We start from the raw sequence: 117,392 nt of genomic DNA, 5'->3' as shown, positions 1-117,392 counted from the left end.
AGGCCCAAATGAAAGAGCCTAGTCCAGAGGGTGCTGCTGCGAGGCGGACGCTGTGGCTGCATCAGCCGCGGAATCCGCCTATAGAAAGGGCAGCTCGCTTCTTTTTTCCGCTAGCGGAAACAAGAACCTTAGCGGTCTGCATAGACCTCTATTGTGAGGGGGGCAGATTTTGAGGAGGATTCAGCGTCAAAATCCACCCCCTCTTGCCACGTGTGAACGAGCCCTAACTGGGAACACTCCTCCTGACAGTACTGTGTGTAGCGCTATATTGTGAAAGGGCGGACATGACACTGTGGGGACAATCTAGGGGGGGACAAAACACTATGGGGTAACCTGTGGGGTGGTGGGACATGATATTGTGGTAGCTACCTGGGGGGAAAATGACACTGTGGGTACAATCTCAGGGTTACATGAAACTGCGGGGGCAACCTGAGGAGGACATGAGAACATGTCAGGGTGCGGGGGACATGATACTGGGGGGGCAATCTGGGGAATGGGGGGACATAATACTGTGGGATCAACTTGAGGGGACACATGACACTATGGGGGCAACCAGGGGAGTATAGAGGACATGAATATGAGGGAGTAACCTGAAGGGGGGCAAGAAAATGTTGAGGAAACCTGGAAGGGGACATTATGAGAGGCATTATATTGTATGGGGCCACTAGGGAGGCATTATACTGTGTGAGAGCCACTAAGGGGCATTATACTATGTGGGGCCCATTGAGGGGGCATTATATTTGTGCAGGTCAAGTATTTCTAAGTGGTGTTGATGAGCATTTATGAAACCTTCGCACAAAGCCCACCAATGTGTTAAAATGGCCCTACGTATCAGTGTTTTCGGATATCGGGCAGAATCGCCGAAGAGAACATAGAGCCGTGCTGGAGTCCAGGAAAGGTGAGTAACAAAGATTTTTGTCCTCATAACTTACATTATAAAGTTTCTAACATTTGTTTGTACTATACATTCATTAAAAAACCCAAAGTACTAAACTGGCCTTTTAAGACACAATCCTAGATAGAAACTGGAAGAACTACAACTATTACTGTTTTTCAGGACATAGCAGTGATGGGCTATTCCTTGTGTTACAGCATAAACTCATATAGGTGTAGAATGAGTGTAGTGTTAATTCAAGCTAGTGTTCACATACAGCTCAGACACAAAAAAATAAGATTTAAACAGTTTTATTTGAGAATGCATCAACTTTTAAACAAGCGTTCCTCCTCGCTCACACTGTACAGCGCTATAGGCGCTGCTGGGCAGAAGGACGTTCCTTTTAGACTGTCTGAAATGCCCTTCTGACTGTGAAGAGCTACGGTACCGGCACCGATAGCTCTTCACCCGGGGCACAGATTGGGAAAGCCGAAAGTGTGCTGAATTCAGCGCACTGTCGGCTTTCCAGCGGCATATAACACCTCATGTGCCCAAATCCATGAAAGGTCCTCTTTAAGAGGGACAGTGTCCGGAATCTTGCACATATACACTCCTTCCTTCTTCTTGGGACATACACAGTGAAGCCAGGTGTACTAGTGTGAGATTTTTGATGCTGTTCCTCTGAAGTGAGACTGGGCCATGTCAGTCATACAACAATGGATATGATTAATTCTCTGACACATGACTTTTTAATGCTGTGGACTCGCCGTAGTGGTTGGATGGGTAATAAATATCTTGAATAAAAGTGTCTTTAATGTGAATTATATTGATTTTTACAATAGCATTACTAGGAAGCTGTTATGGGGAAAGTGTCACCAAAATTATTTTATTAAAGGGATTCTACCATTAAAACTTTTTTTTTTGTGGATAAGACGTCGGAATAGCTTTTAGAAAAGCTATTCGTCTCTTACCTTTAGTCGTGGTCTCCGCTGTGCCGTTCCTCAGAAATACCGTTTTTTACTGGTATGCAAATGAGTTCTCTCGCAGCGATGAGGGCGTCCCCACCGCTACCAGAGAATTATCTCCAAGCGCCGCCTCCTTCTTCATCCACCGCGTCAGGTTCAATGTCTTCTTCCCGCGCAGGCTCGTAACCTAGCAAAGCAGACTGCGCAGGCACACAGGCCACGGGAAAATGGTCGCTAACAATACTGTGCAAGCGGCCATTTTCCCGTGACCTGTGCACCTGCGCAGTCTGCTCTGCTCTGCTAGAAGTTACGAGCCTGCGCCGGAACACATTGAATTGGCGCAGCGGAGGAAGAAGGAGGCGGCACTTGGAGACACTTCTCTGGCAGCGGTGGGGACGCCCTCATCGCTGTTTGAGCGCTGGGGCCCGCCCCCATCGCTGCGGGAGAACACATTTGCATACCGGTAAAAAACGGTATTTCTAAGGAACGGCGCGGCGGAGACCACGTCTAAAGCTAAGAGACGAATAGCCTTTCTAAAGGCTATTCCGATGTCTTATCCACAAAAAAAAATGTTTCAATGGTAGAATCTCTGTAATGTAAATTGTAGTTTATGATTTTTTTATTTTTTAATTTTCCGTATTTTTGGAAATTATAATTCAGGAAATTGTGATTGAAAATCATAACATAAATTTGAATATTTCTCATTGTTGTCCAGTAGAGGAATCATCATGTGTGTACTATGTCAATGCAGCAGACAGTACACGGATGATTTCTAATTGTAATATGGCCTTGATTACAGCAAGAATCCTTGTCTAACAGACACAGCACAACTACATGTATATTACACACACAGCTCAACTACATACAGTTCATGCATTCAGCTAGTTACACACGAACCTCAACTACATTCATATCACACACACAGATGAACTTCACGCACATCAGTCAACTACATGTACATCACCAACACGGCACAACTACATGCGCATCACATACACTACTTAAAGAAATTCATTAGAATCCCTTTTTAACTAAGTACACATCACAATAGCCTTAAGAAAGGCTATTCTTACTTTTCTTTTTCTGATCCATGGCGCCGTTCCGGAGAAATTTCTTATTTCTTCCATATGTAAATGAGCTTTCACACAGCACAGGGCGGATTCCCCTTTGCTCAAACAGCACAGGGGGCGTCCCCTGTGCTGTCCAAAAACTCTCCAGCAACGCCTCTGTCTTCTTCTCCTGACCGCTTCTTCGCCGTATCTTCAGCCCAAAAGTGCCAACTGCACATGTTCGTCTGGCATTTTCCTGTAGCCTCTTACACAAGCGCCCATTCAGCCACAGTAAAATGGCCAATGGACATGCGCACTTAGCACATTTGGCTGAAGATGCGGCCGATTACGTGGAGAAGAAGCAGTCGAGAGAAGAAGACAGAGGCATTACTGGAGAGTTTTCAGACAGCACAGGGAACACCTCTTGTGCTGTCTGAAAGCTCATTTACATATGGAAGAAATACATTTCTTAGGACCGGTGGCGCTGATCAGGAAAAGAAAGGTGAGAGAAGAATAGCCTTTGTTAAGGCTATTCCGACTTGTTCTTAGTTAAAAAAGGGATTCTAATGATAGAATCCCTTTAACTGTGCCTGCAAATCACACAGCCTATGTGCATATCATACACAACTAGATGCACAACACATACACAACACAACTGCATGTAAATCACACAACAGCTTAACTACATACACAACATATTGTAAGCCGATGGCTGGTCAGGTAATGGAGGGGGTGTGCATCTCACCCAGACTACTCAGGTGGGTGGGATGAGAAAACTCCAGAAAGAACATTTCTCAGCAGATGACTATTGTTGCTGAGGGTTATTTCAGAGTTCCGGTTACTCGGCTGGATTTTTAGGAATGGCAGGTAGGTTGGTTGGTAGGTTGGACCTGTCATTCCACCCCCCTCCAGTCTACACTTTGGGGATGTTCCGGCAGCGACTCAGCTGCAGAGAGTCTCCTTGTCAAGGAGGCTTAAGAAGTCAGCTCCAGCAGTAGACTTTGTCAGAGTTTGGCTGCAGAGCAAACAGAGAGATCATATTTTTGGAGCTGTGTCCTGAGTGATTCTACTGGCTTTTGGATTACTGTTAGTCTAGGTGAGGTAACCTATTCTATGTTTAGTTAGAGCCTAGCCAGGCAGGTATTTATTTTTGTATTGTTTCCTTTTGTTGCTGCACTACCTTTTTGAGTGAAAATAAACTCTACCTTTGTTTTGGACTAAAGAATCTGGACTTTTGTGTCTATGCCACCCCACCTAGCAACCCCAGACCCTGACAATATACACAGCTCACTCATCTAAGGGCTAGTTCACACAGGGCAAGAAAGGACGGATTTTGATGCGGAATTTGCTTCAAAATCCGCCCCCTCACAATAAAGGTCTATGTAGAACGTTAGCGTTCTTTTTTCTGCTATCAGTTTGTTCCCGCTTGTGGAAAAAAGAAGTGAGCTGCCCTTTCTTCAGGCGGATTCCGCAGCTGATTCATCCGCGGCGTCCACCTCGCGATAGCATCCTCCGGACTAGGCCCATTCATTTGGGCCTAATCCGGAGCACAAATCTACGACGGAATGTGCACATGCGCAACCCCCGTGTCATCTAGCCCCAATGCACATCTGATCATATAACTATAACACTGGGGAACTACATCTCTGCTGCTATTCTCTTGAATACTAGGAATTCTAGGAGAGATATTTCTAGCTCTATACCATGTATACAACCTCTGGAAGGTAGAGGCTGCCAGGTCACTGATTAGTCCAGGAGTCTTACCCCCATGATCAGATACTGATGACCTATCCGATGGATAGGTCATCAGCATCCCATATACATGGGATAACTCCTTCAATACAGAATATAGGTAATGCTCCCTCTAGTGGCCAACAATGGGAAATATTAAATATTATTTAATTACTTTTAAACTTTTGTCATATCTGTAAAAAGAATATAAATCAGCAAACATTAATAAGCAGAAATTTCCATTAATAATAGTGGTGAGGATTTCCAACATAAAATACAGGTGACAGGTATTACCAGTTACTAGTAAACAGCTAGAAACGCTGACACGTCTTCTTCTGGTCCTTTGTCTGCTTGTGGCTGAAGATGTAAGTTCTAGTAGATCATCGCTGAGGATCACGGCTCTGGATTTGGTGAAATGGAGATCTTCTCAGTCTAATAGCATCAGGTCCTCCTCTGCAGGTCTCTATGAGCAGCTCTCAATAGTACATTTGGATCTCCATGGTACACATACAGCTTTCTTCACCACGATCCAGGTATTGTTTCTTTCACACTTTGCTATCTGAAAATTAATCAAAAAGAAAAACCGCCTTCAATCTATTGACATTAATACATTTGGCCCTGGTCTAGGATCAGGGGAAAAAAGGTTTAGATTTAGGCACAATCTTGACCCAATTCCCTTTGCGGACATTTCACTAGAGGAGATTCCTCTATTCTCAGAGCTGTATTCAATATTGTAGCGCCATGTGTCAGAATACTGTTATTCTCAAACACTGAGGGTATGGCAGTGACCTCTTCACATGGTCACTGTCATAACTCTGTAGTGCATTAGTTGCCTTGAGTTTGCAATAGGCCATAAAGGGGTTTTTCAATGAACTGAAGTCTGTCATACAATGTACAACACTGTACTATATGTTGTCCCTATACTGTTGAAGGATAATAATAATAATTGTATACTTAACATTTAGATCAAGTATCTGTTTACTGACTCTCCCTCTGACTCTTTCAAAATGGCTACCGCTACCAAGGCAACCGCAGTTACCAAATTCCAAATACTCCCTAACTTGCCTCTATAACTATCCTGTTGGATGTACACTATTTGAGAACATGCCAGCATTATTTATGTGTATATTTCGGCCCCTTGACCCCTCTTGTCTCTTTGACCCTCTTGTGACCCGCTCACCCACCTCACAGTTATTATTAATGACTTTCATTCATCTTGTAGGAAACTTTCCATCCCAAATCTGACTTTACCTGCATGTTCTCAAGGTCTTGCACTTCATGTATATGCTGGTCTAGAGGGTTCTTCATGGTGGCAGCCATGTTGGTATTTCCTATGACAGCAATGTACAGTCATGGCCAAAAGATTTGAGAATGAAACAAATATAAATTTTTACAAAGTCTACTGCTTCAGTTTTCCTAATGGCAATTTGCATATACTCCAGAATGTTATAAAGAGTGATCAGCTTAACAGCAATTACTTGCAAAGTCAATATTTGCCTAGAAAATTAACTTTATCCCCCAAAACACATTTCAACATCATTGCAGCCCTGCCTTAAAAGGACCAGCTAACATCGTTTCAGTGATTGCTCCATTAACACAGGTGTGGGTGTTGATGAGGACAGGGCTGGAGATCAATCTGTCATGATTAAGTAAGAATGACACCACTGGACACTTTAAAACGAGGCTGGTGCTTGGCATCATTGTTTCTCTTCTGTTAACCATGGTTATCTCTAAAGAAACATGTGCAGTCATCATTGCATTGTACAAAAATGGCCTAACAGGGAAGAGTATCGCAGCTAGAAAGATTGCACATCAGTCAACAATCTATCGCATCATCAAGAACTTCAAGGAGAGAGGTTCCATTGTTGGCAAAAAGGCTCCAGGGCACCCAAGAAAGACCAGCAAGTGCCAGGACCGTCTCTTAAAAGTGTTTCAGCTGTGGGATCGGGCTACCAGCAGTGCAGAGCTTGCTCAGGAATGGCAGCAGGCAGGTGTGAGTGCATCTGCACGCACTGTAAGGCGGAGACTCTTGGAGCAAGGCCTGGTCTCAAGGAGGGCAGCAAAGGAGCCACTTCTCTCCAGAAAAAACATCAGGGACAGACTGATATTCTGCAAAAGGTACAGGGAGTGGACTGCTGAGGACTGGGGTAAAGTCATTTTCTCTGATGAATCCCCTTTTCGATTGTTTGGGATATCTGGAAAACAGCTTATACAGAGAAGACGAGGTGAGCGCTACCATCAGTCTTGTCTCATGCCAACTGTAAAGCATCCTGAAACCATTCATGTGTGGGGTTGCTTCTCAGCCAAGGGAATCGGCTCTCTCACAGTCTTAGGGTCAGTTCACACGTGAAAACCGCCTAGCTTATTTGTGCGAGGTAAAAAACCTCGAGGAGTTTTTTTGACGCTGTTTTTTGCATTCCACGCGGTTTTTGACAAGGTTTTTGACGCGGTTTTCGCTAGCGGTTTTCGCTAGGGTTTTTTTTTCCTATATGTGCTATAGAAACTGCAGGCGAAAACCGCGCGGTTTTTTGCAAAAAACCGCGCGGTTTTGTGTGTAAAAAAACGCGCGGTTTTTTACTGCGCGGTTTTCGCCTCCCATTCACTTCTATGCAATTCTTCAGGCGTTTTCCGCCTGAAGAAAGGTCATGTCGCTTCTTCAGGCGGAAAACGCTAGGAGGAAAAAAAAAGCTAGTGGTCTACATAGACCACCATGTTAAAGGAGAGGTTTTTGAAGCGAATTCCGCTGTCAAAAACCTCCCCTTTGCCCACGTGTGAACTAGCCCTTAATGTGCTATAGAAACTGCAGGCGAAAACCGCGCGGTTTTTTGCAAAAAACCACGCGGTTTTGTGTGTAAAAAACCGCGCGGTTTTTTACTGCGCGGTTTTCGCCTCCCATTCACTTCTATGCAATTCTTCAGGCGTTTTCCGCCTGAAGAAAGGTCATGTCGCTTCTTCAGGCGGAAAACGCTAGGAGAAAAAAAAAAAGCTAGTGGTCTACATAGACCACCATGTTAAAGGAGAGGTTTTTGAAGCGAATTCCGCTGTCAAAAACCTCCCCTTTGCCCACGTGTGAACTAGCCCTTATAATTCCAAAAAGGGGGCACCCCCACTAAGTAGGATAAAACGTAACCTTTATTTGTAATTTTTTTTTTTTTTTTTTTTAATTAAAATACCCCAACACAGTATTCGGCCCCTATAATTCTTGCAAAGGGCATATGTATAAGTGTGTCTATCCACTCTATAGATTGAATAAGAGTGAATTAAATTCCTCCCAGACTCACAGGGTGTGTTTCTAACAAATGCTTCACACGTCTCCCTGTGACTGAGATTACACTTGCTGCACACTATATACTATATACCTCTCATCCAGAAAACCAGAGGACAGTCTATAGAGTTTTAACACTGATTACAATGTGTCGTTTGTATTAACCCCACAATACTACTTGAAGCTGTACGCTGGTGAATAAGGATTTGAGTGTGATAGCTGCAGCTTGATATTAAATAAACTAGACTTCCCTATTGTCTGTAGATATTTACAACGTGGAGTAAATTCCATTAATACTTGATCCAGTGTGTTCTAATATAGGGTTTTCCCCCCTTGATCCAGTGTGTTCTCTCACAGTCTTGTCTAAAAACACAGCCATGAATAAAGAATGGTACTAGAATGTCCTCCAAGATCAACTTCTCCCAACCGTCCAAGAGCAGTTTGGCGATCAACAATGCCTTTTCCAGCATGATGGAGCACCTTGCCATAAAGCAAAGGTGATAACTAAATGGCTCAGGGAACAAAACATAGAGATTTTGGGTCCATGGCCTGGAAACTCCCCAGATCTTCATCCCATTGAGAACTTGTGGTCAATCATCAAGAGACGGGTGGACAAACAAAAACCTACAAATTCTGACAAAATGCAAGCATTGATTGTGCAAGAATGGACTGCTATCAGTCAGGATTTGGTCCAGAAGTTGATTGAGAGCATGCCAGGGAGAATTGCAGAGGTCCTGAAGAAGAAGGGTCAACACTGCAAATATTGCAACGCTGCATTAACTCATTCTAACTGTCAATATAAGCTTTTATTACTCATAATATGATTGCAATTATATTTCTGTATGTGATAAAAACATCTGAGAAACACACATAAAAACCAGAGGGCAGCAGATCATGTGAAAATATAAGATTTGTGTCATTCTCAAAACTTTTGGCCATGACTGTATGGCAACCTGTTCTCCATTCAGGCAGTGCTTGTCCAATGTTCTTGTCATGTGGATTTAAGCCCCGTCCAGGCTGGAAAAGACCAGTAGGAGTTATAAAATAATTCTTTATGGGATGTAACAACTATTATTATACATGTGGGCAGGGCAGTATTGGTTGTTATTACCAGTTATTATGGCTAGCACTGATACTTGTTGTATAGGGACTGGCTGTGCAGCTGTGTTGGGGGAGAAGATGGCTAGACGGTTAGAGGAGTGTTTAGACTAGGTACTGGGGGGGAGGGTAACAGATGTAGAGGGCAAGATAGTGTAGAAATGGAAAGAGGGCTAGATACTGTAACTGGGGGTGGGGTTAGAGCAGTCAGTAGGCAGTGGAAGAGTAGGGAAGATAAATCTATGAAATGTATGTATACGAATGCCCGAAGTCTTACTAACAAGATGGAGGAACTAGAAGTGATGATGTTGGAAAACAATTATGACATGGTGGGGGTAAGTGAGACATGGCTGGACTCTAGCTATGACTGGGCTGTAAATATACAAGGGTACAGTATGTTTAGAAAGGAGCGTACAAATAAGAAAGGGGGAGGGGTTTGCATCTGGGAGGAAAATTATTATGTGGAGTCCTTATGGGTGGAGATTACGGGAGGAGCAAAAAATAATAAAATACTGATAGGGGTTTGTTATAAATCTCCAAATATAATGGAAGAAGCTGAAAATATACTAATAAAACAAATAGATGAGGCCGCAAAGCATAATAAAGTCATTATTATGGGGGATTTCAACTACCCTGATATCAACTGGGAGGCAGAAACCTGCAGATCCAACAAAGGGAACAGGTTCTTGTCAGTAATAAAAGACAATTACCTATCGCAACTAGTGCAGGACCCAACAAGAGGAGAGGCACTTTTAGACCTAATTTTAACAAATGAACCTTACACACTATCAAAAGTGGAGGTTGGGGGACATCTGGGTAATAGTGACCATAACATAATAAGTTTTCTTGTACACATTAAGAAGACGTTCATTAGAGGGGGTACAAAAACACTAAACTTCAGGAAGGCAAATTTTAACCAGCTGAGAGAGGAGCTTAGCAGCATAAACTGGGACAATGTCCTCAACGTGACGGGAACACAAACTAAATGGGATATCTTCAAAAATATACTAAATAAGACCACTAGAAAACACATACCCTATGGGAATAAGCGGGCCAGAAATCATAGAAAACCAATATGGCTAACTAAAACAGTACAGAATGCAATGAGGGATAAAAAGGAAGCATTTAAAGTACTAAAACAAGAGAGTAGCGACACAGCATTAAAAAACTATAAGGAGAAAAATAAATTGTGCAAAAAACAAATAAAGGAGGCGAAGATTGAGGCTAAGAGAAAAATTGTAACACATAAACTGGTACTCCTGGAACAAAAATGTACTAAAACATAACTTAATAGTCTGACTAAAAATAGGAACTCGTTCCCTTTAGACATACAATAAAAAACAAACAAAGGGTGGGGGTAGGGATAAACACTCACCCATGCTCCCACCCTAAATCACACATAGGTTATTAAATAGGAGGGGATGGTACGGGTTTCTTTAATTGGTCCTATGTTATTGCCACACTAGCAATCTCTAAACATTAGAACTCATAGAAAACCCTCACTCCATTACCCCACTGACACTCGGTTCTGCCCCACCCGAAACTACACTCCTAGCTTGTATTGATTTGGTCGGTCAGTATGAGGTGATACTAACATGGATAGTTTTTAACCCTGGTATTGTTTCTTGGGCTGTAACAATGTATCCCATCACACCTCATATACTAAGCCCCTGAGAGCTCTCTGATAAACCCCTACCTTAGTAGGTGCTCTCTCTTTTGGGGAAAATTGCTAGTAGATTTCATGGGTAGGGAAGCCCCCTGGCACTACACACCACTAGGGGTTAACTAAATATAACAATATATAACAATGTATCCCTCTCTACGCGTTTCGTTATGTACTCCTCAGGAGAGTAATATCAAGATAGTAAATAGAGCGTCAAAGAAAAATAATGAATTGCGGTTAAAACCACATTTCCTGCAGCCCTGATGGTGGGCTGCAGTATAGAAGCGAGTCGGTTTTGTAATACTAGTCATTTTCAGGAGACCCCATATGGACTCGCCTCTACCAGCAAATCAATGACTTGCTTTACTGATCAACCATATCATGCTTTTTTGTATTGCTGTAAGCAAATTTTCTGATGGTGAAAGCGAGTCGGACTCGCTTCTATACTGCAGCCCACCATCAGGGCTGCAGGAAATGTGGTTTTAACCGCAATTCATTATTTTTCTTTGACGCTCTATTTACTATCTTGATATTACTCTCCTGAGGAGTACATAACGAAACGCGTAGAGAGGGATACATTGTTATATATTGTTATATTTAGTTAACCCCTAGTGGTGTGTAGTGCCAGGGGGCTTCCCTACCCATGAAATCTACTAGCAATTTTCCCCAAAAGAGAGAGCACCTACTAAGGTAGGGGTTTATCAGAGAGCTCTCAGGGGCTTAGTATATGAGGTGTGATGGGATACATTGTTACAGCCCAAGAAACAATACCAGGGTTAAAAACTATCCATGTTAGTATCACCTCATACTGACCGACCAAATCAATACAAGCTAGGAGTGTAGTTTCAGGTGGGGCAGAACCGAGTGTCAGTGGGGTAATGGAGTGAGGGTTTTCTATGAGTTCTAATGTTTAGAGATCGCTAGTGTGGCAATAACATAGGACCAATTAAAGAAACCCGTACCATCCCCTCCTATTTAATAACCTATGTGTGATTTAGGGTGGGAGCATGGGTGAGTGTTTATCCCTACCCCCACCCTTTGTTTGTTTTTTATTGTATGTCTAAAGGGAACGAGTTCCTATTTTTAGTCAGACTATTAAAAGTTATGTTTTAGTACATTTTTGTTCCAGGAGTACCAGTTTATGTGTTACAAATCAATTTAGTTTGGTGCTACCAACCCAGTGTGTACAGTAAGAGAAAAATTGCCAAGGAAAGTAAAAGTAATCCAAAATTATTCTTCAATTACATAAATAATAAGAGAATAAAAACTGACAATGTGGGCACTCTCAAAAATAATCTGGGTGTAATGGTGGAGGAGGATGAGGAAAAAGCACAAGTATTAAATGCCTTCTTCTCCACAGTGTTTACACAAGAAAATCCATTGGCCAACAACATGATTAGGGGTAATGTTAACTCTCAATTAAATGTCACCTGCTTAACCCAGGAAGAAGTGCAGCGCCGCCTGCAAGACACTAAAATAGAGAAATCGCCCGGTCCAGATGGAATACACCCCCGAGTTCTGAGGGAATTAAGCATGGTCATAGATAGACCCTTGTATCTAATATTTAAGGATTCAGTAATGACTGGGTCTGTTCCATAGGATTGGCGAATAGTAAATGTGGTGCCAATTTTCAAAAAGGGGTGTAAAAGGGAACCTGGAAACTATAGGCCAGTAAGTTTAACTTCTGTGGTGGGAAAGATATTTGAGGGCTTTCTAAGAGATGCTATCCTGGAGTATCTCAATGTAAATAATATTATAACACCAAATCAGCATGCGTTTATGAGGAATCGGTCCTGTCAGACTAATCTGATCAGCTTCTATGAGGAGGTAAGTTCAAGACTGGACATGGGTAATGCAGTAGACGTGGTGTCTATATAGAATGGGGTATAAATCAGTTGGGATTTGTCTAGTAAGATACGCTATGACTAAGGGGTTAGTACACTCCGAAACGCGTTAGCGTTTTTTATGGCTGCACTTTTTCAGTTTTTTCGTTGCACTTTTTTCTATGTGTATACTCTATATTTTAATGGAATGAATTAAAAGGTTGAATTTTACAAGAGTGTTGCAAGCCGTCATCTCTCTTTATCACAGTAGACGTGGTGTACCTGGACTTTTCAAAGGCTTTTGATACTGTTCCACATAAACGGTTGGTATGCAAAATGAGATTGTTGGGACTGGGGGAAAACATATGCATTTGGGTTGGCAACTGGCTCACTGATAGGACACAGAGGGTACTTGTTAATGGTAAATATTCAGACTGGGTCACAGTCACCAGTGGGGTGCCGCAAGGGTCAGTATTAGGTCCTCTCTTGTTTAATATCTTTATTAATGACCTGGTAGAGGGTTTACAAAGCAGGGTGTCTATATTTGCAGATGATACTAAACTTTGTAGGGTAATCAATAATGAGGAGGATAGTAGAATATTACAAGGGGATCTAAGGAAACTGGAAGCATGGGCGGAGACTTGGCAAATGAAGTTTAATGTTGACAAATGTAAAGTAATGCACTTTGGGCGATGTAATAAAATGTATGACTATGTACTTAATAGTAAATTACTGGGTAACACTGCCAATGAAAAAGACTTAGGGATTTTGGTGGACAGCAAGTTTACCTTTACTGACCAGTGTCAGGCAGCTGCTGCCAAGGCAAATAAAATTATGGGATGCATCAAAAGAGGTCTAGATTCTCATGACAAGGACATAGTTATGCCTCTATACAAATCACTGGTACGGCCACACTTAGAATATTGTGCGCAATTTTGGGCCCCGATATACAAGAAAGACATAAGTGAACTTGAAAAAGTGCAAAGACGGGCAACCAAAATGATTAGGGGAATGGGTGGACTGGAGTACAACGATAGATTAACAAACTTGGGGTTATTCAGTTTAGAGAAAAGACATCTACGGGGAGATCTAATAACAATGTACAAATACATGAAGGGACAATACAAAGAACTTTCTAAGGATATTTTTACTCCTAGGCCAGTGACAGTGACGAGAGGACATCCTCTATGTCTGGAGGAGAGAAGGTTTCACCAGAAACATAGAAGGGGATTCTTCACAGTAAGAACAACGAGGCTCTGGAACTCTCTGCCCCAGGAAGTGGTGATGGCGGATTCACTGAACAAGTTCAAAGTGGGCCTGGATGCCTTTCTTGAAGAGAAAAATATAACGGGTTATGGTCTCTAGATTTTAAGGACACATTGATCCAGGGTTTTATACTGACTGCCAGATTTGGAGTCGGGAAGGAATTTTTTCCCCTGAAATAGGGCAATTGGCATGAGCCTCATGGGTTTTTTTTGCCTTCCCCTGGATCAACACTGTAGGGATTGTAGGGTTATAGGTTGGACTTGATGGACTCTCTTTATCCAACCTCATCTACTATGTAACTATGTATATAATCAATATGGCTGCCGTTACCATGGCAACCGATGCAACAATGGCCACACAGTTTCAAATTCTTACTAAATGGCCCCTATGACTGCCCTGTTGGCTCCAGAACATTTAGGATCATAACCAGCTTTTGGTTTATTCTTATCCTTAGGCCAGGGCATAGTTATGGGTCTTGCTGGGCATGTACCCCAGGGGTGGGTACCCACAAGCCTTGGCAATGGTATTTGGAAGATGTAGCTCTAATCACATTAACCCCTCATCTCTTCACCCTCCTAGCTCCACCCACTGGTGCACCTCATCAGCTTTTAGCCCCTCCTCTTACATATTTTTTCTGACCTTACCTTCATGTTGTCAGAGCTTTGTGCTGCAGTTGTTCTCTGCTCCAGGCCCGACTCTGTCTCTGATGTTTCTCTTTCACCATACAAGCGGCAGTTACAAGATTTGGCAGCTGGAAATGATACATTGTGGGCAGTGGCGTAACTAGGAATGGCGGGGCCCCGTGGCGAACTTTTGACATGGACCCCCCCACCAACCGACACCCTCCTACGCATCCCTGCACGCTCTATTATGCCCCATAGTGGCCCCTTCACACAGTATTATCCCCCATAGTGGCCCCTGCACACAGTATTATCCCACATAGTGACCCCTCCACACAGTATTATCCCCCATAGTGGCCCCTGCACACAGTATTATGTCCCACTGTGAACACCCATAAATAATTGCACTCTGGGGTCTTTTCAGACCCCAGAGTATAATAATCGGAGACCCAGGGGGAGAAAAACATTAAAAAAGCTCTGTTACTCACCTATCTCCCGTCTCCTATGCTGTCGGCCTCCGAAGTAGTCGATCTTCAATGACATCAGGCGTCACATGACCCGGGACGCAGGCCGGCGTCATGAGACGTCAGACGACTAGGCCGAAGTCTGCATGGATCGTGGAGAGGTAAGTAACAGTGTTTTTTATGTTTCTTACCTCTCCCGGTCCGCCAATCATCATACTCTGGGATCCGAAAAGACCCCCAGAGTATAATGATAGCAGCAATAGCAGCTGTCACCGGGCCCCTAATGTCCCGGGCCCTGTGGCAGGTTCCTCTGCTGCTATGGCGGTAGTTACGCCACTGATTGTGGGATATAACAGCTAATCTATAACATGGGGGCAGGCCCCAGCGCTCAAACAGCACTGGGGGCGTCCCCAATGCTGCGAGAGAACTCTCTCCATCTTTGTCAGCAGCGTCTTCTTCATCCTCTTCTTCCGGCGGTGGCTTGTAACTTCTAGGCCTTGGGCAGAGCAGACTGCGCATACCCACAGGCCATGAGAAAATGGCCGCTTGCACAGTATTGTAAGCGTTCACAGGAATTTTTAGGACCTGGAAGGGGTTACAAGAGGTTTTCTATTCTATCCTCTGGAAAATACAAAGTACTCTTTCCTGTCCTAAGGAGTTGGAGCCTCCACTTATGGATGTCGTCAGAGGAGATAAGGAAAACTGTCTTGATGAAAGATGTGACCACCAGACCCCATATTGATCACCCGTAAGAGTCAACCTTCAGTGCCAGAGGATATAAACAGCAGATGGAGCTAGAAGGAGAAGATTCATTTCATTGGATAGAGGCAGCACTGAAGGACTGCAGCTCTACTACTACTCAGGTGAACAGAAGCAGAGCTGCAGTTCTCCAGCACTGCTGATATACAGGAGACAGCATCTTTTACTTTTGTCCAGTCCGCTGTATATTTTACAGAGGTTGGTGGTCACAGCTGATTGGTGTGGGGTCCAGGTGTCAGACCCATACAGATCTGATATGGATGTAATATCCTGTGGCGTCGTCACCAGTAGTAAGTGTGATTAAGCATGGAATACTTAATCACACTAAGTTACACCTCTGATCACCTAAAACTACGTCATACATAAAAAGAAAAAGTCATAATGTAAATGGGAACCAGGTTGAACTACTTTATTGAAGTGTGACTGAAAATAAAATATGTATTGTTATTTTAAACACGTTTCTGCCAACACACTAAAAATATATATTACTATGAAAATTTTATATGAAAACAGCACTAAACACAAACTTTCAACAGCCTAATAAAAAAAAAAAAAACAGGGCTGCTAAACGACGATGTGTGCAAAACTGCTATAAAAAAAATTATATATATTTTCCTTGTATTTTTTCTGTATGAATTCACCACATTTTTAAGATTTGCCGTCATTCAGTAAGAACCCTTACCTAGACACAAGTATATTTGTCCTGGTCATGTGACATACAGAGCTGTCCAATGGTAGTAAACCAGGAAAGACTGCAGAATTATTGAAAAAATTTGAATAATTTATACAGAAAAAAAACACATTGTATAATTCAAAGTTATACAGTCTTCCATAGAATATAGTCTTTATTACTCAAAACCAAAATACTACATAATGAAGTCTGTGAGCCCTCTTCCATGGTAAACTTACATAAAGTAGATAATAAGCTTCTTACATCTCCAAATTTAATTTAGAAATATTACTAAAAATTAAAGAGCAGTTTTTATTTTTTATTTTAATGTTTCACCATCAGAAAATTTGCTTACAGCAATACAAAAAAGCATGATATGGTTGATCAGTAAAGCAAGTCATTGATTTGCTGGTAGAGGCGAGTCCATATGGGGTCTCCTGAAAATGACTAGTATTACAAAACTGCCAGGATCCATTTTCATCTTAGCCTGCATAAAACAGCACCAGGCTACACTGTGTGAACATGGCCGATTAAAAACTGGCCTCCAGCAAGTTATCAGGTAGGTCACACTAAGGTAAATTAACTTATCTTTGCAAATAACAGAAAAATCACAATATTGGTAACTAAAATCTCAGGTGACAAATCTAAATCCTCTTATAACAGGCATGACCATTATGGGACAGCACGTTAATGAATCTGGATGGTAAGTTAACAGAAATGTGTCTTTAAAATATTCACATTTTCATATTAAACATTGTTTAATTTTTAGTTATGCCATTTTTAATTTTCCATGTTACTATCTATATTTAAAAAGATCCAATTCTAATTCTTGCCACGAAACCTAAAATTACCTGTCACCAGTGGCATAACTTCCGCTGTAGCAGACATAGCAGCAGGAGAGGGGAATCGGTGAGTAAGGCCACAACAAGAGTATTTGTTGGGCAAATCCCATAAGATACATATTGCAAGATTAGCCTAGCGGTTTCGTTCACACCGAAAACTGCTTTTATACTCGTATAATGATTGGACGACCAGGGGAGGTGAGTGAACTCCTTGCTGTCTTTGGCCTTCTTAGGGATCGTTCCCACAATGTAACACAGCGCTCATTCTGACACGTAAACACGTGTCAGAGTCAGCGCTTCAAAACAGAATCCCATTGACTCCAATGGGTTCCGCTTAACGTGTGTAACGTGTTAAATGGGTTCCGTGTAACGTGTTAAAAAGCCTCCCATTGATTTCAATGTGTAGCGTGCGTAACACGGAACCCATTGAAATCAATGGGATTCTGTTTTGAAGCGCTGACTAACACGTGTTTACGTGTCAGAATGAGCGCCACGTTACATTGTGGGAACAAGCCCTTATAGGACATCACAAATATAATGTGGGTTAGGCCGGCGTCAGCACGCATTATGACAATGGTGTAATCCACGTCTGTGACATCATTGAGGAGGAATCATGATGGAGCCCAGGAGAGGTGAGTAACTATATTTATCACCTCCCCTGGTCCTCCAATCATCATACTCTGGGATCTGAAAAGACACCAGAGTATAATAGGGTGTTGGTGGTTTACCTCCAAAAATGTCAGTGTCTGACAACTTGCAATATCTGTAAGAAACACCGTAGGGGCCAGCTGTGGGACAATTTAGTATGTGTAAAGCTGGGTTCACACGGGGTTTTTGGGATTGGATTTTGACAAAATCAGCTCAAAAAAAAAAAAAAAAAAAAAAAAAAAAAACCTCGCCCGCAGCTAGCCGTGACTGGATGCCGGAGTTTTCCAGCATCCATTCACGGCACACCGCTCTAGATTAGGCTCAAATGATTGGGCCTAGTTGGGAGGGAGTGTCGCGCCGCGGATTCCACGGCTGAATCAGCCGTAGAATCTGCATCAAGAAAGGGCATGTCGGTTCTTCAATGGGAAGCGGTTTTATGAGCTGGATTCCGCATCAAAATCCAGACCAAAAATCACCGTGTAAACCTGGCTTAAAAGAAGCGTTTTACCATGTGTGTGCCAAGAAAGGAGGAGCAATGTTTAGTGGGGGTAAAAAAAAAAAAATTCCTATGGGGTCAAGTCTTTGCTAGTTATGCCCCTGCCTGTCACCTCTGTTTCCTGGAGATGAGCCATAGACACGATGGTCAAGTGCAGACCCTATTGATTTCTAGTGAAGAGGGTTTTTTTTTTTCTTTTTTTTAAACTTACACATGCTCTGTCACCTGTGCACCTTGATCAGATAAGTTGTGAAATCGCCTATTGTGATGGGTGGTTTCTGTGGGGAATTCATGCCAGAAACAGGTCATATAATAGTTACAACTAATATTTTAGTCATAAATGGCAGTAAATAAATATAGTCTTATGATGAATGAGACATCAAGACCAGCATGCAATATGTTAGTCTTCATGAATTGTGTCATATATATATATATATATATATATATATATATATATATACACACACACACACATATATATATATATCTATATATGATATCTATGTTCATCAGGGTGCGGATAAGTGATACGGCTAATTCAAAGACACCTCGTTGAGGCTGAGGCCCCACTTTGCAAAATGGCAGCCTATTTTGTTGCAGATTGTTGCATTTTTTTTTTTTTTTTTTTTTAGCCAAAGCCAAGAATGACTACAAAAGGAATGGGAAATATATAGAAAGCTCTTATACTTCTTCCTTCTGATCAATCCCACTCCTGCCTTTGGCTCAAAATAACGCAACAAAATATGCAAAAAAAAAAAAAAAAAAGCGCATTTCTGCAACGTGGGGCTTCAGCCTAACACAACAACATATACATCATATATTTGGCTTAATGGCCCAATGCCTAGAGAATTCTTCCATGGCAGTAAATAGGGTCTGCTCCAGACCACTGCCCCTATGACCGTCTCCAGAATTGCAAGATCTTTGGGATTAGTCTTTTTTTTATAATACAGATAACAACATGGAATTAAAACTCACCAAAACCTTGTTTAACACAATCTTGGTTATTTTCTGGTGACAAATTCCCTTCTAAAGTGTAAACTAGGATATTTGTCCTATCAATGCAGCCATTAGCAGTCATTTCAAAAGGGAAATGAACGGAGTAAGGCTAAATTCACACCACGTTAGATAAACTTATGTTTATGTAGTTAAAAAAAAAAAAAAAAAAAAAAAAAAAAAAAACATACCCAAAACCATGCCTTCCTTGGGGTTTGCAATCTCAGCAATCTTGGAACCTTTTTTTTTTTTTGGCATACAGTTCACATTTAATGTTGTGGGCACATCAGTATCTACTTGGTTATTTCCCTGGTGTACATTTCTACAGTACAGCATTATTTGGTGTGAACTGAACCTTACTCACTTTTACAACTGTATTGAGTAAACGTTGGTTAAGTTTTCTCAGCATCACATTAAGGCTACATTCACATCTGCAATTCAGTGTCCGCCTAAATCACCAGATGAAAGAGTCCCGGGTGCCCGATTTTCACCTGGTGCTTCAGGTAAACAACAGACACCACTATAATCAATGGGTTCCATCGGTCTTCAGACGTGTTTGGTATTTTAGCAGTCTGTATGTTTATTGTTCTGGTTCTCCGACGATCCAGAAAGAAAAACACGTCAGCACAGATATGAATGTAGTGTAAAAGAAATTTAAAATGGTAACTAAGCACCAAGAGTATTTAACAAAATTAAAATCTGCTAAAATATACCTCAAAGTCAGTCCAGGTTTAAAATTAAACAAAAAAACTGTACTTGCTGGCATTTTGCATCAACCTAACAAGTTTCTAAATCTGCAAACTTGTTGCAATTGGTGACCCAAAAGCATACTGTAAATATAAAAAAAAACAAAAACCAAACACTTAAAGGCTGTGGTCAATCACCTTAAAACGTAAAATATGAAAATAAGCTCTAAATAAGGGATGGGCTACCCAGGTGACCTTCAGAAAAAAAAAAAAACACGTCACCTGCAGTCAGAAGGCTACATTGTAGAAAATGACTTCTGCCGGTGAATAAAGATGAGGTTTGTGTGCAGAACAATCCCCTTGCTATATTTCCAGAGAGGTACTGTCACTTGGATTACATCCAGCAACGTCTGTGTGAAGCCCTAATCTCAGATGTAAAATGCATAGATGTTTAGTGAATGATCTCCAAGGAACCTACTGCAGGCTAAACCAAAGCAATGTAAGATATCTATATCCACCACTTGGCACCTCTTTGCCCTCTGAAGGCTTTATTCAGAATATTCCGTCCTTGGGCTGAGTGGTTTCCCCACCTGAGCATTCTTGGGTGTCACAGCATAATGCTTCAACCACCCCAGTGCAAAACAAAAATGATCGGCATCTCCTCCTCTCCTGCTGGGTCTGGGCAAGGCACAGCCTGAATGAACGAGAAGCTGCTTAATGAACACATCCTTGCAAAATAAGCTGTCAGGCAGTCACATTCACATCCCTGAGAGAGGAGGAACCTTGTGTACAGAGCTCAGTAGACAGAACTGGTAAGGAAGTGTCTGACTGCACTGCAGAACCTCCCTGAGCCAAGATCTGTTGGATAGTTTTACGGAGATTCGGATGTAAACGTCCATGTGTCTGACAGAAGATCTCTAGGGCACAGTTTTTCAGTGGTCCAGCACTGAGGTCTTCATAAAGAGGGATGGTATACATCCTAGATGTCTAGATGGAAATGTGAGAAACAGAGAATGTGTACTTTAAAGGATTAAACTCTACACAGAAAAAAAATTACCCATAATCAAGATATACAAACATATGTGGTATGATAGAATGGTAAATGGAGAACAACTGAAAACATAGGCATTCATAAACTACTGAAATAGGCATCAAAATGTGCAATCTAAACGGAATCTCAAAGTAAGCAGAACATGCAATGTTCAATATTAGCTACAACTTCCCGCCATGTTTAGGGTTGCACAATGCATCAAATTTTCAGTACTGCCAATTCAATACTAAGCTGGTCTTAGCAGTAGGTACCACTATCCTGGCTGCTACAGACTCATACACCATACTGCTTCCATGGAAATAGAATTTACTGCATAATAAGTTATAATCAATAGTATGTAACCTCATCACATACAGAGGGAGTCCGTCAGCAGTAACTTGGTTATAAGGCTGAGTTTACACAGTTTTTTGGTCAGGAATCCGCCTTAAAATCAGCCTCCAAAAAAAAACCTCCCAATAAAGTTCTATTGTGAGTTTTTTTTCTTAAGGATCATTTGGAGGCGGATTCCTGACCAAAAAACTCCATGTGAACTCAGCCTAAGGGTAAGTTCACATGGGGTTTCATGGAGCGGAACCTGAGGCGAAAGCCACCTCAGATTCCGGTCCAAAAAACGGGTAGCCGCCACTGAATGCCAGTGCACTGCACCAGCATCCAGTCGCACACTCTGCTCCGGATTAGGCCCAATGAATGAGCCTAGTCGGGAGGATGGAGTTTCTTCAGGCCGAATCCCGAGGCGAAACGGCCTGAAGAATGAGCATCTCTCTTCTTTTCCTGGGAGCCGGAACAAACTGGCAACCAGAAAAAAAGAACTAACCGGCTCCCTTTGATTTCAATGGAAGCAGTCTTTTTAGTCAGGATTTCGAGTCAGATACAGCTTCAAAATCCTGACCAGAAAACCCCGTGTGAACTTACCCTAAAACTACTCATTTGTAGAGTTTCCAAATAATCAAACGAAATGAAATGTACTTTGAGGGAGCATCTAGAGCAGAAACCAAAGCCCAGGCACGAGAAGACCCCTCCAAAGCACTATTCTTTTCATCTACATATTAAGAAAACAGCAAATTACATGAAAATGAGGCTCCAAAGCTGAAGAAAAAGGCATAATGAAATGATGCGGAGAGATTCTCTTTAACCTGAACATCACACAATAGTATTTCTGTGTCTTCTGGCAACATTTTGTTAATGAGAATTGCGATACTACACTAAGTATTGGTATTGACGCCCAAATTCTGGTACTATGACAACTCTGCATTATATTTCCCTTTATATCATCGGTGGTATTTACTTTGCTAAATGTTATACATCTGCACCTCAATGCTGTTATTTTTCCATATCAACTCATGTAAGGCTTTTTTTTTGCAGTATCAGATGAATTTGTTTAAAATATTCTGGGAAACTCTAAGAGAACCTCAGTACACGTTACAGCGAGAGCCACTAAAACCTTCCTCTGCCCTGCCAAGGATGAACACTCATGGCATGGCCAAGGGCACCATCCTTAAGGCGTATATTAAATATTTTACCATTTTTTGCTTCAATTTTTTTTTCTCTATTTTCTTCCTCTAAAACCTAGGTGCGTCTTATATTCCAATGCGTCTTTTGTCAGATTCAAGTTATTTCTGTGACCATTGTGGGTATTTCTTTCATTAAACAAGTGGTATCAACGATTTTGTCCGTGTGTATGCTAAGTTTCTGCTGTATAAAACATTTGAAGGTCTGGGTTGTGTTTGGTGACAAAGTTTTAAGTTATAAAAGGCAAAGAAGACACTTACTTGGCATAGAAGAAAGTGGCGCACCCTGGGCATGTCTGCCTGGAAGTTGTTCCGCACTACAATTTGCAGCCAGCGGATGCGTATTTCTGTATTCATAGTAGCTAGATCAGCAGAATAGCAAAGTGACAACTGAAGCATGACTTCTGGAAAAAAAGAATTCAACAAGAGGTTTTCAAACACTTGAACAAAACTTCAAAACTGTTTATTTAAAAGGAGCCAACACAAAAACAGCATTAAGCGAATTGCAGTACCTTGCTGACTTCTTATGCACTTTCTAAATAGGATTCTATTATGGTGGATCACTGCTCTCTTGCTTAGAATTCAGGGTTTAATTATTATGCAAATTAAGTGAAAAAGGCTTTCATTCAACTTCAGGGGATCATGGCTGTCAGCAGTTATGGGCAGTAATCTGTAGCATTTAGAGAAGCCCAAACGGCAGAGTAAACACCTGAAAGCACATTTCACTTGATTTGCGTAACTATAATGTGCTGAAATACTCAGTTCACATCTTCACCATGTTTGACAAGTGGTAAATTGCAGCTTACAGTACCAATCTTCCTATCCCATATCACATTACACATCAGGGAACTACACAGATGTCTATTGTGTGACTCACAGTTTTGATGGTAAGAACAGTACTGTATGCTATGAACATGCATTGTCTATCAGATCTGTCACTGCAAGGTGGTTTGTTATGAAAGGAGCCATGTTGCAGAAGTGACAAAGCCACACTACCCTGTTTCCCCGAAAATAAGACATCCCCCAAAAGTAAGGCATGGGGGGGGGAGGTTTTGTTAAATTGTCTAATATAAGGCACCCCCCGAAATTAAGACATCCCCCAAAACACTGCAGCTGGCAGAACACTGTGCACGATGTTCCGTGTGCACAGGTATGCCGGCTGCTGCCCCTGCTGTGATACCACTGTTCCTGCTGCTGTAACATGAGCTGGGAAAGCATCGTATGGTGCGGGGAGTCCACTCTCCCAGCTCATCCCACAGCAGATGGAACAGTGGTATCACAGCAGAGGAGGCAGCCAGCTTTCCTATGCACACGGAGCACAGCGTTCAGCCGGCTGCAATGCCCACTAAGTGAGGCTCTCTGGCACAACCGCCGGAAGCCTCGCTAATCTCTGCTAAGCCCCGCCAACCACTTCCACCACCGTGACCAACAGCAGCACCAGCGCTGCTATGAAGATGCGGAAGGTAACTAGCATACCTCCCCACCACCACCTCTTGCACCACCTACAACCGGCAGTCATGCCGGCACTCCGTTAAGGAAGCGCCGACATGACTGCCGATTGTCCCCCGCTCCAGCCGCTCCATAAGACATTCCCCGAAAATAAGACAGGTCATATATTTCGGAAGAGAATTTAATATAAGACACTGTCTTATTTTCGGGGAAACAGGGTATGTTCACATCTACATCAGAACCAGGAGCCTCCTTTGCAAGTTTTGTTTTTGATGTGGTTTTGTTTTCCTCCCATATAATGTCATGACTGAACTCAGGAGACCCCCATTATAAAATGAAGGGAGGCCACTAGAAACCGCCAGTGTCAGTCATTGTCTCTTATTATACCAGAAATCACAACGCAGATCTTAAGAAAAAAAAAAATTACAAAGTAAAGAAATGTATATAAAGTAATATTCTTCATTTTTTTTTCTAACATCAGCTTACAGTATTCATTAATAACTAAAAAAAATAAAAATATATCTAGTAGCTAGTTTCAATTATTACTTCACTTGTCCCAAATATACCTTGGACAGGTTTATGAGTAATGGCGTTAAGTGTATCCTAGTGCAAGCATGTACCCATTTGTCCAAATGTATAGTGATTGGTAAATATACTAAAGTTTGCAATATATCTCTAAGACTAACCAATGAAGTCCCTTCCCCCAGCAAGATATTCAAATAAGACACATAAGAGTTGCAGTCACCTGGCCGCAATGGGGATTGATCTAAAAGCTTGTCCAAAAACAGCACAGTCTGGAAGGTTTGCCAGTCTGCGATATTGGCAAAATTGGCTGCAGCTTCAATGTCCAAAGGTTCAGCCATCCATAGTTCACTTAAAGTTTCCACGGGCGAAGTGAAAATGGATCCCTGAGAAAGATCTGGTTGGGTCAGAGGAGGCCCTGGGGCATTCAGCCAGCGGTCAAACTCCAGACCTGTGGTGAAAAAGATCATGGTGATTTGGTAATGATAACTTGGTTGGTTTGGTAATGCATGCGTCATATTAAGTGAATCACCTACAGTTTTCTATGAACCGCAAAGTTAAGTGAGGTACATCAACAAACTACCAAAGGACCCCTATATATATATATATATATATATATATATATATATATATATATATATATATATATATATCTCCTCACAAAAACATATAAAGACAAAATGTATAAAAAAAATAAATCATCAATTTTAATACTACAAAAGACTGACCAACATATATCAATTACATATAAAAACATATAGGGTGTTGAAGGTCATGTCAAAAACCACGACACCTAAATTCATATATTAGGAAACTGAATCAATAGTCCCAATAGTGTGCATGATGTTAATAAAAGAAAAACTGTTCCAATAATCAAATAAGAAAACATTTTCCTAAATAAATTCATAATTAAATGAAAACCAAATTACAAAATACATGATTAATATACACATAATAATCAATGTCCATCCAAAAATGTGCATGTACACAATAAAGTTCCCAATTCATAAACAATGGCACAAATGTCCAAAAAAAACAAACAAATAAATAACCTAAATAACCATGTGTACCTAAAAAAAACCACTGAAACCTCCAGCACTAAGTGACTTACCCTCACTGCATGCTGTACTTTCCTCCTTCAGATGAGGGAAGAAGCTGAGATAAGACTCCAGCAGATCATGAGCTACAACACTGCGGAACTTAAATTTCTCAATATAATCCTGTAGATGAGAAGATGATAAGAATTACTGTGAAAAAAGAACTATTATTGTAGACATAAAACATGTTAAATTACAATACCCTGAGGAAGGCGTCAAAGTTGTCTTGGTCCCCGCACAATTGGGACAGATAGTGCACAAAGCAGAAGCCCTTCTCATATGTGAATAAATTCATGAGGTTACTAGGGTTCACACCTGTGGAAAGACAAATGGCCTTTATATGTACCTGAAAAGGAAATCCTGCAGTCACGTTCAGCATTTGGTACGGTCAGTCTCAGAGGTTAAATGCAGAAGAAGCCTACAAGCACAACCATCATGTCTTACAAGAAACCCCTGCTCTTGTGAAAAGTCTCAACTTGAGAAAAACTGCTAAGTATTATGGGATAATCATTATATTATTATTATTAATAATAATAGCAACAACAGCATTTTGTGCATTTTCTCATTTTAGAAGAAAAAAAACTTTTTTTTTTTATGCCTAGGGGTTCTATTAGCACGGCATTTAGGAAGCATCAGCCAAGATAGATAGTGCAGCAAGACCACAACAACCGTGGATATATCATCATGTCCTGTGAAGAGGACAGCGCCTCCTGGCAGTCAGTGACTATAAATACAAGTAAACAGACAACACTAGGATGACTCCTGACTACACAACATGCAAGTTCAGAGCAGCCAAAATTAATATTTATTATTAGCAAAAACAAAAGGACCTTAGTCAGATTTGACAGGGAGAAGATCACTGCAGGCAGAGCTATTTTTTATGTCAATACAATGACCACCCCGTTGTCATCCACTATAAGGCTGTCCACACAGCCCATCCTGTGGCAGAAGATTTCCTACTGCCACTCACTTCAATGGAGGTTTGGGCAGAACCCATCTGAAGATCTAGTAAGACATTTTTTTCCACTAGCGGAGTTCATGTGGACTCTTACCTGAATCCAGTTTAGCCTGCAGTCGACTGAAAGGTGTATCCTGACCCAGTATTCGAATCTGTCTGTGCAAAGCCTCCAGGCGGAAGGTGGTCTCTAGGCATGTGAACGACCCACCTAGACAATAGAAAATATGGGACATAGTGGGAGGAATTTTTCCTGAAGGGAATTTAAGCTCAGTTGTGCTAGCACACACAATGTAAATTTGTGACAAATGTATCAACTGTCACATGGGGTTTGGTAAATTTAGCGCATTTAACACTTCAGTCCTAAGTTGTAACTCTACTTTCTGCACACCCTTTGCTAGACTGTGCGCCTGGAGTGAACGCTATGGCAGTAAATAGCTGGAGTAGAATTCAATCAAACAATCTGTCCCGCTCCCATCATGCTCTTGCTATGCCTCCTTTCACCAGAAATCTGGCATAAAGTAATAAATCTCCGCCAGTGCGTATCACAAGTATGTACAGCTGTAGCAGTTGTCAAAAGGGGGTGGAGGGGCAGTGAGGCATCACTTCAAATAGCTGTATCTCAGATTTATACCACCTACAACAGGATACTGGTGACATATGAAACAGAATCGCATCTCAACTTTCACATGATACCAAGACAGTCAAAAACAAAAGTTAGGATTGTTATTTTTATATGCAGCATGAACTGCATATAACTGGAGATTCAGCTATTCCAAGTGACCCCTTCCCCCTTGGCAATGGCTACAGCTGTACGCACTTGTGTTACAAATATGTATGGGCTTAACAGGTAACAGCTCAGTTAGAGGGTTGCCAGGGAGAACTTTAGAGGCTGTTTCCTATGAAAAGTTAGAAAGGCTTTTGTAATATACTTTATTAACCTTTCACCAAATGTACCACTGAAATTGCAAAACAAAGTAGAGACAGACATACGAAAGCTTACTCACCATAAACCAGAGTGGTGATGCGGCGCTGGGCATATGTTGCCAAACCTTCACTCAGCCACATTTCCTCCCAGCTGGCGTTTGTCACTGCGTTGCCAAACCAGCCATGTGCAATTTCGTGAATAACATCAATAAGGAGGAAATCCTCACTGTCCAGGATGGAGCAGATGACGAATGTCAGACAGGGATTTTCCATGGCAACTATGGGGAAGGATGGGGGCAGGAAGACTATATCGTACCTGGAATGAAGGAAGGGAAGGATGATTGTTGAGAGGTCTAACGGGGATGGCACTGAGGAACAACAATGAAATATGGTTCTACAAGGAAAATTCATGGAGACATAACAGGAAAGATTGTAAAGTGCAGAAACAAGTAGTACACAAAGCCATTGGTAGAGATAAAGCAAACCCATAGGTACTTGTGCCAATAACTCTGTAGTTCTAAAGATTGTCCACCTATGTTCAAGTCTTCAACTGAGACCATAGAAACAATACTCTAACAATGAATAAGAACACCTACCATTAAAAGGGGTTATTTGATTTATAAGATGGATCCTTAGAATAGGCCATCAATATTAGACCTGCAGGATCCTGGGTGTTGGACTCCAAAAGATCTAATATTGAGGCTTATTTTAAGAATAGGCCATCAATCTTTAATGTAAATAGCTTGTGGTCGCTATTCCTAAACTCTCCCACTCGCACACCACCTCCTCACCTCGCCCTCTCTCTGTAGGTGTCCCCCAGGGCTCCGTCCTAGGACCCCTCCTGTTCTCCATCTACACCCTTGGCCTGGGCCAACTCATAGAATCTCATGGCTTTCAGTACCACTGTTATGCCGATGACACCCAAATCTACATCTCTGGACCGGACATTACCTCTCTACTGGCCAGAGTTCCAGATTGTTTAGCAGCTGTAACCTCCTTCCTCTCCTCCCGCTTTCTCAAACTCAACATGGAGAAAACAGAGTTCATCATCTTCACCCCACCCCAACCTATCCTTCAAGCCATATATTCAAGCCCTCAACACCTCCTGCCGCCTTCAGCTCAAGAACATCCACCGAATTCGCCCCTTCCTCACCCAGGAAACTACCAAGATGCTTGTCCAGGCCCTCATAATCTCCCGCCTAGACTACTGCAACACCCTTCTCCATGGACTCCCAGCAAACACCCTCGCCCCCCTCCAGTCCACCTTAAACTGTACTGCTCGTTTAATTCACCTCACACCCCGATCGTCATCGGCTGCTCCCCTCTGCCAGTCCCTCCACTGGCTACCTATAGCCCAGCGAATTGAGTTCAAGCTACTAACGCTAACATACAAAGCCATCCACACCCTGTCCTCTCCATATATCTCTGACCTAATCTCCCGCTACCTGCCCACACGTAACCTCAGATCCTCCAATGACCTCCTACTCCGCTCTGCTCTCATCCGCTACTCACACAACCGTCTCCAAGACTTCTCCCGTGCATCCCCCATACTCTGGAACTCCTTACCACGACACATAAGACTGATCCCCACAATCACAGGATTCAAGAAAGCGCTGAAGACTCACCTATTCAGGAAGGCCTACAACCTCCAATAACACTATCACCGCACCGCCATCTGTACAGTCTCCCCCTCTCCTTCTGTCTCTCCCCCTTCCCTCATAGATTGTAAGCCCTCGCGGGCAGGGCCCTCTACCCCACCGTGCCAGTCAGTCATTGTTAGTATTATATCTACCTGTATATTCTGTGTATTGTATGTAACCCCCAAATTGTATGTAACCCCCAAATGTAAAGCACCATGGAATTAATGGTGCTATATAAATAAAAAATAATAATAACTTCAATGGGGCAGCGCTGCAGTACCTACACTTGCCAATAGCGTTTGTAGCCACCTCGGTATCAGTGATCTGTGGTGTTTTGACACCCAGGACCTAAGGATAGGCCATCAATCTTAGAAACCGGAAAAGTCCGAAAAGTCCTTTAATAGGGGGCCCGTCAGCAGTAAATAGATTATAAACCCAATTACAATACCTTATAGATGAGATCGAACACTTTCCTATTATGCCTGTTATTCAGGTTTGAGCCCAATTTTCACATAAATTAACATTTTATTCATTTACAAGTGAGGGGAAACGTACTTTGTGAAGAGGGTATGCCTTAGCTCAGGGGTGGGCAATTAATTTTCCCATGGGGCCACATGAGAAATTGTAACTGTTCTAGAGGGCCATGTGCGCTGCGGCAAATTTAGCTCCACCCACTTCTGCGCTGACTTCCCCCCATTCTCAATCATCTTTCTATGTGTCCTACAAAGTAAAATCCTCCTACAGTCACCCTAAAATTATACCCCCCCACATTATAACATTTCCCTCCAAATGTCCCACAGTATTAAGTCCCTCTCCTGGTGCTCCAGTATAAACTGGTGGAAACTAGAGGAGGACATTAAACAGTGGGGATAGTTGGAGGGGGACATTAAACTGGGGGCAACTAGAGGCAGACATGTCCCCCTCTAGGTACCCCCCATGGTTTAATTATTAAACTTTAATATCCTCCTCCAGCTACCCCAGGTTAATGTCACCCTCCATCTGCCCCCTAGTTTAATGTCCCCCCTCCATGTGCATTCAGTTTAACTGCCCCCTACATCTGCCCCTAGTTCCCCCCTCTTGCTCACATGCTGTCTCTTCTCTCTTCTTTATCATCCAGCAGCCCCCATTGCAGGCAGCTTGCAGATAGCACACAGTCCCGTGTGGCTCCGCCCACTAACAAGTCATAGCCTATCCTGGTGATAGGCTGTGATGACATCATCACAGGTCCTTGAACAAACCTCCAAAAGATATGCGGGCCGGACAGAAGCAGTAAGAGGGCCGGATATGGCCCGTGGGCCGTATATTGCCCAGGTCTGCGTTAGCTTGTCTGGCATTTCAGATCTAGATTCCGAAAGCATAGAAGCATATTAGGAGTCCGTAGAATCACCTCTACAAGGTCCTGGGATTAGGTTCATACTCAGTTTACTGCTCACCGTGGTTTTCCGAGGAAAAATAAAAGCTTACTACATGACTCACCCCACTCTAAAGATTTTCAATGGGAGTGCAGAGTTAGTGATGTCACATACACCACTGTGAACTTCTGGCACCCTTTACTTGTGTGTATGTAAGATGTTTTTTTTTTTTGTTTTTTTTTAAAAAAAGGTCTGTTAGTGTTATTAATAGGGTAATAAATGCACCTAAATACCTTTAGCAGTGCTTTGAGTGATTTCTGGGTGTCTCAGGGAGATCATGGTATCTTCTGCATTTGTTTACATGATTTAGCTTCCTGCTATGTAACTCTCTCTCACCTCACTCTGCCCATATAAAAGCTCCCTGACTCTCTAGCTATCCCGCCCATTACTAACCCTTCCCAACTAACTCAGCCCTCTAGTAGAGGTGGATTACCACAATGATCAACTTCCACAATCACCAGACCCTGTGATGACTCTCTGTGGATCTACATCAACCACTCTGTATCTGTACAACCGCAGTATCTAAATAACCTGAGGTAACGCATCACTGAAACAATAGAGCACAAAGCTGAAGATATGCAGGCAAACTTGAATATAGCGAGTCTTTTCAAGTTAATAAATTTGCGTTGTATTCTCTGAGCTATGAATACCGAGGATATGAATTTGTACCATTCTTTAAGAATTTCAGTGAATTTTAGAAATGTAAGTCATTCTGATAAAAAGAAAAAGGAGTTTAAGTGTCCACAACAAATGGCCCTATTTTTTTATGTTATATTTGTATGCAATTCGGCATTCCCAATTATAATAATGCAAGAACAAGATAAATCTAGATCTTAAAAAAAAATATAAAAAATATATATATATATATATATATATATATATATATATATATATATATATATATGAAGAGCTCAACGGAAAAATGGCCTAAGTCCAAAAATCAATATTGTGAGAAAAACGAAATTTAAAGTTTTAGCCTAAAGCAAACGGGCATTATTGTGGAATATATCTATCCAATGTAATCAGCTAATGAACACCGTTAATCCTAATCATAAATTGTATTATTTATTAAAAAAATTCGGCTTAAGTGCAATCTTATGCTAATATCGTCAAATATACTGTAAAAATTATTAAACGATGAAGAATAATAATTACCTGCCTCCCTTTTCGGCGCTAAATATGTGCAAAAGTCGATTTAGAGCCTTTTAAACAATAAGACAAAGTTTTTACACTAATATAAACAACAGACCGGAAGTCACGATTTCAATGAAAAAATGACCAACGAGAGTGAAGTAAGTAAGTTTGTATTGGACTTAGGCCATTATTCCATTGAATGTAAATTCTTCTGCATTGAAATATATGGACTTAGGTCATTAATCCTAGGTACCTTGTAAACCCAATGCATAGAACGAGGTACAAAGAAGCTTTCTAGGTAAGAATTTGAAATATGACAAAATGTGGACTTAGGCCATTTTTCCGTTGAGCTCTTCATATATATATTTGTTTATATTGATCTTCTCACATTTTAGACTAAGGAATACTATACGATTTGACAGCAGTCAGTTGCACAGCTTATAAATATTAGTGTGCATGTTGACTTACCTTCCCCAGATGTAGGGGCCATACAAACTTTCAGCAGCTTGAAGCCATTGTTCTACCCGACCTGTCAGTTTACCCACAGCCAAAGGCAGCACGCAAGGTTCAGCCCAAACTCTACTTCTGTGATACAAATTGAAATAAGGGTTAATACGATGAATAATAGTCTGTATAATTCTGCTGGTTATCAATTGTAATTTTTTTTTTTTTAATTATTTTAACTGTTACAAAAATTGTTCATGCAGCATCATCCAGCTGATCAATTCCTTCTAACCTGTAGCCACCCACAGTAGCAGCATTGTGAGATTTAAATAACCCCTGTTCACACACAGACCAAAACCCACAACACACAAGTGACCTGCGTTGTTGCGGTCAAACCCACAGCATGTCAATTATTGCTGTGAGTCTTACTTGTGGCTTTCAATCTTTACAACACAAAGGCTGAAAGCTATGGAAACCTGCAGCTATGATACTGAAAAGGCCACTTGATTTTGAGTATCTTATTGTCACAACAACCTTCCCCGACAGAAATTCAACAGCATGTTCACAGTGTGTCTCCAACCTAAAGTAGATTTCTACCATATTTCTATTACAACTCTACCATAACAGAGAATGACTCTTACCTGGGACCTATATCTGCTGGAAGAAGATGACCTGCAGTCAGGGCCACTAAATAAGCAGGAATAGGGTGTTCCATATAGAAGTGAAAAATGCCCATCTCTTCTACATAGTAACTGTGGGTGCAGCTCATGAGGACACGAATTCCAGCAGGTGCCTAGAAAACAGATAGAAGTATGTGACCACAATGCAGAGACCTAAGTCAGTTCTGTGTGTAAGGCAGGCCTAGGCAGAATATATTGAAAGAAGAACTACCACCAAGGACTGGTACTCTCAGACTGCTGACTGTAATAGTGTCCATTAGCTTTTAGAGATATTACCAAATAAAATAATGTTACAATGACAAGTGACACGACTTTGTGGTTGGTTTTTTTTGTATTGTTTTTTTTACTGAATCTGCAACAGAAGCTCCTAGAAAGACACTCCAACGCAAATATGAACATGATATTAAATAAGACTAGACAATACAAATACTTTCCTCTCTTGTACTGCTCATTATGTTCTTCAAATGTGAAATGTATTTCTGGTTCAGCGGGGTCCTCTTCCTTTCACTTTAACCTCCTATAACTATTTTTAATAAGAAATACTAAAGTGCTGCAATCTTAGATCAGCCATACGGACTTCAATGGGAGCCATTCACTTCTTTTTTCCGCTAGCGGTTTTGTGCCACTCATGGAAAAAAGAAGCGACCTGCCTTTTCTTGCCGCGGATTCCGCGGCAGGAACACTCTCTTCCGACTAGGCCCATTCATTCAGACCTAATCCAGAGTGGAATGCCGCGACTGGATGCCGGTGCACTGCACCAGCATCCAGTCGCAGCTAGCCGTTTTTTTGGACCAGATTCTGAGGTCCCACCGCCTCAAAATATGGTCCAAAAAACCCTGTGTGAACTTACCCTTAGGAAGGACATTCCACATTATTAAGCAGGTCACAGGTTTCAAGCAATATGGGGAAAAAAAAAAAAAAATTATATCTATGCTGCCAAAAAGTGTCAAATAGTGCAATGCCTTGGTGGATTAAGAGAGTAGCCGTTAAAATACCATTACAAAGTAGCAAATGTATATTTGAAGTTGCTGGTGCTTGTAAAATCCCACGAACCTCAAAGTGTATGATCCTCCAGATGCTTGCAGTTGTGCATATACCTACTAATAAGACCACCCCTAAACCAGCCTCACAAGCAGAAATGGTTGCAGTGGGCCCAAAAACTTATGAAGACTAATTGAGAAACTGTTTTATTTGCTGATGAGTGCCGTGGAAACCTGGATGGTCCAAATGGATGGTGTAGTGGCTGGCCACCATGTCCCAACAAGGCTGTGGAGTCATATTTTGGGCTGGAGTCATGGTGAGAGAGCTGGGAAGCCCCTTTAGGGTCCTTGAAAGTAAGAGAATGACTACTGCAGAGTATATAAAGTTTATGACTGACCACTTTTTTCCATGATACAAAAAGAAGAGCTGTGCCTTCTGTCGCAAAATCACTTTCATGCATGACAAAGCACAAGCTCATGCAGAAAAGAATTCCTCCAAAATATTGGCTGCTATGGGCATTAAAAGAAAGAAACTCATGGTATGGCCGCCGTCCTCCCCAAAGTATTGTAGTTGAATTTGAGACCATTTTTCTCACACTTTGAAGCTAGGGCTACACACAGATTAATTGTGGTGCAACAACTTTGATGGCAATTGTCATAAGTGCATACACAGTAGTACATTGGAACACATAGACCTAAATAAGGCTATTGCCAAACACAAAGAAACAAATCGAGTTAACCCCCCCCCCAAAAAAAAAAAACCTATCTATCTATACGTAGGTATGTAGACAAGCCATGTGAAAGTAGAAAATCAGTTAATATTGAAGCTACTATTCACAAGCAATAGCTTAAACTGAAGCTCTTGCAGTCCAAAAGTCTGCATATTCATCCTCAATCTCCTCTGCATACATAACGGACTGTAAACAAGGTGCCCAGATGTCAGAAAGACACGTCATATAGCAGCTGCAGAAAAGGCGATAGATAGAAGCTAATGCAACCGCCCAGATAGAAGACAACAGGCCAGCTGGACTCACACCATGTAACATATCAGATATCAGTTCAAGCACATGGTCGCACAACCTTTTCTGGTCTGAAAGACACGCTGTCATAGTGAACCAATCCCCAGTGCTGCAATCGGACATAAACCCTTTAGAAGGTTGTATAATCTAAGATATTTATGTCATATAAACCAATAGGTGTGCTGCTTCCACTTTCAGGAGAGCAGGGGTCTTCTCCTACGCATGCACAGTAACTTCTCTTTATTTGTCAAAACGCAGGGTTCCCAAAAAATGGCCATACTTTGCACCATTGGTCATTTCCATCCCTGCTCCCACACTATTCGCCATTTCTCGTCTGTCTGACATGGGAAAAGACACACAAGGAATCAACACAGACAAGAATGACAGAAAGCAGAAGGTTGAGGTGTCCCTAAAGTGATATTTTAGAAAAAAGTGGGGGCAACCATGGAGAGGGTTACTCAGGTACCTAAATGTATAATTTTTTTTTCCCTTGGCACTTCTACCCCTTTCTCTGGCATTTGTGCCAATTTGGATTGTATGCATGCAAAAATAATCTGCAATTCCTCTAGGGGTTTTTGGAACTTCCTCTTTTAAGCAAAGAACCTGATAACTTGAAAATAGCAATAACTAGGAAAAAGTCTTGAATAAATAACCAGAAATGCTCTTTAAGGGTGCATTCACACTTCGGATATGCTCAGCTCATTCTGAGGGTAAAACACGTTCAGAATGAGCGCGTACAAAGTAGATCCCATTCATTTCTATGGGAGCCGGCATACGTGCGCTCCCCATAGAAATTAATGGGCTGCTTTTTTTCCCTATTGGTTTCAATGTGATACGCGCGAGTTTTGGGTGCTGTTCCCCTTTAACCATTGTATATCACTTCTAGTAACATTCTGTAATGCAGCGCCATCAGTCTGAGCTGCTTGAAGCCAAAGTAGTACTGATGTCATGAAGCCCAGGTGTGTAATATAAGGAATAAGATTCTGTGCCCTACATAAATATACTCATCTTGTGGCTTTGTGCTTTCATATGGTGACAGAAGTGGATATTCTTTAAGTTTACAGTAGGATGGACATTATATGTACTTTACAAGAACAATACTTAAAGTAGAAAAGTAAACTCTCTCAACATGACACCAGTGCTCCAACTTACTTTGACAGAGGCAGAGTAAGTACACTTTACAGCTGGTGTATCAAAGCAGGGGAAGAAGGAACGGTTGCAAACAGAGTGTCCTTGGGTGAACACAAACAACTCTGAGCTTCCATAGGAGAGTTCAGGATCCAGCCACCATACCTGAAAATAAGGAGATAAAATGGTTAACAGCGTAACGAATAGAATAAAATAAGCTTCCATAGTGTAAAGTTGCCAAACTGGACGAAAATATTTCCCATAGTTAACTATATATTTGTTTTTACTCTCAAATCATCAGACACACCTGGTTGAGAATTTAACATATATTAGCATTTTATTAGACGAAGGCCTCATGCACACAAACAAGTGTGCAGGCCGAGACCCGTCCTATGGGATCATCCATTCTGATGATTATACAGCAGATTCTGTGACATTGGAACAGAACATCACAGAATCCCCCACTGAAGTCAATGTAGGACAGAAGGCACTTGGATACTATCTGAGTGCATTCCACAATAAATGGGTCCCCTACTCAGATATGTACATGAGGACATACAGCCTCTACCACCATTAATGGAGTTGTATTACTGATGACCTATCCTCAGTACTGAGACACAGTTCACACTGCATACTGTTTGGTAGTGACCTTGTCCTTTTCACGTCTATGACCCAAGGATATTATTACACCGTACGGCCGCTATGAAACCAATAACGTGTGATGTAAACAGTGAAGGGGTCAGGGCACTGGCATCAGCACAACATCAGTACTATGCCTTCTGAGGTTTCTATATTTCTGCATAAATATGATTTAATAATACATAGGACTTCAAGTTGCTATAGAGAACCAAAAATCAATCTAATGAGTTGAAAATTAAACGGCCATTTATAGAAGAAAATTGTCCAAAATCACTTATCTCTAAGTGGTAGAAGTATGTGAACCCTCAGGAATAGAAGATAACTTGAAAGAGAAATTAAAGAGTTGGTCCCTAAGGTGTGAGTAGGAAACCTATTTTAAGAACCCTTATCTATCAAAGTCTAATCTTCCCATGTTTGTACAAGTGTATCACAGCACCAACAGAAGAGATTCTGAGGCCTTCAGAAGAAGAGCTCTGGATGCTTATCAGGCTGGAAAAGGAAAACCATCTCTAAATAAACATCATGCTAAGATCAAGGCACATAAAAGTCAAGGAAGTAACAAATAAACCAAAGGCAACCCTTTCTAAGCAACTAAAGGTCTCTGTCATATTGACTAACGTTAAAGGGGTTGTCCCATCACAAGGATCCTATCTATACTGCTATTAATGTGGATGTAAGACTTTTCCTAAATACATTGCTTCAGCAAAACTGCTTTGTTTGTCCACTATCTTACTTTATTCAATTCTTTGTGGCCACAGCCCTGACTTAGGGCTCGTTCACATCAGCAATGTGAACTCCGTTATGCAGGTTTCCGTTTCCTGCCTAAAACAGAGGCAGGAGACGGAAACCTGCAGGAGTCTCTCTCACCCATTCATTTGAATGGGTGAGAGAGATGTCCAGCCGTGAGCGAAACAGGGTTTTATAATCCGGACACAGAGTCGGACATGCAGTACTCTGTAAGTACAAGCGTCCATGAATTGAAAAAATCCAGCATCTATTCCTTTGTATAAAACGTAACTTTTATTATGAAAAAGTTTTCCGGAGCATGAGCCGCTCCATAAAATCAAATACAAGTATGCATGATGGCAGAGATGAAATGACGTCTGACTGACGCGTTTCGGGGCGTTATTGTAGCCCCTTAATCATAGTCTACAATGCATACTTGTATTTGATTTTATGGAGCGGCTCATGCTCCGGAAAACTTTTTCATAATAAAAGTTACGTTTTATACAAAGGAATAGATGCTGGATTTTTTCAATTCATGGACGCTTGTACTTACACCTTGGGCTGAGAGGCCGAATTTTCCGAGCACCTTCCTTTCTTCATAAGGTAATGGACATTTTTTTCTTTTTAAATCAGAAGATCTGTGGGTGAGCTGACATATGTTATTTATTTAGTCAGTACTCTGTGTCCGGATAAAAAAAATCCGGTTTCGCGGCGGAGAGCATAAAACGCTCACCGCCGCACCCGGTCTGTGCTTTACGTCTTCTGGCATGCAGAAGACGGAAAGCACAGAACGGAAAGAAGAACGCAGGTGTGAACCTAGCGTCAGTTGCTCATGAGTCAAGTGATGTATCTGTTGCTCTCAGGGAGGAGGGGCTAAGTGCAGGGAGCGAGCCTGTGTATCTAGCTAATCCTGTGTCTGCACCACCTGACCTTCCTGCTCTCAGATAGGGGAGAGGAGCTGCTTTCATTTCTTCTGTTCTCCCAGTTATCAGGCTAGCTAATTCAGTTGTGTTCATTATGGCAGAGACAAGCAGTCTCTGTATGTAACACAGAATGGAGTTGCTGCTGCCTGTACTTCATAGTCCAATATGGGTGGGCGGAGCTACACATGAATTTGGGGGAGGAGCTAAACGGCAGGTTGCATGTGAAACCCCGCCCACCAAATGATGCAAGAAACCAGGAAGAAAGAAGATTTTACAGCAGTAAAGACTGGTGAGTATGCGACGTGGGAATACCCCTTTAAGCCTTATTCACATGACAAGTTTGTCAAAAATAGCTCAATCACCTGTGACAAACAGACGTGTGTCTATTTTGGACGACTGTTCAGAATCACTTTTTAAATTCTTCCATTTTTTCTGGCAGAGTCATCCATTTTTGCATTAGTTATTAATGGGCATTTAAAAAAAATAAGATAAAATAAATAAATAAATATAGACCCCCAGAGTATAATAGCAGCTCAATTTGGTCTTGTACAGTCCAAACAAAACTGCTGGGCGACTCTCGTGAGGTTTTTCCAACACAAATTATAAAAGGGCTGTGGTTTAAAAGAGATAGGACCTAAATAAGTGCTATTGGGAGCTTGTTTAGGTCCTGCATTTCCGACTCTGCACCCGGCCGGAAAAAACGGTTTCCCCACAGAGAGGCCGCAGGCAGACACCGTCAGCCACCATTAAAAACCCATTCAAATGAATGGATTTTAAAGCTGACCGGCGGGAAGCCATCCCCTGTCCAGTTTCTCAGGGCTGAGGATGGATACCTGGCAGAATGGCACAGGGCAGACACCGGGCGCAAGTTTGAACGCCCCCTTAATCGAGCTAAACTACAATTCTGATTTGGAGCAGAACCGCCCAGCCTAAGGGTCCATTCACACGGAAGAAAATGGTGCTTTATTTGGCGCTGAATTTTCAGCACCATTTTCCTCCGTGTGACTGGACCCTTACTATATGGCACTGGGTACACAGGTAAATTCTTTATCATTATTTTAGGCGACTTTCACATGCATCATTATTTGTAAGCCAAAAACAAAAAAAGGATCCAGAACATAAAATGTTAGATTCACACTAACATTCAGGTCCGCAAACAACGGAGAACCTGTCCACTTAAAAAGCGATTACCGATGACCCCATAGATTTGCAGAAATTTTTTCTCCCTTGTTATTATGCAGAATCTGCGGCGGAGTTCTCAGAGACTCCAATGTAAATGTGACTAGTCTCAGAGTTATAAATCTGTCAATTATAGCTTTTCTCTACAGGTTCCAATTTGGGTTTTGGCTTGCAAATACTGACAATAAAGTCTGATCAAATACAGTCTGTGTGAAAGTGGACTTTCATTTCTGGCATAGAGATTGTTTTTAGACTCAATTTCTGCTATACCATAGAAGACTCACCGCAGGACCCTCTCCTGTGACGTAGTGTACAATGACCTGGAACGTCTCATTGGTTTGTAAAGTTTCAGGCACAGTTATGGTTAGGGCAGAGCCGTAATCTGTAAACTCTTCGACCCTAAAGTCCAAAGGGAAGCAGCAGGTGCAGTGGGAAGGCCCAGAATCACTGGCATCATGGATTCCACAAGGCTGGCTGAAAGTGCTAGGCAGTTCCTCCATCACAGGAATGTCCACAGGTGAGAAATGGGGAGGCGTCATTGCTGGAGCAAAACTGCTCTCAAGGGTAGAAGATACAAGAGAATCTGGAGATAAGGTGTAGCAAGAAGAAGAAGAGTGGAAGGATAGCTCAGCTGTGGGAGAATATGGGGCAGCTAAAGGATTTAGAGGTGCAAGACAAGTCGGTTTAAGAGGAGATGCTGGAGGCTGATGGCCATTTACAATGGGGCCACCTACACCAGCAGCAGAAGCAGCAGCAGTATTTTCTGGGGAACATGACAAGTCAACACCTGGTAACGTACTTGGAAAAGAACTATGGTTTGTGTTACGAGAGATGGATAGGTCAAGGGGCTCCGGGATCACTAGAGGTGGGCTTTCCGATGTGCCAGGGGTCAATGTGCGAGGCTCTTGCTCTGCACACCATAGCTGTTCAGTGGTTTGAGAGCTGTCAGGTGAGTCACAACATCCCAGGCTAGGTCTATCCTCTGCAGGATCGGGTACCACCTGGCACACACCTGGGGTGTTCTCTTCTGTCTTAGGGCAGGCAGGCTCACTGTGAGGGCACGTCTGGTTGGCACAATGGTAAGATCTATCACTGGGGTTCCTACTTTGTCGTCCTCCTCTCCTGCAGCGCACAGAACTCACTTTAACAACCGGGTGTGTGTCTAAAACCAAGGCCGGGCCTCCCGGGACCAGAGGGCTGACTTCAAGCACCAAACACCCGGACAGGTCCCTGGTATCCGGCCGCAGCTCCAGCCCTAGGTGGAAGTGATGCAGGCGGTAGAGCTGGAAGCTGGAGGCCGACGCAGGGTCTGGAGGACCAGGGACAAATTGCTCTGGAGACTCCTGAACAGGCCCCGGGTGTAGAGGGCGGCGGCAGCAGCAGAGCGCCGGGCAGGGGGCGGCAGAGGACATAACCAGGCCGCTCGATCCGCACCGTCTACAGGCAAAATATGGACGAGGCGCGGGGACACTATGTAAAATCCATCGGGGCCCCGAGAGGCCTAATCCGGGAAGAGCCGCAGTAAACACCGGCCGGCCCGGGACAGGAAGTGACAGAGCAGGGAGGCGAGGCTTGACCCGGGTCAGCCCACCCGGTGTTCAGTGCTAGATCCGGTGTGTGCTCGGTGCTCTTCCACTACCCGCTTACTAGCTACATACTGTATATAGCGACACATTAGCGATACAACGTACGCCACAAAGCACACTGACATTTCATAAGTGACGTCCGTAATTTATGGGGAGACCGCCAGATGGCGCCATGGGGCTGAGATGTTTTTCCGAATACGCTCCTCACTGGGCCTGGTAAAGGACGACTGTGTGGACGTGAGGAGGGAAATCTGGAATCTGATTGGTCGGTCTGGACGAGAGCGCCTCATGCTGGTTGTGATGAGGCCTACACCTACTTGTCACATTCATTGTTGTCACAGAACTGTATCTGGTCACTGTGCTTTATGGAAACCAAAGGATATTGGCGTCACATTAACCGAAAGAAGGGTGTAGGCGTATGGGGCAGATAATACCACGTACAAAACATTCATTTAAAGGGAATCTGTCAGCACAAAATTGTGATATAAACTAATCCCAGTACTTCAGGGCTGTCAGCACAGATTACAGTGATGTATTACTTATACAGGACCCCTACTCCATTCTTGCAAAGATTGTCCTTTTAACCCTATGCGGGGGGGCATCATCAGACATGTACAGTAGGGGGCGGTCACACTACCGTTAGTATTGGCCATTGCTAGCATCTGTTATGAAATGTGTAATATGAGCAAAAAAGGGCTTTAAAGGCGTTGGCTCCTACAAGAAATTTTACAAGAAGTGGAGACTCAAAACTGGGGAATACAATAGCTTTCTTGGCCAGACCTTCCTGGTCTGAGATGGTTCAGGGGTCATCGCCATAAGAGATGCCTCAACCTCTGCTAAAGTCAGGCCACCGACTAGGCTGCTAGTGGTATCATTACAGTGAATACAATGCAGTAATATCTTGTGCAGTAATACTCACAAGCAGGGCCGCCATCAGGAATTTTGGGGCCCCATACACACACCCCCCACCACCACCCCCCCCCCCACCCCCCGCCATTTTCAAACTACTTTATTTTGTGACATACCAATTATGTATTACCTCCCAACTTTTGAAGAGGAGAAAGGGAGAAAATGTGCGGCGCGCTCTGCACGCCGCAACAAAATTTAGCCCCCGCCTACTTTTCTGTTGACTCCGCCCATTCTCATTCATTTTTCATGTGCTCCCACACAGTATAATCCTCCTACAGTCACCCGTAAATTATATGCCTCCCCTCCATCTCTCCCCCAGTTTCATATACACCCTTCCTCTGCCCCAGTTTCATGTCCCCCCCTCCATCTCTGTCCCCAGTTTCATGCTGTTCTCCCCTTTTCAACTGCACAGTTTCATGTCCCCCCGTTTCTGCCCCATTGTCATGCTGTTCCCCCCCTCATCTGCCCCAGTGTCATGCCATTCTCCCCCCTTCATCTTCCTCAGTCCATGCCATTGTGCCCCAATGTCATGCCATTCCCCCTCTTCATCTGCCCCAGTGTCATGCCGTTCTCTCCCCACCCCCTTCATCTGCCCCAGTGTCATGCCGTTCTCTCCCCACCCCCTTCATCTGCCCCAGTGTCATGCCGTTCTCTCCCCACCCCCTTCATCTGCCCCAGTGTCATGCCGTTCTCTCCCCACCCCCTTCATCTGCCCCAGTGTCATGCCGTTCTCTCCCCACCCCCTTCATCTGCCCCAGTGTCATGCCGTTCTCTCCCCACCCCCTTCATCTGCCCCAGTGTCATGCCGTTCTCTCCCCACCCCCTTCATCTGCCCCAGTGTCATGCCGTTCTCTCCCCACCCCCTTCATCTGCCCCAGTGTCATGCCGTTCTCTCCCCACCCCCTTCATCTGCCCCAGTGTCATGCCGTTCTCTCCCCACCCCCTTCATCTGCCCCAGTGTCATGCCGTTCTCTCCCCACCCCCTTCATCTGCCCCAGTGTCATGCCGTTCTCTCCCCACCCCCTTCATCTGCCCCAGTGTCATGCTATTCTCCCCCCCCTTCATCTTCCACAGTGTCATGCCGTTCCCCCCCCCCTCCCCTTCATTTGCCCCCCAGTTTCATGGGCCCCTTCATTATGTTCCATCTTAATGTTAAACACAAAACAAACACAATTACCTCTTCTATCGCTCCCCCGACGCTCCTCTCTCTGCTCACTCCACTGACATAATTGTAGGCGCGATGTGATGACGTCATCGCGCCTACACACACTGAAGCCGGGAAGCAGCGTTTAAAGCAGGAGCTGAGCTGTCACAGCTCCTGCTTTAATCGCATATGTATTCAGCTCATCGGCGTCCGGGGGCCCCATAGTGGCCCCTGCACACAGCATTATACCCCATAGTGGCCCCTTCACCCAGTATTATGCCCCATAGTTACCCCTGCACACAGCATTATACCCCATAGTGGCCCCTTCACTCAGTATTATGCCCCATAGTGGCCCCATCACCCAGTATTATACCCCATAGTGGCCCCTTCACCCAGTATTATGCTCCATTGTGGACACCCATGAACAATTATTATACTCTGGGGTCTAACCCCTATAGACTAGACTCAGACACTCCGCAAACATCAGATGTCCTGGATTTACAGATTGAATCCACTCACATTGAAGTGTTAAATGAGGTTCTTGAGAATATTGCAGACCGATTTGTTAACACTTTTCCATCTATATAAAAGCCTAAATGAATTGTGGTAAGTTTACTATTTACTCTATTGGCGTATAAGGACTTGTTTGCTAATTCCTTCATATGGCCATTACTGTACTTTCCTCGCACCATCAGTAAAGAATTCACATATACAGAAAGTCTCTTACTACAACGTTCCATTTGTTTTCTAATTATCTATTCATTTGCTGAGTATTGGATTATGAGTATGTTATTAACTTGGCCCTCTACTTAGATTTAACTCTTCCCTACATTATATAAGGGCCAACCCACTCTGATCTATGGGGATATGCATGTTACCGCATGTTTTATTTCTTGGATGCAATATGTAAGGTTGATTCACATATTTATTTATTCTATTTCTTTAAATTAATTTTATTTACGATTTGTAAGGGGAGTGGGGCAGGCCCAGTAGATACCGGGACATGCTGTATCGATGCATACGCAGTTCATCCCTAAGCACGCCGACTGAAAGCTCTGGGGATGCGCATGCACAGTAAGCATCGGAGCACACAACTTGGGTTTCCAGAACCCCTATTTTGCCTGTTTAAGAGCCTGCAGCCCTCATAAGCCTAGATTTCAGCAAGGTATGACGATTAAGCTTTTATCTTCTTTTTTTTCTGCATAAGTAAAGAACTTTTTTTTATCTGAGACAATTTGATCTTCCCCTTGACCCTACTGTGTCCCTCAATGAAATAAGCAAGTAAATAGCATTGTACCATACCGAGTCTTGTCACATAATAAAGCTCTCAAGGCCACTTTTGGGTATTGTACCATTTGGTGAGAGAGATCATTAATTGGTACACATACCATTAGGATACATCAAGGACATTTTGCAAACGGACAGACTGGTCTGGGAGAAGCAAGATGCTTGTTTCGACAAACTCCTCGCATCTAGGCCTAGCTGTGACGAACAGTAGTTACACAACGACACATACAAATGGCAAACAGGCCTTGGTGGTCCGAGAGATTACCAGTAGGGACGATTGTTTGATCTGCCGTCAAGCACAAACTCATTTTCCTCGTCCAATAAGCAGGCAAAAGTCACACCTTTAACCCCTTGGGGACCCAGCCTAGAAGTGCCTTAAGGACTAGACCTCATTTTTCAAAACTGACATGGTGGTTAGTGGTAAACATTGATCAATATTTCTGTTTATCGGTATCATTTATTTATAAAAATAAATAGGACATTTTATGGAAATTTGAAAAAAAAATTTGCAATTTTCAAAATGTGAAATGTTCTGATTTTCAGACAGTCATACCACCCAAATGCATTAATAAATATTATCTACCATATCTCTGCTATATATTGGCATCATCTTTTAATTCATTTTGGATCTTAGAAGGATTACAAGTGTAAAAGTAATTTTCCAAATTTACAACATATGTTATAGGGACCACTGTTCTGAAGGGGATTATAAAGGCCTATATATTAGAAACCCCCATAAATCACCCAATTTTCAAAACTGCACCTCAAATAATTAAAAACAGCATTTGGGAAGATTGTTAACCCTTTGAGCATCTCTTGGGAATTAAAACTATAGAGAGGTGAAGTTTAGACATATTTTCTTCAATAACACCTTCATTTATCCCTAAAATTAACATATGCATGAGGGTTTAACCCCTTCCCGCCGATGGCACTTTTTGACTTCCTGACCAAGCTCGATTTTTCAAAACTGACATGTGTCACTTTATGTGGCAATAACTTTGGAACGCTTTAACTTACCAAAGTGATTTTGAGATTGTTTTTTCATAACACATTATACTTCATGTTAGTCATAAATTTTGGTTGATATGTTTTGTGTTTAATTCTGAAAAAATAGGAAATTTGGTGGAAACTTTGAAAAATATGCATTTTATAAAGTTTGAAATGATGTGCATTGCATACAGATAGTCAGACCGCCAAAATTATATCATAAATCTCATGTCCCAGATCTCTGCTTTATGTCGGCATCAAACTTTAGGCGCCCTTTTAATTTTTACGGACATTATAAGGTTTACAAGTGAAACAACAATATTCAAAATTTTCAAGAAATTTCCAAAACCCATTTTTTAAGGGACTAATCCAGTTATGAAGGCGTTTTGAAAGACCCGTGTATTAGAAACCCCCATAAGTCACCCCACTTTCAAAACTGCACCCCTTAAATAAGCCAAAACAACATATACCTAGTAATTTAACCCTATAAGTGCTTAACAGGAATTAATACAAAATGGAGGTGAAATTTTCAAATTTGATTTTATTTTACTAATATTTTCGTTTAGCCCTAGAATTTGCACATTCACAAGGGGTTAAAGGAGAAAACGCATTCCACAATTTGTTAGGCAAGTTCTCCCGACTACCACAATACCCCACTTATGGGTGTAAACTAATATATAGACGCACAGCGAGACGCAAAAGGGAAGGCGCGCCAAAGAGCTTTTAGAGGGCAGATCTGGCTGTGATCAGTTTCAGGAACCATGTCGCATTTACAAAGCCCTTGAGGTGTCAAAACAGTGGAAACCTCTAGAAAGTGACCCCATTTTGAAAACCGCACCCCTCAAAGAATTTATCAAGTGATGTAGTGAGCATTAGTAACCCCGAAGTGAATATGTAAGCTGTGCGGAGTAAATTGGGCACACCAAATCCTATTTTATTTTCCCACTAGCTCCTATGACACAGACAGGGAAGAGGGGCATTCTGGGGGATCAGCGCTGGTGTATTATCCCTCATAAGCTCTAAATATGGGGGGTCCCCTGAAAACACTCGCACCGCTTATACATTTCCTTCTAGTCGCAGCCACTTATGTCCTAATGATTTGGCGACTTTTGGGGGTTTTGTCTTCACATTGTACAAGCTAGATTTTTATTTTCTGGCAATGTGGCCATATGAGGGCTTGTTGTTTGCGGTATTAGATGTGCTGTTCAATGCCGCCATTTTGGGGCCTGTAACTTATTGACTACATTTTATTAACTCTTTCTGGGTGGGATGTAAAAGGAAACATCAATTCTGCCATTGCTTTTTAGCATTTATTTTTTTTCCCGCGCAGCGTACAGCATAAGTAACATGTTACCTTTATTCTGCAGGTCGGTACGGTTACGGCGATACCTCATTTATATGATTTTTTAATGCTTTGCTATTTGTGCAGAATAAAATTCAATTTAGGGAAAAAAAATCAATTATTTTTGCATCGCCATCTTCTGAAAGGCATAACGTTTTTATTTTTCGCTAGACAGAGCTGGTTGAGGGCTTATTTTTTGCGGGAAGACCTCTTCTTTTTATTGGTACCATTTTGGTTTTCATCTGACCATTTGATTACTTTTTATTGAACATTTTGTAAGGGAAAGGTGGTGAATAATCCTTATTTTGTGCGGTTTTCTATGTTTTATTTTTACGCCGTTCGGGTTAAATAATGTTTTAATTTTATTGTTCAGGTTATTACGGACGCGGTGATACCAAATATGTAATGTTTTTTTCTATTTTTCTTTATTTTACATAATAAAACATTTTATATGGGGAAAAAGGGATTTTTGGGTCTTTATTTATTTCTAATTTATTTTAAACCTATTTAAACTTTTTTATTTTTACTTTTGTCCAACTTTTTTTTTCTGTCCCCATGGGGGATTGAAGCAGTGATCTGCTGATCACCGCTTCACTACATATACACTGCAATACACGTGTTACACGTGTATTGCAGAGTATAGGAAGCTGTCAGCCTGTGTAGACGCACAGGCTGACAGCTTCATTTACGGCAGGATCATCCAGGTGCGAGGACGGGGTAAGTGATGGGGCAGACCCAGGGTCACTGATCAGACCCCGGGCTGCCCCCTACAAACACCGGCACCCCCCGAAACCGGCTCGGGGGGTGCCGATCGCCACCACAACAAAGTGAAACCCCGGAGATGCCGGTGGTCATGTTGACCGCCGGTATATCAGGGGTTAACACCCACGATCGGACCCAGTTCTGCCCGCGGGTGTTACAGGGCAATGTCAGCCGTAACATACGGCTGTCACCCGCAGCGCATGGTGCGCACACAGTTTCTGTGTGCACACCATGCATCCGCCGTAACAGTACTGCGGTTTGCGGGAAGCCCTTCACGGCAGCGCCGTACTATTACGGCGAATGTCGGGAAGGGGTTAAAGGAGAAATTAGATCTCCTGAGCACAGACATACCCCACATTTGGGTGTAAACTGATGTTTGGGCAGACAGCAGTGCATGGAAAGGAAGGAGCGACCCTGGGTGTTTGAAAATCAGATTTTGCTGGAATAATTTTTGTGTGTCATGTCTCAACTGCAGAAACCCTCCAACTGGAAACTACACCCTTGTCAGAACTTATCAAGGAGTATAAGGAGTATAGTGAGCATTTTGACAGCCATTTCACAGATGAAGGAACTCATTGAAGTCAATGGGAGGCTGTTTTCTCAGCGCTGAAATTCCACACAAAATTCCTCACCGTTTTACTCGTTCACACCCGAGTTTTTTGGTCCAGATTTGGACGTGGGAAGCTGCATCAGAATCTGGTCCCGCGACTGGATGTCGGTGTATCAGCCATGGAATTCGCCTCAAGAAAGGGCATGTAGCTTCTTTTTTCCACGAGTGGGAACAAACCACTCGCAGAAAAAGAAACCCACTGATTTCAATGGGAGGCGGTTTTTTGAGCCAAATTTTGACACTGATTGTGCGTTAAAATCCGAACCAAAAAAACTGTGTGAACCCTGAGTGCTTCCCAAATATTAATGTACCAAATGTAAATAGAAATTTTTAAATAAATATGCCATTTCAGTGTCCAATATGTTATGCCCACTTTGTAGCATCAGAGACGTACACTCCTAAAATAATTAAGTGGGCTATCCTAGGTACAAAAAAGTTATATAAGTAAACGGAGTGTAAACTGCTTTTTGGGCACAAAAGGGAAGGAGCACTACCCATTTTAGCTCTTGAGGAATAAATTTAGAGGGACTTTCTGGACACCATGTTGTTTGTGCCAGTACTGGAGGTGCCAGTAAATTGGAATTCCCCAAGAAGTGACCCCATTTTGAAGGGGCAATTTTAGAGTCTCTGCAAACGTTACATGGCATCCAAAAAGCAACAATCTAAATCTGTGCTACTTTACAAATATGCCCTTCTGCGTGCCCAAACTAAAGTTTATGCCCACATGTATGGCCCTGTTGTACCCAGGATAACGTACTTAATCCCATATGTAGCTATAAACTGCTGTTTGGGCACAGTCGAGCACTGAAGGGAAGGAGCACCATTTTGGTTTTTGGACGTCATGTCACTTTTGCTGAGCCAGTGAATTGTGAGTAAAAAGGAATCTTTAGACATGTGACCCAAATTTGCAAATTACACCTCTCAAGGGATTTATCAAGTGGTGTAGAGCATTTTTAACTCTTGAGTGTTTCATGAATTTAATTTTGAGAAATGAATGTGCAGCTGATAATGAAAAGAAATACGCCATTTCAGTGCACAATTTATTGCATCCACCTTGTTTCAGAAGACACACACTCCAAAAACTACTAAGTGGATATAACGGGCACAACATGTTTTGACACATTTATATTTGATAAAAGCTGAGTACAACATATTGCGCTCCGAAATAACATATTCAGGGAAAAATTGCCATATTCTCCTTTCACCATCATCTGCGTACTCATTTCTGGAAAATAATTATAGTAGCACTTGGAGTTTAAAAATGCTCACTGTACCACTGAATAAATCTCTTCAGGGGTAGGGTTTGTGCACACAGCAGTGCACAGATGTAAAGAAGTGCTATGTGGCTGTTGGAGTGCAGATGTAGATGTGTGGTATCTGCGCGTCATGTCAGAGTTCTCTCTGCTTTGCAGTCAGGACAATTAGTTCAGATAATTCCAGATTGTTGACAGTCTCAGACAGTTATGTTATGTAATCACAAAGTACTTTACATGCTGTGAGAACAGACTTCCAATAAAGTTTTGTTCTCTCCAAACTGAAGTGGTGTAATTTGTATTTATTTGTCCTGCAGGGGGCATTTAATTTGCACCATGCATCTTAACCAAATTGAAAAGTGTCTGACCTCTGCATAAGCAATGCCGCCCCTGCTACCTCTTGTGTCACCCCCTCTACCTCATAGATTGTAAGCTCTTGTGAGCAGGGCCCTCAGTCCCATTGTGTGAAATGACTTTCTTTGTAACGTATCTTTCTGTCTGTATTTGAACCCTACAAATTGTACAGCGCTGCAGGATATGTTGGCGCTATATAAATAAAAATTATTATTATTATTATTTGTCCTGCATTGTTATAGATTTCTAGAAATCATAAACATGCTCTCATGGTAAAGGTAAGGTCCATATATACTGAGGTTACTTCACAGTGTCCTGTCCATCAGTCAAAGCTCACCCAACAGCTTGTTGGAAAATATAGGAAGTGAGCCAGCAGACATGGGATAATCCATTTAAGGCCTTGTGGTGAGATCTTCAATCTTGCCTTTGCTGTAATACACACTGCCCCCAACTGCTGGTGTGATCTGGACAGTCATTGCATACAACAGTTGGTCACCTATAGTAGTGATACAAGGGACACTAATAGCTTTGTGATATGTGTAGGACATCCTGCAGCAATTGTTGTCTCCCATAGTAGGGTTTCCAATTGGCAAATTCCAGCAGGATAATAGTTGGCCACATATAGCAAGAGTTTTCCAGAAATGTATCTACTAGATTGCAACACCACTTTGGCCTGTCCAGTTGCCAGACTTGATTGGTGATAAATATTTATGTGACCAACTGGGACATCAGTTTCAGCAACCTATGGCCGGGTTCACACAGGGTTTTTTTAGTCAGGATTTTGACACAGAATCCCCATCATGATCTGGCTCAAAAAACCTCCCATTGATTTCAATGGGTTCCTTTTTCCTCTGGAAACAAACCACTCGCGGGAAAAAAGCGACATGCCGTTTCTTCAAGCGGATTCTGCGGCGGATTCAGCCGCGGACGTCCGCAGCGCGACACTCCTTTCCAACTAGGCCCATTCATTTGGGCTCAATCTGGAGCAAAATGCTGCGACTGGATGCTGATGCAGTGTATGAACTGCACCAGCATCCAGTTGCAGCTAGCATTTTTTTTTTTTTGGACCGGATTCTGAAGCAGCCTCCGCCTCAAAATTCGGTCTAGAAAACCCTTGTGTGAACCCGGCTTATGAGTGTTCAGGATCTACATACCCAGCTGCAACATTAGTGGACAAGTGGGTTGCAGTATACCATATGGAACTTGTATACCTCCATGGCCAACTGTATTTCACTTGTATCCAAACTAGACTTGGCCCAACAGGATACTAGAGCCTCCTTTCAATTGTACAGGTTTCCCAATACATTTCTACTTTTGCTCTAATATTGTAATCGCTTGCATATATAATCATTACATTCACACATACAGAATTTCATTTAATTCCAGCAAGTCCTTCTTGGTGCGTTTTTTCTAATCCATGAATGTCCTTTATATGTAGTGTCCTGCAAGATCCTGGGGTTTAATTGATTCTCACTCTGGCACAAGATGCAACTCAATTAAGGAGCTCTGACCTCTTAATTCTTTTTTTTTTAAAATCTTTATTTATTAACCAAATTTTCCATGGAAAAAAGCAAAAGACAATGTATATCTGACCTCTTAATTCTGACGCATCTCGCAGGGTCCCCATGCACCAAAATTGAAATCTACGCCAGTCTCCTGGTGCGAATTATAGTGAATCTGTTGAAACAAGACATCCCTTCCCTGCCTTGAACTTCACCCGCTTCAAGTTTTAAGCAGGTTGGAAAGTAGATGCCACTGTTGCACCAGAAAACAGATGTATTAATTTTAGTAAATTACCACTACTATGTGCAGTTTGTCAGCTCGTCTCCACCATCACCTCAGAGAGGACTAATTGGACTGGTCTGAAATGTCTTTTGATGTTTAATTCCGTGGTGGTGAAGGATATTTGGAAATTATGCACCCAATCCAAAGCTTTCAACACTCCAATCACAAATTACATATTCCCAAATGAAACTGTAGAGTTTTTTTTTTTTTTTTTTTTAAGAAGTGATTCCCATAACCTCCCCTCTTCTATTGAGTCCCACCTATACCTTTGCTAGTTGTATTAAATCAACTTTTAATATAAAACATGGTTTGGCAATATCTTGTATAATAAAAAACAAACTCACATTCCATAGTTAACCCAGTGCTCATTTTAATATAAAATAAACCAGCTTACATCTTCACAGTAAATATAGGCTATATACAGACGCATGTAGAAAGCTTCATTCTAAGCTGGCTACATACAGAACTATGGTTGCCTGAACCATTTTAATTATTTCAGTGCATTTCTTAATGAAAACGCATATATTTTTACCTTTAGTAATAGGAATAAATACAATAGAACATGAATAATCTTTCAAATAGTTAAAAAAACCAAAAACCTAAATCAGTCCTGAATTGGTTTGTGCTAAAGAAAAAAAGAAAAAAAAACCCAAAAAACTAAAAACAAAAAGAAAAAAAAAAGGCAAAATATACCATATTTTCAGTCAAGGGGGAGAAAAAAAAAATAAAAAATGAAAGAAATAGGGGTTGAGCCTGCCACAGGCAGGGAATGAGAAGCAGCAAACAGCCCCACATTGTGGGGTTTAGCTGAGGTGCTCATTATTTAGCCCTTCACGGTAATCTTGTTCTCTGCTGCAGCAAACATGGAATAGAACCGGGTATTCTCATTGGACAGCAAGGCAGACGGTGTGTCATATTCCATCACCTAAAACCAATAACAACACACAAATAAGGGATGGAAAAAGGAAACTGAACTTAGCTCATAAATTGTAGCTCCCAAAATTCTTTACCAGGAAGGAAAGCTTCTGCTAATGATAGGATTAGGGGACTACTGTGATTAGTAAAGCTTGGCTCAATAACACATATTCTTGATATACATATTCCTATGAACACCAGATCCTTGCATTGGGAATTTATGTGTGCTGTGTAGTGGCGCTGAATGTAACAGGTGGCTAGATACTGTGAGTCAATCACACAATCCACAGCAAGGGTGCATTCACACTACATAACGCCAGCGTGTATCACAGCCGTACACGCCGGCGTTACAGCAGGGCTGCCGAACACTTCCCATTCATTTCTATGGGAGCCGGCATGCGAGCGCTCCCCATAGAAATGAATGGGCTGCTTCTTTCACTGCGAGCAGTCCCATTGAAGTGAATGGGAAGTGCCGGCGTGTACGGCTCGGCATGAGCAGAGCTTGCCATATACTCCGGCACTTCCCATTCACTTCAATGGGACTGCTCGCAGTGAAAGAAGCAGCCCATTCATTTCTATGGGGAGCGCTCATATGCCGGCTCCCATAGAAATGAATGAGCTGCTTTATACGCCGCTGATTCTGACTGTGTTTTACGTTCAGAATAAGCTTCAGTATACGTAGTGTGAATGCCCCCCAAGACAGCATTATGCACCTTCAGAATGATACCCAGCTGCTATATACATACGCAAAGCAGCCTTGCAAATAGGATATTGAAAGAAGACCTATGTGTGTACAAATATATAAAGCCTAACTTATTAGAAATCAATATTCAGTAGGTATATACTAAAAATAGTTGCAAAAAAGCAGCCCCTCTGCTGCCTCATCTCCATACCCTTTATATATCAGAACAAATAGATTTTTTTCCATCTGATGTAATCTTTATTGCACAGTCTATGCCTAAGGCTCCATTCCCACGGAGTAACACGCCGCTCATTTAGACACGTATACACATGTCAGAGCGAGGCGCTTCAAAACAGATCCCATTGACTTCAATGGGTGCCGGCTTACGCTACCCATTGAAATCAATGGGATCTATTTTGAAGTGCCTCACTATGACACGTGTTTACGTGTCTAAATGAGCGGCGCATTACTCCGTGGGAACGGAGCCTAACACAGCTGTCCTTTCCCTATGCAACCCTCTTACCCACTAGCTAGGAGGTATGCTCTAGAAATGGAGAGAAGCTGCGCTGTTAACATTACATTACAATGAGATTCGCATTGTGAGCAAGTGCAACAAAGATTACTGTACAACAGATGCAAAAAAAAAAACCAAAAAAAAAAACAACTTTATAATAATGTATATAGGGCAGGGAGAAGTAATGAGGCTGCACACTACGTACAGGCTCTCAATGCTCCATTCCAGCATTGCCAAGGAAAACCTTTACATACAAGTAGGAGACATTCCTCTGCACAACTCTAAAATAGAGATATGACAATTACATGGAATTAAAGATTAGTTTAGACAAATGGAAAGCTCTCTCATTGACTGGATAACTTGTCAAAGTCAAAAATTTGCATAATAAAAATCCCAGGTTTCGATTCTCCCCACTCACCTGTCCTTGTGCTAGCACCATAATACGGTCACACCCAAGAACAGTGTTGAGACGATGAGCTATGGTCAACATTGTGCAGTCTGAAAATGCCTCCCTAATGGTTTCCTGGATTAGAAGGTCAGTCTCTGCGTCCATGGCTGCAGTGGCTTCATCAAGAATAAGAATCTGAAACAACAGTATGATTTTGTAAATTTACAGATAAATAATAACTTTTCATTCATGGTAATGTAGGAGACAAGAACATTTTTCTTGCAGTAACTTGCACTGCAGTGGTCCTAAATATTATCTACGTAATTTAAAGAATTGGCTGCAAGTGAAAACTCATTACAAGTTTTGCAAGAGTAAAACAAGAAAAAGAGAGAAGGCCACACCGAGCGGATCCTTGTGCATTAATCAATAACACTTGGTAGGTAAGAAGAAACAATTAGCCTCTCACCTGGAAAGGTTGTGTGAATGACACAACAACCTTTAGTGCATTAAGAATAGCATGTAAGGCAGCGGAGGCAGCAGCTGTAGACGCCACAGGGACGTAGGATACTGGTATGTAATGGACCGACTTCCTCAAGGGATTGGGTCGAGGATAAAACAGCGCTCACCAGTAGATGTAAAATGAAACTTCTTTATTGGCATACACAACGCGTTTCTGGCAAATAGCCCTTTTTCAAGTGTATAAAATTCTTAAAACAAAACAAAAAATACACAACATATAGCATATTATTTCACATTTTCACGCCGGATTTTGTGAAATAATATGCTATATGTTGTGTATTTTTTGTTTTGTTTTAAGAATTTTATACACTTGAAAAAGGGCTATTTGCCAGAAACGCGTTGTGTATGCCAATAAAGGAGTTTCATTTTACATCTACTGGCGAGCGCTGTTTTATCCTCGACCCAATCCCTTGAGGAAGTCGGTCCATTACATAAAGTTTTGCAAGAGGACACCATCCATGCAAATATTGAACCAAGGACTCCATCACGGCAAGGTAATGCTAACCATTACATACAGCTGAATGTCTATCAGGCAATATTACTGAAAATACCACAAAAGCAGAATAAAACCTAAGTTTTGAATAAATACATTAAGAAGTGGAAACATCTGGTATTCTGCAATATACCTTGTACAAGTAGGAACTAACATCACAATTACTTTATTTTTCTGCCTTGATAATAAAACCTAATGTCTAAACTAAAGATTATGTACGAAATGAAATTATGTTCAATTACTGCATTATACTTCTCTCCTTTATTTCTTTTGTTGCGTACTCCTTTACACATACATTGAAGGCTGCTGTCTGATCTCTGTTTATCTGAGAGCTCATAAAGGGTGATCCCGCACAGAGAGTACAAGACAATGTATGAGTGTAATATTACAGCCTAAAGAGTACAACAAAACAGGGAAGACTAAGGAAACACATACAAATGGAAGACAATACGGCAATACCAAGAGCTGTATTACATCATAATTCAAGAGAGTGCTTCTACATCTCGAAACAGGACAACATGTGGACATTTAGGGCCAACCTCTCTGAAGATGAAGTGAGGTCATTCCTCAAATGCTTATTTCAGCACAATTATCAGTTTCCACAGCATTAAACATTTATTTAAAAGTAGTTTTTTCCTTCCCACAGAGCTGGTATTTTCACATTTATACACACTGCCTTCACCCGTCTGGCCCACCCCTCCTTCCCTGCCTGTGTGGCTGCATTGCAGGAGCGAGATCTGAGAGGCAGTGAAGGAGAGGCGGACAGGACAGGTAAAGAAGGTGTGGTTTTTTTTCAGCAAACTTAAAAAACACGCCTTCTTCACCCATCTGGCCCGCCCCTCCTTCCCTGCCTCTCATATCTTGCTCCTACAATGAGGCTACACAGGAGGGAAGGAGGGGCAGGCCAGACAGTTGAAGGAGGTGTTTTTCTCAGCACAGCGCTGCTCTCCTTTTGCCATCCCCCAGACTTTCAGGACGCCTCAAGTAATAGGATACAAGGGCCAGAGGGATGCGCTCTGATAGTCCTGGAGACTAGACCCGGAGTATAAGACGACTCCCAACTTTGGAGAAAATTTTCAGGGGTTAAAAAGTCGTCTTATATGCCGGAAAATACGGTACATTTTGGAAAACCCTGTATCATTTTCCTTCCACTTCACAATTATCTGATACTTTGTTCTGGTTTGTCACTTAAAATCTCAATAAAATACATTTAAATTTCTGGTTATAAGATGGCAAAATGTGAAAAAGTTCAAGGTGTATGAATACCTTTGCAAGCCACTGTACGTGATGTGTGACACTCAGTACAAAAAGGAACAACATGACCATGTGTGGAGCAAAAAGTGGACATATAACATTAGATGAAAAAGGACAAACCAGAAGATTTTGGCAAACCAACTGATCATCTAATGTTATTGGTACCATGCATTTGAGGAACATTTGTTCTTGAAACTTGACCTATGTAAATGTACTAAGCATTGGGTTACATAAATTCATCCTTATTCCCGGACCTCTCCCGTCTGAGATCAGAGGCATGCTAACCCCAACCGAGTATGTGGTATTCAGGAGGGCATCTTCATTTACAGATAGTGCATCAGTAAGTCTCTAACTTTACTGCATTTAAACAATCTCAACACAATTTTTAAAGACTGGAAAAACCACTTAAAGCAAGTACACTGATGCTAAAGCCCAATTTCTGATATACCTGTCTTCGAGTCTACCTCTACAATTTATTTTTATTAATCTAGAAAGCACAGATTGAAGCAGCCTCAATTTCAATTAGTTAAAGAAACCTATATCCAATTAACAAATATAGTAATGGATGCCATGCAGTTTGTCAGGTGGTTGTACAAGGATAACATTTACAGCTTCCTTTAGAAAGAAAGTCTTTCCTCACAGAGCAGATCCAGTTTATTCCGAATGACAGTTCATATAGAAATCATATATGAAGTTACTGTCTTACCTTACATCTACGTAATAAAGCTCGTGCTATGCACATTAACTGACGTTCTCCAACAGAGAAATTTTCACCATTTTCCAAAACTTCAGTTTCAAGTTTAAGAGGTAGTTGGGCAACCTAATAAATGAAACAGATCTGTTATAGAAGTGTAAATGTATGACAGCTACAGTTGTTTAAAATGTACTTGAAGGAAATAACTTACACATTCTTTCATGTGTGTCCTTTCCAGGGAATCCCAAATTTGCTCCTCCGTGTACTGGTCAAAGGGATCCAAGTTGGAACTAAAGAATTAAAAGGTATAGGTATATCAGAGTTTTTCTTCTGCCTACAGACAATATACCCTTGTCACACAAATTATGCACGATTATAGTATAGGCAACAAGTGTCTGATCAACAACAAGTGTCATCAAACACTTATCCTGTTTCCTATGCATTGCAAGAAGTGAAATTTGAAGTCAATGCTTAGGAGGACACGTTGCAGCTTTAAAATCCACACTACAGATCTATTTGTACGGCAAACCCTTTCCTCAGAGGTTGGATAACATTTGTTGTAATCTCACCAATGCTGCTGCTACTGTAATACGTACCAAAATTTTCCACCCCTGCAAATCTATACAGATAATCTGCAGCATGTTAGACCCTTGTCTACTTATGCACGTGGACTACTGACAATTGTAGGTATTTTTTTAAATATATTTTTAAGCATGCTTACCGGACAGTGCCACTGAACAAGACAGGCTCCTGGGGTATAATAGATAGCTTGCTACGAAGATCTGCTAAGCCAATGTCGCTAATGTTTACATCATCTATTTTTATACAACCGTTAGAAAGCTCCACAAGTCGAAAGAGTGCCATGCCAAGGGAGCTCTTCCCTTCAGGATGCAATAAAAAAAATACAATCAAATACTGAAAAACTTAAGACAACATTCTTTAAACAAAGGATTTTTCTCTCACCTGAACCAGTCCTTCCCACAATTCCAATCTTCTCTTTCGGCTTGATGGTAAATGACACTTTCTTGAGTACCAAGGGAAGATTCTCTCTATAACGCATTCCTGCATTTTCAAAAATGATCTCTCCCTCTTGTGGCCAATCTGCAGGTGGAGCCTTGTTTTTGATTCTGGCAGGAGCTTCAAGTGCCAAAGTCTAAATTGAAAACAAAAATTGTGTATGAAAATCAGCTTTTCAATACAAAGCTATTGTATTAGTACAGGATACTGAGCAAACTAACCTGGTAAACTTAAATAAATCCCAGCAGAGATAGGATAGATGAACGTGTGACTGAGATCCAACTTATTATTTGCTTAAAATAAAGTTAGATCTGGTGCTCAACATGGAACTGCTACTAAACACTCATGAGTTGTATTAACAACAGGGCTGTGGAATTGACAAGCCAAATCACCAATTCCTGCTCTGACTCATAAGTGACTAACAGTCATTGTCAGTCTGAAGCAGCAAAAATGTATTCATTAAACTAGTGACCGAATTCCTATGAAAGTAAATATGCAACAAACTATGTATGTAATGTAATGTAATGTAATTAAACTATAAAACAATACCAATAATAAAGTAATTAAAAGATAATCATTTTATTTTGAAGCCATTAATGAAAGTGCACACAGACACTGAACAGGTTCTGCGGAAATCTTAAACATTTAGGATTACCTTGATGTAATGACTGATCCGCTCTACTGATGTGAAACGTGCTTCTGTTTCTGATGCAAGTCTAACTGTAAACTGGAACAAGCCGGTCAACTGGAAAGTCAAACACAAAAACAGTCAAGCTTAGAAGTGACCATCACTAGCTAATACAGCCTTCAGACTCCTACAGTAAATGCCAGTCATGCAAGTCACTATTTTTTCTGTAAATTCAAAAGGATAGCTTAATGACAGACCGTTCCACAGATCCGGTTATTTCTTTCTGCACAACCTCAGTTCTTAAGTCAGTTGGACCACTATAACAAATTCTGATTCAGGTCATAACTTGCTAATTGGTATGGTTCCAGCTGCTGAGCCTGCCACTGATCCTGGGACCTAGGTCTCATATACCCCTCCCCCTAATCATCTAAACAGAGCAGCAAGTTGCACAAGCTTCATTCATTCTCTATGGGACTGTTAGAAACTGCAGAGTAGAGAACTCAGTTATCTCAGACAGCCCCACAAAGAATGGAGCAGCACGGCAGATGTGTGACTTGCCACTGGGTTAAGAAAAGGGCAAACAGTATGAGTGGATAAGTCACAACTTGCTATGGTGGCTCAACCCCTTCAAAATAATTTTCTATAGGTACTGCACATGCACTATGTATTGAAGGTACAGCTTGCTGGCCATGAAATATATTAAAGTAAATATTACAATATAGTTATGAAAGTTAAGAACATTGACTTAAAGAAGACCCTTCATGTCATCAGAGATGTGCGGTATTACATATCGCTAGAAAACAAGACAGTGTGCTGAATTCAGCGAACTGTAAGCTTTCTCAGTATTCGCCCTGATTCTGGTAATATTAGTGCTGTAAGTTTCGACACCAATATTTCTTCACTGTCAGAGAGGCAGGCCTTACATCCTAGCGTCATCAATGGGCTGTGAGGAACACTCACCTGACCGTGTTCTTCCTTAGCCTTGTACCATTGGGGGGCCTTCCTCACATCCTATCAATAACACTAGGCTGTAAGGCCCACCTTTCTGACAGTGAAGAGATACGGGTGTCGAAATTATGTTATGAAACTGGTGTCTATTCGTACATCATATCGCAATAAAATTCCAATTCCATAAAGCTTCACTCACCTGTACTGCATAAGACATTGCCAGTCCAGCGTATGCTGGAGAGATATTCCCATGCATCAAAACAATCATAAGGCCAGTAGTGGTAATCAGAGATATACTGATGATGTCCAGACGTATCGCCAACCAGCGCATGGCACAGTTAAAAAGATAGAAGGGGGCTTGGTTACTGTCCAACAACTCCTGGTACCTGAAAAAAAAAAAAAAAAAAAGAAAAGTCAGAAAATATAAGAGAACCAGCCAGGTTTACTGGCCAAAACTGTAACATCTTTACCCACAGCCCGCTGCTATACAAGATCACAATAAAATGCCAAGGCAAACAAGTGAGACTGACCTGTGCAGGAACTCATGCCCTTTGCTGTATGCATGAATTGTGGAAAGCCCCTGAATACTAGACGTTATATGTGACAAGAATGGACTTTGTGTAATGTTATCCAGTCTCTTCAACTCCCGAATGAACACCCTGGAAAATAGACAGGAATGTACGTTACTTTCAGTTATCACACGGGATAAGTATGCTTCACTCATTGTTGAAACACGTCTGCAGTTTCAGGCTATTTGCACCCTTTTAGGTCAGGCCCCATTTTATTTTTGGGAAATGCAGACAAATTTGTATCTCACTTCCTGAATATTATATTCTTGCATAACAAATGTACACATTATTATATACACATTCTATAAATGCATTTGCCTGCCTATACAGGCAACCCTTAAAGCCCCAGTCCAGAAATATACATTATGCTACAGACCTATAGTACATCGTGATTAGATGATCAACAGTCTGACCTGTTTCACACACCAGCCAGAAGTCACTTGTTCTAAGGAAGTCTATGAAAACCTGGATGTTATGCTCCCATAGACTTGCACACAAATGGACTTCCAGCTGTTGTGTGAATGGACAAGCCACATGAACGACTGATCGGCCATTTCAGAGGCTGAAAGTAGTGAATGATCCATTTAGGGAGCGAGTACATTATTTACCTCATGTTGGTATGTGCAGGGCTATTGTATAATATAGACTGATGGATTAAGGCTTTAAGACAGATATTTGTATGTGCTAACAGATATCACAGACAGCACTACTGTCTTCTACAGACCATGTGATGCCTTCCCAATTAAGGCATGGTTACAGGTCATGACACAAAGTCCCCTAAGATGTAAATCAAAGGGTGAATCCTCTTTTGCCATTTCCATTATTTGCGGATCACAGCAGATAAGTTATTTGCTCAGCTCTTCATCTCATGAGTACCACTACTGTGTTCCACGCTATAACAGTGCTGATCCTGAAAGGGTTCAATCCCTTCAGAGTGGCTGAATAACTAACTAAAAGGGTTGTGTAACCGAATGATAGCTGAGAAGTAACTATGGAAAAAACGGAATAATATAAATGCAGCTCATGGACATGGCATACCATTTATCATTAAAGATGGTGTCCAAGGTTAGAAAAAGCAGACCTCATTTTTCCATGTATGTCTGTGGGCTGAGGCTGCTGGACTGGCAAAAATCTGGTACCAGTCCATAGTTACATGGAAAGATCCTCTCTTATATAACACCTCTAAGCACATCCACTTAAATAAGAAAAGTAGCCCATATAATACAAGCTTATAACAGACCTAGACCCAGAATTATCTGCAGTATAGCACTTGCCTGGAGACCACGTGCAAAATGGTGAACAAAACAATAAGTGGTCCAACAGCCACCAGGAACCATGGGAAGACACCAGCTATTACTCCCAGACAGAAGAACACTAGTATGACATTTTGAACAAACATTTCGGCTTGAAAGGGAAGGCGAACATCAACTGCAAGAAAGACAGCAAATTTTTATTGTTTATTGGTGAACAGTTCACATAGATGGGGATCAGCAATGCAAACCACCACAATATATTTCACAATTATTCTGAAAACATACTAAAAGTTTTTGGTTAGATGTGTTAGATAGTTTTCCCGCTTCTGACAATTTCAGAAGAGTTGGTCTAACCAGAGAAAACCCCATTTGGAGTTACCAATTATTTGTTGCTTCTGTTCCAAAGAACTCCATGTTCCCCTCTGGTCCTCTTGACACAGGTCAATAAATGTCAATAAGCACAAACATTTGAATCCAACTTTAGTTTAGTTTTTTTCTTCCGGAATGAAGAAGCTCGCTAGCGTACTGCGCATGCGCAGTACGCTGGCGTAGTTCTAAGGGGAACTTAGAACTACGACAAAAATGGCGCCGAAGCGTGCGCAGTACGCTCGCGAACTTCTTCATTTTGGAAGAAAAGAAGATGAAGGCTTGTAAGAAGAGCCCAGGAGGACGTCGCTGGAAGAAGACACAGAGGAAGGCGTGCCAGCAAGAGGATGTCCACCAGTGCACGAACCGTCCACCGTGCACGGGTAAGTATGATTTTAATAATCGTTTTTAGGGTATTATTTAAACACGGGGGGAGCTTTTAAAATAAGATTAGCGGTGCCTGAATAGACTTTTTAAAGGCTATTCAGGCATATGTGAGGCTCATACAGCATAATTTTGCTGATAGAGCCCCTTTAATGAAATCCATACAAAATAAATGTGATCAGTTAGAAAAAAAAAAAAAAAAAGTTCCCTATAAGCTTTTGTTTGCATTTGTAACAAAAATATTAGTTGTGAACAAGTTGTTAACAGAGTAGACAATATTATTCCACCACAATTCGAGTTACAAGGATAAAAGAAAAGTCACCTTCATCCATGTCTTTAGAAAATCTATTTAGAACGCGACCCGTGGGGGTGGTATCAAAGAACTTCATGGGGCTCCGGAGAATCCGTCTGAAGAGTTCATCATGAAGCTTAGAAGATGCCCGAAGAGTTCCCTAAAGCAAATTAAAAGGAGGAATATTACGTAACCCAGTAGATTGGCAGATCAACTAAGAGGGGGAAAAAAAAAAATTTAAAATTACCTTAACAAAGACAATGCCACGCACTGCCTTCAGGATGAGCATTACAAGCATAGACAGAGCATAGATGCCAGTGTAGTAGCTCACGTTAGGATTGTCCTTCATGCTGTTACTGACCACAGTTTCAGTTCCATTGTGTATCAGCACTGATGTGTTCTGTAGGAAACCAGAGACATTGTCAAAAACCCCGTTTTCTTCAGCATGGTTTTAATGCAGTAAGCAACACCAATACTTTAACATCCTGCATCCATTGCATCTCTCAATATATAGAAAACTGAAATTTTGACATATTCTATAAGAATTCGTTTACATTAGATGAAGTTTTATCAACATCACATGCAACACTATAAAAAAGATCTTACCCCGCTTCCTTGCTTTATCCAGTAACTCAGCCACCAATTACTGAATGCTGTGCTTCCAACATTGAGCACAAACAGGGCCATGATGATGAAAAATGCAAAAGGCCCTCCAGCTGACTGGATATACGCTCCATACACAGACCAGGGTACTGATCCTTTGCCTTTCTCCTCCATCTGCATAAGCTGACCTATGGTTTACAAAGCAACAAAAAAAAAACAAAAAAAAAAAAACAACACATTTAAAAATGATTTTAAGACAAATCCTGTTACTACTTAAGGGTATGTTCACACGGCAGAAATGGTCACGGAAACCTTTTCCGCCTTATGAACATTCCGCGCGGCTAGCCGCGACGGATTGCTGATGCCTAAACTGGAGTGTGCCTCGAGCCGCGGACGCTATGGCTGACTCAGCTGTGGAATGATAGGTCATGTTTTGTTTTTTGTTTTTTTGAGCTACTAGCTAGAAAAAAAAGCGAGCAGCCCCCATAGAAGTCATGGGAGCCATTTTTTGCAGGCGGATTCCATGTCAAAATCTGCCTGCAAAAAAACTGTGTGAAGATACCCTAACATAGTTCAACTGATCCTCTCCTATTATATATCCAATACAGCACCACTTTAATGAAACTACTAATAAGTATCCAGACTATGAATGCTTCTAAGATAGTTGTATTTTGAAGCTTCTATAACATAAAACAAAAAATAAAATCACATCCTGCTTTCAGGCACCACCACACCGTTGTACACCTCTGGAAATCAGCAGTATCACTTTATACTGACTGCTAAAGGACTTTAGGTCCCAAGAAAAAGCACATGAAGTTCTAGGTGATGTCCCCCTGTTCCCCATCATTCCATTTATTTAGGCAAAGGAATTTTTTTTGTCTTCTAACCAGTTCAGGACCCGGCTATTTTTCAGCACTGTTTCTTTTGGTACATGCAGTTTTCAGGGCTATAACATTTTTTCCAGATTATTCAAACTTTTTAATGTTTATGTAGGCGACACGGTTTTTCTGGGGGATTATATGAGGTTTTTTTTTGTTGTTATTGTTTCATTTATTATACATTGTGCCCCCATAAGGTCTTAATAGGAGGGCATTTTACTTTTTTTTTTTTTTTTTTAATGTGGATTTTCCCTTTATTTGGGGCTGACACATTAGTTCCAATTACAGGAGGAATAAAGCCTCCTATTTCTTACTGCAGAGCTGAACTGGGTCTGTTAGGTTCATGGCAACTTCATAGCCATGTGCACAGTGCTCATTCAGCGCTGTGTATGCAGCAATTGGGAAGGAAGGGACAATTTATTATTTTCTCTGGCATGTCCCTGGTTCTGCAGACGTGTTTTGTCAGTGGACGGACAGCATTTGGTTAAACTAATATTGAACACCTCTGTATTTACACAGCTTGTGCATGATGTGCGTTGGGGAATTACACGGCTGTGTAGATCCTATTTGAGTATTGAAATCACTATGACATTTTCAAATACATTTTTGACTACTGCAAAGTCTAAACGATAACTGAAAGATCATTGGTCAAAAAACAATTTTATGAAAATATATGCACAAACAAGATCTGAATATGGACAATGTAAGGGCTAAAATACAATAAACTAAAATACTATGAACGTTTTCACATTTTGTCACTGTACAACCACAAACTTAAATGTATTTTATTGAGATTTTAAGTGATAGACCAACACAAAGTAGCAGATAATTGTGAAGTGGAAGGAAAATGATACAGGGTTTTCAAAATTTTAATTAAATAAAAATCTGAAAAGTGTGACACATAAAAGTAAGTGGTTGTAAGGTGACAATGTGGAAAAGTTCAAGGGGTATGAATACTTTGCAAACCACTAAGTTGGGGGTCTAATATACAGTTAGGAAGCAGACAGATAGCTTTTAGAGCAATATAGTTAAACTCCCTCAAGTTAATTTAGAAAAATGTTCACCCCGTTACAATAGCAAAAAAAATAAAATGGGAGTTGCACTTTATTAATGGACACCTATTTCCAATATCAAAAAGAGGGACAGTTAAGGAGCAAGGAGGGACCCAGGAACTAGAGTTTAAATTAGGGATTGTCACTACAAAAGAGGGACACTTGGAAGTTATGCATAAAAATGACAATATGTATGACAATTGTACTCTGCAGCACGTCCATCATGTCCTGATTTTTCAAGTGATTGAAATTAAACATATGTAAACCGGCCTTACTATGCTCCAAGAAAACTGAGAAATTGCTAAGACATATATTACCAAACATGTGAAAATAATTTACCATCTTCCTTTTTTGTGACCTTCTCCTTCTTCACAGACCCTGGCTTGTTTCCTTTGTCTAAAGGCTTCTTTAGTGAACTGCTCACAATTTTTTTGAGACTCACCTGCAAAGCAGAAGGGAAAAAAAAAAAATATAACAAATACACACAAAAATAGTGGAGACAACGCAAACAAGCGGGTTAATGATACACAAATGCTGGTGTCAGTGCAAAAACACATTGGTAACCATTCTGCATCTAAATATGCCCTGTGTAAATCCAACGGTGACTTTGTGACTCATTTTATGTAAGGTGTAATAACCTGAATTTGCTAAGGTCTAATATGCATCCCTACTCATGGAACCCCAACTATTAGAAGTCCTGCAACCAGTGCCAACGCCCTTGTATTGCTAAATACTGTTCAAAAAAAGTGGGTGTCCATGAAGTCTATAGGTGTATTTGGTAGCAATACCCTTTAACATTGGGACAGCACAATAAAATGGATTTATGAAAGTTAAGTATGGCCCTTTGTTTATTGTCCTAGTGAATGCTCAGTTCACATAAAGGGAGCACCCTGGGAACAGATTTTCGTTAAAGCTAGATTGATAAACCCTTTAGTCAAAATAAATGAGATATATAATCTATTCATTCCCAGAAGTAGCTTTTGTGGATCAACAGATTATGTTTTCCCGTTGAAGGGCAACATAGTATGTAGACAGGTCTACTCTCCTATAGACCCAGACAGCACAGCATTTGTCTTACCGCACCTACAATACAGTACACTTCCAGTTATGAATTGGCTGTATTCATGAAGGGAGGGCTTCCTCACAGCAGTTGCTAGGATGGAGGGGGGAGGGGGTGTGCTTGCTTCAAATACAGAAAGAGCTTGAAGTATTTTTCATGTCAGTCAATCATATTTCTATTTGCCATTTGGATAAACCGGAGAGAGCCCCAATCTCCATAATATATTGCCGTTGAAGCAGGAAAGCATGCTGACCCACTTACAAAATTGATAACTAGTTATCGGTGAATAGTGGCCAGAGGGCTACAGTAGTGGCTTCAACAGAATGTGACCAATGCGGCCCATTTTTGGAGTCAACAGTATGCCGATAAGGTCAGGGTGGGCCTGCAGAGGTCAGGCGCTGTCACCACTGCAGCCTCATTAGCAACGGCAGGAAGGGGGGGGGGGGTGTTACAGAACACCAGAATGGCTGGCGAATTCCAAATGAAGGTTACCTCTGTCCACCTAAAACTGGATGGTGCTTCATTATGGACTTCTCTTTGGGTCAGATTCCAAGATTTTCATTTAAAAAAAAAAACAAACAAAAAAAAAAAAAAACCCTGAGACATGACCATATGACAAGTGAACCAGTTTTTAAAGGGAGTTTTCCAGCTGTAAATTGCTTATAAACCTAACCACGGAAGCTTGCAGAGGTGATTCCAAATTTACAGTTTCCAAATGTACCTCTTTTATAAAATGGAGAGCCATTTTGATGTAAATGAATGGTTTATTCATATGCAATTGAGTATGGTGCGCTTTAGCTAGCCTGAGCTTTGGTCTCAGCTGTGCATTCCCAAGTAAGGGAGCGTTCACACTACCGTCTGTGTCCGACAGGTAGTGTCCGCTCCTAGTGTCTGCTCAAAATCTGGCACGGACATTAGGAGCGGACACTAGCTGTGTCCGTGACACCTGTCATTTATTCAAATGGGCATCGGGTGCGTTCTTTTGCACTCCGTGCCCTTCCTTCCCTGTCCGCAAGTGAAGATGTCCGACTTCTCAAGCGGACAGAAAAACCCGACATGTAGGGTTCTTCTGTCCACTTGAGAAGTCGGACATCTTCACTTGCGGACAGGGAAGGAAGGGCACGGAGTGCAAAAGAACGCACCCGATGCCCATTTGAATAAATGACAGGTGTCACGGACACAGCTAGTGTCCGCTCCTAATGTCCGTGCCAGATTTTGAGCGGACACTAGGAGCGGACACTACCTGTCGGACACCGACAGTAGTGTGAACGCCCCCTAAAGCATATCTGCCTATGAATAGAATGTCGATTTACATGAAAATTGGGCCCCAAAGCTAAATAACGGAGACCTATTTGGAAACTGTAGAACTGTCTCTACAAAGGCCTCCCTTTAATCGTTTCATTGTAGCCAAGAAGCTGCTGAGCCATGCAGAATACACAAATCACACAAGCAGCCGATTCCTCCAGTAAATACCTTCACCAACTTGGAGCACTTGGACTCCTAGTCAGAAATGGCAATTTTAGAGCTGTTGGGAAGAGGTGAGAGGGAATTATCAGGAAAGTCTACAGCCTGCTGAACGGTATCTGAAATAGGTCTGAAAACTACTGGAGACAAGAGAGACTCATTTAAGTGGATGAATGGCAAAGTAACACTGCAAACGTGACTATATTTAACTTCGTTGCTAAATCTTCGACATTTACAGGACAGATGCAGGCCCATTCTCTGGGACCCACTTCCAGAATTATAGATTAATAGCATGTACTGTGGCTATGCTATAAAATGATATTCCAGTTACAACATGTAACTTTTTTTTTTTTTTTTTTTTTTTTAAATTTACCCCAGCTTGAATGGAGGTGGTGGTCAGAAGTGTGCATCTGTGTGCCATTCATTTCATTGGTACTGCCAAAAATGGCTGCACACTGTACTTCCCTGGGATTCAGTGGGATGGCTGATATTGCTTTATATCCAAGCTAAAAATACATCTTTAAAGTGTATGTCCACATGTATAACAACTTTCCATAAATGAATAGTACATCTGAACCTAAGAAACTAATATATTTTATTAAAGAAATAGGTTTCTTTTCCAGTCTTTATGCTGCTCTTCTCATCTTCACTCAGACTGTCTCCATACCCCAGCTCACAGACAGAACTCTGCAGCAATGATAGACTCCCTTTAATGCTTATGGAGATGTATAGAAGGTCATGCCCTTTTCCCATCCCCTGGTTGAACTTGATGGATATTTATTTTTTTCAACCATACCAATTATGTAACTATGTAATGTTGGATAAATGTGTACCTAACAAAACACACTAGTACTAGGATTTATAGAATGGGGAGTTCCATATGTAGAAAGGGGAGTTTATTTGTAGAACTGCTTATCTGTTATGATAAGAACATTGTGCAAACTAAAAAGGATACATTTAAAACACCTTATGTGGTATGGTGGAGAATCCAAAGACCTGTGAGGAAAGTGTCATGCACATGATGCCCACTGTTCTGTACACCTAGCACTTACAGAGGGCTTTACTGGCAGGACTTTACCAATATATCCTATGTGGGAGGAACAAGTACTAAATAGTGTGGTGGATACTGCAGAGTATAAATGGCAACATAAGAGAAAAGCTCTATTTTCTGGTATTAGTATTCAAATAAACATGGGCCAAGAGGCCTAAACTTACCTCAATATGAGGTGCATCCCCTAACTGAAAGTTGTTAAAAATCGTAGCATATTCTCCATTGAGCTTCATAAGATCCTCATGCGTTCCTCTTTCTGTGATGCATCCCTCCTTCATGTAAAGTACTTCATCACAGTCCACAAGGTACTGGAGGTAGAAAGTGTTAAAGAGGGCACAGAATGACAGAAGGAGTGTCAAATTTGACCAAGTGTTTAGCTATGTCACCCTGGAACCATTCTTAGCACATCCCTTGGCTCTGACCATTACCTGAAGCTGGTGGGTGATAAACAAAATAGTTTTCGATTTCAGGTGCTTTTTGATGGCACTGTTGAAGATGTGGTTGCCTACATGGGCATCTAAGGCACTAAGGGGATCATCCAAAATGTAAATGCTGCGGTCACTGTACAGGGCCCTTGCCAGACTGATTCTTTGCCTCTGGCCGCCACTCAAGTTGGCTCCACGCTCTCCAATCTAGAAACAAAACAATAATAAGAGTAACCAAGCAGCTGTGTTAGAACAGTGGTTTAAATGCCATGACTTTTTTCAAATTTTTGACAAGCATAAATGAAACCAGAGAATCGTAAAAATAAATGGAAAAAAAAAAAAAAAAAATCATATTAATCCCCCCATCCATATACTTTCTGATAATAAACCCACAACACTGAAAAGTCTTTATGCAAGTTACATTCATGTAGGCCAAAATGCAATATAACAGAATAACCATTAAATAAACAATAATAATAATAATAATCAATGTATCTACCATAAATACCCGTGTATAGTTGTGGCCAAACGTTTTGAGATCACACAAATTTTGGATTTTACAAAGTTTGCAGCTTCAGCTGTTTCAGGTTACATAATACTCTGTTATAGTCAGTTATTATTATAGCATCCTGATCTTCATACATGGTGGTAATGTAGGCGCAGCAGATAAAGATATAACATAGCAAAATAACAATTAAAACACTAGGTTCGCAAGGAAAATGGAAAATCAGTACTTTACTGAACGCACCTCTGTCAAGTCACTATTGGGCAGTATTGCCAAATCAGGTCTCAGACAGCAGACACTTAACACAGTGTTGTATCTAGTGAAAGAAACAAATTAAGGCACATAAAGAAACTATTTCTGTAACCATATAAAAACAATACAGCTGACGCTAAGTTCACAATAGTGTTTCCTCTCTGTTGCTCTGGTCTGTTGGAGAACCAGAACAGCAGCAAAGCGGATAGATAACCTAGCTGTTACATGCTGAGCCCGGCAGACCCCATTAGCTATAATGATCAGGTGTCCATAGATTTAAAACGAACTGGTGGAAGAAAAGAGTCCTACGTACGGGATTTTTTATATTTGATTTTCAGCGGACACGAAGACTGAGTCTCTAACAGAGACCAGGTGCAGATGTGAACACAGTCTATCGGATATATTTATATAATTCCATAAGTCAAAGTTTATGCTGTGACTTAAGGTGGGTCCAACATTTGCTTCCTATTACACATGCTAAGTGAACTAAAGGCATGATAAAAACAACCAGACCAGAATATTGTCCAAAACCTGGTTCACATCTGTGTATGGGTTTCCGTTCGGGAAGTCCGATTGGGGACCCCCTGAAAGGAACCCTAATCCACATTAAAAAAAAAGCAGATACCTTAGGAAACCAGTGGACCCCATACACTATAATGGGCTACATGTGGTTTCCACATGAAAAATTAAAACCTAAATCACCAATATTACAGTACTTTGAGATTCCTTCCATGGGAGTCTCATAAGTGAGCATTTCATCCCTCATGCACACACATTATTTTACAATATTCAATTCTGAAAAGCAGTTTTAAAGAAATGAGCCGATATCTAGTGCTGCATAATGTTAACCATCGATCAGAACACAAAAATAGGTTAATGGAGCTTCCACAGAATAGGGTAAAACTTGCGGATCAGTGGGGATCCAGACACGAAGACTCCCAATGATCAGGAGAATATACTTTAAAAATACAATGTGCAGTAACTGGAAACTCCAAAAATATTACACCTACCTTTCCTCATCATAATCTTTCCCAAACAGAATGTTGTCTCTTAGAGTGGCATTCAATATCCATGCTTGTTGAGCAACATAGGCAAATGACCCATTGACAGCAATACTGCCTTCTAGAAGTGTCATCTGCAAAGAATACACAAATGAGTAGGTCATTCTGGAGAAGTAATGAAAACTCATACAAGTATGGCACATAGCCAATTTCTCAAAATTAAAACATGCACCATTCACTAGAAGGAAACTACATTGCTCAGCACTATAGTACTTATAGACCTCATACTATAAATGAAGCTGTGAGAAGACAAGAGAAGTGTTTTTTGTTCTCTATAGGCCTAGGCCATTTGTGTGGATCCTTGTTCTTGTTATTCTGAAATTGCTCAATGAACATTTGCAATAAGGTTCATCTTTGCTCCATTGTGTAGCTTACAAGAGCACACAACAATAAAATGTAATTATATAATGATATTATAAATAATTATGTGAGTTATGGGAAGATCCTGTCCAGAAGACAGGTAAGTATGATGGAGGGGTGGGGTTGAGATAGTTAGGAAAAGCTAGTAGTGTGCAAGCTAGCTAGGAAAACAGGGAGGGGGTGTAACTGAGAAAGGGAAGAGGAGGGAGTTAACTGTAAGGCATCATGGTAGTTGTAGGGAAACAGAACAAGAAGCTACCCATGTAGACACATACAGAAGATGCCAAGAGCTCAGAGAAATCCAGAAAAATCACTCAAAACTCTGCTAAAGGTATTTGATTGCGCTTATTAACCTATTAATAGCACTAACAGACCTTTTTGAAAAACTATTTTTTGCTTACAAAGCCCTGTTTTTATAATTAATTACCTTTATAATATATATATATATATATATATATATATAATAATACATAATACATTTTATTTATATAGCGCCAACATATTATATATATATATTTTTTTTTTTATTTTTTTTTTTATAAAGGATAGAAAAATAATGACCATTGCGGCAGGATCTGCTGAAAAAAAAAAAAAAATCTAAAAATCAAATCTATCTAAGCATCCTAGCTAGACCACTGATATCCCCATTGTGAACGACAAAAGGACAATTAGGACAAAAATGTTTTCAGAGGTGTAAGTCTTTTGCTTGTTTCATACATTACCTGTCCCAGTATAGCAGAAATTAGGGATGTTTTTCCACTGCCCACACTACCACATATTCCTATCAGCTTGCCCTAAGGAGAAAAAAAACAAAAAAAAAAAACCAAACACACACTTATGAGACAACTTAACTAAAAGTATATATATATATATATATATATATATATATATATATATATATATATATACACACACACACACACATATATATATATATATATATAAAATTATAAATATCATTGGTTTGCTTTTCATAAAACTTCTTTCACTGTGGTTATGCTAGGTAAGAAATGGAAATCTCTACATACTAATAGAGAAAAAACTTAAAGGGGTATTGCTATCTCAAGGATCCTATCTTTACTGGTAGCTTATGCAAATTGAAGAATCTTCCTACATATATTGCTTTAGAAATGCTGCTTTGTTTGCCTGCTATGTGAAATTATTCCTCACATTGTTTACACAGTACCAGACCTGTGTGATAAGACAGGACAAGTGACTTCACTCACTACTCTCACTGTTATCTACCGTTCTGCCATTCAGTTTTCTGATAAAGACTAGTTTCACATATACCACTTACATGGGGATTTTGTGTGTTATATCTTGGGGTACAGTTCCATAATGCAACTGAACACAGGGTTGATGGTCATTAAATAAACATCCATGACTTTTATACACACAAGTAATGGAATCAACCTTAATGAGGCTGATAATCCATACTTCAACTACTTTCTAACCTACCTTTTCAATCTCCAGATCAATGTTGTATAAAGCTCGCTGTAGCCTCATACTTGACAGCTGGATATCTTTGCTTTCTTCATCAGGGCTGGCTTGTTCATCATTATCCACTAGTAGGTGTCCTTTCTGCTCTGCCAAAACAGCCTGTGGTCCTTCTTTCTGCAAGTTAGTCTTCTCTTTCTTTCCTTTTGCCCCCTTCTTGTCTTTTTTAAGTTTGGGGGTTGTCTTCGGAGAGCACTGGGTGCTAGCATGAGAAGAGTCCCATGCTAATGTAGCATTTTGCAGCTGAATGGTGATGTTTGGGCAGGATGGCTTTTTCTTTACCAAGTGAACCTCTTCCATTAGAAATAAACTCTGATAGGAGGTTGTGAGAAAGGTGCAAAGATGAGACAGCAGGTCAGGTCTAGGGTCACTCAGGAGGCAAAAACATCAGGCTATACAGTGGAAGGAAGCTGCTGCGGAGCAAAAGGTAGCTCATTAGAGTCAACTAACTTCAGATTGAGGGTGACTGGGAGAATTTCTGGCGTGAATCTTTCATTGTACTTAATCAAATAGCCTGGACAATGGCAAAAATGACAATGAAAAACCCTTTATTTGGGAAAAGCACTAACTTTGTAATACAGGTCCACATTCGCATAATAATCTCAGTAACACCTTAATCTATAAAAAACATGCAACAAAAGTAAAGCTAGTAAGGACCTTGATAAAGAAATCCCAACACAACCTAATTTGTAATCAGCTATCCTCCTTCTCAGCCTCCAAAACGCCTTTAGCCATACCATGTGCAGCTACACCTAGCAAACTTAACACTTACAGCCTTGTGAGATTTGACCAGGAGACCAATCTGACTTGATTTGCTAGAGCTGAAACAAATGACTGTTAGTTTTTATTTTTTTAGCTTCGTTTTTTTAAGAGCTGGCATGCTCTTTTGGGCCTACATTACCTTCTCAGCAGCCCATAGGTCCCTCTGCCTGTTCCAGTGTAACTTTAACTGGCATGACATAACTCTATGTATATAGACCTAAAGACTGGTTAAGCACAAAGAGTGAGTTGTTTAGAAAGAAACATCTGCACATAAGTCCAGCAGTATAAACTTCAGGTGGAGGCTTCCAACATTACGGGACCAGGAAATATGCAAATATATGTAACAGTTAAAAACTGTTAACAAAACAAAAATACGTATTTTTCCCCGCAAGAATCAAAGTGGCCAATAACAGTGGATTACTAAAAATGTCCAAGAACTAATATTACACCCTAAATCATAAAATCTTCACCCTAATTTGAATTTTACAAAATGATAGCAGGTCATCTGGATAACTCAAGTTAAAAAAAAAATAAAAAAAAAAAAATTGTGCTCCGACCTGTGGACCACAGCTTACCTTAAACCTTTCCATAGATACAGAAGCCTCAGACAGAGATTTCACAGAGAATGGTGTCACCTTTAGTGCAAAGGTCATGGAATTGAAGACTGTGACAACTGTAAATGCCTATAAAAAAAAATTAAGCGCAAGATGTTAATGATAAAGGGGGTTTACCAGGCAAAAAAAAATAATTCTTAAAATTATATTTATTATTATTAGTGGGATAATAAATGCACCCATATACTTTATAAGAAATAGAAAAGTAAAAAATAAAACTGAACGTAAAATAATTAAAATAATAGGCCAATAACACACCCTTATCACAGGGTGATAAGGTATAGCCCTCAAACCCGCACATACAAAAAAAAATTAAAAAAAAAAGTCTAGTTCTGAAGCAGAAATTGGCTTGCTACTGAAGTGGCTAAAAGTGAGAAATCTGGAACTGAGCTTTTCAAAAATATGGTGAAAAGTCTTAGCTAGTGTATTTAAAAAGGTCACAGATAAGTCACTACGTGTTACCTGGGCAGCGGTGAGGTCATATCCAAGCATCATATGCACAGAGAAGGTGACCACACTGGCAATGACTACAACAATGGGTGCAACTCCCACAGTGATGCTTTGAAAATATCCAGCTTTCTCAAGTATCTTGCGCTCATTTTCTCGTATTTCTAAAAGAAAGAATGTGATTCATGATACTATATTAGACGGAAACCTAATACGGAGAGCCGAACGCTGGTGTGAACCCAGCGTTACTTGTATAGCGCCAACATATTGCACAGCGCTTTACAGACACTGACAATGACTGTCCATACAGGGCTCACAATCTACATTCCGTATTAGTATGCCTTTAGAGTGGGGGAGGAAACTCACAAAAACACAGGGAGAACACACAAACTCCTTGCAGATGTTGTCCTTGTTGTAGAAAGGACCAGTATCAAGATTAAATCCCAGCATTCCTGTGGTCACACAGATTGCCTATCCAGAATCCAAATATTGTACAGGAAAATCACAGTATCACAGAGGCTTTCCATCAGGGGGAAAAAAAAAAAAAAAACTAGAATTTTTTAATCAGATCAAAGCATATACATCACAACATGCAAATCAGGCCAAGAACAAACGCCACCTTCTAACAAGGGTGTCCATCAGTACATGCCATGGTGGCGACCTTTGGTGTATCAACTGGTAGACATATAAATGTAGTGTCATGTTGATATAGCATACATTTACACTGCATACTAAACACTGGAAGTTTATGAATTTTCCTATTGGCGTATTTTTCACTTTACAAGATGCAGCTGATTATAAGAAGCACCCACGTTTTAGAGGAGGAAAATAGGAAAAAAAAAAAATATTGCGAACTACACTGAGTGGCCAAAAGTCATGGGAAGGTATCAGGTACACCGTTAATAGTGGGTTGTCCCTCCGCTGTATGTAGACTTACAAGCCATTTTCACTCCACTGGGGGATTATGGGAAAAATATGCAAATCTGTTTTCCAGGATGTAATTAAGAAAACAGTGCCTCTGTTTGCTGTCAGCAAGCAGAGGCACTGTTTTCCTAATTACATCCTGGAAAACAGATTTGCATATTTTTCCCATAATAGACAGTGTAACTGTCCTCTCCTGGGCTCCGATGCGGGTCTTCCAGATTACACTGTATTATGTTTATACACTTCCCATAAGCCTCTGATTAGTGTACTTGGGGGGGGGGGGAGGTGTCTGAAGAGACCCCAGAGTATGATAAGGATTTGTGGGTGGAGATCATGCAATAGTGCTCGGCTCAATTCTCAGCACCTTCACTTTATAAGACGCACTGACCTTTTTCCCACCACTTTGGATGGGAAAAAAAAAAAAAAAAAAAAAAAGTGTCTTATAAAGTGAAAAATACAGTACCCTACATGCAATCTAAGCCCCTAAGATCTTGATTTTTTAGAGTCACATGGCATTTGTAAACATCTTACACATCCAATGACTATTCTTCCCATGTTCCCTTGCAGTGGAGCAACTATGGCTGTGTAAGTCTCCACACACCTGAGAAGGTGATCTCTCCCTAAGGATAGACGTTATCCCCATTATATAAAAGGGTGGATTATATATAGTTGATGGCTGGTATTCTTGCTGAAATTATGCGTCCATCAACTTTTTACCTGATGGAAGCCTTTGTCGTGCTGCGACCTTTCTGTACAACATAAGTCAAATTACATAGCTATATGGTATGGTTAAAAAAGACTTAAGTACTTCAAGTTAATCCAAATTCATACCAAACATTAACCACAGATCCTACCGGCATACAACATAACAGTGTAATAAAAGCGCCAGCGATGTCCACATATCAAAAAAGCTTGATAATTATTTAAAGAAAAAAAAAAAAAAAAAATACCTCCTGGACTATGGGTCTAAAAATGATATTTTGCAGAACACACAAAATATATATGCAGTTCCTGAATACATACATGCAAATTTCTCTGCGTCACACAGATCGTTGTAGTAGTCTGTGAAACAATGGCCAAATATGTACGCAGAGAGTAGTCAGGGACCGCAGCGTGAGCGCCTGCTAACATGTAGCCTCTAGTTATAAACCAATGACATAACATTATTTATATCTTGTCCATCTGCATTAATGATTTCTTGTCACTTTCACTGATTTGGCCAATTCTGATGCAGCATGAAGTGTATTATAGGACCGGCAGGCTGAACTGGGTGGGGAAAAGCCAGCGGTACAGTCAGGAATGTGCTGACAAATTCTCTTTAACACTAATATAAATACTTGTGACAGATTAAAAACACAAAATCTGCTGCCTTAGGTTCTAAGAGGACCACACATTGAATAAAAAGCAAAACATGATGAAAAATTATTAACTGGAGGGCTCATAGAAGAACAAAGGTTAAAGATTTTTTCCTTTAAATACAAGAAAATCTCAGGTCCTAAGTAAAGCACTGTACTTACTCTGCACGTTTTGAGAGAATGCTTTCACCCAGGCATACATCTTAATGAATTTGATGTAATTTAGGACTTCATTCATCTTTTGAACACGTTCATCTGTGACTGAAACACACTTTCTTCTAAAGTATGCAGTGAGCCTGGATACAAACATCTACAAAAAAATAAAATAGGTTTAAAATCACATTGATGTTGAGAATGAGGACCACTGCAATAATCACATACCGTACATCATTTACATTATGTAAAGAATGTAATGCCTTCGCAGAAGCTAGATAAGACTACCTCTAAAGAGGACCTGTTGGCTCTCCAGGTACACGCCCCTGTGGTGTTAATTTCAACACAAATATCTCCCATCAGAAACGCAGGCCTTACAGCTCAACATCATCATACTCTAACAGACTTTTACTGACCGGGAGAGCGTTCCTTACAGCCCACCAATAATACTAAGCTGTAAGGCCTGCCCTTCCAATAATGGGGGTTATCGGTGCTGAAACTAACAGGACCGAATTTCTCTAGCATCGGAGCGCATATTGGGACAGCACTCTGAATTTACTTTCTGCTTTCTACCACTATATAATACCATATATCTAAGAGGATGTGAAAGGTCCTCTTTAAGCTTTGTAATGTCAGAATGGCAAAGTCAGGCAGGGGTGTCATTCCCAGATACAATAAGAGGCAGAGAGTCAGAACTCAGAATCACACCCAGTCTGCTCCTGCCTGACAGTACAAAGGCTAACAGCATTGATTGCTTGGGAACGGTGGGATCTACAGAAAAAAACTCCAACTCTTCCAGAATCAGCAGCTATTAAATGATGGAAACAATTGGACTTGTTGGAGGTGGTGAAAGGTCCTCTAACTATATTCTGCAGGCTATAGTACCTTAGGTTACTAACCTTCCTTGTCTGAATAAGCAACATCCAAATAATTGTAGGAACATAAGCATATCTGACAAGCTAAACTATTGGTTACTATGGGAATAATCATTCTATGGGAATGCTCAAGCAAAAACAGGACTTTTCTCACTACTGTATTAGGGCGGAAACCTGGCAGACCCAGTTATAGTGTAGTCCGCAGTTAACTGCTTTTTTAAGTGGATAGGGTTTCCGTGTTTCAGGTCCTTAAGAGGAGTCAAAGGACAAAAACCCAAACGTTAGTGTAAACTTAGTGTCAGCAGAATTCTAAATAAAAAAAAAAAATGAAAATCTGAATAAAACAACTCACCATTGTAGGATAAAATAGGATAAATACTGCAGAGCCAAGGAAACCAGTGGGACCCAGTACATAGACGTTGTATACCATCCCAAGTACTGCAACTATGGGCCCTCCTGCCAGCAGACTGCCAACAGCTGCAGCTTCAAAAACTCGCTGCCCATCACTGGAGCAAACATTTATCAGCTGGAAAACAAAACATGATGGTTATCAAAAGCTTAGATAAAAAAGTCAAATTCAAACTGAATGCCTTATTTCCTATATGTGGAAATAGCGACTACAGAGTTTGACGGGCTGTATTTTACCAGAGTTTACAGGAAGACAAATTGATTGTCTACATATGAAACTGATCCAAAACCCAATATCCATTACACATTCTAGTTGTCTGTGGTCTTAAAACAGTGAAATGCCTTTCATTCTTGCCTGACATACCACGTGGAGAAAAAAAACACACATTAAAAAGCTATCAAAATAAAAAATCATATTATAGAACAATGGGACAGAGATACTGTTGTGATTGCAACCTGACCTTGGCATAAAATCAGATGCAAATTTATGCATGTACTTTTAGACAACAATTTTCTGTCATGACTTATTCTTTTTAAAGAGGACCTTTCATGGTTTCGGGCACAGGCAGTTCTATATACCGCTGGAAAGCAGACAGTGCGCTGAATTCAGCACACTGTCAGCTTTCTAGCGGTATATAAAACCGCATGTGCCCCAAACCATGAAAGGTCCTCTTTAAATATTTAATATTTGTCTACCCAGCCCCATTGCCAAAAAAAAAGTCTCTCTAGAAACCCAGGGTAATAAATAAAAAAAAATTCTAAATACAGACACATCTGTTATTTCAGGATAAATTTCCAGTGTGTACATGAGATATAACATTATTTCAGGTCACTAAATGACACACAGATATATATCTACGGTATATTTAATTTATTTACATATATTTTTGCCGTTTTCCCCAATCTGCAAGCTCTCTCTCTAGGGGATCTTTCACATGAACAATTTTTCTGTCCAAGTGCTGTATGCCAAAAAACCAAAGATATGGACCTACGATAGTGAAAGGAGCCATTCATAAGTCTGTAATTAGGTGATGCTAAAACACAACCAATAGCACAGGGAAGAAGAAAAGAAAAAAAAAACTAATCCACATTTCCACAATGTCTGGCCTTAACCTAAAACATGGATCTACAGTAGAATATACCACATCCACTTTTGTAATGGCCCTCAAAATGAATTGTTCATGTGAAAGAAGCACAATTCTCAAGTTTCTCCTTAGCTGTAGGTAGAAAACTGCTATATCCTCTCCCATACAAGGTAAACAGAGAATTTATCACCAGAAACAGTAGCAGCAGCATGGAGGTCATGATACATCAGTACTGAGCAGTTAAGCCAAGAATTCAGTAGCCAACACTGTAAGGGCTAGTTCATACGGGGGCAAGGAGGCGGATTTTGACAGCGGATTTCGTCTCAAAATCCGCATCCATACAATGGTGGTCTATGGAGACCACTAGCGTTCTCTTTTTCCGCTAGTGGCATGTTGCCACTAGCAGAAAAAAGAAGCGGGCTGCCCTTTCTTCAGGCAGATTCCGTGGCTTGCTGAGCCGTGGCTTCTGCCTGGCGACAGCAACCTCCGGAGTCAGCCCATTCGTTTGAGCCGACTCTGGAGGGGGGAGCTGTGACCGCGACGGTCATGGCAAGTGGGTTTTGACCCGAGAGTGACGCGGCTCCCCGCGTCACTCTCAGTGCCAAAACCCGCGCCAACGGCCCCCCCCCCCCCCATTTACAGCAGCATGTCTGTGTGTCTCTCCTTTCCCCTTCCTCCCTCTCTTTTATGGACACTTTGTAATGTTATCTTTAGTGGGTAGCTTCCAATGATGAATTTAGCAGAGAAGTCAGAGTGAGAACAATTTAAATGTGGATTGGAGCCTGATAAATTCAGAAAAACATTTTTCTTTTCCTCATTCCCCCCCCATCCCCCCCCAACTGTCATAACTTGCCAGCAGTAGAATTCAAACTGTGCTGAAACGCACCTCTCCTAAGGACTTCTCCTTAATGTTCTTCAACTTTAGAATCTTCTTGAAGGCCATGGTAAGTATCGCTCCTCGAAGACGGGAACCGGTACGATAATTTAAAGCCCATGTGAGTGCCAGGGACCAAGATCTGACAATCTCTGTCATCAGTAGCCCAAACACTAACAACAAGCTGTACGTGAGGTCCGTATCACTCTGCTGGGTATATTCCAAGAGGCTTTTCACTACGAACGCCTACAGGGAGAGAGGCAAAAGGGCATGAGAAGTCTTGTACCCTTTTTTACAACAATTTTACCAAGCTTTATGCCAAGTTAGAATACTGCCAGGGAGTTTCCAAAAACCTAACAGAAAACAATAGTGTTGGAGGCAAGTGTGTAACAGTTGGAGAGTTTGGATAGAAGATATTGAAAACCGGTAAAATGCAATTTAGTTACACAGAAGCCTTCATAGAAGTTATAACAGGACTCAAAGCACTCTAACTTAACATAAAACTCGTCTTGTAAAGTACAGTATCAGTATAAAATTAGTTTAACAAAAAACATAGGCATTAAAAATAAAGAAATATATAAAAAACGTAAAAATAAATAAATCTTAAAATGCAAATACTTAATCTGTTTTCAACGTGCGCACTGGATAAAAAGGAACAATTGTACCTACAGTTGTACGGGGAAGAGAAGGACATTTTGGCAAAAAATTCCTGAAAATAAATATCAGTAGTTCATTATTATAGGAAAAAAAAAATAAAATAAAAAAAAATAAAACAAAACAAAAAAATAAAATAAAAGCACAATCAAGTTAAAACAATACAAGTAAATTGTTTTCTCTGGACACTTAAGCTTACCCAGGCAACCAGTAAAGTCTTCTACTATACCAAAAGCTCTGAATGGTTGATATTCCAGGCGGCTCTTTCATACTGATCTTTCCTATTAGTCATTTTCTTTCTCTCTAAATAAATTCATTAATTTACACTAGTTCAAGGCTATTTTGCCAAGAGAACAATTAACTGTTACGGATAAAAAACTATGAACTTAGGGAAAAACAAAATTTTATTAAGGGAGTGGGGTTGTATTTCACCAACAGATTGCAACAAGCACTTCTGTAATAACAGAATCACATACAATTCAGAAACAAAACAAGAGAGCAAGTGGCTAATGTACATATATCAAACATGCTACCAATCCATTCCAGCTGGTTCTGCATAGAAGTTGAAGGGGGGGGGGGGAACCAAAAAAAAAAAAAAAAAAAAACTCCTATTCATAATTTTCTTGAGCTGTATCCAATTGATCGCCAAGATGACAAAAAGGAATTTTACCGAGATGATATACAAAGATTCAACAAAAGATCAGAACGGAAACTGTATGGCTGGAATCTTTTGAGTCTCTTCTAGTCCTTGTACAACAGTCTTTCGAGCTGAGCCAAGCAATCAGTTGGCATGTGGCTGGCACAGATTATGAGAAGCTTTGAGCACATATGCCATCGGTAGGTATGAAGAAACCTGAGGTTAGACATTACCCAGCCTGCCTTTCCTGTTATTACAGGAGTCCGATGAGTCCATGTCCTTGAGGTTTCCCCAATATGCTCTGTTGGGGAACAACTTTCAGCTCATAACTGTATAAGGGAAAGGCAGCACTTGGAAAGGTGGAGAAACTGCACATAAGGCTGCTTGTTTGGTAAAGAAACACGGGGATACCTGCTTGTGTAAAAGTTTGGCACGGAAGGATGAAGAATTCTACTTTTAAAGACACCGGATAAATAAGAAAAAATAAATAAAAAATATAACACAGATACAGTAAGATAACTGAAGACCTATCTGCTTCAACAGAGCCTTGCAGAGGCATTGTAAGAGGTGTGTGCACCTCCTGACACCAGGCAGAGACCCAAGAAAAAGCAGTACGTTCCGTATCCAATGACAAAAAGGCTAATTAAAAAAAAATGCTCAGCATTCACAATTATCAATTTACCAGGTGGGGAAAAACAAAAAAACAAAAAAAAATAAAATAAAACAAATAAAAATAACCAAAATGAAACAAATGTAGAATGGGAAGCAAATAATGAAAGCACTGTTAAGAGTTAATGAGAGAATCTCTGCAGATTAATGTTACCATAGGCTTAAGCTTCTTGTGGTTGTAAGCATTCCCGTGGAATAAATAAGACCTTACCTTAATCTTGCACAGCGTGTGTTTCTGCCCAGCTTGCCTGGCTGTATCTGGCCGCAGAACTGCCACCCTGGAAATTCTAAAGAATAGCTTCTGTCATTGGTTCCACTACAGAGGTTACGTTAGTAATGAACCCTCTCCCACCCCACCATTAGTCCAGCGTCTCACATGGCAAACAGGAGAGGCTGGATTAAAGAGACAAGACACATAAAACCAAACCAATATACTCTTAAAATACAACCGAAAATTCTTCTAACTCTCAAATACACAGTGGGCAATAATTGTGAGGAAATACGTAACATTATACCTTCCAGATCTCGCCTTGAATCGACTTTTCAAGTACCAAAATATTTCACCTTGAGATGGGAAGTCATGTGGCAAAGTATTTTCTAACAGGAAGACTGTATATTAGAGATTAAAATAGAAACTATTTAATAAAATCTCAACATTGCTAAAAATGGACACATATAGCCATTGGAGATTCTTAATGTGTTAAACCTAAGGCAATCAGGCATTAGTAGCCAAGCAGCATTCAATTTGGTCCTACTGACTAGAACAGTACCTGTTTCTATCATGGTTCACTTCCTATTACGTGGTTTGCTGTGGAATCATAAGAGAAATGTTCGCAAACCATCTGATATAGCTATTAAATATTCGACAGCCTCTTGACTTTAAGCTAAAGACCGTGGAACTAACACAAAGAAAACTAAAACTTTGCCCTCTATGAAATCCTATAATCTCTTGCAAAGGCCTGAAATAAAGCCACTTGTGTAATTCCTCTGGAAGTACCCATTGCCTATGTAGTGTAACAATGACAGAAGCTCTTCTTAATGAAGCTTGTTTGGTTAAGGTTTAGAGCAGTCTATGTATAACAGTACACCTATACCAATAGACTCAACATTATCAAAACCATTGTATCCTCACAGAAAATAGTGCTAACAGATCAAGGGCAAGCAATAAAGTTCATAATAGAAAAAAAAATAGAAACTTTTTTTTTTTTTTTTTTTTTTTTTTTAAACAGTGCCCCATACGTACTTACCCATATATTGCACCTTCATCTTTACACAGCACACTGAAAATTAGTACTAAAAGCAGTGAAATAGCTACACACCTTAACAAAATGTATTAATAAGTCGTAATAAAGAGAATAGGATACTGTAGCTTACATGCACCTACAACCACTGTGGAATGGGAGGAATATGGCACCCATAAAGGGCTATTCTTGCTCAGTTTTACTGAAAGCAAGAGAGCGGTTGCTCTAAAATTAAAGATATACCCCATTAGCTGGCAAAAGCCAATATTGCTACTTGATATGATTAACAACAATATGGGCAGGTGTGTATGCATGTATAGGACTCGGTGGGGTGCCCGGCTCTGAGGTATTTTGTATTTGCCAAAGGTCAAATGTGGACTACACTCAGGAAAAAAACAAAAAGAAATGGAAGAAGTGAACCAGGGCTAATTCTGCAGATCTAAAACTAAAGAACTCGAAGAGCAAAGAATGCACGGTAGGGAGGGAAAAAAAAAAAAAAAAAGTCTAAAGAGGATATTACCTCCGCGCTCATGAAACAGGGTGGAAACTACTTACTGGACCAATGAAGCCAGCCAGCTGAGTAAGCATCAGGCACATGATAGAGATGATCAGTCTCGTGCGACAGAATCTCCACACCACACCACGAAGAGAGGCTTCGTCTCCTCCTCGCTCCTTCACCTCCTGGAACCACAACTTCTCCAGCCTGTATGAATAAACATTGTAGAATATAGTATGAATACGGTTCTTCTTACAATGCTACAGCGATCACACAATGCTAAAAAGAGCAAGCTTGTTTTTGTGTGTCATTACAAGGAAAGAGCCTAATGAAAACCTGTGATGACTGCATTCAACAATTGACCGATATCTCTAGCCTCGGGGCACATAAAAGGAAAGCCTTCAGTGCGCTGAATTCATAAAACTGCATGTATAGGAGAGCAAGAAAGGTCCTCTTTAAATATTCAGATCAAATTGTTATCCTCCCATCCTAGCTACCCGACCATATAGTCTACTTCCTTACCGCATACATTCTGACCCAGTGGGGTTTACTCCGGGTAGACAGGCTGCAGATAATGTTATGAAAACTCTAACACTATTCATTGGGCTAATTCTCACCACAAACCTGTTTCCCTATTAGCTCTATTGAGAAAGTCTTTGATAATCTCATGGAACCAACTTCTCAATGTCCTAAAGTTCATGGGCATAACTTGCCAGTTCCAAAGGGCTCTCCAAGCACTTTATTGTGACCCCATAGAGTACTTGAAGCTCACAACAGACTCCCTGTTACCTATTAAGATCTGTCACGGTACCTGGCAGGGTTTCCCCTTATTGCCATCTCTATTCGCCCTTGCCAAGGAGCCACTAGTGATTGCCATTTGCTCCCACACTGATATTACAGGTGTGTGTCTAGAAACTGGAACATAAAACCAACCTGTTTGCTCACTAACACAGCCCCTGCTTATGTTCCCAAACCCAATACATACCTTATTAGGTTACGATTAGGTTATACAATTATTAGGTCTTAAGCTCAATACTTCTAATTCAGAAATATCACACATTTCAATGCCCCCTCCACTACCCAGAAATTGATAGCTGAAAATTTTTGCTTTCAGCCCAGAGATAAATACTTGACCTAGCTCTGTAGTCCCATGATACCCATTTCAAATGGAATGTCATGTTATTCCCAAAGATCCTGAAGGATCTTGTGGAATGGCACTACTCAACCCTTTCCTGGGTTGGGAGAATCAAAATGATAATCTACCTCACATTCTTTATTATTTTCACTCTCCCGACCCCAGTGACCTCCTCTTCAATAGCTGGTATACAGCTACAGTTTCACTTTTACATGGGCGTATAAACCCTACAGGCTCTGGTATGGACCCAGTGATCAACTTTTCGCCCAACCCTGGCAACTGCTAAGGTGGCCAACTATACTAAACACTGTGTTTACACAGGGCAGCTGATAAAAGTTCTCTTTCTTTAATCCACAGCATACTGAACACCCTTCCTCTGGGATTAAATTGGACTTCATGAAAGCCTGGGAACAGGACTTAGTGACCACCCTGACAGCAGCTCAAGCGGAGCCCTTTCCCCTTTTGTCTAAAACACCACATTGCTACCCAGTTTCCTCCCTACTGTGTTTGCATTGGTCATTTGTCTTTTTTTTTTCAGCATTAAAAGTTTATTGAATATTTTTTCATTAACACATATACGGGGATACAGCAATAGAGGGAAGGAAAGAAGGGGGGGGGGGGGGACAAAGGAAGGGCATAACCTGGAACAGGAGATGAGGGAGAGGAACTGCCAAAAAGGGGGGCAGCAGGGATAAAGAAAGGGGCAGGAAGGGGATATGGGGGGAATAACACAATACTCTGACGCAGCAGAGTCAAGATGCAATCATGAATACAGTCATGAGTATAACAGGTAAGTATTAAATGAACCAAAAAGCAAAAACTTTGAAGAAAAAGAAGGCTACAAGTGAAAGGACAAAGTCAGGGAGACACAGAAGGGAAGAAAGAGTGGAAATCGGCGGAGTAGTAGAAGTGGTGCCACAGGAGCCACGTCTGTTGATGTACCCCATCGTCCTGGTGGAGCTCAGCCATCATACTTTCCATAGAATGTAAGCTAATGATCTCTTTAAGCCAAGATAGAAGTGTGGGGGGTGTCGGGGATTTCCATAACCTAAGGATGACTGCCTTAGCTGCAACTAACATGAACCCTATAAGTCTACGGGTGGGTTTCCTGAACTCACAGGGGAAGATGGAGAGGAGCAACAGAACGAGATCATCTGGCAGATCAAGCCCCGTAACTTGTTGGATAACTCGGCAAAGCCCGGACCAGAAAGGGCGAAGAGGGGGTCACCCCCACCAGATGTGAGCCATCATACTGCATTCAGTGTGACACCTCCAACACCTATCAGAAGTGGAAGGATAAATCTCATGGAGGACAACCGAAACCCTGTCCCACCTAGAGAGTACTTTATAGTTGGTCTCTTGTGCCTTACATGAGATGGAGAACTTGTGGCACGCCCAAAAGGCAGAGGACCACACTCCCAGTGGGAGCGAGACCCCCAACTCCCTCACCCAGCGCTCTGTAAATGCAGGAAGCTCACCTTCAGGTTCCTCCACCATCCAACCGTATAGGAGGGAAAGTGTGGGCGAAAGGTAGGGAGGAAAGACAAAGGTGTTCGAAAGGGAGTAGAGCCCTATGAAGGTTGTCAGTAAATTTCAGGGACAAGTAGAAGTGAGAGAGCTGCATATATTGCCAGTGAAGGGTAGCAGAGTCCGGACGCGAGGTCTGGGCCAATATGTCAGCGCAGGACAGCAGATAGGAAGCCGAGGTGACCTGTCTAAATGTCAGTACCGGATCCCCCACCGAGTGAGACAAGAACAGGGAGTGGAGCGCCAGAAGGAAGTCTGGGTTGCTCGAGATCGGGGTCAGAGGACCATCATTCGTGAAGAGCTTTCGCAGGTTATTTGTCTTTTTACTCTTCTTTTATAGGACCTATCACTATGGACTAGTCATTATAATATTGTATCATACTATGCATAGTTTACTTTTTGAATTGTATTTAATGTCATCTTTTTATTTGCCTTTCATTGAACCTTAAATACTATTTAAAAATACCTTTGAAACAAAATCAAATAAGAGAATTGATAAAAAAAAAAAAAAAAAAAAAAAAAAAAAACAACTCATTTTTATTGTAAATAGTAAACAAATCAAGAACATACCTTCTACTGTTAATATCAGAAGACTCATGGCGGGACAACGGCCAGACATCTTCAAAGAACAATTCTCCCTTCTTGTACGCTTTATGTGCCATAGGCGTAAGCCAAGAGAAAGTCATGAAGGAAAACAGTCCAGCATTATCCACCGGGTGCTGGTGTCTGTAAAGAACAAATACATAAACATCAATAAGTTCAGGAAAGAAACAGTATAAACTCACCTACAAAGTGTGAAGTGGTGAAAACAGACTTACTTGGAAGTGATCCGAAAAGGTTTCAGCAAGTGTAGACCATAGTGGTATTTGCCACTGTGGTGGTGTTCACCTAAAAACTGCAAGTGTGAGTGCATGGAAACATCCAATGGAAGTCCCTCAGCTCGTGCAGCTGTCTCCAAGGCATCCAGGCAGTCCACATTCTGTTAAGAAAAAAAAAAAAAAAAAAAACAACAACATGCAAGATTAGAAAAAAAAATACTGCAAACAACAGAAAGTTTCTCAAACAGCAAGAATAAGGTTTAATTTGGAAAACTTTATTAATCCGCTTGGTATAAATCAATGACTCCTGCTTCTAAGCAAAATAATTAATTTATCCCACACCCACTGTGCGACTTCCTTACGGGCTTAATTTTTACAGCGTTCTCTCTGAAGTTAAAATGCCATATCACCTGTATTCTTCCGGGGATACCAAACTTATAATTTTATTTACATTTTAAACCATTAACAAAAATCTAGAACTTCCCAAAAAAAAAAAAAAAATTCTGTATGTTCTACAGGCCTACAGATTGCAGGTTCAAGCCCTAGGGCTTGAATATTGAAGATCGGTGATCCCGCCATCAATAAAGTTTTGGAGAGACCACATGGTTTGGGTCAGTACTGCAGCTTCCTCTCAGAAAAGCAATTATATCCTTACTTTCGAGAAAGGAATCCAGGCCTTTCTTGATCATTTGGAAGAGAGTTCCATAGTTTCCCCGCTCTTACCATAAATCATCACTGCCCAAGACTGTGGTAAAACATTTTCCTCATAAAATAGTAGATGCCACCTTGTCACACAGACCTCATTTTAAAGGGATCATTGAAAAGACCTTTTAACCATAATCTCCCGCTTAGACTACTGCAACACCCTTCTGCATGGACTCCCGGCTAACACCCTCGCCCCCCTCCAGTCCACCTTAAACTGTGCTGCTCGCTTAATCCACCTCACCCCCCGATCTTCATCAGCTGCTCCCCTCTGCCAGTCCCTCCACTAGTTACCCATAGCCCAGCGAATTGAGTTCAAGCTACTAACGCTAACATACAAAGCCATCCACACCCTGGCCCCTCCATATATCTCTGACCTCATCTCCCGCTACCTGCCCACACGTAACCTCAGATCCTCCAACGACCTCCTACTCCGCTCTGCCCTCATCCGCTCCTCACACAACCGTCTCCAAGATTTCTCCCGTGCATCCCCCATACTCTGGAACTCCTTACCACGACACATAAGAATGACCCCCACAATCACAGGATTCAAGAAGGCCCTGAAGACTCACCTATTCAGGAAGGCCTACAACCTCCAATAACACTATCACCTCACTGACATCTGTACAGTCTCTCCCTCTCCTTCTGTCTCTACCCCCTTCCCTCATAGATTGTAAGCCCTCGCGGGCAGGGCCCTCTACCCCACTGTGCCAGCCGATCACTGTTAGTATGATATGTACCTGTATATTTTGTGTATTGTATGTAACCCCCAAATGTAAAGCACCATGGAATTAATGGTGCTATATAAACAATAATAATAATAATAATAATAATAATAACAACCATGCATCCATCCATCCATTTGTTCCTCATAATCATGTCACCCTTTAAACTGTCTCTTTTGCAAAGAGAACAACCCCAAATTTGGTAATGTCTCTGTATAATCCCCTTCTGTACCTGCTCCAGTTTAGCTATATCCTTTCTATATACAGTTGCCCAAAATTGTGCACAGTGTTCTACATGTGACCTGACCAGTGATGGCAAAATAATATAAGTTTGATGAGAGAAACAATTCCCATAGTTTTAGGGGTATATAAAGGAAGTTCTGCATTCTCTTTATAGAGGATCCAACTTGTAAAGAACCTCAGATTCTTTTAAAGCAGTTCTCAAAAGGGTACTAATTCTCCTCGAGAAGATCAAGAAAATCATCTGAGGAAGATAGTGCTGGCCTTCAGCTCCCTGCAGCACTGCTATGGCCATTCGGACCCTTACCATCTCACGCCTGTGTCACCCTATGCAGTGGGAGCAGATCTTTACACTGCTATGACATCACTCATGCTACTGGAGCAGCAAGAAAGGCTCTTGGTTTTAAAGGGTGCCCAAGTTGAAATATCTGCAGTCTTGCTGAGCAATTTGTTCACTAGCTGTTTAAGCCCTCATATGTGTTGTCCTATCAGGTTTTCTGCTGCTAACACCCTCATTATAGCTGCAGCACATTTTGCACTTCTCTCTGAGTAAGGGTTGTGTACAATACACAGCAGTCTGCCCTCGCCATTACTACTTTTTTTTTTAAACACATCATGTTCCAGAAGTTGGACTCCAAATCCAGCTAAAAAGATTTGATGTAGAAAAATAATGGATGTGAGAATAATGAGGAAAGCTACTTCTGATCAAGTGCTTATTCACAAGACAATTTCACATCCATGTGCTAGTTGTTTTAATAACAGACAGCATATGGTTCCATACAAAATAAGGCATCTATTCACACAACCATTTTTCCTTTTTAAACGATCCATTAAGTAATTAAACAGTTTACCATTGGATGTGCACAAAATATGCTGTTTCACTGCTAAGTGCTCTGTCCTGTCACATGAATGAGCTCACTGAATTACAGACTCTTCTCTGAGCAGTGTACAGGTAGGGAACAAAGACAAGAAAATCTATGTTTAAACATACAAAAGATTATGACAGGGGTAAGCTTTTGAGGAGAGGCCTACCCTCCTCTCTCTACTTCCTGTATTTCAAGCCTGTGTTCTAAAAATAAAGGAAGACACCTGGTAGAAGGAACTTTAGGGCTAAAGCTCGCAGAAACACAGTTGTGCTTCTGTAAGGTGAAGCCTCAGCCTTTGTGTGTTCTCAGGCAGAAAACAGCAAGGTGTGCTACATTTTCTGGTCCATAATCATATGCTCTATTACATTACATGAAACTCAATTGTGAAAAGTTGGTAACTATTTAGTTTGATAGAGCTTTGACTTTACTGAACAATACTGTGATTGCTGGTCATGCCAAGTGGGCATATAATGATTATAGAGAATATATAGTACAGAGTTAAAATTGTACCAATTGAACCTGTCCCTTCTGATAGCACCGTAGATCTGCAATGTTGAAAATGAAAGACTCAACAGTAATCTATATATCTAGTCTAGATTATTATAAAGCAATTAATCTGCATAACTGTCATAACTTTACAAGTTACTCACACAAAAGTCAAAGGATAACTGGTACTGGAACTACACAATCAGTACCACTTGGAAATTAGCTCAGTATAGTCTACATGTGCCGCAGTTTCTCTCCCCAATATCTGTGTTCAACACACCACATTGATCCAGTGACTGTATGCCCTACTAATGAATGTGAGGAGATGCCATCAAACAGTCTACTTATGGATTTACATAGAAGGACATAGCAAAACCAAATGTATGTGAAAATTTTGGGAAAACTTCAATTTGCAATATCATTAAAGTCATTTTATGGCCATTAGCTGAAGGTTAAAAATATAAAGTCTCAATAATGAATTCCTACAACTTACATAAGATTCCTAAAATAAACTAAAGTTTATAGGAGACGTCATAACCTTGTAAATGCTCTAAGTGTTTTTTAATGGATCTTCATCATAATAAAACATTGCACAGAATGATTCTTCCATTATGTAGCTAAACCCAAGGAGAATTACTGTCAAATGGAACCTTAGTCTCAGAAATATATAAATAGATGGGAATGCTTCCTCATCCGGTACATCCAGTATTAATGAATCACACTGCCTGAAAGTCACAACCACTACTGAATCCCAAGTAATAATGCTGTAGACATCAGAACACTAAGTTTAGAGATGGAAAATATCACAAAGAAAAGCAACTACATGGATGCAAAAATTCTAAGTGTATAAAAAATAAGCGAGCCCTTACAATACATACCTTCAACATGATATATCTGATCAGCCATAAAAAGGCACCTTAACAGTTGTATTGCCCTTTGGTATAAACTCAGATTCAGTAAACCCAGCAAGTGCTGCAATTCAAACATATTATGCCTGGTTCACATCTGCGTTTGGTAATCTGTTCGGGGAGTCCGCATGGGAACCCCCCGAACGGACTACCGACCGCATTGGCAAGCGGTGTGCAGTGAAAGCACATGGACCCTATAGACTATAATGGGGTTTGTGTGCTTTCCGTGAAGTGTCCGCATGGAACGTGCAGACAGAAAAGCACTTTGTGATCAACTTTCACGTCCGCATGACTCGTGCGGGCAGCACGCGGACCCCATTATAGTCAAAGGGGTCTGTGTGCTTTCACAGCACACCGCTTGCCAATGCGTCCGATAGTCCATTCAGGGGCGTCCCCACACGGACTCCCTGAATGGATTTCCAAACTCAGATGTGATCAAGGCATTGGACTTACACAATATTATGACCACCAGCTAACATCCAGAGAAACCACTGTGTGGGCCGGGTTTAACTCAATAAGGTGCTGTGGGTTGTCTCAGGGATCTGGAGCCATGCTGAGTGCAGTGCATCCCACATTTGCTGGAGGGTGCAAAGGGTAGTATCCAAAAAAAAAAACGAACGACTAACAGGGTGGTTAAAAAAAAAAAAAAAAAGCTCAATTGGGTTCAATTCTGGGGAATTAGGTTGGGACAGAGAAGTACTTTGAAGTCTTAGTCTTGCTCTTTTAACCAGTGTGAGACATTTCTAGAAGTGTGACATCGCATTGTCTTGCTGGAAGATTCCATTTGCCCCAAAGAAGACAAGCCGCTTATATGGACGTACCTAATCTGCAAGGATGGATTCATACCTAAATTGGTTCTGAGTGGCTTCCACATAGAAGAGTGGGACTAGAAAAAGACATGAAAAAATTCCCCATACCAGAAAACTGGCGTCACCGTTCCGATACGGCCATGCAAATTGATGCCTTTTTTTCCCCCCAATGTACCTTTGTAAGCATAGTTACAGTGACCACCTGTCTGCTTCAGTGCTAATACACAGTAGGGTTCAATGAATTGTCTGATAGCCAGTGGATCATTTTCATGGTGAACTGCTCCACTGTAGCTTGTCGGTCAGTCCCTCATACCTTCATAGCCTATGTTCACCTCATCGGTGGCACATGGTGATCCACCGTTTCCTCTGCTGTTATTCGTAACTGTGCTACTTGTCCACTAGCAATACACTTTCACCACAGTAGCACGCAAATGGATCACAAACTGCACCGTTTTAAAAATACTGCCACCCCTGGCCGAAAAGCCAATAATCATCCCTACTTGCAATGCTGTTAAATTGCGTCTTTTACCGACTAACCACAAAAAGTGATGTCTACTGCTATGCCAGCTCATGACAGAGGTAGTCACTGGATGATTTTCCTTGATCACACCTCTCTTGGTATACTCCAGACACTGTTCCATTATAAAAAAAAATATAAATAGTTTACTGGCCCCAGCTAGTCTAGCATAGATGACAACGCCTAGTTTAAAGTCACTTTATTCTATCCACTGTAAAGTGGATCAATAGATAAGAGGTGATTCATTGCCTTTCTCTCTATATTATAAGATGTACACATACACACACAGATTGTGACTGACAAAGTCTGTAAAGTGCTGAGGAATATGTTGGTTTAACAAGTGAGAAATAAATAACATTTGGGCATATATAGTTCTATTTAAAGGGGTATTCCCACCTCACATACTCATCAGTCTTTACTGCTGTAAAATCTTCTTTCTTCCTGGTTTCTTGCATCATTTGGTGGGTGGAGTTTCACATGCAACCTGCCGTTTAGCTCCGCCCACCCATATTGGACTATGAAGTACAGGCAGCAGCAACTCCATTCTGTGTTACATACAGAGACTGCCTGTCTCTGCCATAATGAACACAACTGAATTAGCTAGCCTGATAACTGGGAGAACAGAAGAAATGAAAGCAGCTCCTCTCCTCTATCTGATAGCAGGAAGCTAGGTCACATGGTATAGACACAGGAATATCTAGATACACAGGCTCGCTGCCTGCACTTAGCCCCTCCTCCCTCCCCCCTCAGAGCAGCAGATACATCACTTGACTCATGAGCAGCTAAGTCAGGGCTGTGGCCACAAAGAATTGAATAAAGTAAGATAGTGGACAAACAAAGCAGTTTTGCTGAAGCAGTGTATTTAGGAAAACTCTTACATCCACATTAACAAGCAGTATAGATAGGATCCTTGTGATGGGACAACCCCTTTAAATCTATAAAAGACCCCACGTGTCACACCATATTTTGGAAATATTTATACTGTAAGGAACTGGGATTTTTTTTTTTGCTGGTACCACAAAAATTAAAAATTACTTTTAAGTAAAAGGTGACCTGGTTCTTAACTGTCTAAGATGCCTAAACAGGAACCAGCTAGCAACAAAACAAGATGTGAGATCTTTCTAAGTTATGCTGCCATGTGAAGTGGTTATCGAGCCCCTGTCTCTTGTTCTGACACTGGGTGTGGAAAGACTTTGTTACAAGCTGGACAGGACAGTTGCCAAGATAACCTTCCAACGCCCAGCATCTATTATGCATGTGTCCTATTAGCAAGTATCATGTCCTATGCCAATAGGACACATGCATGACACCTGCTGGGCATCACATGGTTGCTTCAGCATCTCTCTATGGCCAATGTAAGATCCAGCTACAGACAAATAAGCTGGACAACCCTGTTGGGTAACATTTCCTCAGCAACTCAAAAATAGCAGCCTTTGTTTCCAAGAAACTGCAGCATGTCTCCATTATATAACAGTGGTCTATCATAGCAAATAAATATTTCTCTACAATCAATAAAAAGGAGTTGCCTTGCTATTTGGATTGTTTTGGTAGTGTTCTTCAATCAAACAATTTTTAATTTACTTAAAGAAGGCTGAAAACTAGACATCTCCTTGTAAGGATCTCCCAAAAAAAAAAAAAAACACAACACACACGACACACACAGGCATGCTAGTAGAAATTGCAGAAGTAACTCTCCCAAAAGCGCCCAGACACATGCTCTCATATTTGCTAGATGTGCACTTTCAGAAAGGAAGTAGCAGAAACTAAAGACAACATTTTCTGGCAGACAGGCCTGCTAACTGGGCTAAAGGCCTAAGCCAATGAGAAAGCTGTTGTCAAAGGGAAGTGACATTGGAGAGCAGCTACTGGCGAAGCAGCCACAGAGACAATGGCTGTGACTGTATGCACCTGGAGGACATGATCTATTGCATAATGATCCAAGGGGAAGGAAAAGAAAGAAGTGGCTAGGCCTGGTACAATGCTGACTCATGCTGACAGAAAACAAGCTGAGGTAATGCAGTTATTGTACATGCAGTACTCGGCCATTAACCCCATCCTGCCACCTGCTCAGACTACTTACACATAAATGCTTTGTTTTGGTTATTCAGAGTTACGGTATAATATAAATTTGTATCTGCATAATAAATATTCTGAGGTAGAGAAGTGCCATAAACACAGCCATTAACCCAGAAATAAATGAACATGAGAAATATGGTCAATGTTATTTTGCTGTGATAAGAAATATACTGTCATAATCAAAACAGACACACACATATCATGGACGGGTTCACACCAGCGCCTGGTCTCCACTTTGCAGGTTTCTGTCTTCTGCCCGAGAAACTGGATAGGAGATGGAAACTGGCAGTCAGTTTTCAAACCCTTTCACTTGAATGGGTTTGCAAAGTGTCCGCTCGTGAGCGTCTTCTGCCTCTTCACACAAACGTTTTTTTAAACGAGACACAAAGTCGGACATGCAGGACTTTGTGTCCGGTTAAAAAAAACGGTTTCGCCACGGAGAGGCAGAAGACACTCACAGGCGGACATTGATTACCAGGTTTCCGTCTCCTGTCCACTTTCTTGGACAGAAGACCTGCATAACGGAGACCAGGCGCAGGTGTGAACACGCCCTATATTGTGAAGGGGCTACAGTTTTGATTCTAACACTATTGTGCTATGAGACAGATAACCAGTATTATGTTTAGCTGCTTGTGTTATCTATGAAGCGCGTACCATGGAGGTACAGGACTGGTTTACATTGTCAGGGTTTCACAGGCAGTTTTTGAGGCCAAACCCAAGTGTGAATCATTTGGGTCTTTTTGAGTTTTTTTGCAGGTAGATTTTGAGGAAAATCCACCTCCCATTCATTTCAATGAGAGCCAGCAACACCCCTCCCCCACAGACTCTTGTTTTTTTCTGCCTACTACTCATTTCAATAGGTTTTGCATGGCAGATTTCGCCTGAAGATAGGCAATGATGCTAATTTTTCCCTGTAAAAATTATACCTGCAAAAAACTGTGCATTTTTAATGGAGAGAAAGTATATAGGACAAGCTCTTCTGCTACACTTTTCTTTCACTTGGTTTTTTTTTTTTTTTTTTTTACAAAAACTGCATCTGGAAACCAAAATATGTAAAAACCCTGTTGAGGACCAGAAAGGCCTATTATATAAGCAGACCAGTACACAAAGCAGGGAAGCCAAATGAAGAAGGGGGAGGGGGTTTACGGAGAATTGAGCAAACAAAAATAATCCTACAACTAACCAATTACAAACAGAAAAGCCAATGACATATTACAAATATCAACACAACTAACTATCCATATTACATTACATAGAACTGCCTTGTGTTGTCACTTTGCACATCAAATCCATACACAAACTGATCTGTAAATTTACAAAGCCACAAGTCTCACCCCAATGTAGGTGAAAAGTCACAGCTCCACTTCTCTATTCAGCACCAATGCAAAACTGAACCCTAGTGCACTTCGAGTTGCAAAGTGATATGTAAGGTCACACAGCATTTTTGACCCGCCAGAAATATTGTAATGCGCCCTTCATACCCACACAGAAGACGATTATGGTACAGACAGTACTTCAAGAATGATCATTGTCACGGATAAAGACTTAACACACTGCTTCTAAGCCTTGGTTTTGCATCTTTTTAGAGGCCAGTTTCAATAAATAAGATAGCAGTTGTGGAGGAGGCACAGACTTGCACTACTGCTGTACTTATAGACTGAAATAAGCATCAAAAGATCAGCCGTCACCTTCACTAGCTCTAACAGATATACTGACAGCTGCACTATATTAAATGGCTCTTATTGTTTTAGTCTCCTGTTAAATCGTTTTCCATTAAAGTTTAAGTAGCTACATTTAAGAGTCTGAGATGACTGCCAAAGCCTACTCCAGTCTATAGGCGAGATCTCAGGCTTATGAGGGCTTTCAGTAAATGCATTCACTGGAGGTCAGAAACGTATCTGAAATCACTAGACAGACCAGACAATGATGTCCTCCAGGAGTGCTGGACAACGCAGGATACATATTCACAGCCATTTTGCTTCGGCTCTGTTCTCATCTCCATTCGGGTCATTCCGTTCCCCTCTCCGCATAAAAAATGTGAAGTGAAAAGTCCTGCAAGCAGCACTTTTCTTTCCACATTTTTCGTGCAGAAACCACATGGAACCCATTATAGTCTATGGGGTCCGCGGGTTTCCTTAGGTAACCGCTTTATGTGGATTAGGTTTCTGTTCAGGGTGTCCCCAAGCAGACCCACCCAAATGGAAACCGATGCGTAGATGTGAACCGGGCCTTATTGTGGAGAAGGAGAACAGCACAAATTGTGTGAATAATAGAAACAACTCAAAATACAAAATATAGTTGTTAAATAATCAAAAAAAGGCTCTGTGTAAAAACAGTAAAACATCATTAGGAGAACCAGATCTCTTTCTGGCGCTCCCCACCCCAATAAAACTAATCATGTGATAACAAACAATTTTCTGTCTGCGTAGCCCTTTTCTTGTCAAAGCAGAAGTTTGTGGAGAAGATCTGCACTTCCTACTATTAATGGAGGAGTAATACTGAAAGAAAAGTACCACTAGACTGGGGCAGGAACACACACAACAGCCAGAATACATTCCCAGAACTGCATATGCAAACTCTCCCTGTCCTGTATTCATTATTCATTCCCATTAACACAGGTCAAAGCCAGGCATAGTATGGCTGTAGAAACATGGCAAATCGTGAAACTGATCAAATGTGGCCTCATTTATTAAAACTGCCAAAAACCAACACTGCTACCACATACAAACCAATCATAGCACAGCTTTCTTTATTCTTCAGCAGTTTAACAATAGAAAGTTGCGCTGTGATTGGTTACTATGGACATGAAGGCTTGTTTCTGGCAGACAAAACAGGCCTTTGATAAAGAAGAGAATCTGTTACGTTATCTCAGTTATCAGAAGAGGTCATCATTAGTGGGTTAGTCACTGAATCTTAGACACATGCCTCTGATGGGAGCCCTGAATCCCTCCCCCCATTAAAGGGAACCTGACAGGTTGATTTGGGACAATAAACCACCCACAGGTCCTTAAATTAAATTAACAGCACTTACTGATCAGGAATGGTTGGTGCTAGAGAAAACATTTCAACTGCGCTAGCATCAGTGGAGCAATATCTATCTATGGCAAGCAATGCCTAGAACCCGAATGGGTCTAGGTGGTGAAAGGCCCTCTTTAAACCTTTACCATGTAAAAGACACACAGCAATTCCTACTCCGACTTACAGAGTAACATTTAAAGAGGACCTTTCATGGATTTGGGCACATGCGGGGTTATATACCGCTGGAAAGCGACGGTGCGCTGAATTCAGCACACTGTCTGCTTTCCCGGTCTGTGCCCCGGGTAAAGAGCGATTGGTACTGGTACCTTAGCTCTGTCAGGAACGTCCTTCTGCACAGCTGCGCCTATAGCGCTGTACTGTGTGAGCGGGAAGGAACGCCCCCTGCCTCTACTCACAGTGCTCGTCCATAGACAAGTATTATCAGGAGGGGAGGGGGCGTTCCTCCCCGCTCACACAGCACAGTGCTATAGGCGCTGCTGTGAAGAAGGACAGTCCTGACAGACTGTCAGAAACGCCCTTCTGACTGTAAAGAGCTACGGTACCGATCGCTCTTTACCCGGGGATTTCCAGCGGTATATAACAACGAAAGTGCCCAAATCCATGAAAGGTCTTCTTTAACAGAGGTTCCCAGATGGAAATTCTACAGGGTGTCCACGCTTTGTTTGCGCCGTTCTATCCTGTAACAAATGACAAAATATTATTCATGCATACATGTCTGATCATTAAAGGGGTTTTCTCATTTCAGCCGTTCATGGTTGATTTGAGAATACCTGAGTCTCTAGCCACTAACAGGAGTTACACAAGCAGTGTAGCCGTGTGCTACGTAGTTTCTGAGACTACTATTTACTTTCATGGGCGCTACAAAATCCGTGCAGCGCTTCCTTGTTTGGCTATTTCTGAAATAACCAGGCCAGGGACTCAGAGCCCCTAATTCTCATCTAATACGCCTTGAAAGAAATGGTCCTGTGATATCCAAGAAAGAACCGATAACTAAACTGAGGTTAATAAGACTTAGAATGTAGGAGTCTGGAGAGGGTCTTTAATGCATGTCAAACCTCCTCCTCTTTTTGTAGGCTATTTAGCTGTTTTTACATTGCTGTGCTAATTTACCAAGTAATATTACACATATACACGGTTCTTTGCAAGAGCTTAGTTATTTTTGAGCAACAAAGTTCAGCAAACTAGCATTAATGCAGCAAGGTCATGTCTATTACCACTGTAAATAGAGCGATGACTGCAGCTCATGTATGAGTAATAGGACAGATAACTGCTTCAAGCACCACAACTGTGAGTCACTTCTAGTGTAAAGAGGAATCTGTGTGGGAGAATCAGGCAGGCACAGGATACATGTAAGCAGATCTTTCCCCTTGATACCATTCACTGGCAAAAATTTCTAAGAAGGGCGATTAATGGGTAAGCAAGAAATGAAACATCCCATACCCATCACCTGACATTTCTCAACCTTTTAAAGCAGAAACACCTAACAGCTGGCAGAGTGGGCACAAGGATTTCAGAGTTGAATGTTAGCACCAACCTGTAGTTGCCGCTATTTATAAAAAGCTGGCTTTACAAGCAGTGTTTTGGGATTAAGGCTGGTCTTACACGGCTGTAATGTAAGTCTGCAAATGGTCCGTAATTGAGGGTTTTCAATTGCGGACACATTATATTCAATGTGGCCTCTTACACCATCGGATATTTTATCTGTGGTGTGACCAGGCCGCAACCGTGGTCCGCAATTTATAGGACATGTCCGTAATGGCCATGAATTGCGGCACTGCATGGACTCGCCCATAGAACTCTATGGGCGAGTGCGGCAGGACACGGACATCTGCGGAGCCTATGTTGACGATCAGCAACTAGTGTTGCTGATCAGCAACTTGCGGACTGTACATTCAATACGGTCGTGTAAGACCAGCCTAAAGGGAGCAAGTCGCCAGATCTCAAAGGCTCAATAAATACATCACCTGATCCCTGCACATTTGGTTTATCCATATCGCTACCCATTCCAAAAATATAAACCCCATTAATCGTTATGCAAATTAGTGTCTACCAGCCAAGAGGGCGGTGGTAACCCTGTGGTCAGGGGAGTCTCTGTGCAGTTAGATTTTTATTAGCCAAGTGGGCTGTAACACTGTGTAAGAAGCAATAATGGGCGTTACAGCTTTGGAACAACTCAATGGATCTGGTTAAACAAAAGTGACAGCACCTAGATGAGGTCATTGGGCGTTTAAGATCTGGAGCCAGGTCCTCTTTAACACAGCATGCATTGTAAGAGCAAAGAAAAATCTATCTATAACAATGTAGGAAATTAAAGGCATAAATAAGTACAGCATAGGCACTCCCTTATCAAATGAGGTTACCAGTGGGCTTTTTAGATGTAGTTAGAGTTCTTGCTTAAGGAGACCTTTTCATCACCTTCACCAATTCTAGTTCTTAGCATCTGATAATAGGGGCCACTTCACCGATTCCAATACAGCTGGAATTTTTACGGTAGAACTCACTGTTCCTGAACAACAAGCACAGTTAATTTTGGTGCCTGATGTGTTATTTAAGCTCTGTAATGTCAGAAGAGCAGTGTCAGGCAGGGGTGTGTGATTCAGATCTTAAATCAGAAGCGGCCAATATCAGAGCTCAGAATCACACCCCTTGCCTGCATCCTGCCTGACATCGCCCTTCTGACAGTACAGAGACTAAATAGTATATCAGGCACCAAAACTAACAGCACTCATTGTATGTGAATGGTGGGGGCTAAAGTAGGAACATTCCAGCTGTGCCAGAATCCGTAGAGGAGCAGCTATTAAATAATGTAAAGAACTGGAATTTTTTGATGGTGAAAGGTCCTCTTTAAATTGTATGCTTTAATTCTCTCATGGCTGTAAATTCTACTGAAGTTAATATTTGCGTGAAATTATAAACAGCACGGACAAAGCTTAAAGGCAGCCGGTCACCATAAAAAGGCAGTGTAATCTGCAGGCAGCATGTTATGGAGCAGAAGGAGATAAAATTGATATATGCTTGTGGCTAAAGATTAAGGACAACTTGTCAGTTGTACGTTTAATTATGGGGGGGGGGTTTCTACGTTTAGAACAAATATTGAATCCAGTGGGTGGTCTTAACAGTGGTTGACAGCTATCTCTGTACAAACAATCACTGTTAGCACCACCCACTGGACTCAATGGCTCCTAAGCATTGAAAGAACAGAGAAATAAATGACAATCTTCCTTACATCAATCTGTTCAGCTGCTCCTGCTGTATAAAGCTAGGATCCCATGTGTACAGGGTTACCCTCAGACCCCATATACTATGATGGGGTCTGCCATTTTTATACTGAAACCAGCATCTGTTGATTGACTTTAACAAAAAAAACAAAAACAAAACGCAGCAAAAAACAGGAGTGTATTGAACAGAAGGTGCTTCCTATATTTTCCATTCCTTTTGTAACTAATCTTAGCTTTGGCTCAAAAAGCTTCAGCAAAACTCCTTAGCCTTAAGGTCAGGGCTTCACTTCAACTTTTTGTTGGGCAAATTCATTTTAAACTATTGCGCTACAGTGTAAGTGGGTGTGACTGACATCAGGGAGTCAACGATGTTTGACAAGGGAAGGAGACAGTGTGACTAGTCTGATACTGCTCCCTGCCAACTGTGGCTACTTAGGCTAATTTACAATTGACTTTTTATGCTTTCAGACATTTTATAACTTCACTTTCCTGGTACAGAAAGACTAGAGGGAAAACAATTGAAAGGGAATTACTTTATACTGTATATGATATGATAGGGCTAGTTTGTGGTTAAAAAAAAAAAAAAAAAAACCCACACACCTGACAGGTTCCCAGAGCTATAGCAACAGGCTATAGGAATAAGTTGGAATAGTATGCAATCGTGGGATTGCAACAGTCAAGCAGTTGAAGATCGATAAGCTCTGCTGCAACATGCTACAAAGTCTTTAAAGTTTTTATAGTTTTTTTTTTTAATGGCCAAAATATGCCCTTAGGCCCACACAGGTACCTAAGAATTGGAAGCTTACAGACAATAAGGTGTGGTCTATAGTTCATGAATCAGAACTAAATTCTACCACATTACAAAAAGTATAGCTGAGGTCTAAGTGGTCACATCTTAGTAGTAATGCTTATTCTGCTTGAGGCTTGCATTTCTCTTTTCTTCAGGAATACAGATGGTTTGTTGATTTCTCAAGTACTATCTACTACCTGACACGGAGAGGACTACAAGGTCAGACTGGCTGTTTCCTACCAACATACCGACAATAACTGGTTTTCTAACTGTTCTTCTATTTGCAGTAATTAGAATGGCCCAGTCATGAGTTTTCTTCCTAACCTAGTCATTAGGCTAGTCATTATCATTGGGTGTAGGCCGAAGTCTATAATTAGCAGAATACATTAGCGACGGGGAAGCTATCATATAAAACACTGACATACTTAGAAATACATACCTGATAAATAACAAAACAAGTGTGCTGCCAGTAATAACACTCAAGGCATCAGCAACAATACAAACATTCGCCAATGTTCCCTGCTTCAAAGCACACTGAAACCAGCAAACCAGTTGTAAAGAAACAAAATACTATTGTGTGACACTTAAACAAAGACCTCAGTGTGAACACAAATATATAGAGGTATTGTTCAATAATGCTAAACATGAAAGGCGCATCAGATGTTCCCCATATGGAGGAACATACAAGAACATTTCTATTCACTGATTCAATGTTACTCCCCCTTACTAAAGACACTATTAAAAGGACCCATAATCAGAAGTAGCCTATAAAACATTTAGCCCCTATAAGTAAAAAGAAAAAAAAAAATACATATTATAAAAATAAGGGCACATTCACAGAACCGAGATTCTGCTAAGAAACTGTCAGTGTTGGCCAGATTTACAGGCCTGCACCTCATTCTGCAAGAGATTCCTATCAGTATAGTTATCTATGCTACAAGTCCCGTACCAACTACAGTGCAGGACAGTATGTCATTTGGAGCCAGGGACTTGATCATGGGAGAGTGTGCCCAGATAGATAGATAGATAGATAGATAGATAGAAAATACCACAACAGTCGAAACAACATTATTTAAAAGACCAAACACCCCACATGTATTTGATGTGAACGTCAGGGAAAAGGGGCTCCTGGGATGCCAGGTACAGTCTCAAACCTCCACAACTGCAGCAACTCGATCTCACAGCTCTGACAAAAACAATGCTGTCTACAACAGTCATCACTGGTATAGATAGCAATGTTTAAAGGTGTTGTCCAGCCTAAAAATGTATCTATTAAAAGCCATAACCTGTGGCAGATTTATCAAAGTGTATGAGGCGGTTTGATATAGGTGGTGTATTGCTAGACTGTCTTGCCTAACAGAACACCACATATTAGTTAGCTTGGTAATTTTGGAGCACAGCATCACGTCTTACTCCCCCACCTAGTCATACTTTAATGACACATTTACAACTCGTATCAAACACACTTGATAAATGTGGAGCACGACAAGTTAGATAGTTATTTTTTAATAAAAATTATGACAGAATTCTGGTACATTTTGCTTACTAAATGTATAGAAGGCAACAGGCATAATATATATTCCCAAAGCAATATCTATGCCAGGAAACGATCATCTTTAAATAAGGAAAGTCCGTATTAATGCAATTGTGTTATATCATTTCATCTTCCTAATGAACATTGTATAGGTGAATGTCTTTTATTGAAACAAATGCTTGAGACCAATATTACAAAAGTGAAACTTACCTGTGTTTTTGCCTTAGTGTATCTGAAGTCCTCTTGCTCTTTTTTCTCATCTTGGTTGGTTTGCTCCCGAACATTTCTGTACCCAAGGCTGGGTATGACATATTCGACTCCTAGATCTAGGTCTTTCATCTTCTCCTAGCATTGAGTGCCTCTAGTGACACAGCGTTCACTAAAACTTTAAATAGAAGAAAAAAAAAAAGGTTATTGAGAAAGTCTGCACCACCTGCAGTACCTATTTGTATTATTTCCACATGTCCTCTTGCACAATCTGTCTACAATTCATTGCCTCTGGCCACAAGCTTCTACAACACCATGCACATGCCCGGGCTAGCCTGCAGAAGAGGCAGCGCACTGAATCCCTGGATTCTTCCATCTCATTTCTGTCTGCATTTTGCTTCAGTCATGACGTCATCGGTTGGCTGAAGAGAAAGCAGCAGGCGGATAAGCAAGTATGTCATGGATAAAGGGAAGCAATGAGTGAGGCTAGAGGCATCTGGATTGGTAGTGGCTTTATGCTTAATCTGCTTTTAGTAGGAATTTCTAAATATTACACAGTATAAAACCTGCCGATGCCTATAATACACTCTCTGGGCCTGCACATATAGTACAGTACCCTACAGTGCCCTGGCACTAACTACTGAGACATCACCGCTGCTTTTACAGTAAACCTGAACATTAGTGACATAACAGGAACTATAATATCTACCATGATCCCCCCCCCCTTCCAATATTTCACATGTAAAACAATAGACCCACACTATACCCAAGGAAGGCATCAAGGCCTGTAGCTCGCTCACCCTGCTCACTGGAAAGAGCCAGGCCAGTTATTGTAGCAGACAGCCATAACCCCTGGCCAGCATCAGCACCACAGCAGTGGCCGGCATGGCGTCATGCCGCAGTGTCCAGAAATACCTGCGGATGTGTGCCAAGTACAGCGCCAGTCCCAGCACACAGTGCCACCCCCACCTGCCTGGCCGAGGAGAAAGAGCCGGAGATATGGCACCTGCGCCCCCTAGTGGGCAGCACACGAATTACACAGACAAACAAACAAAAAAGGGAAACGACACAGCTAGAAGCGAAGAGGCCACAGCTGGAGCGGGCAGCATCCCTGAGATAACGGGGGCACTCTAGCGCTCACAGGGTTCTCTAGCCCGTCCCCTCACAGGTATTACTTCAGGAGCCGAAGAAAAACCCATAGACTTCAAACAGTGTGCGGACTATGTGCGGTAACCGGATTAGACGGAGCCCGGCAACCGCAATGTCACCTCTACCTTGTCATACATGACGACATTGTGTCAGGAAGACAGAAGCCACCAGCTCGTCGGCCCTAGTGTTCTACCGCTAGCGCCTCAAGTGTTCAATGACAATGGCAGAGCTCCTGACAAACTGGAAAGAGATATAGGGGTGACATTGACTTCGCCCCTACACAGCACATAGAAATTCATGCTGTGCTACAGGTCAGTGACACTGAGGACCACCTCCACCCCCGCCCAATTACCTGGCAGGTCGTGAGCGCAGGTAGCTGGGGTTCAGGGCTATCACAAGCTCCGATCCTGTCTCTTCCACTGCGGCTCTTCAACTCAAGAAAACAAGCAGCCGGGCTGCGGGGGAGTCCAGGGAGGCTTACACTGCGCCTGCTCAGTGTCAGTACAGGCTGGCAGGAGCGCTGAGAAACACGGGAAATGTAGTTCTCAGGCCGCTGAAAACCTTTACAGAATTACTAATTAGGGACTACAACTCCCAGGATTCAGTTGGCCTCGGAGAGGCGTGACTGTACTATCAAAGAGGGACAGTGGGCTGGGCCTACGGCGGAGTCACGCCCACACGCTCGTGCTGCGGCAGCATCCTCTGGAACGTTCGATGTGGAGCTCAGAGTGAGGCCATTTTAGGCCTGGGTGTGACAGAGTCTGGAGTCGTGCTGTAGTCCTGGCCTGTCACCAGCACCACAGCCTACGGGTTATATTTACTGAGCCATTATTGTCTTGTTCCACCCTGGATAGAGGTGGATTCCTGTTTATGGCTCAGTAAATACAGCACAGGTGCCTAGTAGAGCTACCACATAGAGACATGATTGTTTAGGGCGAGATTACATTGTGCAGTTTTTAGTTGCAGTAATGGATAGTCAATATTACTATGCGTTTTATCTGTATGTTAATATACTTCAAATCAAAATTCTCTGGTCAGAGTGGCCATAAATCTCTGGGTAAGAAGTACCACAAGCTGACATTATCATCCATCAATATTGGGGGAAAAAAGATACCTGAATGTCAATGGTAGATAGTCAACGGGGTTCAAAGGTATCTGTCATTATAGAACAAAGAACACATCTGTCTGATTTTTTATTTTTTTTTTCTGATGGGCCAATACAGCGCTGGTGTGAACAAGGCATTACAGCATAGCAGAAATATGCTACTCCATCGCCAGATTTGGCTTCTGGTACCATCTTTATGCTGATGACACCCAATTATACTCATCTTCCCGTGACATCACCCCTGCACTCATACAGAACACCAGTGACTGTCTCTCTGCTGTCTCTAATATCATGTCCTCGCTCTATCTGAAACTAAATCTCTCTAAGGGTGCATTCAGACTACGTAACGCCGGGCGTGTATGAGAGCCGTACACGCCGGCATTACGGCAGACTGCCGAACACTTCCCATTCACTTCAATGGGAGCGCTCGTAAACGCCGCTGTTACGAGCGCTCCCATTGAAGTGAATGGGAAGTGTTCGGCAGTCTGCCGTAATGCCGGCGTGTACGGCTCTCATACACGCCCGGCGTTACGTAGTCTGAATGCACCCTAAGACTGAACTACTACTGTTTCCACCATCTAATAAATCTGTCCCTGATATATCCATTGTAGTCTCAGGCCTTACTATAACTCCTAGGCAGCATGCCCGCTGCCTTGGGGTCATGTGTGATGCAGACCTTTCCTTCACTCCCACATTGAATCACTTGCATGCTCATGTCACCTCCACCTCAAAAACATCTCCAGAATACGCCCTTTCCTCACCAGAGATACACTAAAGACACTTATTGTCTCTCTGATTCATTCTCGCCTTGACTACTGTAACTCCTTACTAATCGGTCTTCCCCTCACTAAACTCTCCCCTCTACAATCTATTCTGAATGCAGCGGCCAGGCTCATCTATCAGTCTAGACCAGGGGTCTCAAACTCAACTCAGCATGTGGGCCGCAGAGCAAGATCCCAGCCAGTCGGCGGGCCGCACCGCGGCAAATTTAGCTCCACCCACTTTTATGTTGACTCCGCCCATTCATTTTTCATGTGCCCCCACACTGTATAATCCTCCTACAGTCACCCGTAAACTATATGTCCCCCCTCCATCTTTCCCCCAGTTACATATACACCCTTCATCTGCCCCCAGATTCATGTCCCCCCATCTCTGTCCTCAGATTCATGTCCCCCCATCTCTTCCCCCAGATTCATGTCCCTCCATTTCTGCCCCCAGTTTCATGTCTCCCCATCTCTGCCCCCAGATTCATGTCCCCCCATCTCTGCCCCCAGATTCATGTCCCTCCATTTCTGCCCCCAGTTTCATGTCCCCCCCATCTCTGCCCCCAGATTCATGTCCCTCCATTTCTGCCCCAGTGACATGCCGTTCTCCCCCCTCCCTTCGTCTGCCCCCAGTGTCATGAGCCCCTTCATTCCACCTCAATGTTTAAAGAGGACCTTCCACCATTTTGCCCACAGGCAATTCTATATACTGCCAGAAAGCTGACAGTGCGCTGAGTTCAGCACACTGTCTGCTTTCCCGATGTGGGCCCAGTGTGAAGAGCTTACGGTCCGGTACCGTAGCTCTTCTATGGTCAGAAGAGCGTCTCTGACACTCAGTCAGAGACGTCCTTCTTCACAGCACAGCCAATCGCGCTGTGCTGTGAGAGCCGGGAGGAACTCCCCCCTCCCTCCCTGATAATGCTCGTCTATGGACGAGTACTGCGAGCAGAGGGAGGGTGCGTTCCTCCCGGCTCTCACAGCACAGCGCGATTGGCTGTGCTGTGAAGAAGGACGTCAGCTTTCCGGCAGTATATAAAACTGCCTGTGGGCAAAATGGTGAAACGTCCGGATTCAACTTGGATCCGGCGTCCCTAGGCTTGTGCGGGCCGCACAAAATTGTTCGGGGGGCCGCATGCGGCCCGCAGGCCACGAGTTTGAGACCCCTGGTCTAGACGCTACAGTGATGCCTACGGCCTGTGCCAGTCACTACATTGGCTGCCTATTCTTTATAGAATACAATATAAAGTTATCACCCTCATCCACAAGGCTCTCCATAATGCTGCACCTCCCTACATTTCCTCCCTCATCTCTGTCTACTGCCCAGCCCATGTTCTCCACTCACTCAATGCAATGACCTAACACTTACATCCTCTATTATCAGAACCTCTCACACTCGTATACAACTCTTCTCCCGAGTTGCACCACTTCTCTGGAATGCTCTACCCCGGACAATCAGATTAACTCCCAATTTCTACAGCTTCAAATGCAAACTAAAGACACATCTTTTCAGACAGGACTATCACAATTTCTAATGTAAATCCTTCCGTACCCTAATTAGAATCCCCAAAATTTAACCCTCCTCTGTCCCCGCTCCCACATTTCCCTATATGATATGATGCCATATCAGGCTAACTTTATATATCCAAGCTCCATCCACATGTTAAAGGACACAACTGGTGACGGCTCATAAAGTCTTATGTTTGTGTAATTACAGTCACCTCTATTACAAAAGTGTCTGACCTCTTTATAAGCAATGCCACCCCTGCTACCTCCTGTGTTACCCCCTCTAACTCATAGATTGTAAGCTCTTGTGAGCAGGGCCCTCAGTCCTATTGTGTGAAATAACTTTCGTTGTAATGTATCTTTCTGTCTGTATTTGAATCCTACAAATTGTACAGCGCTGCGGAATATGTTTGCGCTTTATAAATAAAATGTATTATTTATTATTACTCATAAATGTAATTAAAAACTGCCTGTGGATCTTTGATTCACTGTGTAAACTCAGTCTAATACGTGTGGTAAAGCAATGTATTAAGAATAATGGCTTAGGCTAGGTTCACACCTGCACTGTACCTTCATTCTGGTCCGCCGGGGGACCCTAGCGATGGAGAGCTGGACTGCTAAAATGATCACCAACAGAACCCATACAGTATAATGGCGTCTTTTGGGGTTTCAGCCATTGTTATAGTGAAACTGGCGGTGAGCAAAGTCCTCCATGCAGGTTTTTTCTGTGTTTTTTTTTTTTTGGCGTATTCATAGAAGATGTGAACCAAGCCTTATCGTCATGTGTGTATGCTGTCCTCATTGAGTGTGAATGGCACATATATATATTTTATTTCATTCTTCCATTCATGTGTCTGTTTTTTTGATGGACCGTGAGTCTAAGGGGAAAGAAAAGAAGGCATTTTCTCTTTTGGTTTGTTTCGTGTCACTTTATTTAGGATAAATGAAGCCAACTTGTAACTGCTACTTATCCTATTAATTCCTATGAAGACTATAAGGCTAAGTGCACACAACCAAGATGCTATTATTCACTGTTGTGTGAATGTAGCCTAGTGTGTACTCTATTTTTCACTCTAGTCATACACTTTGGTCTAGTTTTTGATACATAATGAAGTGTTGTTCATCTGAGGTTATATTTACATAATTTAAGTCCTAAGGAACAGATGTTGTTTTAGGGCTAGTTCACACGTGAGTATAAGGGGAGGTTTTTGACAGCGGATTTCGCGTCCAAAACCTCCCCTTATAATGGTGGTCTATGGAGACCGCCGGGCTTCTTTTCTCCGCTAGCGGCGGGCTGCCGCTAGCGGAGAAAAGAAAGGACATGTCCTTTCTTCAGGCGGAAGCCGCGCAGGCTCAGCCGCGCGGCTTCCGCCCCCGGCAGCTCCCTCCTATGTCGGCTCATTCATTTGAGCCGACAGCAGAGGGTTAAGCCGCGACAGCGATGGTCGCGGCGGGCGGGTTTTGACAAGAGAGAGACGCGGCTCGCCGCGGCTCTCTCTGTGTCAAAACCCGTGCGGGCAGTTCACGTGTGAACTAGCCCTTATTATGTCCTGAAAAGTACATTTTTGATGCACCAGCGGCATGACACTTCCTTCTGGTACTCGTAGTTTCTTTTATTGAAGTTGCATAGCACCACTCCTTTATACAATATCAAAAAAAGGTGCACCAGTAAGCACAAACATGCAGCTGTAGCCCCATAAAGATTATTTGTATAAAGGTAAAAATTATAGATGATTGGGGAAAAATAAACATGTCTGTAAATGTATAATAGAATATTTTGGAATATTTTACTTCCTGTGTCAGATCTTTGGGGGTTTCAGTCTTAGCTTGTAGTCACTGCATAGTTACCATAGCTGTGCCACATCACAAGTTGTATACCATTGTGTCATAGCAGTTCTAGACACAAGGGATAATACCATAACAAGAAGTAATTGCTAGCACTGTATTACAAAGCAGTCACATACAGCAAGGCTTGACAGAGAAATAGGCCTGTGGCAGTGCAGTTTAGTTTTGAACCTCCATAAGTGCCCTATTATAACTCTGCAGAGATATGGCTGTGTGGATGAGGTCTCACTCAATGTCCATATACTGTAGGTATTAAGTAGGTAAAAGCAGTATAAATATGTTTTACTGGCTATTCAGCTGTCTCAGTAAGTAGACAACTATTACTTGTCAACATATATATCAAGTCCTTTGCATTATTTTACACAATAGACCTGTCATAAAAGTGTCAAACAGTTTAAGGTGCAATAAATATATGAAATAACCTGGGGGCATGACTTGGACGCCGAACTGAATGGCCACGTGAGCTTGTAGATCCCAGCCTCTCTTTCCTTGCAGCCAAATTCACCGCTACATACAGTGTTGGCCAAAAGTATTGGCACCCCTGAAATTCTGTCAGATAATACTCATTTTCTTCCAGAAAATGATTGCAATCACAAATTCTTTGGTATTATTATCTTCATTTAATTTGTCTTCAATGGAAAACCACAAAAAGAATTGTCAAAAAGCCAAATTGGATATAATTCAACACCAAACATAAAAAAGGAGGTGGACAAAAGTATTGGCACTGTTTGAAAAATCATGTGATGCTTCTCTAATTTGTGTAATTAACAGCACCTGTTACTTACCTGAGGCACCCAACAGGTGGTGGCAATAACTAAATCACACTTGCAGCCAGTTGAAATGGATTAAAGTTGACTCAACCTCTGTTCTGTGTCCTTGTGTGTACCACATTGAGCATGGAGAAAAGAAAGAAGACCAAAGAACTGTCTGAGGACTTTAGAAGCAAAATTGTGAGGAAGCATGAGCAATCTCAAGGCTACAAGTCGATCTTCAAAGACCTGAATGTTCCTGTGTCTACCGTGCACAGTATCATCAAGATGGCTATGGCACTGTGGCTAACCTCCCTAGATGTGGACGGAAAAGAAAAATTGCCGAGAGATTTCAACGCAAGATTGTGCGGATGGTGGATAAAGAACCTCGACTAACATCCAAACAAATTCAAGCTGCCCTGCAGTCCAAGGGTACAACAGTCTCAACCCGTACTATCCGTCGGCGTCTCAATGAAAAGGGACTGTATGGTAGGATACCCAGGAAGACCCCACTTCTTACCCAGAGACATAAAAAAGCCAGGCTGGAGTTTGCCAAAACTTACCTGAGAAAGCCAAAAATGTTTTGGAAGAATGTTCTCTGGTCAGATGAGGCAAAAGTAGAGCTTTTTGGGAAATGGCATCGACATAGAGTTTACAGGAAAAAAAAAAGAGGCCTTCAAAGAAAAGAACACGGTCCCTACAGTCAAACATGGCAGAGGTTCCCTGATGTTTTGGGGTTGCTTTGCTGCCTCTGGCACTGGACTGCTTGACCCATGTGCATGGCATTATAAAGTCTGAAGACTACCAACAAATTTTGCAGCATAATGTAGGGCCCAGTGTGAGAAAACTGGGTCTCTTTCAGAGGTCATGGGTCTTTCAGCAGGACAATGACCCAAAACACACTTCTAAAAGCACTAGAAAATGGTTTGAGAGAAAGCACTGGAGACTTCTAAAGTGGCCAGCAATGAGTCCAGACCTGAATCCCATAGAACACCTGTGGAGAGATCTCAAAATGGCAGTTTGGAGAAGGCCCCCTTCACATCTCAGGGACCTGGAGCAGTTTGCCAAAGAAGAATGGTCTAAAATTCCAGCAGAGCATTGTAAGAAACTCATTGATGGTTACCGGAAGCGGAAGCAGTTATTTTGTCTAAAGGTTGTGCTACCAAGTATTAGGCTGAGGGTGCCAATACTTTTGTCCGGCCCATTTTTGGAGTTTTGTGTAAAATGTTCAATGATTTGACTTTTTTTTTTCATTCTGTTTTGTGTTTTTTCATTGTAAGCAAAATAAATGAAGATATTAATACCAAAGAGTTTGTGCTTGCAATCATTTTCTGGAAGAACATGAGTATTATCTGACAGAATTGCAGGGGTGCCAATACTTTTGGCCAACACTGTGTTTGCTTAGAATGATGAGAAAACTCACCCTGAAGAAGCCTGTAGGCTTCCTGCACCGACAGTTCCAGTCCCTTACGGCAAACCTAACACCAGCGATATGACTGCCTGCCTGACTTCAATCTCCAATGCGTGCAGCCTCTGACCATATGCTGGCACCTTCGCTAATGACTAACAGGGATATGGCAGCATCTTTCCAAGCTCTCCCTCCTCTCTCGGGATGTTGGAAGCCTACAATGAGACAAGATGCAGCCATGCAACTCTCCCCGAAGTACCGGCCATTTGACACATAGTCAGAGCTATCTTTGCTGACTCATAGCCCAGATCCCCAGGTGAGCTCCCTCCCCTCTCTGCTTGCCAAGTGGCTGTTCTCCTCTGAGGCCGTTCTCGTCTGGGACCCCTCCTGAATCTAGGAAGACTGGACTATCTCCCTCATCACAGTTTTCCCAGGAATTGCTTACACCAGCTCAAATTAGACACTTCCTCCCCTCAAGCCCTCACCTGAAGCCTTCCCTGATTACTCCATTTTCTCCACTCTGCCAGCCTGCAATACAGCCTCTCACCACTGAATCCCCTGAGCTGCCTGCTGTACCCTCCCAGGGTCGCTGGCGGTGCTGTAGAACCCCAGGGATACGCTTACATCAGGTACCACACGGGAACCCCTGCTTCAGTCCTTCCTGATTATTTCTCTCACTGGCAGTACCTCCTGTTGCAACTTACTACTTCAAGCCGGACTTGTAAAGCTGAGATAGCTGCAGTATGGCTGGATTTTTGTCAATTATCTGAGTATATGGATACCATTGTAATCTCTCAAGACAATACTTGGTGTTATGTCTTCCACTTTAAAGATGTTACCTGTTCCCACACTTTGGCTCTCATAGACACTACCCACCACATGGAGTGTTTGGATAATAGGGGTCGTAAGCAAAACATCAGTGTGTGGGGTCTGCCAGAGATCACTGGGGAAGAGAACTTTAAAGTCATCTCAGAAGCCGTCTTCAACGGGATCCTGGGCAAACCCCCTGATCACAGGATTAAACTCGATAGAGCGCATAGAGACCTTAGACCAAAGGGAGTGACTGCTACCCTGAGGGATGTCATCTGTTGTGTTCAGGACTTTGAACTCAAGAAGGAGATTATGGCTCAGCCCATTCTAAAAGGGATTTTGACTTTGCTGGTGCCTCTATACAGCTGTATCTGGATCTTTCATGGAGACTGAGTTTTTAGCCTCTTGTACTTTGCCTTCCATTACTACCCTAAGGCAGGAATGGCCATCCTGATCTCTAGTTCCTAGCCTTTAGAGGTTGAATCCTCTATATTGGACCCCACGGCTGATTAATTATACATCATGGTTGATTTCTGGGCAAGCCGGTTACTCTCTGTAATCTCATCACCGCTAATTCCTCCCAAACTGATTTCCTTACTATGGTCCTGAATAAAGTTGCTGAACTCCCTCCTGCTGCCATAATTGTTGGGGGTGACTTTAATGTCATTCTCCAATCTTATGGACCATCAGCTCTCCCCTTTAGTTCCCTCAGCCCTACTAGAGACGCCTTTCCTCCCATTTTAGGCACATAAATTGGAAATATTCCATGTACAATGTATGGTGAATTTACCATCCCACGATAGGTCCTACACATTTTATACACCACCACCCCTCCCCCACCAGAATCATACCTGTATAGATTATTTTTTAAGAGAATGATTGCAACTTCTTAAGGGAGCTACCGTGGGCTCTATAACTTGGTCTGACCATGCCCCTATTGCCGTAGCTCTTACTGCCTGTGACACCCATACTACAGTTTACATATGGCAAATTCTATTTTCAAAGGCCCCCAAATGTTCCTCCTTACCCATTTTGAAAGCTTGTGTAAGGCTGGTCTTACACGACCGTATTGTATGTACGGTCCGCAAGTTGCTGCTCAGCATCACTAGTTGGCAACATAGACTCCGCAGACGTCCGTGTCCTTCCACACTTGCCCATAGAGTTCTATGGGCGAGTCCATGCAGTGCCGCAATTCACAGCCATTACGGACATGTTCTACAAATTGCGGACCACGGTTGCAGCCTGGCCACACCACCGATAAAATATCCGGTGGTGTAAGAGACCACATTGAATATAATGTGTCCACAAATGGTCCGCAATTGAAAACCCTCAATTGTGCACCATTTGCGGAGTTACATTACGGCCGTGTAAGACCAGCCTTAATCTGATTGCTCCACTGCAGGTCATTTATCTGATATATATGGGATTCTTTCTGATCTGAACCCTGAGAAATTTCCTGCTCATCCCTACATACACAAAAGGGAGAATTAACTGGGAAAATCCATTTCTTACCTGGAACATCATCTGGAGTCGAGCAGCTAAGGCTTCCCAGTGTGCCACGTGTGAAAAAACTTTTACAAAATGTACATGCATGGGTATCACATCGCAGCTCTGCTTTACTCCTTTCAACCTGCTGTACGACATAACTGTTGAAGGTGTAGTGCCTGTCCAGATGACATGTCATGCCCAATTCTTCAGCCTTACTGGTGACAGGTTTAGACCCTGGTTGGACGGGTGTCATCCTGAAGACGTTTTTACTGAATATGCCATCTGAACATTTTAGTAAACAATCCCTCCAGCTCCTTTTCTATATTTTTACGACTGCTCGTTGCCTCAGTGCTATTGAAGGTGTACCTCTCCCTCATCCCTAGGGGATCTTTAATGTCGGATTTGGGATACTAGAACTTTTGAGAATCTGACAGTTCTTAAAGAGGACCTTTCACCATATCCGGGCACAGGCAGTTCTATATACTGCCAGAAAGCTGACAGTGCGCTGAATTCAGCGCACTGTCGGCTTTCCCGATCTGTGCCCGGTGTGAAGAGCTTATGGCCCGGTACCGTAGCTCTTCTATGGTCAGAAGGGCGTTTCTGACCATTAGCCAGAGACGTCCTTCTGCCTCGCGGCGCCAATCGCGCTGTGCTGTGGAGCGGGGAGGAACGCCCCCTCCCTCTGCTCGCACAGCTTGTCCGTAGACGAGCATTATCAGGAGCGGGAGGGGGCGTTCCTCCCGGCTCCACAGCACAGCTCGATTGGCGCCGCGAGGCAGAAGGACGTCTCTGGCTAATGGTCAGAAACGCCCTTCTGACTGTAAAGCGCTACGGTACCGGGACCGATAGCGCTTTACACCGGGCACGGATCGGGAAAGCCGACAGTGCGCTGAATTCAGCGCACTGTCAGCTTTCTGGCAGTATATAACACTGCCTGTGCCCAGATATGGTGAAAGGTCCTCTTTAAGCATAATGAGATGGATAAGTCTGATAAGATCTGGAGGCCATGGGATAATTTTTCAGCATTTCACTTTATTTTTTATTTTTTTATAAATTCTTTATTTATAAACAGACAAGAAGTAGGCCAAACAAAACAGATATACAGCAAGGCCGAGGCACACCGGCCCATAACAGCAGAGTATACAAATTAACACGTCCAGACAGATGGAAAACACCTAGCACAGAAAAGAAAGCCCGCAGGGGCAGAAATCGAGGACCAAGACAGGGAGAAGTACAAAAACAGTGGAGAGGGAAAAAGGAAAAAAGGGGGATTGGAGTACAGCTCCGAGCACCGGCCAGGCAACCAGCAGTCACAAAAGGCACAACAACCAACCAGGTCTCTGTACCTACGGGTACCTTGAAAGAGAATCCATGGGGTCCAAGCCTCCACCCAGCCCTCTTGTGCGGTTGTCTATCAATGCTAAGGGAACTAGGGAGGGAGGTGAGGAAGTGCAACACTAACAAAGAGGAACAAACACAAAGCATCCATGGAAGCCGCATTAAACTACCAGGTGACAGAGTGAATAATCAGTACACCAACCCCTCCGGACTAAGAGTCAAAGCAACAACTATGATACGAATCAGGAGATCTAGGGGACGATAGAATAGGGGCCGAACCTTCCCTAAAATGCGTTTCTTGAATAAAGGCTACGTGGATTCTCACACCCCATAGTAGTCGAGGCAAAGAGGGACGCTTCCCCAGAGTATTAAGTCCGCTGGCATGGATGGGAGCAAAGGCTACAGAGTCCATGGACGGCAGCAGGAGCGGAGGGGGGGAATGAATTGTAGGGAATGTAGGGAAAAGGTCAGAAGAAGAGAAGAAACAGTACCAACACTGGGGAACAAGCCAGACACTAAGGGAAAAGACAAAAAGGAAAAAGCCCTTCCGATCCAAGCTAGTCCGGACTGGACAACAACAAAAAGTGGGAAGCTACCCACTTATGCAGGTCCCGGGGGCACACTGCAGTATGCCTCCAAAGAGCTGCCAAACCTAGCTAGTTGGGGGAGAAGCAGAAAACAATGAAACGCTACCCGCATCCACAAGCAGCAACATGAAATGCCAACTAGGCAAAAGGCAAACAGAAGACTGGTGATCAAGCCTGAGAAATCCAGACCCGACCAAGCTACCACCAGGGTGGTCAAAGCTCTCCATACACTTCAGGAGGAGCACACCACGGCAGGTGGAACACAAGGGTGGTGAAGAAACCACAAGAATTGAACGCAATGCTTACTCACATCCGAGCGCTTTACAACTTGCCCGTGGCGTGGGTCAGGGTCAATGGCTCTCTCTCCTCCCCCTTCACTATACACAATGGTACTCAACAGGGCTGCCCCCTCTCTCCGTTATTGTACTCCTTAGTTATGGAGCACCTACTGGTCACTATTAGGAATAATCCTGACGTCAGGGGCTTGAAGGTCCGCGATCTACAGCTTAAAGTTTCTGCATTTGCGGATGACATCCTCCTTTTTGTCACCCAGCCTCTTACCTCGCTCCCCTCTCTTCTCCGGGAAATCAGTACTTATAGTTTTTATAGCAATTACAAACTAAATCTGTCTAAAAGCACTGCTCTTCCTGCCAACGAAGGTACTTGGTGCCCTGCGCTCTTCCTTCCCATTTTCTTGATCCTGCAGATCTATTAAGTACCTGGGTGTGCAGCTCCCTACCGATTTGGCCGATAATTACTCTTTAAACTTTCTTCCAATTTTGCACACCCTTTGTGCTGATCTTGAGCGCTGGGATGCCAAGGGTCTCTCGTGGTTGGGATGCAACAATTTGCTGAAAATGAACATCCTCCCTCGGGTTGCTATATCTTTTCCAGACAGTTCCTTGCATTCTTCCATCGCGTTTCTTTTCCGTTGTAGGTCAGGCCTTCAATAAATTCATCTGGGGATCGAAACTGCCGCACATTGCTTGGGCTACCTTGTCTTGGACAAGTACTGTGCGAAGTACTTCTTGGTGGCGGTCGCTACGCATATCCTCGATTGGCACCATGCTGCCCGCTCCAAAATTTGGATCGCCTTGGAGGGGACCCTGAGTCCCTTTCCCCTTACCGCCCTTCCCTGGCTGCATAAGAAGTTCTGGACAGAGGACAGAGTCTATCCACTTCCTTTTGTGACGCGTCAAACGCTCGGAGTGTGTCATTCCTACGGGTAAATGAGGAAACTATTTAGCCGCTGACTCCAATCTCGAGTAACCCAGATTTCCCTGCCGCACTTGATTCTGCCTTCTTGGACCACATGGTTGGCGATCCGGTCCTCCGCTTTAGGCATGCCACTTCGCCTTCCTCCCTTCTTCCACGCACGGAACTGCTG

The 117,392-nt window shown here is 41.9% G+C and overlaps 2 protein-coding genes across 3 annotated transcripts; both read right to left on the bottom strand.

Moving 5' to 3' along the window:
- Nucleotides 1-19,388: 19,388 nt before the first annotated feature.
- On the bottom strand, nt 19,389-41,036 carry RNPEPL1 (arginyl aminopeptidase like 1). The gene is made up of 11 exons (XM_075268463.1): nt 39,610-41,036; nt 35,883-36,023; nt 32,693-32,844; nt 32,076-32,192; nt 27,502-27,737; nt 26,592-26,705; nt 25,742-25,854; nt 25,554-25,662; nt 24,666-24,893; nt 22,733-22,875; nt 19,389-20,899 (listed from the first exon to the last, which is right to left on the bottom strand). The coding sequence occupies exons 1-11, from the start codon at nt 40,735-40,737 to the stop codon at nt 20,657-20,659; spliced, it is 2,724 nt and encodes a 907-aa protein (XP_075124564.1). The 5' UTR covers nt 40,738-41,036; the 3' UTR covers nt 19,389-20,656.
- Nucleotides 41,037-51,689: 10,653 nt separating this feature from the next.
- Nucleotides 51,690-104,895, bottom strand: ABCC5 (ATP binding cassette subfamily C member 5). 2 transcript variants are annotated; one of them, XM_075268466.1, is made up of 30 exons: nt 104,761-104,895; nt 103,263-103,437; nt 87,143-87,303; nt 86,895-87,050; nt 83,722-83,869; nt 79,978-80,211; nt 77,951-78,124; nt 76,733-76,880; nt 74,307-74,455; nt 73,806-73,913; nt 72,430-72,780; nt 71,694-71,765; nt 70,561-70,685; nt 69,542-69,614; nt 68,797-69,000; nt 68,533-68,676; nt 65,133-65,235; nt 62,867-63,051; nt 62,508-62,660; nt 62,291-62,420; nt 61,240-61,393; nt 59,927-60,055; nt 59,596-59,782; nt 58,476-58,565; nt 57,767-57,956; nt 57,525-57,684; nt 57,015-57,093; nt 56,816-56,929; nt 53,874-54,038; nt 51,690-52,269 (listed from the first exon to the last, which is right to left on the bottom strand). In XM_075268466.1, the coding sequence occupies exons 2-30, from the start codon at nt 103,389-103,391 to the stop codon at nt 52,168-52,170; spliced, it is 4,317 nt and encodes a 1,438-aa protein (XP_075124567.1). In that variant the 5' UTR covers nt 103,392-103,437; nt 104,761-104,895; the 3' UTR covers nt 51,690-52,167. The 2 variants fall into 2 exon arrangements, with proteins under 2 accessions (XP_075124567.1, XP_075124568.1); XM_075268467.1 differs by lacking the exons at nt 51,690-52,269; nt 53,874-54,038; nt 56,816-56,929; ... (8 more) ...; nt 62,508-62,660; nt 62,867-63,051 and adding an exon at nt 67,327-67,378 and having other exon boundaries at nt 65,147-65,235.
- Between the last annotated feature and the right edge of the window lie 12,497 nt (nt 104,896-117,392).

The sequence above is a fragment of the Leptodactylus fuscus genome, chromosome 3 (assembly GCF_031893055.1).
Source record: "Leptodactylus fuscus isolate aLepFus1 chromosome 3, aLepFus1.hap2, whole genome shotgun sequence".
Taxonomy (NCBI): domain Eukaryota; kingdom Metazoa; phylum Chordata; class Amphibia; order Anura; family Leptodactylidae; genus Leptodactylus; species Leptodactylus fuscus.
This window is presented reverse-complemented; position numbering and strand designations above follow the sequence as displayed.

Excerpts from the sequence above, each read along its gene's own strand:
- ABCC5 (XM_075268466.1), bottom strand. The coding sequence starts at position 103,391 with ATGAAAGACCTAGATCTAGGAGTCGAATATGTCATACCCAGCCTTGGG. Across the intron at positions 76,881-77,950 it reads TCCTATTTTATCCTACAATG|ATGTTTGTATCCAGGCTCAC; the intron begins GTGAGTTGTTTT and ends ATTTTTTTGTAG. Across the intron at positions 74,456-76,732 it reads ATTCTCTCAAAACGTGCAGA|AAATACGAGAAAATGAGCGC; the intron begins GTAAGTACAGTG and ends TCTTTCTTTTAG.
- RNPEPL1 (XM_075268463.1), bottom strand. The coding sequence starts at position 40,737 with ATGTCCTCTGCCGCCCCCTGCCCGGCGCTCTGCTGCTGCCGCCGCCCT. Across the intron at positions 36,024-39,609 it reads TCACAGGAGAGGGTCCTGCG|GTATGGTGGCTGGATCCTGA; the intron begins GTGAGTCTTCTA and ends CCTTATTTTCAG. Across the intron at positions 25,855-26,591 it reads GCAGGCTAAACTGGATTCAG|GTGTGAACCCTAGTAACCTC; the intron begins GTAAGAGTCCAC and ends GTCTTTCCACAG.